General features: G+C 45.1%; 6 protein-coding genes across 11 annotated transcripts in view; 4 read left to right on the top strand and 2 right to left on the bottom strand.

Annotated features, from left to right (window-relative positions):
• Window positions 1–2,155, bottom strand: part of DUSP27 (dual specificity phosphatase 27, atypical) — a 10,800-nt gene extending 8,645 nt beyond the window's left edge. Inside the window, exons 1-2 of the mRNA XM_030950499.1 lie at window positions 2,023–2,155; window positions 1,204–1,338 (exon numbers count right to left, since the gene is read on the bottom strand). Coding sequence (XP_030806359.1) covers window positions 1,204–1,319 — 116 coding nt within the window. The 5' untranslated portion in view covers window positions 1,320–1,338; window positions 2,023–2,155. The remainder of the gene's footprint in view (window positions 1–1,203; window positions 1,339–2,022) is intronic.
• Window positions 2,156–7,862: 5,707 nt separating this feature from the next.
• GPA33 (glycoprotein A33) lies at window positions 7,863–16,661 on the top strand. Its single transcript, XM_030947786.1, has 7 exons — window positions 7,863–7,911; window positions 11,363–11,514; window positions 12,369–12,579; window positions 13,102–13,260; window positions 15,448–15,561; window positions 16,012–16,135; window positions 16,560–16,661. Exons 1-7 carry the CDS (start codon window positions 7,863–7,865, stop codon window positions 16,648–16,650), a joined length of 900 nt encoding a protein of 299 aa, XP_030803646.1. The 3' UTR covers window positions 16,651–16,661.
• Window positions 16,662–23,417: 6,756 nt separating this feature from the next.
• Window positions 23,418–35,238, bottom strand: MAEL (maelstrom spermatogenic transposon silencer). Of its 2 annotated transcripts, none has more exons than XM_030952531.1 (12): window positions 35,107–35,238; window positions 34,539–34,625; window positions 32,372–32,474; window positions 30,348–30,503; window positions 29,840–29,881; window positions 29,119–29,246; window positions 28,309–28,363; window positions 27,829–27,970; window positions 27,050–27,112; window positions 26,292–26,424; window positions 25,999–26,077; window positions 23,418–25,291 (listed from the first exon to the last, which is right to left on the bottom strand). In XM_030952531.1, exons 1-12 carry the CDS (start codon window positions 35,236–35,238, stop codon window positions 25,176–25,178), a joined length of 1,236 nt encoding a protein of 411 aa, XP_030808391.1. In that variant the 3' UTR covers window positions 23,418–25,175. The 2 variants fall into 2 exon arrangements, with proteins under 2 accessions (XP_030808391.1, XP_030808399.1); XM_030952539.1 differs by having other exon boundaries at window positions 23,418–25,268.
• An 11,575-nt stretch (window positions 35,239–46,813) lies between these two features.
• On the top strand, window positions 46,814–85,756 carry ILDR2 (immunoglobulin like domain containing receptor 2). 5 transcript variants are annotated; one of them, XM_030958518.1, is made up of 10 exons: window positions 46,814–46,933; window positions 55,329–55,661; window positions 56,737–56,856; window positions 67,168–67,224; window positions 71,545–71,691; window positions 72,435–72,602; window positions 77,708–77,824; window positions 79,208–79,412; window positions 80,484–81,177; window positions 82,007–85,756. In XM_030958518.1, the coding sequence occupies exons 1-10, from the start codon at window positions 46,888–46,890 to the stop codon at window positions 82,040–82,042; spliced, it is 1,923 nt and encodes a 640-aa protein (XP_030814378.1). In that variant the 5' UTR covers window positions 46,814–46,887; the 3' UTR covers window positions 82,043–85,756. The 5 variants fall into 5 exon arrangements, with proteins under 5 accessions (XP_030814378.1, XP_030814367.1, XP_030814358.1 ...); XM_030958507.1 differs by having other exon boundaries at window positions 72,426–72,602; window positions 77,711–77,824; XM_030958498.1 differs by having other exon boundaries at window positions 72,426–72,602.
• A 33,291-nt stretch (window positions 85,757–119,047) lies between these two features.
• Window positions 119,048–126,926, top strand: LOC115909665. The gene is made up of 7 exons (XM_030959165.1): window positions 119,048–119,108; window positions 119,913–120,191; window positions 121,654–121,902; window positions 122,127–122,129; window positions 124,822–124,959; window positions 125,541–125,660; window positions 126,766–126,926. The coding sequence occupies exons 1-7, from the start codon at window positions 119,048–119,050 to the stop codon at window positions 126,924–126,926; spliced, it is 1,011 nt and encodes a 336-aa protein (XP_030815025.1).
• Window positions 126,927–140,068: 13,142 nt separating this feature from the next.
• The window catches only part of LOC115908268 (T-cell surface antigen CD2-like), a 9,208-nt gene continuing 7,497 nt past the window's right edge, over window positions 140,069–141,779 (top strand). Inside the window, exon 1 of the mRNA XM_030956748.1 lies at window positions 140,069–140,185. Coding sequence (XP_030812608.1) covers window positions 140,125–140,185 — 61 coding nt within the window. The 5' untranslated portion in view covers window positions 140,069–140,124. The remainder of the gene's footprint in view (window positions 140,186–141,779) is intronic.

The raw sequence follows: 141,779 nt of genomic DNA, 5'->3' as shown, positions 1-141,779 counted from the left end.
AGCCTCTGTGAAACACAGATCTGCCCAAGCCTGGGTCTTTCAAGGACCCCCTTCTGGCTGGGAAGGATCTTGACATTTTCATCACTGTGTTTTGCCACTGACAGCAAGAAAAAAGGGACAAAAAAAGGAGAAGGGAAGGGAAGGGAAGGGAAGGGAAGGGAAGGGAAGGGAAGGGAAGGGAAGGGAAGGGAAGGGAAGGGAAGGGAAGGGAAGGGAAGGGAAGGGAAGGGAAGGGAAGGGAAGGGAAGGGAAGGGAAGGGAAGGGAAGGGAAGGGAAGGGAAGGGAAGGGAAGGGAATAAATTGGAGAGATGTTTCTGTTCGTTTTGAGCAGTAGGAGAGAGCTCAATACATAATTTACAATACATAATTTTACTTTATGTGAGCTCAGTGATCTTCCTAAACAATTTTGAAATACATGTTGTTAAATGAAATAAGTACTCAATTTTTCTGCAATGTCCCACAGTCAGCAGGAAACATTTCATAACCTCCTACTTGTTGAGGGACACTGGGGAAGGTTCTTTTCAAACTCTATCCCTGCTCCTTGCTTTCAGCTAAAGCATCTCAAAGGTTACAGAAAGCCCTGCAGAGCATTTTGCTTTAGGAAAAGAGAACAAAGGGGTGCATTTTTCTTTGTATTAGGAGAAAACACATCTAATCATGCTTGTTTTGCTTGAGGTAACTCAATTTCTGCTTGTGCTGTGACAGCCTCCTGTTCAGTGCCTGAAGCCTGTAGCTAAAGTTGGTTCTGAATCAAACCCAAATCCCAAGACCTTTGGTCTTTCTGTGACTGGCAAAGCCTAATATCAACATTCAATAAATCCACAAGTCCTTATAATGGACATAAAGATGAAGCTGAATTTGTGAAGAGTTGAAATTGGATCAGAAATTTCAGCATAGGGGTATGAGAGGGTGAGACAGGGAAGAGGGACACCAGCAGCCCATAGTAATCCTTCCTGCAGTTTATCCCTGCTGTGCACTCTCCAGCAGGGTGGATTAATTAGTGCAGGAGTCCTGTCTCTGCAGGCTCTGTCTGAACTGGCACACTGACCCCACTTCAGGGAGGGCAGGGAATCCCCGGGCTCAGCTTGGCCCAAGGGCCAGGGTGGAGGAGAGGAAGGAAGGAAGGAAGGAAGGAAGGGAAGCAGGGAAGGGCAGCAGTTCCCACGTGCTGCCAGGAGCCGTGGCAGCGCCTGGGGACTCACCGGCTGGGCGAGGGGCTGCGCAGGTAATGGGCCTGCACGGCCTTCACGTCCGGGCCCTCCTCCTCCTCCTCCTGGGGCACCGCCGGCTCGCTGTCCGAATCTCTGCCGCTGGCCATGGCGGCTGCTGGGGATCCGCTACAAGGAGCAGGGCAGCAGGGAGAGCCATTACACAGGGCTGCACAGGGGGCCAGAACCTGGCTCTGGGGCACAAGTGGCAGGGGGGTACAGCAGAAGTGTTCCACACTCTGCTCCTGTGAGGAGCCCTTTCCACAAGGGCTGTGCTGGCTCCTCTTCCAGGGCACCTGCCATTCCCAAGGCCTCATGCAGCTCCCTGGCTGCTGCCCAGCGAGCGCCAATGCTCTTCTGCCTGTGAGTAAGGGTGCTGGAAGGCCAGGAAGGAAGGGGTGGCAGGGCAGAAACTCTATACTCGCCTGACCGACCGCACGAGGTGGCTGGAAGGAGTTGTACACAGCCAGAGCCGGGCTGGAAAGGAGGCACAGGGGCAAGAAACATGAGACCTCATGTCCCCAAAATGAAATGCTCCTAAAGCTTAAGGCCAAAGGAGCTTGAAGGCTTGGGACTTTGTCCTTGTAATCCTTTGTGTGGAGGCTGCCATTCTCACACTGGGTGTGGGAGAGCGAGGGCACAGCTCAGTTAGGAAGGTGGAAACACAGCAGCCAACACTTGCCCTGGCCCGGGCAGAGGGAGCCTTGCCTCAGTGCCACAGGAGGCAGCTGGGCTCAGGCCGGAGGATGGCGGCCGCATGGTCACTCACAGGCAGCGAGCAGGGAGAAGGGTGAGCAAGGAAAGGGAACTTACCCCTGTGCCTGATGGCTCCACTGGGGGTCCCTGCTGGCAGCACGGCAAAGGAGTCCTCTGAAGACAGCAAGGAGCGCTACTGGGGGGGAAAGCAACCAGCTGCCCCCCTCTTACTCTCTCTACTGCTTCTTCATCGAGGGGCAGGACAACTGTTGGCACCAAACCTTTATCAGCTTTCTAAATATAGCTGTCCTGACACTGGCTGCTGGATTGCACGGGAAGGAATTCAGTGCCTCACAGACAGCAGCTGGTCAAGCACTTAACTCCTTCCCTGCTGTGGGCTGGATGGTTTCTCAGTTGCAGGAAAGAGTCCAAAGGCAGTGAGGCTGGATCTCTGCCTGCAGAGAGCCTCCAGGCAAGGGGGATCCCACCAGGCACAAACTGAAATGCAGGTATGACCTCTGATATCCTTGGGAAATGCAGTGCAGGCTGAACCCACTCCAACCTAACGGAAAGTAAGCTACCTGTCAACTACCTGGACTTCTGTATTGACTTTGGCATGGTCCCACACAACATTCTTACCTCTAATTTGGAGAGAGGTGGATTTGATTTATGGACTATTTGATGGATAAAGAAGTAGCTGGATGGGATCCAAATACAGTCAATGGCTCAGCACCCCAAAGGATATTGTCAACAAGTGGTGTCCCTCAGGATCCTGCACCAGGACCAGTACTGCTCAGTATCTTTAATAATGACACAGACAGTGAGACTGAGTCACACTCAGGAATTCCTCAGAGGACACCAGGCTGAGTGGTGCCCTGGATTCAGTAGGGGCAGGGATGCCATACAGAGGAGAACTGGGCCCATGTGAACCTCACTAAATTCAGGGCCACGTGCAAGATCCCACATCTGGATTGGGGCAGTCCTCAATATCAGTACAGGCTGGGCATGAATGGATCCAGAGCAGCCAGGAGGAGAGGGATTTGAGAGTATTGGTGGATGAACAATTGGATGTGACCCAGCTGCGCCTGCAGCCCATAATGCCAACCACATGCATCAGAAGTGTGACCTGCAGGTCAGGGGAGGGGTTTGTTCCACTCTGCTCCTGTGAAACCCCACCTGGAGTACAACATTCAGCTCTGGAGCCCCTAGCACAAAACACAGACCCCTTGGACAATGTCCACAGGAGGGCTAAAAGCTGATCAGAAGGCTGGAACACTTCTATGGAGAAAGGCTGAGAGAGTCAGGTCTGTTCATCCTGGAGAAGGTTCTAGGGAGACTTTATTGCAGCCTTTCTATACTTAAAGGGGATTTTATAACAAAGAGGGAGAGAGACATTTTCCCAGGGCCTGTAGTGATAGAACAAAGGCAATGAATTTAAACTAAGAAGGTAGATTTACATTAAATAAAAGGAAGAAATTCTTCATGAGGATGGTGAGGCACTGGAACAGATTGCCCAGACAAGTTGTGGATGCCCCATCCCTCCAGTGTCCAAGGCCAGGTTGGGTGGGGTTTTGAGAAACCTGGTCTGGTGAAAAATGTTCCTGCTTGTGGATGATCTTTAAAGGTCCCTTCAGGCCCAAATGATTCTGTGGTTCTATGGTTGTAAGATCAGCTGATTTTTGTTCTTAGAAGAGCTAGGACTGAGCCACACTGTGTCTTCTCCAATGTCTTTTCAAAAAGGAAGCCTCTAGTTCCCAACTCCTGACCCCCCAGGAAAGCTCATGGGCCAGGCTGGCCCAGGACAGAACCAGATGAAAGTCTGAGTGTTGTTTATCTGTACTGGGGGCTCCAGTTGTGAGTTATGCAAAAACATCCTGCTGTTGATTCTCCTGGCAAACACACAAGCAAACCAGAAAGGAAGTGGAAAATGAAACTCACCTACCTCATACCACAGATACCTTTGGTGCTGTATCATGCTGGGCCTGCACACCTCCTTTCTTCTTGCTTGAGCGCTGCCTCCCCACGTGGGGAAGGGAGCTGTGTCTGTAGGGATGCCACATCATGGCAAGGAAGAGCTGTGACACAGCCACTCAAGCCTTGGTGTGCCCACAGCCCACACTTGTGCTAATGCAGGTACAGGGGTGAGCGAGCAGGGAAAGGAGAAGGTGGTACACTGAATCTCGGGTGTCACAGCAAGGGGAGGAAGGAATGGCTGACGGGGGCTTGAAGAGATCCCAACAGTTTCATGCACAAAAAGAGGATGAATTGTGTTGATCCTGCAGATGCCTCCTCTGGGCAATGCAACTTCTGGCTGCTTCTGCAATGCAATGACCATGTGTTCTTGTTAATTACTGCTAATTGTGGCAAGAAGTGGTCTCCAGATATTTGCTTACAGAGTGCCTTATATTGGAGAACAAAGCTTCCAAAGGACCTAAATGTTGTGTGAGCACATATACCATTGGCATCCAATAAAAACAGATGCTTTTAAAAGTCACTGAGCTGTGTCTGAGAATCCTGTTTGTGAATCTTTAGGGTACAAGTGCAGCCAAGGATGGTGAAGGCCCTGCCATGCCCACTGCAACCCTTCAGATGCAGAGATGGTGAGAGGACCCTGTAGGTTACAGACTTGTGGAGAACACTCAGAGCAGGCAGCCTAGTAGCTCCTCCTCACTGCTGGCTGTTGGGTTTTGGGTTCAAGGTGATCATAGAGAGCAGAGGCAGAGGCAAGGATGACTTTGCTAATGACTGTTTGCACATGCAAACATAGGGAAAAGAGCTGTAAGTGGTTGGGTATCTGTCATTGATGATTAAGGTATTCACTCACAGATGAACCCGAACTGAACACAAACAGGTGCTGTCCTCTGAAGAGGGAAAGGTGGGATCTTGATGTTCCTCCTTCTCTTTACTCTCTTTACAGGAGTTACAAAGATTTATAGTGCTAGCACACTGCTACCTGTGCATATTCCTCACTGGCTTTCACAGGCAGGCCTTATCAGAGCATGTACTTTTGGCAACTCAATGAAGTCACCCTGGTTTTATACTGAAGCTTTTCATGTCAATGGCAGTTTTATTTAAATAACATAATAATATCTCCTAAAAATCCTATATATCAGCAAAAGGATTCCCCAGAGCTGCAGCCATCTGCAAAAATAATACTTCAATGGTTTGCATTGCCCACAGGTGAGGGATGAAGAAGCTGATATACAAAGCTTTGGCAGTGTGGCTGGTACCAGTGGCAGCTCTTTTACTGTGGTGCCAATGCTTGTGAGCTTTGGGAGCTCATGCTAGAGAGGGAAAGAAAATCAACCTAGAAACAAATATAAAATCTCTTCAAATTGCCCACATTAAAGCAGTCTGCTCCTGAGACTCCTGATAAGAGTTGTCAGGGAAAAGTGACAGGAAAAAAATGCCTAAATACCTTTCCCAATCTAGGCTTAAATAACTAAAAAAAGTTATAAATATAGAGCATCTAAAACAAGCATCTTAGTATCAGATTTCTGTAAGTATCAGGTGCTGAAACATATACCTAGGAAACCAGTCTCAGCCAAGTCTCCAAAACAACAGAATATAATCCATCTCAGTGCCAACTTATTTACCTGTGATGCATCAGAGTGGCTGACAGAGGCAGGGTAAAAATCTCCCCAGCAGTGAATCACTTTCACACCAACATGAGATGAGGCAGTCTCTGTGACTACTCACTCCACCATATTTTCCTGTCTGCCTGGCTGTGCAAAAGGTGAGACCCATCATGTTGTGAGACCACAGATTCTTGGAATGGATGACAAGTATTGATGCCTAAGAGGTACCATTTAGATTTCTCTCTTACCCCAACTGATTGGGATTACTGATTTTTACAAGACAGAAAGAACTTCCCATCTTTAAGATTGCTGTCAGTCCATCAAATTCAACTGAAATCAGTCAAGTGGGTTTTGAAGTTACTGGGAGAACTAAGAAGAAAGGAAAGAGAGGTTGTAAAAATGATCCTGTGAAGAGGATAACAGCAAGCTGACCAAATTGGTTATAGTCTCTGCACTTTACTAACTTCCTTTGGTTATGTGAAGCTGTTATGTGAAGAAGTGAGAATTAACACTGGAAGTATGGGCAGATGGTGCACAGTGATAGCATTTCTGTCACTACCTCTGTTCATCAGACTCAAAATATTAAATGGGAGCAAAATCACAAGTGGAAGCTGGAGTAAAGATCCTGCATGTCTCTGGAGGATGTGGGATGAAGTCAAAAAGATCTTTAAGTCTTTAAGGGAGGTAAACATTTAAGAAACTCCTACTTGTGAGGAACCTCATCCTTGTGGGCTCCAAAGACAAGAGACTACTGACCTTGCTCCAGCTTTGTTTACATCTTAAGTAATTTACAGTTAACATTTTGAGGTTAGTTAACAAGCTGGTTTTGGAAAATGTCTCCCCTTCTCTTTGCAGGGTCCTTGCCATCTCGTGCAGTTGGTCAAAGATGAGACACAACAGGATGAATTTTCCCACCAGCTGTCCTCTTTTGGAAGATTACTGAAGAATAAAGTTTCTGTATTTTATGTGCTTTATTTTGCTCTGTGCTAACAGTCTAAAGAGAACTGAGGTTATGCATCAAGCACAGAAGTACAGATAGATGGTCCTTTCTATCAGAAGGATTGGATTTCCAGTCACTCCTGAGTTTCATTGTCTTGGAGGTATTTTGAACAACTGCCATACAGACCAAAAAGCAAATCTTCAGCGTGGCTTCTGGCAGATTTACCACACAAGCCTGAGGTCAGTACAAGGGCAAGATCTGCTTTACTGCACTAAAAACAGCTATCCAGTGTCAACAACTACTTTTGAGGAAGCCTCCTTCAAAATCCTCAACAAAGTTCATCAATAATATACTGCATTATACAACTAATTTCATCTCAAAATGATGTCTAAGAACATGATGTCTCCATCTAGATGCCTGAAATGATCACTCACACCCTAGAAGTGACTTTGTCCCTCAAATGGCTAGAATCAGAGCATAGATGACTATCCCACATGGACACATCCCTCGCTGCCTAGTGGCAGTGAAGTGTTTAGAAGACACACTGCCCTCAGTTAAATGTCATGTCAGATGTTTGCCTTGGCTGCCATCAGTCCCCCTTTTACTCTTCAGTCAATTATAGCAGTGGTTATTTGTGACTCCCAAGTGCCCATCCAGAGCAGGTGAGCAGTGCTGGCTGTGCAGTGCCCGTGCCTCGACAGACCCATCACCAGAGTGCTGCAAGCCACAGGCTGGGTGATCTGTCCAGCCTTCTGCACAGACAGGGAGCAGCACCTTTGGTACCCATGCCTGTTGTGCAAGCCACACGCTGGGCAGTGAACAGTGAGCATCAGAGAGTAAGAACCTGGCTGAGATGCATCTCACTTATATTTACATAACCCATTAGTCATCCAACTGCCATAAACTATGTCTTTGTATGAGTATTTAGAGTAAATGGAGTTAGGCCCCTCAGGTCCTTAAAGCCTGGACATGGGCTGCTGCCTGCATTGTGAAACTCTTTAATACCTTTCTAACTCTGTTCCTTAATAAATATTTGAGAAAATGAGGTTTATCCTCCGCTAGTTGCCTGTCATCACATGCATGACTTCAGCTGCACTGCACACTCCACCCCCAGTCCCGCCACACCCTTCCCTTGCTCCGTGCACCTGCGTGTTGGGAGAAACAGGGAAAGGCCGTTTAACTGTGGGAGAAAGTTCACAACTGGGGAAGGAGCTCCCAAGTTTACAGAGAGCAGCAAGCGATGTCAAAGCCTACTGGTGATGTGGCTTGTCATTCTGGCTGGGAGGGGAGGGGCAGGCTGGGGCAGAAGCACTTTTAAAAGAGACTGAGGAAGTGAACCTGCGATGCCACTGCAAAGCAGCCCTTCAGGGAAAGCTAATTACTTACCCAGCCTCCTGGAGATTACAAGGAAGAGCACCTTGAGGTGAAACAAAGGAGAGATGAGGGGGACAGCAATGAAAGGACTCGGGCTCTTCATTTTCAGTGCAAGTGAGTACTAATTTGGTTATGTCCTCAAAGGTTGGGTGGAAGGAAACAGCACTACAAAGTACAAGGACTCCAGTGCACTTTGTATGTCTCTTTTTTGTTTAGTGAAGGTTCCTTTGTGCTTATGGCCAGACAAGCATGTGTACCATCTCTGTGCTGAACATCCACACGCATCTCCCAAAACTGTTAGGAGTGGGAAAAAATGCTGTTCTTCATGAAAGTGGAAAGTATTTTTCATAAGCAGTTTTCTTGGTTTCTGTTAATACAATATTTATCTCTGAAGAAGGAACTTCCTCCTCTGGAAGTTTCAGCTCCACTGCTTTTTATCCTGTCTCATATTCTTATATCAATGTTCTTACACCTCATTCCAAGCTTCAGACCAAGCTACGCACATGGGAATTGCTTGGGGGTTTTTAACTAAAAATCCTGAAAACCTCACTTCAACAGTAAGACCCACAAAAAGGATAGACACACAGTTTAAAGTAATCAGAAAAAATGGATGGGCTTCACATGCAACAAATGTGACTTGGGTCATGGTTTGATGATCGTTATGTAACTTCTGCAATGCCATTGATATTCACTCTCCTTTTTCATTATTCTCACCTTTCATGCTATGCAAATTATGCTCCTTTTTTTTTGCTTGATCAGAATCTCAATTTATTTCAGCAAACAAAATATTCCTGTAATTGTATTAATTGCCCTTCAGTCTGTTAACAATTACTTGGTGAGGAATGTGAAAGTAGAAATGGCGCTTTGATTTTCTTCTTCCTTTGTACAAATCTCTAAGCAGAGGGAGAGAAAACCATTCTCATTTTTTAAAATGTTATAAACATACAAAATGTCTCTCACATTTTTTAAAATGTTATAAACACACAAAGTGATAACACACAAAAAAGTAACTAGGGCTTAAATCTAGGTGACATTGTCTCTCCAGTAGCATGTAGGCTATTTGTGTTCTCTCTCTTTTTAGAGTTCTTTCAGAATTTACTTCCCCTGCCTTCAGCCATATTTTGAATAGATTCTGTTTCTGCTCAGAAAAAAATCCCCAGCCTTTGAAGAATAAACCATAACTTTTAAATGTACTGACTGTGAAGTGAAACGTGGTGAGAAGCGGGAAGGAGGAAATAAGCCTGAGTCAGTGACATCCCAGAATGAAACTGTTGCTTCCCTGAGAGAGGGAAGGTCATTCTGGGATGCAGAGATGTGGGTGACAAATGGAGAGCACCAGAAGCAGTGGGACATGAGGGTGACAGCAACAGATGAATAAATGTGTTACAGGCTGTGCCTCACATGCAGTGTTGGGTTCAGCTGCTCCCCAACTCTGCACCAAACATGAAGAAAAGAAAGATCTCATTTATTGTAGGATTTGACTCATCCAATTGGAAGAAGAAAAAGAAGTCTCAGGGTTGGGTGGTTTCTTTGCCTCAGGGCTGTGTTTATGACCTGTCAGTGAACCCCAGCCCAGTGGAACCAGTTTCTGAGTGACAAAAAGATCAGGAAATGGGTTTTGCTCCATTTCCTAGTACAGACAGTGGTGCTTTTCACCTAAATGCACGAAAGCATCTCTATCCAGTCACAACAAGCAAGGAGAAAGCTTTCACAGGTGTCTCTCATATGGAGGGCATATGAAAACAGCAGTCAGAAAGAGCCCATGGGCTTTGCAAACATGGGCCTTGCCCTGGGTGCTCCAGGGCAGGGAAAGATCTGGGAGTGGCTGCAATAAAAGCATGCTAGCAATACTTTGCCCTGGTTTCCTTCTCATGACTGTCAGCAGTTGTAAATTAAATAATCCCCAAGAGAACAGAAGCCACTCCTGCCACATCACAGAGGAAGAGGTGAAAACACACCTTGCTATGAACTGTGGGAGCCCACAGAACAACTCAGTTGTTGAGAGCATGCAGAAAGATGGGAATTTAGGCTAAAAGCAGATCCCTGTGCCCATGACACCTGTGTAATTACCTGAACTGAATTACCCCAGGTTCTTAGTGCAGTGACAACACAACCTTCTGGGTCCCCACACTGTTATTTTCTAAGGGACTCTTGTTCTTTGGTAGTCAAGGATGTGGCAGTGCTCAGTTTGCCAATGGCATTCACTTACTGACCCAGTGGAGGGGGCTGTGTGCTTTTCCTGTCTAAAAAAGTGGGTATTGACAACCAGTTTGCAACTCAGGGTGCAATCTAGAAATCCTTTGCTCTCTCCCTTATACATTACACTTCCTTATAGATCTAACCTGGACAAAGATATGGCAGGATGAGGACCCAAAGTTTGCTAGGTGGCAACTTTTCAGATGAATCCTCTCCAGGGAACAGTGATGCAGCTTTCAAAAGCAAACCTTCACCACCACATGCAGCATCCCCAGCATGGGGGGAATCCTTCCTCCTCTTTCCTCCTTACTGCACCATGTTCCTCTTTGCCATGGGAGCACCTCTGAGCAGCCCTGCATTCCTTGCCATTTACAGTTTTCCCAAATATTTTCCACAAATGACAGCGCCATTAAAAAAGAAACAAAACCAAAACCTCAAAGCAACAAACCCAAACACAAAACTCACACAAACTGTAAGGAGAAAGCCGGTGTTTTTAACCATGGGTTCCTGCAGGCATGAAGGTCACCTATGGCAGGGCAGACATAGATGTCCAGCTCAATTCTGAGCATAACAAAGACCTGCCCACCAGGCAATGATCAGACATGATGAATCAAGAGCAAGTCACAGGGAATTCAGTGTAAAAAACACCTGCCCTGTGCCCTGTGTGCTTCCCCAGGGCACAGAGGGATTTCTGTTTTATTCAGCTCTCAGCTATTCCTGTGCTCCAGAGGCAGGAGCTGGAGTTTTTGAACAAAGGTGACTACTACCTTACTCATTTTTAGAAAAAACTAAGAGCTATTCTTCCCTTGTTTCTTTCAACCACTCTTTGCTTCTCTAGGTTTTTCTATTTTCAGGGATGAAAAACATGAACAGGTTTTGATTCCCTAGCACAAAATGTCACTTTTCTATGGATTTGGATCGAGGCAAGTTATTTGACAGTTTTCCTGATCCTTGAAATTTGACAATATCAGTTTGTTAGTTTAGCCTGAATCCTTAAGACTGCCGATGCACTTGTAGTATCTGTTTATCTGTCTCCCTCTGTACATTCTGAACTGTCAAAGGGTGTCAGTCACGCTGAAGGAGGGCTCAGAGAAAAAAAATACAGCATCTTTCCAAACTCCATGGCAATATAGGAGTAAGTGAAGAAGAGGGAAGCAAGGAACAGAGAGCAGAGTTTAGTTCTAAGCCATCCTGTGCAGCAGCTTCCCAGAGCCAATCAGCTGCAGCACACATCACCTCTTGCTCAGTGGGGAATGTCCTGGATGACAGGGAATTAGGGGTTATTGTGGCATCTAAGGAAGCCAAAGAGACTACCATGGAATCCAGATGTTGTTATTTTTGCTGAGTGCAGCATTTATTCTCTTCCTAGTTCTGGTGTCTGCTCACGCCCTCACTGTGGAAGCACCTGAGAAGCAGATCCAAGTGGCAAGAGGAAGAAACGCTACCCTGCGCTGTAATTTTAAAACAAACTCAGCTGTTGACAGAGGAGACCTGGTTGTCTGGAAGAAAATCAATAGCAAGGTAAACTGAGCTGCATAAAGAAACAGATGAGAGGGCAACCAAGAAGGGGCAGGAGAGGGAAGCTGTGAGTGGGAATGGATGTTGGAAGAAAAAGACTTCTTCCAGATTTTTTTTTTAATCCCAGAACTGTGCAAACAGAAATGCTGAGACTAGATGCAATTCATCCCAAATCTATTGTATAACACCAGGAAAGCTCCCACCCCTCTTGGTCTTACAGCTGTTTACTGAGGATACATCACTGTATGTACTGTGAGGTTTACATCTATTAAAACATGTGAAACACTCAGATAATTTCTAAAAATATATGCATATATAAAAATGTGTATGTAATACACATATCTTTGATACTATATAACAAGTTGATGATAACAGTACATGGAGAGATTCTTGAGGTTTCCTACATCTATTTGAAGTATTGGAAGGTTAAGAAACTAAGTTTTAAAGTTCTCCTTGACTGCTTGGGAATTAGTGAGAGGGGAAGCAGCCTTTGGAGATGTCCTTGCAAGAACTGCCAAGGGTTTCTTCTCTGGAGATCCTTACTGGGAGAGTTTGTGCAACCACAGGGCAATTTGACTGACACAGGTCTCAGACAAGTCTTGGGCTGTCCTCTCCTCATGGTGAGGAAAGGTGAATAAGCCCCAGCAAAAGAAATCAGACAAGGTGTGAGAAGGGGATTCCAGATAGAAACAGAGATCCTTTTGAATTTCTACGTTTTTCTTGGCTTTTTCCCAAACTGCTGCAGTTTAAGGTCCTCTTTTCCAAGCTGCTCTTTAAGAGTGGGCTGGTTGATCGAGTTAGATGGCAGATGCCACAGAAGAAGCAGGGACTGACGCTGTGCCCTCGCTGTGTGCCAGGTTGACGCCGTGACGCGCTACTTCGATGGGCTGGTGCAGTACGGGGAGGGCTACGACCACCGCCTCCAGTTCAGCGGCGACGTGAACAGCGGGGACATCAGCGTCACCATGGGCGCCGTGACCATGGAGGACAACGGCACCTACGTCTGCAGCGTCCGCCTCCGGGCCGACCCGCCCCGCCAGTCCGCGCTCCTGGACCTCTTCGTCCTCGGTGCGGTGACACAGGAGTGCCACACCCCTGTCACACACACCTGCCCTTCCCCTGATGTCCACAATGGCTTAAACAGCAAAAATACTTTTTTAATCGCAAAAAAAATTGTCGTCGCCAATTCCACGTTTTGTCTTTTCCTGCTCCCTGTGGAAGATGAAGAGCAGGCAACTCCCTCAGACACCTGGCTGTGTGTACAGCTCACTTTCCTAATAACCCAAGCATCATTACAGGGCTTTCCTCATCCCCCCTATGGCCTGTCATGCTCCAGTTATCAAAGGATGGGTCACCTAACACTACTAGGCAGATCCCAAAAAGCATCTTGCAATTCCCTCTTGGCTTTCCTTGTTTCTCCCAGAAAGGGAGAAACAAATTAGACCCAAATTCACTTTAAGTTCCTTTAAGAAGTAAGTGGCAGGTGCAAGACCAGCCTCTGCTTGCAAGAATAAAAACCACAGATGCAAATGGGCTGAAAAAAGAAACTGCTTCTGATTAATGCAATTCCTCTTTCCTTCCTTCCTTCAGTTGCACCATCCAAGCCCGAATGCAAGATTCTGGGGACACCAGAATATGGACAGACAATCAACCTGACCTGTGCTTCTCATGAGGGCTCCCCAGTGCCCAAATACACCTGGAAAAGTTTCAATGTGCAAAATGAGCCCCGTCCGCTACCATACACAGAAGGTATGAGAAATCCAATCACATCAAAGCCTTGAGGTCTCTGCAGCTGAGGGCTGGAAAGATTCTAAAATGCAAATACAAAAACACTCCTAAGGCTTATTCTAGGATGTTCTCTGAACAGAGTTTGAAAAGTTGTCCTTTTGATACAAGACAGGCTCAGGAGTAACTTAGCAGGGGGAAAAGGACTCTTACCTGAAGTAAGAATGGTCAGAAAGGCTTTAACTTCATCTCTTCCCTAGTGAGAAAGCATGGCTTTGGGAGCATCCAGAAATAATTATTTCTCAGTTGCTGGGAGTAAGACATAACATGAGGAACAATACTGAGTTTTCTGTCTTTACATCCCAGCTTGCTTGACCATGAGCAGATCTCTTTCTAAACTGAAGGAAACAAAATCTGGCTCTGGAAGCTTTCCCCCAGAGATGACCCCTCACCTAGAGGAAGGGGGTATGAGAAAGTTACACCATTGCTACTTTGAGCATGAAAAAGGCTTCTGGTTCTTTAGAACTGACATACAAGCCCTAATATTTTATTTGCTTTCATTTAAAGTCAGAATCTGGAAGGAAAAAGGAGCTGAATTTCCACAACAGGACCTTGACAGAACTATTTATACAGAAATGAGGGTTTAATACTCTTTTAAGTGTATCAGTGACAGAGGACTCAGATTTATTTCATTAAACAACTTCGTTTTTTCCTGGCCTGTCCAGCTTCAGGAAGACTAAGTGTCTGTACCTACCCTTCCTGACTTAAGGGAAGTAAACTAAAGATGATGCGACTCCACAGGACATTCCACACTCAGAGCCCATTCTTGCATAAAATACGTATCACCGTGGGCAGGAACTTTAATTCATTTCACTGGCCACTAAGTGGTGCCAGCGCATCACGCACAGCCCTGAGCACAGCAGGTTGTCACAGCAGCAGCTTCTGCTGTCACCCTGTTCTTCCCTGGGACAGGAGTCTCTGCTGGCCCATTCCCACCTCACTTCTGCTTTCATCGGAGCACCCATGGCCAAGCCCTGTGTGACTGTCCCCAGGTGCCCCAGGCTGGCTGGGTGCCCTGTTGTCACTACAGGCAATTGCCTCTGTGCTAGCACGTCCCATTGCTGCAAAGCGTGCAGATCCCCCTCAGGAGACACTTCAGAGCTCACAGTACCTGACCCACATTTTTCCCCATTTCACTCACTCAATCACTGTTGATTTATTAGGAGCATTTAAATTCCACTTCTAGACTGAGATTTTGAGAGCTACAAACATCACACACCCCACCAAAACAAAACAAAACAACCCACCACCAGGAGGGAGACAAGTAAACACAAGGAGTATGTAGAGACAAAAAGAAAATAAAAATTAAAAATCAAGCAAGCAAGCATATGGCCTGTCATTTCTCAGCTTGCATGCTCTTCTACTATCTGGCACTAGGTGCCAGCAAATCCTGAATATAAAAATTGAGATCCCAGGGAAACAGGAAAGTCATTAAAAAGTATTCAGTCTTTTGCTTTCAGAGCAGGGATCTGGACCTCTATCACAAGCATGGACTACACATACCCGTGTCAGCTGGAGATGCAACAAACAAACTGACTGCCTGAGCAGACAGAGCTGAGCTTCAGCCTGTGGTGCTGAGCTGTGTGAGGCTAGACAGAAAGCATCAGCATCACTGCAATCCTGTCACTAGAGTTCTGCTTGTTTATTTACACAGCCCGTGTGGATTCTCCCAGACTAGAAAACATTTCCCCCCCACTGCTAAATAACTCATATCTGAAATCCTAAGTGCTGCAGGACTGAAGAGCTTTCTCTTGTTGAACGAGTTAATTCATCAAGATGGCCAGTTCTCAGAGCCAGGTCCTGATTTGGGCATCTGACATTTCTCAAAATCCAATGCCAAAACAAAAAAAAAGCTTTCTCTAAGCACAGACACTTCTCTACCCTCCACCTACAATTTTCTTTCTAAAAGGAATGTTCAAATACCACATGTTCCCTGTAATCAAAACAGCACACTTCTGTTTATCCTCCCACAAATCACTCTAAAACCTAGGGATGAGCATGGCAGCTCCTGAGCAAGACAGAGCAATCCATCAACTTTAATAACCTCTCATCACTCCAGCCACCCTGGGCTGGAACTGGAGCGCTGCTGTTGCCACTTCCTTCCCTGCTTTTATTCTTATCTTTTTTGGCCTGATTTGTGTTTCACAACAGGGCAACAAATAACTCTGAAGAACATCTCAGCAGACACCTCTGGCTTTTACATCTGCACTTCAACGAACATTGTGGGAACGGAGTTTTGCAACATGACAGTCAGCGTTGTGCCACGTAAGAGACGGGGCTGCCTTGGGGAATGGAAGTACCAGAGAGAACATCTCAGCTCAGAGTCAAAGCATTAAAGGAGGGGAATGTTACCACCTGGTTTCTGAACACCTTTAAGAGAGACCCTCTCCAGTGGTTTACATGCTGGTAGAACACTCACCAATGCACTGGGTTAGTCCAAAAGGACAAAAAAGTTTTGTAGAGTCAGCACTGAATTTGCAATGTCTGAAACTAAACTTTATAGACAAAGAAGAGCAGGTGTTCAGATCCAGGGGCTCCTCCCTGTCAGTAGCTAACTGCTCCTGTACTACCCAGTACAGAATTATTTCCAGTTGCTGTAGTCAAACAGATGTGGCTTCCACCCAGTCTGGGTCTGGTGGGGGGGTCTGAAGTGCAGTGATTGTGCTGATCCCCTCTGACATCACTGCCCCTGCTGACTCTTCCCTTCCCACGCAGCATCCATGAACATAGCTCTGTACGCTGGCATCATTGGGGGAGTTGTTGCTGCCATTGTGGTGATTGGGATCATTGCCTATTGCTGCTGCTGCCGGGAAAGCAAGGACACTGACTACGAGATGACGTGAGTACCTCTCCCTACAGCAGTGAATGGAACAGATGAAGGGTTCTCCTCCCTCCAGCATCAACAGACGGAGTGGAAAACTGGGGAGAAAGAAATCTGGGAAAGCATGCACTGCTTTCTCCTTTCAGTGTCCACACCAGTGGCTCCCATCTCTCTCATGGGAGATGCCCAGGAGTCCCAGACACCCTTGTGTCTCTGGGCAGAACCAAATTATCCAAACCTTGGATATGAGTTAGCACACATGCTATGAAAAATAAACAAGTAGCTCCCACACCTCTTGCATCACCAGTGAGACTGAAGTTGTGGACTTCAGCTGGGTGCAGTTCTAGATCAGCTTAGAGCAGTTTAAAAGTATCCTAACACAAAATCTCTTCAGTGAGGTTTCTGGCAGGTTTAACATCTCTACTCCCAAACAATGTTTTAGGGCGCAAGAAGACAGAAATGAACCCTCCAGGCAGATGCCAACAAGGCATGAGAGAGAAGGGGAGTATGTGGAGAATGAGGAGAATGAATGAAGAAACCACTGCCATCTCCAGGATCTGCTGAGGCACAGACATCACTGTAGAAAAGAAATCAATCCCTCTTTCTTACTGCAAGACATCGAATTATAAAATGAAAGCCAAAGGCTCTGCCTTCAAGTTCTGGGAGAGAACATTGTTGCTTCCCTGGAAATAAGTGTTTGATGTAGAGTGAGCAATAACACACACTCTCATAGCAGAAAAATGCACATGGAGCACTGCTGCACCCAGTCATCCAAAAATAAACAGTCTCCCAGACTTCCAACTCTCTGAAAAAAGAAACTATCAGGTCTATTTGGAGAACAGAGGAACAGAGCTGCTGATGTATCCCCAGATCCACAAAAGGTCTGCAAGTCACCAACTGCTTTTCATCAAGGAAAGGTGGTCTTGTTTACTGAGTCATGCAAATGTCACATCTTTCAACACTGTTCAACACAGGAACTGTTCTCATGCAGGTTGAAGCAAGATGATTTTTAAAGACATTTTGTTAAATGTGTATTTTGTATGTATTATACATACACATATAAATAAATATATGGGAAAAAAACCCAGTGAGTCTCCTATTTGGGACTACAGTGCATAATAATGTCACAGATAAGGTAAGAATGTAGATGGGCAGCTGATAAGAACTAGAAACACTCTAGTAGCCTATTTACTGTCAGACTCCTGAATTTCTGAGTTCTAGCTCCCAGAGCTCCTAATTTTCATTACATTACTTTTTCCTGCTGATTGTTGCATGGGCAAGTCAGAAATAGTCCATTGCTCCTGCTGCTTCTGAAAAAGTGACAATGTGACAGCATGTACATGGCAAGTACATCCTTAATTAAAAAAAAAGGAGGAGGGAGTGGAAGGAAAAAGGAAAAATAACTTTTTGTTCAAAACTGTAACAATTTAATCAGAAGCACTGCATTTTATGTGCAAGATGTGTGCAAATGTGGAGGGAAATCCTACCACTGGTATCTTTGGAAGAGAATGGACTGTCCATCCCCAAGGACTATCAATGGATATTAAAGTGAATTAGAAGTTTTTCTTTTTAAGATACTTTTGCAGTAAAATATTTATCCTTTCAAAACTCCTTACTGCATCTTCAACTTTGGGAGTTTCAGCAATGCCTCCCACATACCCTTTACCCCCAAACAGTTACTGTAATAAAAATCTAAAATTTAACTTCAAAGAAGAACCAGCTATCTTCCCACACAGGACCAGTATTTTCTAGATTTCAAACTATGAAAACCACCCTACCAGAACTGTAATTCTGGCTTGCTTTCTGACTACCTTTGTTTTACATAATACTTAAAATACAATTACTTATTTGTAGTAATAACAACTGCAAAGACCAACCACAGGAGTTCTTTACAAAGAACACACAAATCCAAATCTCTCTGGCAATGGATAAGCTGAAATGCAAGACATTCTGAGGACCTTTTCTCATGATGCATGAGAAAACTGCAAGAATGGATGGCTAAAAAAAACCCATTTCACAGAGAAGCTGAATGCAGATAGAATTTGGTGCATAGCTCAGAAGCAGAGCTGGTATGTATTCCAGTCTCATTGTAACAAGCAAGGATAGTGTGAATTATCTAATTACCACTGTAACACATTTCTACTGTGAAACAAAAGCTATTTCTTTTATAAATGTTACAGACATTAGTCAGCACAACCTGTTTCCTCCACCAGGAATAACAGTGAGGGATAACAGTGTGGATTCTCAAAGATCCACAAGAAAGTCCAGAGAAAGGACTTGAAAATTATCAGCAGAATAATGCCAGAATATAGCCAGAAACTGGCAGTGGGCACTAAACCATTGTAACACTCTGCTACCACACTCTTCACTTTTAGGGTAGGTCAAGTTTAATTGCTGTTTGTGAGCAAGTAATCTTCAAGTAATACTTGCACAGCGGTCATTTTAGGCATGAAGGAAAATACAGATTAGCAGTAAGCAACTGCACTAAGTTGTCTAAAGAAACCAGCCACAAAATACAGAAGAGTTTACAGAATGACCCCCAAACCCATGCATTTAATTCTCTGCAGATTCCATAACAACTAGCAAAGGAAAAGCAAGAGTCCAACTTGACAACATTTAAAACAGAACTGCTTCAAGTTCTGCAATGCTAAGCTCACTTCTGCACTGAGAAATCAACTAAGTGATCGCACATGGAGATATGGCTGAGAAAATGCAGTGCTGCATCACTTTTTACCTTTTTAAAAATACCTTGGAAGTAGTGCATTTATTAGAATGCTTTATGTGTTTTTCCTCAACCAATTTGTTCTACCCCATCAGCCAGGAATACACAAACACACATATTCAAACTCATGCCTTATTCCAGGGTTTTCCTGTGACTGAATTAATGTCCTGCCTGTCTTGTATGTCTTTTGAAAAAGGAATAACTCCAAGAGTTACCTCTAGTATAGCCACAACCTTATGCAAAATTAAACCAGCAATAATGAATTTGGAGGGAAGATAAATTAAGCTAGTGATACTTAACTAATTCCAAAGATTTAATGTATCTATGCCGAAGTTCAATAACCACTTCCCTCAAAAGGCAGGAAGGAGACAGAAAATGTATAACCAGGTAGAAAAGTAAATTCCTACTTTATTCTTTACATAGCAATTAGTAAACTACTGTTTAGTTATGTTCAACTTTATTCACAAACTTATCACAGAAAGCAGACAGGCTGGTCAGGCATGATTTAGCATCAGCAAAGCCATGCTGACTCCTTCCAGTCCCCCACTTCTCCCTCATGTACCCAAACACACATTCCAAAAGGGCTTGCTCCATGATTTTTCCAAGGAGTGCAGTGGAACTGAACAGCCCAGCCTTTCCTAGATCACCCTTTGACAGATGGGTGCAGTATTTGCCTCCCATTGCTGTGGATTTCTGGTGCTCTCTGTCACCTTCAAAGGTGAGAGAACAGACTGGAAAAGGTGTCAGTCAGCTTCCCCAGCATCCTGGGATGCAGCACATCTGGCTGGAGGGACTGCATGGCTCTGGAACTCCCACTGCTGCTGTTCTCATCCCTGAACCCTTACTGAGAAAAGATCTGCTTTCCCAACAAAATCCCTACAGCCTTGGCCAGTGTTTAGGGATTCTTCCTTTGTAGCCCACACCTGCTTCTCCCTGCTTTACACTGCACCAGAATGCAGCCATAAGATCCCTGCGAAGACAAGAGAGTCTTCCCAATCAATCTCCCTGCATTCCCGGATTGCTCTTGCACTTGGGAGACACTGTCCTCAAAGAACTGCCAGCCTTAATGCTCCTTTACCCCACAGAGCTGGCACCAGGGATTGCACCCCTCCCCATTTCCCACACAACCACCAAGATCTGCTCTCACTGCCTTCCTCACTCTTCTCAGGATCTTGGGAAGTGTTTCCAGTATTACAGACACACAAAGGCTGGTGCTGCCACAGCCCACTTCAAGATTCAGTACAGTGCACAATTCACAACTTGTCAGGAAGACAGGAGTTAATTATCTCAGCATCCCTGTTGCTAGAGCAACTGCACTCCTTTTCTGTTTATTTGTACCAACTGTTCCAGGAAAGACACCGAGGCAATGTTCTGCCTGATGAAGTTCACAATACAATGATCAAACCTCCAAGATTAATTCTGGACGTGTTAGAGCTCTACTAAAATTATTGCAGCCCAACATAAGGGAATTTGTAACTTCTGCTGCACTTCACCTGTTCACTTGGGATTGAAGGGAATTATTTGAAAATGACAGAGAAGTTTAATGGGAACCTCTAAGACAAAACCACAGAAAAGTAAGGGAACAGAGATAATTCAGGGTTAGAGTAATAGAAGTGTTTGCAATATCTTCATTTTACTAAATCATTGCAATAAAATTTATTAGCTGGCCACTGTGGGGTGACAGTGAGGGATGATAATCCTGCAGAAGTCATCGGGAGGGCAGAAACTAGATAACAAACTTGTTTTTCTCCTGCTCCACCACAGTACATTTACTCTGCCAAAAGGAATGTTGTTGTTAAAGTGTTTGCAGTCAGCTGCAGCTACTTCTATCTATCAGCCAGAAAATAAACCCAGTTTCACACATACACTCGAGTGACTTCACTTTTGGGGAACGTCTGAAATCCTTGCTAGCAGAAAGTTGAATTAAAAAGTTCTAACCCTAACAGGTCCAAAAGCACAGCCCCTCTATGAGCATTATGCAGGTTTTTTTCAAACTTATCAAAAAAGAAAAATACAACTATTTTACAAGAAAAAAGAGGGTTTCCAAGAATAGAGGTTTTCATTCACCCAAAACAAGTTCTTGTTCAGAAGAATCTGACCTTCAGCACATCACCACTTGACTGTGACAGCTCAAGAGCCAGAATCCCTGACATGGCAGCAAGTTTCCTAATGGGGAATGACTCAGCATGGACCTCGCTCTAGGCAGCTGGCACAGGACACACCCCATGGAACGAGCATCAGCTGTTGCTGTTATCCAGGATCACAGCACCGCTTCCTCCAGCCCAGACTGACACCTGACAGATCCTCCACACAGAAAATCCCTGCCAAACTGCTGCCTTGTTTCTATCTTTTCGGATCTGGATGAGTGACACATTGCTAAGGATGCAATAAAGATTTATCTTACCTTAGACACAGCAAACACTCTCTGATAACATAAGTTATAATGCAGACCCCAAAACTGGCACAGACATCAAGAGGTAGTGTGGCTTCCCTTCCCACACATCACACACTGCCAGCTTCTTTTCTCACACTTGGGAGGTGAGAGGGAGAGCTGCTGTCCATGTGAGAGAGCAGCTGGAATGCAGAGCTCCACCTGGGAACAGACAATGAGCCAGTCGAAGCTCTTGGGTTGGACACAGAGGACAGGCCAACAGAGGTGACATTGCAGGGGATGTCTGTTGCAGACAGCCCTGCCAGAGGGAAGCTCTCCAGGCCTTCTTCAGACACCTGTGAGGAGCCTGACACTCAGAAGTGACCAAGGAGCCAAGGTGGTCCCTGCTGGATCTCATCCTTACGAACAAGAAATAACTGCTCAGGGATGTGAAGGCCAGGAGGCAAATTTAGCTTCAGTAATCATGAGATAGTGGAGTTGTGGATCCAAAGAGGGAGGCAATCAGCAAAAAGCAGCATCACAGCCCCGGAGCTCAGGAGAGCAGTCCTTGGCCTTGTTCAGAGATCTGCTTGGGAGACTCCTGTGGCACACAGTGCTGGAAAGAGGTCCAGGTGAGCCTGGTAAATTTTCAAGTATCATCACCTCCAAGACAAACAGCAAAGCAAGCAGAGGCTGACCACAGAGCTCCTGATAGAACTGACCCCTGAAAAGGAAAGACACAGGAGACAGCAGCAGGGACAAGTGCCTGGGACAAACACAGAGGTGCTGTGTGTGTGCAGGTATGGGGATAGGAAAGCCAAAGCACACCCAAAGCTGCATCTGGTGAAGCACATGGAGGGCAAAAAGGAGGATTTCTGTGGGTGCATCTGAGTGGGAATGGGCAGTGGTCATGAAGGACAAGGCTAAGGCCACATTCACCCTGAGCTTTAATGGCAAGATCAGCCTTCCAAAGCAAAATTCAAATTAAAGATGGCAAAACCAGGTTTTGCTGTATCTACACATGTATGTGTGCTTCTGAGAGAATGCTGGAACTTCTGCCACATCCCTGGTTCCTGCAGTTTATTGGAAGGAGAAGGTGGACAAGCCAGCAATGCGTAAGTAACAGTTAAATGAGAAGCAGCAGCAACTGCTGCTTACTCTAAGGTAACTTACCCTAACAGAATGTAAAAGAACATTACAGGTCAATGTACTGATGCAGACTAGATCAGCAGAGCTGTCACTACAGTCACTGTTTTCATGATCCTCAGACAACTGTTCTGGCCAAAACCTTTAGAGTAGCAATGTACAATTAACCACTTGTCTACTGCTATTATAACAAGAGCAAAAATCCCTAATAAGTCTGTAATGTGTGTGTTAAACCAGGATGACTTTTTACTCATTGCTGTCACAGGAGAGAGTCAGCTGCTGTAACAGGAGGGCAGAAAGTCAGGTCTGATAGACTCTATCAGCTACAAAACCAGCTCTTTAGCCAGTTCACCAGATGTGCTACCAAACACCACATGCAGAGTGTTGTCACCATTAGGTTTTATCCTGTGGAAGATGCATGTTTAGAGCTCCCAGGCTGCACCACTCAAACTCTGCTCAAGAGCCATTCTGCTCTGTCTTGGTTTTGTGTCCCCTTCAGAATTTTGTCATGCAAGTGGTGAGAATTTTAGCCTGATTTTGACACAGTCTGTGCCTCACCAGTACTACTCCTTGCACTTACAAACTGGGCTAGGGTTGCAAGCCCTCATCTTTACTTAAAGGAGAGAAGCATTACTTTATTGTGCTTGTTTTTTAGAATTTGTTCTTCCAAAAATCAACAGTTGCAAATTGCAGAACAGTCAAGGAAGCAGAGCTCCAAAATGAAAGAATTTTCTATCATCCTTCAACAGCTGTTAGGGCTCCCCCTCAATAAATGCAGACTAACAGTATGAAATGGGCTACTTCAAGTTAGTGCACTCATTCTAATGGCACAGATCTTGTGATTTCCACTACAAAAAGCCCCCTCCAGAGCTGTTGGTTATTACACTAAGACAGCTACTGCCCCAGTTAACAGCCCACTGTCTACAGCATATAATTAGATCTTCTCCATCTTATGTGCTATTTTAATTTACAGGTGGTAAGGTACAGATATGCCACAGAATCCTAATGGCATTTTCCCACTTCTGCTCACATTCTTTATTTCAGTCTTGATATGTAATACATTAGGTTTAGTAAAAAATGTTCTTAGGTTTATGTACTTAATACTGAATAAGTGTTTTAACAATAATTTTTAATAAATTCTCTCCTACATAAGAACTGAAACAAACTTTTATTGCAACAGTGAACTCTGAAAATACTTCAAAAACAATAGTTCTGTACATTATGAAATATCAGTGCAGCAGTGGTTGTCAGTTAAAGAAGCTGGACAAGTCTATACAAATGCAGAAAAGCCTTCAGCACTACTTGATAGACACTGTCAGTCACTTACTACATTCCCAGGCGCTTCATTGGTAAATTTCAGCCTTACAGCTTTAATGTCCCTTATTTGGTGAAAATCAGCAGGTAGGACAGCAGCCTCCAAGAAAGGAAATACAGAATCAGTTGAGGAAATACAGTGATAAAGGTGAACAGCTGGGTAGAAAAGCTTCAGTGATCCTAAAACACTGGAAGAAAGGGTTCAACTGGCCTTATCGCAACTGTAACAGATTTCCAACAAAACCAGCACTTGGCCTTTTCTGACACACTGATCAGCATGCTCAAATAAACCTCTTATTTTGGCTGCATTTTGGGTTTTGCTTGCATTTGTTTTGTTGGGTTTTTTCCTTATTCAAGGGAACGAACCACCTCATCTTGAGTTTCAGTACCTACAAGGAACGAAATCTTCACACAGTTAGTTGCTATGGAAATAGTATTTCAAAACTGGACATCTGTTGGTACAAAATCTAGGAACAACTTAACAAAATAAGCTCTTGCTTCTCAGAATCACTTCCTCAGGAGACACATGGACTAAGCACAAGGCTCAGACAACTTTTTGGGGAGTAGTCCAAGCACTACCTCCATAAAAAGGAACATCTATCTAACTTCCCTAGAAAATGTCAGGACACTTTTCATGTGCCCCCAAATAATTATGACTGGTATTTACCCAGCCTGACTAAACTCTTGTGAAATATCAGTTTGAATTTGATGCTCTTTCCAAAAAAAGACTATCAAAAAACCAAAACCAAACCAACCCCATAACACCTACTCTTCTCTTCAGCCTCTGAAGTTTGAGGGACATGCATTTCTTAAAAAGAAAACTGATGCAAGCAAAAAAATCTATGCAGTACTTGTCCCTGATGTATATAATACAGCCTGTGCCTCTAAGAACATTAACAGATAAATTTGCCACAGTATTTCTTTCAAGATATTTTACACAAAATCTTCTTTTTTGCCTTGAAAGACCACTCAAATTTTCCATGGCTAAAACTGATATATTACAGCAAACTTTTGGGACTACTGACTTTTAATTAATTCCCCTAGGACAGCCCCTCACACCTTCAATGCTTTCTCCCCTGCATCAGTTTTTGAAGCAAGACTATTACACACAGTCCATCTTCCACATGCAGGAGATGGGAAGGCTATTAAAAAAAGAAATAAAGCAAAAAGTTTTAAGTTGCTTACACACTGGTCACTAAAGAATTCTTCTAATTCAATTATATTGATTAATCAATCTTGAATTTGCACTCTATTCATTAAGAAATATAACTAGTACAGCATGAAGTTTTAAAGATGTGACTGTTAGGTGCCTTCAAAATAAGTCTTCCTGTAGATAATGAACAAGATTCTTTAAATCCACTCAATAATTTTATCATTCTAACAAGAGCTTCAACTGTCAAAGTCTGCACAGAAGATGAAAAACTGCAGTCTGGAGAAACTACTAGTTATCTTAGGGAAACAAAGAAAATTAGAATTTACAGCTGTCCTGGATGTGAAAGAGATTTTCAATTACTGAAAGACTTGGATAGATCAGATGCACTTCTCAGCAATCGAATAACTCCTCTTCCTTGTACAACACTTGCTCCACAAGGGGAGGTCTTCACACCACATGGAGAATCACCTAATAAATTAAATACAGTTTGCACATCAAATCAGCCTTTAAAGCTTGTACAAATTAATGGAATTGTTCTTCATGCTGTGGAGCTGAACCTATCCAACAGCTCTGATACAAAAAGTGAGGCAGGTTGTGTCTTCCACAAACACCAAGACCATAAGATTGTGATTTCCAGGTGGAACAGAGTTTAACTCAGCATGGATCTTATGCATAAGATATCAAGCTGCAAACTCAGAATTCTTATGCAAACCTGTTCCTCTGAAGGTTAGCCATGAAATGCCCAAATGAACTGAGCTCAGAGGCCTTCTAGTAAAAAAAAACCTTTCTGCAAGTAGAAACTTTAAAAGAGAAGACTTTTAACTGAGTTGTGACAGAACACTTGGAAAAGGGACCGGCTCAGTCTGTACATAAAATGATTTAAGAACATGGAGATTATTTTAAACATGGCCCTGCCTCAAAGCACCTGGGCATGGGAATGGCTTCAGGTAACAGAAAAGCATAAATCAGAGAGCAACATTTCTAAGAAAAACTGAATTTTGAGAGATGCTTTTGACCCTAAGATTCTGTCCAGTAAGAAAAGGCCAGCTCTTCCTGCTTGAGTCTTCAATTTGTGAGCTGTGCACCACTTTCAGGCAACATCTAAGCCCAGAAATTTGAAAAAGTAACAACTGGATTAAGTTTCCACTAAAAGAATGTGGAAGCTTCAAACTCACAATTAGAAGGAACAAACTCTTGATCCTGTCTTGGAGAACCCAAAGGTTTATTGCATCCAGAACTCTCAGCTTTCATTTCCTGTATGAAAATAAAAATATTCAAAATAAGGTACATGTATCTGCTAACATGAAATATACACCACTATCCATCAAACCTATGGATCATGGTCAAAACCCTGCAAGTTCATCAGTCTGCCCAGCATACGTCACAAAGGACAGCATCCAAAGACAAAACAGATCATGCGAAATTGGCAACTGGAAATAAATCAGGGTATCAATTGAAAATGTCTGACCTGTGTATGTCCAGCACCCAGTTTTACAATCCTGGTATTTGTGCCTTGATCACAATCAGATTCTCGCAGAGGGAGGTGAGCTGCTGTTAGTGGGACTCCATACACACTAGCAAAGGATTTACTGATGCAGTAACTTGACCAAGAAAAAAAGGAAAACAAGAAAGGTCTGGCTAAGAGGGCTGGAATGCTGATGTGCGGAAACACAGCATTTTATGTTCTTCAGCTGGCAACAAAAGCAGCCAAAGCCTGAGATGCACAGAACAGATACCAGAGGGCAGAAAGACTTTCTGCCAGCATCCCTGCATCCTTCCAAGACCACCAGTCTGCTGTACAACTACACATGAAATGAAAACAAACTGCTTCCCCACATTATCAAATGCAGCACTCAGAGGTGTGAAAAGCAACTTTTTTTTTTTCGGGGCATAGCAGTCCATGATGAGTTTTTTGAATGAAAGACTATTTATTATTGCCTCTCTAAGTGCTACTACTGCTACCAACAGAGATCATAAATGGCATTTCCTCATTTCCAAACTATTTACTTTTCCTTTCTCCCCACCAAAAAGATTACAGAGCCTTATGTATCTACATTAGATGTCAGGCAGTATAGAAATTTCCAAAGTAGAGATATGCCAGAGCATAATGAGAATACCTCTGAAGTCAAACAGTGAATTCTAATGCAATTAACACTTTTCTCAGCATTGCAATGCTAACAAAATAAAAGCCATCATTCTGGAGTCAACTCCTCAAGCCATACTTACCCCATTTTCTTACAGGATGCCAGAGCACAGCAGATTATATCATTCTCCTCATGCCACTTGCACCTACATGAAATGAAGTTCAGGCTTATTTCAGAAGCACCTACATTGTTAATCAACAAGAACAGTTGGTCTGGCCAGATGAACAGGAACAAATATTAAAAATGGTATCTTTTTGTTGCAGTGATCATGCAGTACCTTTAAAATTTCACAGAGTTCAATAGCTTTGCCCTAAGTACTTTATGCAGAGCTTAAAGGTCTGCTTATCATGAAATCTGCTTCATGCTGAGGTAGGGGGCAGGGAGAAAACAGAACCCTAAGAGACAAATGGAATTTAAACCATTTGAACCATTCCAAGCTTCCCATTAATGTGAAATAGCTCCTCCTAGCATAAACACACTCACTTCCCTCTCCAAACCTGTCTTTTACAGTATATTCTTCCATCCTCCTTAAAGGCCCCCTCTAGGGTGAAGACACTCATGGGAACACAAAACTGCCTGACTATAAAAAGACAACAATGAACCCAATGGATCTTAAAATCCATATTCCAAACAGACTTCCAAGAATAATTTACATAGTTTTTTAAAATCTACTGAAATTTAAGATCATATTATTGGTTCTTTTCTTAAATTAGTAGCAGAGGAAGCACTAGAGTCTATTTCTAAATTAACTGCATAATCACCCAATATGCTCCTGCAGGACTGCAAGCAAGTATCACTTTTTGTACCAACACAGAAGAATCCGAAAGCAGGCACATTTACACAAAGAACCACCCAACACACCTGGTATTACTGGAGAAATCCCACAGGCAGACATCCAGTTTTCTATACAGCCAGATGTTGGATGGCTCCTTTTGGTATTTCTTCTGGTATAGTTTCGTTATCAGGTCTTCTACTGCAAAAAGCTCCCAGTGGCTCTCAATGCCTACAGTTCAGTGAAAATCCAGGCCAGGAGAACAGGAGTCACTGAATATCCTGCTCAGCTCACTTTTCACTCAGTCCCTGTTCACTGCCCAGCCTCTCATCACAGCATCAAAGCTCAAAGATATTCCACCAGTTGTTTTAATAAAACCTGGCTTCCTAGAAAGCAGTGGGAGAAAGGAAGAGGAAGGACCATGCAAAGGAGTTCTAGCTATCAAACCCAGCTTTTATGGAAACTTTTGAGACATGCTTTTTAGACAAATACAGCTGTCCATGATTACACAGCCCTTATTTCTGGGGGTAGGAGGGGAAAAGGATGGACAAAAATGATGCATTCCCTACCTGTTATGCTGGCCATTCGACCAAGACACCAGTTAATTCGGAATCTGTCATTAGACTGGAGGAAAGAAGATTTCTGTCATCTCAAAGGAGTACAGTACAGAATTCTGACGCTTCCATGACTTCTGACCAGGTCTGAAAAAGCCACCTCCAAACCAAAATTGTTTGTGGCACTGAATGCAATCTCCCTGATGACTATCTTGAAGAGGACCCAAATTTCATGCGTACTTCTTCAGAGCCCTGTATTTATGGATGGAACCCAGTATCTTGTCCCTCCCTGCTTTTTAAGGATTAACGTTAGGTTTGAATTGAATTGAAACATAATAGACCTGTTAGGAAACTTAAACACCTCTGAATCCTAACATTTTGTTCTGTTGCCTGGAAAAAATGAAACTTGAGCAAAAATTTAAGGCACGTGTAATTCTCATGGGGAAAAGAGTCACGAAAACGTAAAAATATCCTTTCAAAAAAGCAGGATTTCTGACTATTATTGAGCACATCCAATTTAAGTCAAATCTTAGGAGCCCTTAACCAAAGTCATAACAATGTCAGAGAACAAAAGACCCTGTTCATCAGTAGATTAGAGCCAGAAGTGCAGGCTGAAAATAAAAAGGCAGAAAATTAGGTCTCTGCTTTATAAAAAGGTTGGCTTCTAGAGGCCATTTCTTCCTGCATGGAACTGGGACACTTTGGAAAAAGTGTCTTTCCCCACTTATATGCACACTGATTAGGTTTTAGAGTAAACTATCTCCTTAGCCATCCAACAGGAGTGAAAGCAGAAGGGGAGATTCAGAGCTTTGACCTTGGCCATACCCTGCAGAAGAAGCGAGGCTGAGCACCCCTGGCTGGCTGGGCAAACTCAACGAGCTCCCGCAGGACAACTGCGTAACAAGAACGAGGAAGGTGAAATCCAGATATGGGGATCTTATGGGTTTCATCACCTAATGGAGGGGCAAGGGGGACAGGGCAAAAAACAAACAAACAACAAAACCACAAAATTGTGAGAAGTCCAGTTTCTTTAAGAGATACAGTTCCCTCCTCCTTTTCATCTATCTGTATACACATATATGCACACAAACACTCCTCTCCAGGGTCTGTGTTTAAGCTACCAAAACCTTGCTTCTGTCAGCAGCTCTGGGCTGTGAGCAAATACTCACACTCCTGCCCCTTTTAAAAGGCCATTATCCAAGTATTAGATGTACACAGGCCAAATTTGTTCCCTCTGTACACAAGGAGAGGAAGTGTCCTAATAGAAACAAACTGGACTTTATAAACATTACTGAGAGTCACAAAGGAAACAGGCAGGCCAAGCCAGACACAACAATGGTGCAGATATTTTAATTTTCTTAATATATGCCAAGCTGCTGAACATAACTTCTAAATATAAAGTAGTACCTTTGAGTTACCCTGCTGTTAATCAGCACTCCATGCTGAAGACTATCAAGACTTACAAAACATTTGGACAGAGGTCAGATAAGCTGTGTCTAAAACTGCACACCTTTGCACACCATTCTTATTCTCCGTTAATACTCACCAGCAGCCTGGCAGTGGTACCGAAAACCACGTGGTGGTACCTCTGCAAAAAAGAGGAGAAAGCACAATCATCATCCAACACCACCAAGGAGAGATCCTTAACTCTCAAAGTTCCATATGCAGAAAGGAACAGCATCTTCCCTTGTGGCCTTGTGAACGTGCCACAACTATTTCTGGAAAAGTTATTTTCAGTTCTATGCATTTTAAAAAACAAAGTGCATTGTAGAGTTTGTTTAGGCCCAACTAAGAGAAACATTCACTGACATGAAATATAAAGCACAAACACATGCAGGTCCTCCTGGGTTTACCCTACCCTCTTTGGAGTTACATGAAGTTCTGACGCTAATTCTCTTCAGAAACAAGCTCAGCACTGCTCTGATATTTTAAGAAGTCTGACCATTGATAATCAAAGAAATAAACTTGTCTTAATACCAGAAGTCTAACCTGGCAGCAGCGACCCCAGAAAGCCTCCCTCTCACCCCAGTACTTCTGACTTTGCTGGAACTCACCTGGATCTATGAAGTGGTGGAAATCAGCCATGATGCCATCTTGCAGGGAGTACCTGACACACCCAATCTCACAGGGAAGGAAGCGCTGCTCGCAGTGGGGTGGCAGCTTCCCGTAGCTGTAAATGTCCAGGAAGTAGAAGATGTCTGCAACCATATCTGGAAGAAAAAGAACAAAACCATCTTCAGACAAGCCACCAGAGGTAACAGAAGCCATACTGGTCTCCCCTCATCCAGGGAAAGCTTTGGTGAAATTTCTCCTATGACTGAGTGAAGAGTAACAACCAAGCAAAACACACAGCTCTTCCTCTGTATCCAAGATGACAAGATAACAACACTTATGCAGAATTCAGGCACGTTGGACACCTTCCAGAGATCCTACTGTGTGTAGAGATGGGGCAAAAAACCCAGCAAATACAAGCAACTAAACCCACATGATGTTAAGAGGCCTGCAATCCAACAGGAACCATTATTCTTTTTAAGGATAGATCTCTTTGCTCTTTCATAAAACAAGGTTAGGGGAAAACCAAATCAGTAGCTGCAAAACAGCCTCATAAGCTAAAATTGGCAGCTCACACCACTTAAACAAGTTGGTAGTAATCCTGTGGGGCAAGAAGATGAGAAGTCTGCTAATTAAAAGGATTGCTTCTCCACCAAATGAGCTCCCAAAGAAAGTGGCAAGAATATCCAACACAAATGTTAAGGAACAGATTTATCACTTTCTAATTAAAAAGTATCCAACTATGACAAATATTTTACAATACTCCTTAATCCTTCTCTTCATGACTGTCACAATGTCCTCAGTGAAGTTCAACACAGCTATTTAATCCTTACTCTTAACTACTGCCCCTCATCAAAAAAGTCCTACTTGCTCTAGTAGAGATGTGTAACTGTCTTCACACATAAATAATTTTGTATGCCAGTCTTCAGGACATTTAACACCAGTTGCCCTAAGCCTGAATGGTCACACTCCCTTATGTGGGTCTTAAACTGTACGAGCTCAGGGGTCATAGGAAAGACACTTCTCCTACCTTATGAAAAAATGGATATAGCTCCAGGGAACCATACAGAATTTGAACTGAGAAATATTAAGAGCAGCATCATGAGATGTATCTCAATTATCCTTTATCATTATGCCTCTCATTCAGCTAAAGGATGAATTGTGCCAACTCAGGGCAGCCAGCATGATCAGCCCAATCAAATCTGCATCACAATGACAGGGGAGCATGACCCCTGGCACAGAGGGCACTAATAAGCATTTCGCTTTTTATGGAGCTACTGTTTCTTGCTCCCCATAACCATGACAACATGAAAACAGTTAAAGAGAGTGAAGTAAAAAGCTGGAGCTGAGACTTAACCACATAGCAGATACAGCTTATATGAACTGGCTTCTTGACCTACCTTGTAAGCACTACCTTTTATCATTTTTCAGAATAACGTAATATTCATTGGGTAGAAGATTACAAATGTGTTCTCACTACAACTGTCTGAAGATAGGTACAGGTTAGAAAGATTTAGTTTTTGAGAGTTCTTTCAATAAGGAAGCAAGTCAGGATGCTATGAAGTGCATATACCCTCTTTTATTCACCCAGTGAGGCCAGGCCCTTGTTTTATTTAATACCTCTATCATACCAATTTTGAACGTTGATATCTAGCAATTCTTAACCCTTTGAAATCAGTACAAGTATTCTTTTATGCTGAACTTGGATTAGACCTTGTCAAATCATAAATATAGGGCTTGAAAAATTACCTTTTTCTTAAAAACCTTGAAATGACTGTTAAGAAACTGTTAGTGGCTATACTCCCATTGAGCTAAAAAACAGAGGATAGAATTCTTGGAGGCTGCGGGGGAATGGTATTTTCCCTGATGTCCCTCTACCTTTTACAGCAGTAGCCCAGTAGTGTAAAATACCTGACACAGAGGGCTTTTAGCAAAATGTAAACAGTCTTTGTACAGGTACCACTGAGAATATCCTCAAAGGGCAAGCTCTCATCTACCAGGATCAACTGCTCTTAAATCAACATACCCTGATCATTCTTCCAAGAGAGAGCAGAGGCATCTGGCAAAGGAGTAACACTGGGCATCTTTGTGGTCAGAGGAGCAGGAACTGGATGAGGCACATTACAAGTCTGGAAAAGATGAGAAAGTTAAAAAAAAACCAACAACAACAAAAGTCTTCTTGCCCCAAATAAAGTCCTTCAGGTCCTTATATCAGAGGAAAATGCAATATCCACTAATAGCTGTGGTTAGGTGGAAAAGTTTAATATATAAAGTGCCTGTATACTTGCAGGCCAGGAAAGCAAGATTTCCCTTCAGCACCTTTGTCAACCCATCACTGCGTTAAAGAACTACAGCTAAATTTACAAAATGTAATACAAAGAAAAAAAGAAGTATTTTCTTAAATTCATCCTCTTGCCACAAGCAAGGAACTCTTCAAACTGGAATTTATAACTTTTCTCTGTAAGTTTTATGAAAAAAACACCTGGCACATGTGTTAGTTGCCTTTGACTAGGAAACAGGTTCATGAAAAGCTGATAAAGCCTTAAGGAAGTCATTGGATTGCTCTGAAAATCCATTCATGAACAATAAGCTTTTAATAGGATGGGAGAAGAAACCTGGCAGCCTTACAGAATCTGATCACTCAAACACAGATTGGGAATAACATCCACACCCTGATTGCAGATAATCATCTCAGCCGAAGCTAATTATCAGTTTGAACTATTTAAAACAAAATGAGGAATTATTCCCATCTAAGCAAGCTTTGGCCACCTCCAAAAGAGGAACATGGGCTTTCACTACACAAAGTGACCGTGGTTGTCTGTGTACAGGGCTGGGATTAATAAAACAAGAGCACGTAATCTCATATATCCATATTTGCCTATTTCCATTGATACAGTAAGGATGGTGATCTTTACTCTGGTAAAGCAATTATTCATTCCTCTCCCTGTTTACAATCTTCTAAAATGCTACAACTTGTGAAAGGAAACACAGAAGCCTCCATTTGTGACTTTCCTGCCATTTCACTTAGCTCTCTCTGACATATAAAAATGGAGTTCCATTAGTTACACACACTCAGCCTGCTACACAACACAAGCATGATCACATTTTAAACAGCTTTTTCCCAGACATGCAGGCCCCCAAAACCAGAAAACATTGCCTAACACTTCCCTTCTAGTCTAGACTAATTTAACTAGTCCATTTTTACTAGTTACTGCAAACTACGATCATCCTGTCATTCCCTCTATCACCATGTAAGTGTTTTGAAGTCCTGGAATTTATCCTCACCATTAATTCATTGTTTACAGTCATTATCCAGTAACAGAGCATTAAGAAGTAAACACAGTATTATCCATTTACTCAGACAGTAAATGTGACTTTCTTTCCTTGGACATACGAGTTTTTACACTACCAACAAAGACTGAAATGAAATAAAATAAGCTGACACCTCACATAATTCAAACTCTTAAGTAACTCAGCTTCAGAGAAGTGCTGGGAGAGGAAAAGAGACAGAAACAAACAAACGGGACAAACACCTTTTCAAGGCAGTAAATAGCAGAAATAATCTGTTTAGCACCATTTCAGAGACAACCACACACACTCAACCCAAATGCCTACTTCTGTATTGTTCCCCACAACACTGTTCCTACTCTCTCCCACATCCAGCCAACCTAAAAATAATGGCAGGTGTAATTATTCTATTTGTGCATAGGCCAAAACACTTCATTGACCTGGTTGACACAACCCCTCCAGAACAAATCAGCTGCCTCTAAGATGTGCTTTCAGGCCATCAGGCAAGAACTACCTAAACCAATGACACCCAAAAAGCAAAACCTATGACAAGAAGTAACAATTTACAGTATAAATTAAAAAAAAAATTAAGTCAAGCACTGCAAAATGCTATTAAACATAAGGCTAGGGTGCTAGACAACTACATTTTACTTGGTGAAAGAGCCCAAAGGAACAGGCTGTGATGGTTTAGAGAGGTATCAAGTGTTTCTACCTTCAATTCAAGCCAGAACAATTACCTGCATGACCCGTACAATGAGAGGTACTACTAATGCAGCCATACTCTCCAGAGGCTGGAGGATGTGGCGGGCAAGTGGAACTTGCACAGCACCCTATGGAACTGAGCACAGAACCCGATACCGTCTACTCCTCCTCCTTACTGAGGGCCTTCCATTGCCAGCATTTACCTCCTTCACTTTCTTCTGAGAGCGTTTCTTGCTATTCCATGTACGAGCCTTCTCTGCATACATCGTCTTCTCTTCCTCTGTCAGGGACTTGAAGAAAAATTAGCTGTTATAAAAAAAGTTTCTACCTTTTTCTCTACTTCCTTCTAGTAGTCCCACAAACCAACAAACTCCGTGTGCAAGAAATCACTCTTGCACTTCCAAAGGAAGTAGTAGTCCCACAAACCAACAAACTCCATGTGTAAGAAATCACTCCTGCACTACCAAAGGACATTACTGATGGCCGTCAAGATGAACTCAAACACTCCCAGGCACTTTTTTCCTAAAAACGCCGTAAGCCTTGATTAGAAATACACAACAAGGCGAAGGCGAAGTACCTCCGAGTGAGGGCAAGCCACAAACAAGAGACCTCCTGGAACTCCTCCTGCCAGCCGGGGATGCCGCCGCCACCACCACCCCACCCAGGGCACACGAACCGGAGCAGCCCCCGCGCTGAGGGGAGGGCGGCACAGCCACCCGAAATGGCGCCGAACCCCCTCCGGGAAAGGCCCCGCCGGCATTCCCCCCTCACCTCCCATGCCCGGGAGCAGTAGGGGACGGCGTCCCCCACACAGGCCACGGACAGCCCACGCCGCTCCAGCTCGGGCAGCTGGTCGTGCACGAACCACAGAAAGGCGCTGCGGTGGCCGCCGCGCCGAGCCATGGCCTCGCCGAAGGGCGCTGCCCACACGCGGCAGCGGCGCGGCACCTCATGAGGGGCGGGCGGGGCGGCGCCCGCGCGGTCCGCGGGCCGGGCCGGGGCGGCCATGACGGGGCGGCCGTGGCAGCGCCTTCACCGCCCCGCCGGGCTTGGGCCGTGCTGCCCTGTTTGAGCTTCGCCTGCTCCTCACCAGTGTGAAAAATGCGTATTTTATGATTTGGCTTTTGGCAAATGTTAAAATGAATATTATATGTGTTGTGTTAGAAAGTGATGCTGTATTAATTCTCTTAAGAAGTGCGTTAAATACAGTTACAGGTTATAACAAAATGTTAAAATAGAAACCGTCCTATGTAGGATACTTTTTTTTCCTAAAGAAAGGACTCGCAGCGAGACAGTGGCCACAGGACACCTCAATCATTCAGAGAAAGAGATTTTATTGCCCCCATTATCAGGAGAAACAGACTTCTCCCACCTCGCTCAGGCAGGACAGCACCATTAGGATTAAGAGGAAGAAGTTGACACTGACCAGACAGAATCCTATGTTTGAATGGAATTTATGCATCATGTATGAGGTGTATGAATATGCAACAGGTTATTGTTTCTAATGGTTAATCCTCTGTTACTGCATCCTTTTTTGGGCTTATGCTGCCCAGAAAAAGGTACCTGGACCATCTGTAGCTCTTTGTGTCTATTGTCTCATATGGTCCTAATTCAAATTGTCCAAATTTTTATTACTCTAATTATACTGCTATTTTTATAACCATTTTATTACTATTAAACTTCTAAAATTTTAAAAACAAGTGATTGGCGCTTTTCACGCCACCGATAAAGGAGTGTTATTAGTCGGACAGGTAGTGGCCAGCAAGCCCCAAGGAACCATGGAATGTGAACAGAACCATGGAATATGAACAGAACCATGGAATATGAACAGAACCATGGAATATGAAGGGGTTGGAGTGGCCTTAGAGATGATGTAGTTCCAGGGATACTTTCTCCCAGAGCAGGTTGCTCAGATCTCCGTCCAGCCTGGCCTTGAGCACTTTCCAGGGATGGGCAACTTCCCTGGGCAACCTATTCCTGTGCCTCACCATCCTCACAGTAGGGAATTCCTTTCTAATATCCAACCTAGGTTTCCTGTCTTTCAGAAAATAAAACGAGATGCTGTATGTCAGTAGAACCAGGTAAGCGGTTTGCACCCCTTAGTCAAGGACATTCTGTAGAAAACAAGCTCTATGGATGAAGTAAATCAAGGTGTTGATGTATATATTGTCAACTTGGCAAAAGGCTTAAAGCCCATGCATCCTGTAGAATCCTAAAATCAGGGTTGGGAGAGACCTTTAAGATGAACCAATCTAACTCAGCACTATCACTGTAACCCCTAAACCACAGAACCACATCATCCAGTGTCAGATCCAGATGCCTCTTAAACATACCTGGATATAGGTGAACTACCTTCATTGCAATATTAAAAATCACCCCTCCAGGTCAAAAAGATCCCTGTCTAGGTGAAGATTCTTCCCCTGAGCATGCATAGGAGTCTGCTGGGACTGTATAATTGTATGGTAATTATTATCAATCATACTTGGGAGGTTACTAACACAACATTTTCGTGTGTAAGTAATGGCATGGAAAGCCCAGTGGGCTGTGCTTGATTTGTGAAATACCACCAGGCACCCAGGCTTGTGCAAATCCAAAATAAGTAAATAATCAATGTATCTCTCAAGTGTATAATTATTGGCTTGTTGCACACCACGTAGATGAATCTGAACTTTGTGGACAACAACCTCACAGCAGGTTCTGATGAGAGTGCGGCGTGGCTGCTCTTCTTAATTTTTTTTTAATGTTCTTTGGGTGCTGAAGGATGAGAAATACCCTATGGGAACATGAGTTTGCACCAGGTTCAGGAGGGAGAAGGGGGGAAGCAGAGACCAACTTCAGGGGAGAGCCCTGGGTTTAGTTCTGAGATATATGGCAGGAAAGTGGAGGAGGTGAGTGGGCATGTGTGCACTTGGAAGGGCAAACTCATTTATTAAAAATTATTTGGGAGCTCATGTTACACAAAACTGAGGTTGTTGTTCAGACTCTCTTTTTGTGGTTTTGGGTTGCTTTTTGTGGTTGTTGGGGTTTTTTCCCTTCATCTATCTCATTGACAAGACTGACACTTCCTTCACTAAAATTGCATAGGGAACCACAGTTCAGATGAAATAACAGCTGGAAATAATCTGATCTGCATCATCTTGATAAGTGGCAGACAGTTGCTTCCTGCCTTAAGCTTTCTATTGATCTCTCAAAAATCAAATGATCTTCACTGACCATAGTAAAAAAAAATTAAATAAGTAAAGAGAAGCTAGCAGGGCAATAATCACAGCAGGTCAATAATCACAATTGGCTTTGAAATGAAGTTTAATCAGTTTGCAGAAATCTGGTTGCCTGGACCAGAGGACCCTACATTTGACATGAGAAGGGTTATTGGAGTGGCAATATTGGCATGGGCCCTGATTAACTTCTGGCCTGGTTTTCCTTGGCCAGGGCATGTGATGTCTCCCATATTCCTTGCTGTTCCCCTGTCTTTTTGGGAATCTCCTTCAGCATCTATCTGCTTCTCATGCAGCCATCTTAGTGGAATCATCCAGTCTCCATGAAAATAAATGGTGCAGCACTGACATGGAAGATTCTTTGCAATTCTCCATCCCAGAATCCTCTTGAATTTGCTATAAACTTAGACATGAGGATAAAACCAGCAATGAAGCACATCTATGCATTTCCAAATCACTGGAAAAATCTGCCTCTTTTCCTCAATCTAGCCACTTTTTTCATCTTTGGGTAAGTCTGCTCAGCTCCAAAGGAGGTTCAGGTTTAAACCTTTGACTTAGCTGATTATGTTTGTCAGTGCTGGAACTGCTGTCAGGTAAGATCAGACCAGATTGCTCTTGCGTCTCCCTGGTGGCTGGTTTCTCTGAGGGTTAAAAAATGCTGGCTCATTCTGGAGGCAGTTCTGTCTTGCTCAAATCTTGAGAAACAGTTTGGTTTGTGTGCCACTTAGGAAATTTGCAGTTAAACTTACAGGAGGAGTCAATCACTCTGTTAAAAATGTAGAAAATCATGATGTAACCTCAAGGTAAGCATTTTTAAAGTCACTTTTACTGCTGTGGAAAATTATTTATATTCCAGTCTAGTGCCAGATACATTAATGCTAAGTCTCTGAGAAAAGACTGCAAGAAATGACTTGTATCTTGTAAATATAAACATCTGCACAGAGCCTAGTTCTTTCAGGCAGAAAGGCAAGTGTTTACTGTTATATTACTGTAAGAGATGTTGCTAGGAGTGCATCTGTGCACTTGTGTTTTATTTTTCTTCACATCATATTCTTTTCTCTCATGTGCAGCTTTGGGACCCACCCTTCAGCAGCCCTTCCTTTCAAAGAAATTCAGATAATGTGTGCATCAACTGTTTGAAAAACACAAGGCTCCAGTGATAGCTCTCCTAGGGCTAGAGGTGTGGTTGGAAAATAAAATTCATAAGCAGTAGAGAAAGAAAGGAGTTTCCTCTGTGGGGTGGGGGTCAGATTAAAAAAAAAATAGGGAACAGATCATCTTCAGAGCATCATACCATCAGTATTCTTCCCCAGGGCCCTGAGGAGAGCCCAGTGCCTCTGAAGAGCTCATGTTTTAAATCTTCATTTGCCTGCTGTTTAACTTAGCAGGCAAAGGACTTCTCTGGACCATTTACACTGATTTGAAAATAACATTTGTACCACTGGAGCCCTTCCAGCAGATAACAACAAGTCTTGTGCCAGTATTTATATATTACTTGGATTTTTTTTTGTTTTGTTGTTTCTTTTAAGCACTTAATTTAGTTAATTGATATGCCAACACTTAAAGTCCTCTGTACCTGGCTTTGGAAACACAGCTCCAGAATTTACAAAATCAGTATAAATGGTCCAGAGAATTCCTCTGCCAGCCTTTGCTTTTCCATCACTGCATGGAGTTTGCCAGCATCTCAAAATAGGGACTATGTACCCTGGTACTATATGGACAGAAAAACTATCTGGAACTTTTCTGCCAGTAGTGTATTATCATTCATTCAGGATTCAAGGCTATAATCTTTCCTTGAAGGTTTTTTTTTTGTCAGAAAGAGTGAGGGAAGTTATTCTACAAAGCATGGCAGTGACTATATCTGCTGTTCCCCACTTACCTGCTGGTCTGGGACTAGAGCACTCCCCCACAAAGGGAAATATTTGGTGTTTATGTTGGAGGAATCAGGCCAGATCCATCCGCCCAGGAGAGGCGAGGCTGATGCAACTCCACACTCCCAGATCCAAGTGAAGGGAGGTCAAGTATGTATTCCCAGCCTAACCCAGCTCCTGCTGTGGTTTTCCCAGTAGGGATGAGCCATCCTCTCCCCCTCCCTGGCTCTCAGGGCACACCACCTTCCCAAAAAGAAGTCCAGCTGGATTGTAACTAACACTGTCACAGTCCCTCCCTCCTGGCGCCACTGACATGAGGGCTGCTGGCCTGCTCTAGGGGACAGTAACCCTGGTCACTCCCTGCAGTCCAGGCCCAGCTGGTGGCACCCAGACAGTCACTCATTCCAGCTCCTGGCCCCAGGGACACGTAGGGGCCCCATCTACCTGCAGTCCCACGCCAGGTGCTGGCATTTAAGTCAGCTTACTCCTGTCTGTCCAGTCACTGCCACCCAGGCAGGTGGACTCTCCCACCCATGGCATGGCTAGAGGCTGGCACCAGACCCCCATACAGATGGACACACCCCAAAAAGAGAGTTGCTCACTCAGAAAAGAAGTTATAAAGGACTTATTAAAGGACTTTAATAAGAAGAAAGGAACACAGCATGCATGATGGATAAGCGCATCACCCAGAAAACTTTTCACACCAACTGGTTCTTTCTATCCCCTTATCCATCTATTTATCTTACCTATTCCTTCCTAAATCACCTAGATCTCTCCCTTTCTTTGCCTTTGATTCTTTCTGTAAGCATCCCACGAGGAGTGCTATGCAATCCTGAGATGCTCTTCTGTTGCCGTTTTTTTAAGTTCTTCTAAGCCTTCTGATGTTTACATTCTTGTAACAAACTTTCTCACACACTTTCTGTAAATAACTTATTGTTTGGCATTCTTTTATGGAGGAGGAGAAATTTGATGGACTGTTAGTTTGTCCAGTGTCATTGGAGAGGTGGCACTGTCATCCTCCAATCCACTGTCACTTTTGGAAATCTGTAAATGTTGGAGTCAGAATTAAACTTTCCCTCTTTTTTTACCTTGGAGAGTCCAGTGTCTGCGTCGTTTTATTTCATGTCCTAGAGCGACACTCTTCCCTTGCATCCCCTAATGAGTCCTAAATCTGTAGGATACAGTCCCCTCAGTCCTAAAGTTGCTGTGGTGTTGGCTCATCGTGACTGGCTCCAGTCTGTATCCTGGAGCCTCTCCTGGAGCCGATACTTTCCTGGGACAGCCCTATGAAGAGCCTGGAATGGTTTTCCTTTATTCTGAGTTCCTATCTGAGCGTTCCCATCTGCCATTGTGTTCCTGTGCTTCTTTGGACTTGTGAAAATGGGCCACTGATGAGCTTTTGTGGTGGGTGTGGGACGAGCCAGGGCAGGCTGTTAGCTGGGCTGCCAACCATTGAAGTGCCATTGTCCCTCTGCACTCCTTTGTGTGCTTTGGAGACAAGCTTTTGTCACATAATCTCACGGCTGATTTCTTTCTCAGCCTGGTTATGGAGATTTAAAAACATACAAATTCTCTGGAGAGTGATACAAAGTATAGACCAGTAATTACTATTGTTTCACATGTAATGCATAAACATCTCGGGGATGAGAGCCTGCAGGCCTCCTTTCCCCAGGTGAATGATTTAACCAGTCAGCTACAGCTGCCAGCTTTCTTTTCTGACCTTTTGTCTTAGTGAATCCTGGGTTTCTTTTTGAACAGCGCCATGACTGGAAGACTGCAGAGTGCCTTACACCTCACCCATGTGATCAAGGATGTAATTTGGTACACCTAGGAGTCAGGAGGCCTTTTTTCAACAACTCCCCTTGTCCTGTTCCCATGCAGGGTTTTGCTGAGTGTTGGACCTGTTGAGAATGTCCTGGACCAGGCCTCATGGGTGGTATCAGCACCTTTCTTCCAGGTTTCTCAGGGATCTCAAATGAGAGCTGGAATGCTTCTGTCTTCTCTCCAGAAATGGTAGTGTTTGTGTTGGGGGTTGCAGTCATGGAATTGTGGGATGCACAGGACCTGCTGGGCAAGTGCTGTAACCCTGCTGACCAGGAGCACTAAACCTGGTACACGGCAACCAGCAGCCCAGGTTTGCTACAGCTGCATCCCCTCTGTGCCGTCAGTTTCAAACACCCTTAATGCCAGGGCTCCAGTGAAACCACCACATTGTTCCATGTACCCTGGACAAAGTCTGGGAAATCCTTAACATCAGATCAGACCAGGTTTTTAGGTAGGAATCAAGGACCTGGCTGTGACACCCCAAATGTGTGAAAGCCTTGCCTTGGGTGTTTGTTAGACATCTCTGTGCTCAGGACTGTCTGGGTATGCAGAGAAGGAAAACTGTAAGCCTTTAGGCAACTTTGACAGGACATGTGTGCTTTCAGTCTCAATCTGCTGCTGAATGAGGTTTTTTTTAGATTTGACTTCTAAATGTTAGGTACCAAAAATTTTCCAAAGTCTTGTTTTGGATCTGGCTCTAAGTAGGATGACCTGAGTAATTACAGACCTGTTAGACTGACAGAGATCCCAGGCAAAAGAATAGAATCACTGATACAGGATTTGCTTCAATAATGAATTAAGGAAAAGTAATGTAATTAATGCCAATCAACATGGGTTTGCAGCAAATACATTCTGTCACGTTGGTTTGTAATTGCATCAAAAAGATATTAAGTGTGGTTACTAAACGTAATGCATTCAGACACGAGAAGCATGTGACTCGACCACACAACACTGAGTTAAGGATTCAGATTTATGATACAAAGACCATCCAGTCCCTGGCTAAAGCATTAGGTTAAGGTGTCTCAAAATGTAATTTTAAATGAGGAATTGTAATCACATTTCTTATTAAGATTTTTCTTAGGTTGTTTTTTGGTTGCATACTACTAAATACTTGTTGGTAGCTTTCAACAAAAACATGTAGTCATCACAGTTACTTGCAAAAAATACAAAGATTGAAGGAATACTTAATAAGGTAGGAGATAGAGTGGGATATTGACCAAAGAGGAGCTCTCTAAGTGATGCTACATCAAAAGGACTAACAGCATCATCCCTGGAAGGATAAACAAATATTAAGCAGGGATGATGCTGCTGTAATACTTCTGCTTTCGTGCTTTTAGTAACTGGGCCTGGGATGCTCTCTCCAGTTCTGGTGTTAGCTCAATAATAAAACAAACTAACAGTCTGTTGAACTTCCAGAGAGCATGTTAAGGGTGCTTTGATCACAGCCTGCCATTACCTCTTCAGAAGTGCCTTAAGGATGCCTTGCCCTCTGACTTGGCAGTACTAGAAAGTGAAGTTAGATTAAATTAGGGGCAGGGTGAGGTCCCTTGCCACCCAAAGTAATCTGTGATTCATTTTTGTAACATACAGGCTGTAGTTCAAACTAATCGATGTAGTGTGGCAAAGCAATGGTGGCCTATTTTATTAGGAAAGCTGGATTGGACAATCACAAAAGTCCAGGTTGTGAACCCAAAGTCCTTGGAGGTATTTGTGCTGCCCACAGTTCTTCTACAGCCAAAACCGTAGAGGATTTAGCAGCTTGTTACCTCCTAGGTTATCTGTAGATATGCAAGCAGAGTTTGTCCCATTGTGTATTTTTGCCTATAATGACACACAAAAGATGGCAGGCTGGGATGATTCACTTGTGATCCTTTACCTATGAGATAACTTCACAAAACATTATTGCTGACATGCCATTAGTGTTTTAAATGAAAATTTCAGGTTCACTCTGTAAGTGTAGCAAAGGCATGCTGTGATTTTTAGTGTCTAAAAAGAGTCAGGAGCAGCATAGTAAATTTATACAGAGGAGTAAATACTATAGGAGAATGCTGTTCTCTTGGGTTCTTCCTAATGCTGAATTTATGTTACACATCTGAAGGTTCATTGTAGTGAGAAAGCCAAATTTTTCCATTAAATATTCTAAGCATTTCTTGGTACAAACATCATGATTAAAAAACAACAGCAGTTTATATATACATATCACTCACTCCTGATGTTAATGGGACGTTAAAGCTCTGTATTATTGTGCTATCACATGTAACCAGGCAGCTTGGAAAAAAAACAACACAGAGAGTGAATATATTTCCACAATGTCTTGCTGTGAAGCTAGCAAGGATTAATAAGAGATTCCAGTGTAACACATTAAATGAGGAAAAGTTTGACTTAGTAGCTATCTGAAGAGACTCACTAAACGCTCTGAACTGATGGTGTGTCACCCAGTAAGTTCTGCGACGTGCTGATCTCAGTTCTAAATCAAGAGAGCAGTGCCTAATGGCTGAGTCTAGCATAGCATCCCAGAAAAGCTATTGAAATCACTGTTTCTATGGAAATTTCTACAAGGGAAATCCAGGGGGCTGAACGGCATGAAAATCATCATGCAGGGATGTTGCCGAGATGGGTCATGCTGACTGAGGTGCTGGTGTAAGTCGTTCCACGTGGCGGTAACTTAAAAAGCTGACTCTGCTTATCAGCAGAGGAAGCGACCACAAAAGATTGCTACTGGAAGATGAGACGAGGGAGGGAGGAATGAAGTACTTGGCAAGGCGAGAAAAGAGCCAGCAGCTGCTACAGCATGAGTAAAAATTAGTTTGTTTGTTTCCCCATTGTTCGGCTGAATTTGTTCATGATCCCACGGCTTAGAGAACTCCCTCAGGTGGAGTCGCGGGATCAGCAGTGAAATCAAGCGATGTTGCAGCGTGGTATTCCTCCGATTCTGCCTGGGACTAAATTACGCAGGGCAAACACCGGGAATTTGCTCATCCGGTTGTCAAGTGACTGAGGGAGATGAAGGTTTAAGTCCAGTGTGTTGTTTTTGGAGGACAGAGAATCCCTGCTGGGCTGTGGCTTGAAGCCATCTGGCTAATTGCATAGGAATTTCCCCACCGTCTGAAGGTGAAGTGGGGCGAACTGCAGTCATGCAGCTTTCTGTCTTGGGCTAAAAGGAAAGGCAACATCCCAACATTAACTATTAAGCCAGCTCGGATGTTGCAATCAGGAGATCAAAGGTCTACAAAGATCTGGAACATCAATTTAGGGCCTGGGCATCCATCTTAGGTGGATATATACAAATGACAGCTCACATTAAGTGAGAAAGGACCCTACAGTAAGTTTATGAGAATTTCAAAGCAGATATAAATCCAACGTTACATGCGAAACAATGGTGCTTCCTTCTATTGAAAATCTTTCCTTCCTTTGTCGTGAGTCAAAAGTTTAGCAAAAGTGATGCATGCCAAATTTATTTGCAAAAGCTGGAGCAGATTTAAAAAAAACAACAAAAAACCCCACTGGTAGCTAACAATAGTGACGCATAAGGGATTGTACTGCTCCCAGTGTTAAACAGATGAGATAATATCAACATCAGCATTGTCTCAGGAAACTCTGGATCAGAATCCTGGCCAGCTAAGTTACAGAAAGGCAAGGAACCGGGATTTCACTTAAAATTTTGAGGGTTATCAGGAAAAACGGTCAGGGGAAGGAGAGAAAAATAGCTTTGAGTTTACCTTTTAGGAGTCTTACTTCAACCCATACAAACTTCCATGGATTATATCCTACAGATAGGTAACAGTGGTGAGGCAGGCCCTGTGCTGATGCAAAGTTCCATCTGAATTTTCTGCAACCACTCGTTGCTGGAGGCTGAATTTGTGCCCCTAATAAGAGTTTCTACTTTGTCTTCCACTGCAAGTGTGCAGGAAGGCAGTGGGGTGTCAGATCAGTGTGCTGAAGGAGAACAGCACTGCTGCACATATATACATCATTTAGTGTAACAGGGACTTCTTAATAGTAACTTTTAGCTAATACTGTAAAACAGTTAAATTCATAATGTATCGGGTCAGAGGAACATCAGGACACTGATTGGGGTGGGTGTGTATTTTTTTAAAGCAATGCTGAATAAAAATAAACTTCCATGCGAAAAATATTTTTAAATAACATTGAATAGCTCCAAACAAAACGCTTAAAACCAGATCAACTGCCTAAGGATTGTCTCCTTGTTTAATTCCATTTAAACTGTACTAACAGAGGGACTACACCTGTCTGAAAACAACCAAAGATGTTTCAACACATTTTTTATCACAGCAAACATGCTGGTTTGGTTTTTCCTTCAGAAATTATTGATCTTTTTTTTATTTGCACTTTTAAAGAAAAGCTTATCTTGCCTGTAGAGAAGTTCAGTTTGAAAGGTGAAATGATGAGAAATCTACAAGCAACCGGAGAACACCTGCTAGAATGTAAACAGCTTGTGCAGATTTACTGCAGGCATCCCTGAGCACCCTGCCTTTAGCAGCAGGACACACCAAGCGCTTTGCTTCAGAAAAATCAAAATAGTTTCTGGTTTTTTGGCAGATTCCAGACGAGACAAAGTTGGAGGCTAGTCCCATCTCTCATGTGGATCACTGATGCCTGCAGCATCCCAGCTTTGGTTACAAACACCAGCCAAACCCCGTAAGAAAAGTGCCTGAGGATGAACAACACTCGAAAGGAAGCCGTGCTGGATGCTGTGAATAGGGAGTGCCATTTTGCACTCTGTGCTTCTCGCCGGTGCTGAGCCACAAAAGAAAGCATGATGCTATTTTAGCCAGCTATTTAGGCCCATGAATAATTCCACTGACTTATTAAGTTTTCACAGAAACTTTAAAAGTTTTAAGTACAGTTAATGTGTATCCACGTGGGTTTGCTGCGGCCAGAACCATTTAATTTCTAAGCAACATCCATATTCTAAAATGTCATTTGAGGCTGTATGTGACCCCTTTCTCACAAAAAAAAAAAAAAAAAAAACAACCAGAACAAACCAACCAAACAAAAAAATTATCATCACCTTTCAGTATCATGTTACCAGGAAAACTTAACACCCCGCAACTCGGCTGCCCATTGTTAACAGACAGAACACCTCCTCATCTAAAATGATACTCCTTTATCTAAAATTACAATAATTAGCTGCCGTGCCCATGCTGGAAGGGGAAACCCCAGGGAAATTCAGAACAGGAACCGTCTACGCTCATTTCCCAAAATTATGCTTAATTATGCTTAATTTTGGGGAGGACAGACGATCGGGGGGGGGGACATGTTCGAGCGCTCACTGGCGAAGTTGTACGAACCCCGCTGATCAGAGGGGATGCCGGGGGGCTGCAGCACTTGCAGGGGGACGTGCCGGGGTGCCCGTAGGCTGAGGAGCGGCACCAGGCAACCGAAACGCGCCTTTGCCGGAGGGAGGGCGGGAAGCGAGGCAGTTTCGGGAAGCCGCGTCCCCCTCCCCTCTCCGGACAGCGGCGGGGGCGGCCTCGGGGAGCCGGCCCGGGGGAGGAGCGGAGCCGAGCGGAGCCGCACGGCGCGCCCGCCCCGCCAGCCCGGCCGGCTCTGCGGGGAGGCGGCTGCCCGAGCGGGGCCGCCCCCGCGCCTCTCCCGCCGCCGCCTGCACCGCTGGGAAGATGGACGGGCACGTCCTGGGATGGATCGTCCTCCTGTGGATCGCAGGTAGGGCCGCGGGCAGAGGCACGGGGTGGCCCCGACGTCCCCGCGCCGTGCCCAGCCCGCCGGGCTCCGCGGCTTTCCTGAGGGCGAAGATTGGGGGAGGTTTTGGGGAGATGCTCCGGAGGGAGCCGGCGTGGGGCCGGGAGCTGCTCGGGGGTGTCCCGCGGTGCAGTTTGCGGGGACTTGGCGGAGAGGGCTGGGAGCGGAGGGCAGCCGGTGCCTCCCGGCCGGCCGGGGCAGCTCCGGGCGGCCCCCGGCTCTTCCTTTCCCTTCCCTTCCCTTCCCTCCGCGGCCCCGGCGGCGCTTGGAGAGAGCGCGCCCGTCCCGGGGAAGGGGCGGCCGGCCCGGGGGTGTCGGAGTGTCCTTGGAGAGAGGGATGGCGACGAACCCCCGGCTCCCCCCGTGCCGTGCCGGGAACAATTGTAGGAACTTTTCCTTCACCCCGCGTCCTGACCGCACATGCGGTCTCAACAGAGGTGTGAGAGGAGGGGGCTGCCCTGCCTCTGCTTCCAGAGGGGCAGAATTCCAGGAGGGCCTTCCCCGTGACGGTGCAGCTTCACCCAGGCCTTTGTCAGCCCAGTTGCCCCCCAGCCCAGCTCGCCGCCCACCGCTCGCCTCCCGAAAAGGTCGGGCAAGTCCTCCCTAGGGCAGGGGGAGGGAGCCGGAGAGGCGAGCAGAGAGAGCTCGGTGATGGGGAGAGGGCAGGGGGGACAAGCTGGAAAGGGGCTGGGTCTGAGAGCTGGGCAAGGAGAGGAGGGAAGGGGTTACAGCACGGTGAGAGCGGCGGGGCAGCCGGGAGCCGGGGAGAAAGAGAAAGCCGTGTCAGGTCAGGAGCAAGATCTGCGTCCGGTGAGCCGGTGCAGCAGCCAGGCACAGGCAGGAGCAGCAGGCTATAGGAAAAGCTGCAGTAGGATGACTTAGCCAGGCAGGCTGGTTACAGGCTCAAAGAAGAAAAACAGACACACTTGGGTTAAGTGGCATATATTTCCCACTGTCACCTATGTATCCCACAAAAAAGACCTCAGCCTCTTCCCTCTTCCTATTCAGATTTAGGATTCACAAGCAGTAAATTCGGCTTTTAGTCATAACACCTCTCTCCCACCACCCACCCACCCCTTTCCTTGCATTTTCACTCTGAGTCATCCTCAACACCGGTGCCTGCCTACTGCTCCCTTCCAGGGTTTCACGGCCTCATCTGGGGCTTCAGCAGCTTCCAGCTCATTCTCCCTCCCTTCTCTCCCTTCCTCCTTGCCTGCCATTTGGCTGCTTCCAAATGTATCCCACTTCAATGAGTTGGTCCGGAGTGGCAGCGCACCCACAGCTGCCCCTCCTTTCCTACTAGCCATAGTGGTGTGCTGATAAATAGCATCCAAGGACCCATGACATTACATTCCTCCCTCTTTCTAAAGAGCTTCTTTATCTGGACGTGTCAGGCTAATCAGGACTTTTTTTATCAAGCTAAAAGACCGGGCTGTTGACACTTTTCTCCTTCCACTGAGGGCAGTTCATGATTCCTGGCAGCGAGCAGTGTTTGGAGCATGCAGGGTCAATGCAGAGAGAGAGAGAGAGGTACCGCTGCAGTGGGAAGACCTTCCAGTTTCCTCTAGCCCTGTGGTTTCGAGACAGGGCTGCGTGCAGATGGTGCTGTGAAGAGCTGGCAGGCACAGGCTTCCGGCAGGCAACAGGTTATCCATAGCTGTGTGCTCACGGATGGAGGCACTCCGTGCTCTCCTGCTCCCCTCCAGCCTCCCGCCGCTGCTGCCCAGCCATAAATCAGGTGCTGATGTCCTTTTTCACAGCCGACAGAGAGCAAATAAGCAAAGGTGTGTGACTGTGTGTGTGTGTGTTTGCACAGAAAAGGAGGAGGGGGCTAGCTAGCAAACATGGATTCGAGATTTTCCTCTCCCCAGTGGCTGTGCAAAGGAATGAAAGGTCTGCATCAAGGTAAGGAGCCCTAATCCAGCCAGAGTAGTACACTGCACTCTGGGGAAGAGGAGTGGGGGTTGGGAGGTGGAGGGGCCAGGGGACAGAGTGCAGGATGGGGAAGAAGCAGGGAGACAAAAGGGAGCACGAAAGAGAAGGCTCTCGTTCCCTTCCCTCCCCTCCTCCCTCCTCGAGGTGGGCTGAGAAATTTCTAATCAGCACTTTCAGTCCCTTTCCTCCCAGCAGCAATTCCTCTCTGTCCTTTGTTTGTCTTTAATTTTTGGCTCTTGCATTTATCTTTTGTTTGGTTTTGCGCATTGTGAGTTCTTAGGGCAATTTCAAAAAATCCTGTGTGAGGCACAATGGATTTGGTTTGGCTTCTCCCCTTCCTGTCCTGCTCTCCCACGTGCCTGAAGCGAGTGTTTTAATAACAACAGCAAATGGATGAAGAGCAGGTCGTTCTTTATTCCTTCCTGTGAGGTCACACGGGTTAAGATATGTGTGGAACTGTGCTCTCATTCTATAAAAAGGAGACACAATTTGCCAAGTATCCTCAGTCCCTCTGTAAAGCCTGTTCTTGTAAATTACCAAGTGCAGCTTGATTCTGGAATGAATCCTCCCCTTGTGTTTACCATTTTCTTATTAATGCTGTAATTTCTAATGCATTTGAAACAAGAGCATAGTGCTGTGCTGGCGACTGAACTTCAGTTTTAGTACAGAACAAGCAGATCAAATTTTTCCTGCCTCACAACTTGGACCAAGCTTGGAAAAATTACAATTAGAAGACTGTCCATGTTAAAATGAGATCTTTTCTCTCTGATAAGTGCTTTTCCACCAGTAATCTAGCACTCAGTCCCTGTGTACTGTTGCTGTACCTGTTCTTTCCCAGCCACAGTTCAGGGGGGCAGGCAGAGGGGGCATGCTGGAGCACAGTTGTGTCTTTGCTGTTTCTGTGACCAGCTGATCACGCTTCTTGGGAAGGCAGGGAAGTGATTGGACTCTTTTACTGGTCTTAATTTAAAGTGTTCATCTGACTTCCCTTGCCTGGCTTCACAGAGCATAGCAAGTGTAGCATAACTGGGAAGAAATCTCATGTTTTTCTTGCTTTGTATTCCTGTGAGGTCACCTTGAATGAGACTGGCAGCTTTGTATATGCCAATGCCCCCCCAAGGACAGGTATTATGCCTTGGTGTTACAAGGCCTGGAGGGATTCTTCACATTGCTTTGCTTTGCTCTCAGGCTTCTGATGAGTGAGATTCCTGGGAATGATTTCTGGGATGCTGAACCAAGTCTAGATCAGGAGGCATCTGACAACTGTAACAGGTTTCAGACAGCAGTAAGACAGGGTGAGTTTGATCTGGTGTCCAGAGCTGGGATAATTCACCTGAGAGCATCCAGGGTGACTTTTGTGGATGTGTGAAGACAGAACCATGCTTTCACCTCAGCTGCAGCTGACTTGTTCAGGCATTGGTTTCTTGCTTCCAAAAAAAGTTGACAATCAGTGGTCACGTTGCTAAGAACACAAGTCTATAGGAACCAGACCAAGACATCCAATTAATTTCCCATAAGCACTGGACACAGTCTGATGGTGATGGCTTTTGCTGATAAATTGCATGGATTGGATTTAGTCCAACATGGGTAGGCAAGAACCTGTACAATACAATCTCAGTGATCCCACTGGCTCTCCATTCATCTGTTTACACATCTCTTTATAATTTCTGACTTTCTGGTCTCAAAGCCCAGATCTTGCTCTTCCTGATTCAAGCCTGATGCACATATGAAAGTATAAATGGTGTGTCAGTATTCAGTAGTGGGGGAGAGAGCACTTTGAAATGATGCAGAGCATCCAAGGTACCAAAACCAACGAAACTTTTGCCCAACAGTTAATTTTATTTGGGAAGGGGTATAAGCTACCCTAAGGGCACTGTCTCTTACCAGGGAATGGATGCTTTTCTGCCAAAGCCCTGAGGTAAAATCTAGGAGTAGGTTTCTGAGGTGCCTGGTTCAGGACCCAGTGATTTCCATTCTCCTGTGTTCACAACTGCCACCCCTGTCAATAAAGGTACATGAAAATGGGGGATGCAATTTTTGCAGTTTCGCAGAATCAGCTGTACTACCTCAGGCAAGAAGTAGCATGAGCCAAATAATTGCAAAGAAAGAGATGAGATGCATGAACAGATAGGGAGACCCATGTGACCTGAAGGATAATCTGTGCTGCCTTCCTTCTCTTGGACTCCAGTCTTATGTGCTCCAGAAGGATGCAGCCTGAGACATGTTCCACCGAACTACAGAATTTGGCCTTGCCATTCCTTCCAGGGTTTGGTGCTTCAGATCAATTTTATTCTAACCACATGATATTTAAGGTCTCCTCCAACCCAAACCATTCTGTGATTCTATTCCTAGAGGCTGTGTAGTGAAGTTAAATCTTCCTGGGATTCATTTCATCTCATCTCAGGGAGGCATAGGCTTCTCTGGATGTCAGTGGCAAAGCAAAAGCCTCAGTTATCACCTCTCAATTGCCTTCTCTCTTGCTCAGGGAAGGGGCTTAGGAAGATCAGGCACACCAGGCTCAAACCCGCCCTTACAAATATCCCCTCTGTAATCGCTTCCTGGAATTTTCTTTAATCACCAGTGAAATGTATTAGTGGTAGCTTGTGTGTAGTGTTGATTGCATAGTTTGAATGCATAATCTGAGGATAGTTCAGGAAAGGAATCAGAGCAAGGAGACAAATGCACATTGCCAATTGAAACAGACAAACCCCATACAATTATATTTCGGAAGTGTGATTATTTTTAAGCTCTTTCTCCGGGAGTCTGTGTGTGTATATATATTTGTACAGACACACAAAATCATGGTTTCTTTTTATTTTCTAAGAGAAAGGATAACTGTGTTTATAAGATGCAATTGGTTAATATTTTTCAGACCTTCTTCTTTGGGTTTAGGAGAGCAAGAAGGGAAGAAAGCAGAATAGTCATGTAGTCATGAGTTTCCCAGGAGCTAGATTTTATTCTTGTTGAACTTGAAACATTGTGAAATTCACAATGAACAGGTTCCTTCTCTAGAGTGCAGGAATTGCATTTCCATCATGACTTTGAAGTAAAGGCTAATTTTGCTCTGTCTGCATCAGTCAAAACATAGCACAACACGATTCAGTTTCTTTTTAGTCCTAGTTGTATTAAACTCGGCAGAGCTACCATGGTGCTGTCACTAAGCTTCTCATAATTTTTCACGTATTTCACTCTTTTTTTTTCTCTGCTCTATTAACAACTCGGAGTTCTGCCCTCTGATACATCTGAGGCTTTTCTTGTCTTGGCTACACTACATTTTGAGGTCAGCAGTTTCTTCTTGGAGGTGAGGAAGTCCTGTAAATCCTGTGCCCGGACATAACTGATCAGTGTAAAGCCACCATCTCGTCTTCAGGCAGTCAGACATCCTGGTGGCCTTTTTGGTGGACACTCTTACAGCAGTGACATACTGCATGAATCAATTCCAGTAATTCTTTTTTGGCAGAGGAAATAACAGGTGTATAATTTCCCAATTCAGCCATATATAATTATATATAATTTAACTTAAATAGATCTAAAGTTTCCTCTGCTCCAGTCTCCCAATCTGAGACACTCTGTTGCTCTTAAATGCTATTCCTGGAAGGAATCCGAAAATAATACTTAAGTTAATAAAGAGCTTGGGATAGGATATAGAACGTGCCAGATAATTTTCTGCACATCTCCAAAATGCTTTTTTTGTAGAAGAACAACTCCTGTATTTTCCCAAAAGCTGCTTTTCTTTTCTTGATGTAGACATTCACATGGGGGTAGGATGGGGAAAGTTAGTCAGATGAGAATTTGCTAAAGCTCAGCTAATCATTTATTAAAGCAGTCCCTGGCTTGCCAAACTCATTAATCTCATTAACAGGGAAGGAGGGCTGTGGTGCATGGGTAGCTGAGAGCACTGTGTTTTCCAAGCAGCGTACTTGGTTCACAAGGGAAAGATTTAAATATTCAGTGTGTCACTGTTTTATCCCAGAAGCTGAGGTAACGTGATGAGTCACTTGATCAGCTCATGCCACATGCTGGCTTTGGCCTCACACTGTGAGGGGTCATGGAGCTGCCAGACACTGGTCTGACATGGACCCATTGGGTTTTCAAGGTGTTCTTCATGTTTCTTGCACTCAGATGCAACTCAGAAGGTGTGAATCTCTGGAGAGGATTAGGCATCACCACTTGGTTCACCTTGAGAGGCAAATGGTGGCATTCCCTTAGCGCCACATGGTCCCTGGGTAAAGGAAGCCTGGCAGAGGTGTCCCAGCTGCCACTTCCTGAATAATCTCTCTGCCTGTGTCTCAGGAAAGTGCGGGAGCTGCCTCATTCCCTGCCTGTCCTGTGGGAGACCTCAGCTGTGCTTGGTGGTACTCTGGAGAGCAGCCACATCAGTGTTTGGATTTGGGTCCAGGCACTTCTGGCAAAACTGATAACCTCCTGTGCGACTTCCACATGGCCCAAGCACAACGTGCACGGTGTCCTGCATTCATTATATGCATAACATAGCATTTCTGTGCAAATGCCAGAGCACCCTTGTGCTCCTCCAGCCTTCACATAGTAGTCCCCAAGGTCAAACCCTGTCTAGATTAGTAGCTCTATTAGTATCAGTGACCACCTTGCCTCTCTGAAATTAGCTTTCCCCTAGGTTCTCTCCATGCTGTGTTTTTCCATTTCCAGCTGGGATTTATAGACTTCATTGTGCTCTACAGTTCACTGCAGACAGTGTATCACTGCAGACGGTGATAACTTGTTGAATTTAATATTCACTGTTTTATCAGCCTCTTCACTTCCCTTTGGTTCTGAATCCTGATCATGCAGTCTCTGCTCACTCTTGCTTTTCAGGTCTGCAGCTGTCTCCAGCTTGACCTTGTCTCTTCATGCCTGCTGTTATACAGTTGATGCATTTATTGCTCTCTGTCTGCTTCAAGCTCCAGTGCTTTAGTCTGTGCCTTCCCCCCCTCCCCATTCTAAAGATATCTCCTGTCATTTCACTTTCTTTTGCCAATTTCCATCTCCTTTTCATCTTTGCTTTCTGGAGTGGGTGGGTTATTTTTGCTGACTCCATTTCCTCTCTTCTCTACATCATTTCTGAATCTCCTGCAACCTGACTGCAGCCCTTTGTACTTATTTTGACCTGGGCTGAGACACCTTCTCCAACTTCTTCCAACTGAATGAGAGCTTCCTGATTGTCATCTCGCTTATCATTCTGTTTCTTATATTTGCTCTGATACTTTATCTTTACTCTTTTTTCTTCTTTCTTGCATTTTCTCTTCTGCTTCTTGATATCAGGAAGTCTTTCTTTGTCTTCAGTCTTTTAATTCCTCACTAAGCTTCCCCAAGTCCACCAGTCCCTTCTGCAGATGTTGTGTAGACTTTCTCTTCTGCTTTGTTGTCTTGAATATTTCCTTGTATTTCCTTTTTTTTTCCTGTTTCCCACCTGCTCTGGGTGAGGGGTGTGGTAACACCAACATTTTCCATACTGAACCTGATTCCCTTTTTCTGATGTTGTGTGAGTGCTCCCAGACATTGCTGCCCGCAGCACAAGGAGGGAAGCAACAAAGGGCGTGTGGGGGAGTTTTGGCCATATCCCTGTGGGTGGGTGGAGGGCCTCACTCTCTGGAAGGCTGGCATTGCTCACTGACTCTCCCTCAGCTACACAAGGGTGTAACAGCAGTCCCCTGCATCTTCTCTGGGGCCTTGATGCATCAGGTCCAGGCTGCAGCTCTCCTGTCAGCTGCTAGATAAACATTATATGTTGAGATCCTTCTCCTCCCTGGGAATGTGAAAAACTTGAGGGTTTGGGCCCCTTTTCTCCACACCTCCCACATGGAGCAGTTTGTCTCAGTGCTACTTGCCAGCACTGGGAAGAGCTCTGTGATTTGGATCCGCTCCTTTGTGCATCTCTGGAGTTTGGCAGAGCAGGCAGCACTAACTGGGCACCAGTGCAGAATGTGCTGGTCCAGGCACTGTGTGTTGCCTGACTTGTAAAGAGGAGGTGTGGTGCCACTGAAATGGGGAGGGAGGTGACGTATTCTGCAGTGGGATTGTCATGAATTCAGGATCTGACCCCTTGGCTGACCTGCTGTACAAGTGGAGCATGGCCATCCCTAAAATACCTCTTCCTTATGTTTGAACCTGCCCCAGAAGCTGTGAATCATCTCACCATTGTGTTAGGGCTTCCATAGCATAAGGATGCTACATTTGAGCCTTCAGCCCTATCATGCTGTGTTTTTCTTTGTGACTGTAAGCTATGAAAAAGCAAACTTATTTCTGCTGCCAGCATCCGTGCTTACATACATTGAGGAGTGTTGCTCCCTAGCACCTGAAACAGATGGACAATTTTATGTATGTGAGGAGAATAATGCTGTGACAAAATGCAGTAGCTCCCTCTTCAAGCAGTGCCAAGGCATATGATACTGATGTTTTTGTCTTCTAGCTGAGGTGGAAGGGTTGCAGGTCACCGTCCCTGAGAAGAAGAAGGTGGCCATGTTGTTTCAGCCTGCTCTGCTTCGCTGCCATTTCTCTACTTCTTCCACCCAACCAGCTGTGGTACAGTGGAGGTACAAATCCTACTGCCAGGACAGAATGGGAGAAGCTCTGGGAATGGTGACTTCTGGCTTGCAAACAATGAGCAAGAGGAACCTGGACTGGGATCCCTACCTGGACTGTGTGGACAGCAGGAGGACAGTCCGTGTCGTGGCCTCCAAGCAGGGATCTGCCATCACCATAGGAGACTTCTACAAGGAAAGAGATGTCAGCATTGTCCATGGTAACTCTCCTACCCCAGGGATGCTTGGTGGGGGCTGCAATGGACCCTCAGCAATTTGGGACACTGGAGTCTGGCAGTAATTGTTCACTTCGCTCCCTTAGAAACGGCTGTGGGAAGGGAGCTCTTGTATGGCAGACATTTAGGTTCAGCCAACCAATCCTAGACCCAAAGGGAATTTCCTTTGACACTTCCCTTCAATTAACTCTAGGTCTTCAAAGACAATATCCTTTTTTCCATTCCATGAAGTGGAAGCTTTTTATTCCTGACTTCTGCATATTGCCATGTATATAGATTTTTCCTTAGCAAAGGGGTGGCATCAAGAGATACAAATTCAGTCTCTGCAGGATAGGTTTTTCTTCCTTGCAAATGCCACTGCTTTTTTCTTAGTTCTGAAATACCAAGATTATCCTACACCTCATGTTTGCTCAGCCACAGACTTCACCAGCTTACCCTGTCATGAACCTAAACTCACACAGCCTTGGGCAGAGTGAAGGGGAGAGATTTCTGTGGGGTGAAGTCAGGTTGGGTGCAGATGAGGGATGGCAGGGTCCTTAAACATTTTTGTCTGGAAGGCTGTGTGAGAGACCTTGTCCCTCCAAAGTACAAAGTGTCTGATTGACTGGGGAGACCACCTAGCCAGAAGTGGAGGCTCTTTGGTGTGGAGGGCATGTGATCAGCCTCACAAGAGGGAGTGTTTTCCTTTGTCTCTGTGTAACCTCTTCACATATGACTGAGGTGCTGTAGAGGAGACAGATGCTGTCTAAGCCCTTTTTTCATGACAGGAATAGTGTTGGGACCCATGCCCTAGGTGACAGGAAGGACAGAGAGACATTAGTGACCCCTTGTGCTCTTGGCAGTTGCAGGGTGAGCTGCCTCTGCAGCATTATCTGATTTCTCACCTACAAACAGAAGTCCTGACCTGTTGTTTTTTCCTGAATACTGTGATATTCTGGGTGAGGTTAAACCTTCTTCTTAGAAAGGAAATGAAATTAATTTGGGACACAGAGATGGATCCAGTGCATTCTTCCTGTAAATGTTGGAGGGAAAACCTTACTTTTCTTTTTTGCCTTAACAGATGCAGACCTGCAAATTGGGAAGTTGATGTGGGGAGACAGTGGCCTCTATTACTGCCTTATTATCACACCAGATGATGTGGAGGGCAAGAATGAAGAATCAGTGGAGCTGCTTGTGCTTGGTGAGCCCTCTTGTTGGGCTGCTTTTTCGGCAGATACCTGATGCATCTTTCCTCCTGCTCTCTTGCTGTCTCTCCATCCCCATGCACTGTATTACTATGGGTGTAAGAGCTATGTGAAACAGTCCCTGCAGTGCTGTCACCATTGCCTTGCACCTTGTGCAGTCATTCACACCTAGGCAAAGTGGGTGGCAAATGCTACCAAACCAGAATAGTAATGTTTACACCCACACTGCTCACACGTTACACAGGCGTAAATGACTGCAGAGAGTGCGGGGCTATGGAAAGGCAGAACCCTTGTTTTTAAGGGATAAAACAAAAAACTTGCAGCAAAATGAGCACTTGAGACAGAGTCTTTTAACAGCAGGCACCCAGAAGACATCAGATCCTGTGATTTTTGCAGTCCTCATCCCACTCCTCTGACCTGTGAGGCTGTCAAGAAGCACTGTGTTGAATGTGTCTGTTTGGGAGATTTTTTTGTGTGCCTGATAACACTTGTCCAGTTAGAGGTGCAGTTTCACAGTCATCCTAATCAGGTCTGACCTGGTGCTGCCACTAACAGGACCTTCCCTCTCTGTGGTGTGTGTGCTTGGCTCTGCTTCTGTTAAGTTCCCTTGAGCAGTGTGCTGAGCAGGATCAGTTTCTTACCTATTTGCAGGGTTTGCTCTCAGTGGTGGCTTCCATGATACAGCTCACTGTAAAGGTCAGAAAAGCAGCCGTTCCAGCTAGAGGAGAAAGCAGAGTGGAATGGGCCTTTCAGGGACTTTTGTTGACATGCCTGGAGCCAGCTGTAGTACTTCAACTCTAGATGCCCCAGGAGAGCAAGCTGAGTTTTTCCCAGCTTACCTTAAGACCTCACCATGGCTCTTGTGTGTACAGATCTGTGCATCCTATGATGGAAATATTAAAAAGCTTGGGTTGATAGTGTGTAGGTGATCTGTGGAGGTGTGCAGTAGAACATGTCAAGCAGTCCCTTGATCTCCTACCAAAGGTCAGAGTTTAATTGGTGTTTATATTTGGAGCTGTAGTTATCATCACCAGGTAAACCAGACTGAATGGGGGTGAGTGGCTGTCACAGTGCCATTGCCTCTCCTCACCCCTTTAATGTCAGCCAAACAATGGACAGTTGGAGTGGAAGGTCAGAAAGCGGAAGGTCAGCCTGGTCACTCCAGAAAACAGTGTCACACTCCTGTGTAAATCCACAGTGTGACATCTGTCTATCATCTGCCGCTTAGTGACAGGCCCAGGACCAACCTGTGTGAGTTCAGGTGAGGTTATCTCTGCCAGGTGGCAGTGGTAGCTGTTAGAATCCTCTCCTGAGGTCCTGTGTCTCTGTAGCGATGAGCTGCTGAATTTTTGTCCCTTTTTCACCTTCCTGTCTAAGATTTGGTGTCTTCCTCTTGTATATCTACAACTGTGCTCAGACACCAATGATGAAACAGTACCATGGTAACAGGAAAAATTGGTTTTTCAGTGTGTACAGAAGGCTGTGGGGAGAAAACACAGAAATCCCCTCCTCTGGAGCTGGCTTGATGTCTCTGCCCCCAGTTCATCGTGGTTATGTTGGGGGACACTTATAGCTTAGGCTGCATCACCCGTGACCACATCTGCTTTTCTGTTCCGCCTCTGGGGCTGACCGTGCTCTTGATGCAGCTCTCTGCCAAGTTTGGCAGCAGCATGAAAGCAGACTTGTCGTGGGCTTCCTTCTGCCTCATGCTGTTAGGCAGCTTCTGTATATTGCTTTTCCCGGGTAGAGGCAGCATTCCAGCTTTTGGTGCAATCCAGGATTACCTACCTGTTTTCCTCCTTCCCCCTCTTCCCCTTCCCACCTTTTTCTTTTCCTTCTGCCTTTGCTGTTACTTTTTTCTTTGTTTTCCTTTATCTCTCCCTATTGATGGCTAAAGGATGAAGCAGCCAGTGATGAAAATACTGTTCCTTAATATTCTGCATATTCTGGGATATTTTTTGTTCCCATTGCTTGGAGGGAGACGCTGAATACAGATGTAGGTTGCAGCAATTTTACAGTCCTAGAGGACATATGATAAAAGGGTTTTGTTTGCTGTTCTGCTGCTCTTTGGGTGAAACCCAGATTCCCTGTTAGAGAGTTTGGAGCAGCAGAGGGATAGTGTGTGAGAGATGCTACAATTCCCAGAGCACATTGCTGTTTGCTCCCTGCTGACAGTGGTCTCTCAGATACAATTTACATGGCTTATTTTGGGGTTGCTGCATGATTTCAGCATAAATTAGAATTTTGAATAGAGCAGAGGTTCTATCCACTCACGTTATCCTTGGGGTGACAGAAAAATCAGAATGGAAAAGGAAATAGGAAAATATCTCTTCTAGTGGTCTTATATTAATGCCAGGATGAAAGGGCAGTTTAATATCATGTTGAAACCATGAAAGGACTGAGAAGCAAAAATGGTAGATATCATACTAATAGCATCAATAAATTAATGGAAGTTTGTTTAGCTAAAAATGCAGGGTCCTGCTTTTATACAGTGAATCATACCATGAAAAATTGATCAAAAGGCACTTTATCATGACTTAGAGCAAAATCTAAAACCTGGGCAAATTACAGTATTTCCTTTTTTCCTAGGAAAACGATCACAGAGACCTTCAGTGACCTCTTGGGTAGCCAGGGAGCCAGGGTCTTGGTGGGATTGCATGTTGGGTTTTGTTACCTGGACGTGTCATGTGGACACTCAGAGCTGCTGGTCAGCTCTGGGTAGCATCAGAGAATCCCATGTGCTGTCCTCATGTCACACTTATTTCAGAAAAGCATACAAGCATTTATTTATATCCATTTATGCTCAGCACAGCTGATAGGATTTGTAAAGCATACCTGATGTTAGGCATGTGCTTATTATGTACTTTGCTGAAAAGACCATTCAGTATCTTCTGCTTAGTCAGGGACTTCAACCCTCTCTAAGGGAATCAGTGCAGGTCAGGGAAGAGGAGTAGCAACCTCTGTCTCAGAAACACAGGAGATTGGGGTGGTGAATGTCCTCTGCAGTAAGGAGAGAATTTAAATTAAAAAAAATACAATTAAATATTTATTATATTTTAAAAATATACTTGAGACCTTATTATTCTTTGCAGCTGTCTGAAAGGAGGTTGTAGCAAGGTGGGGGTTCATCCTCAAGCTGTGTTGGGAGGGCGTTCAGGTTGGACATCAGAAGGAATTTTGTCACATAAAGGTTGGTTAAACATTGGAATGGGCTGCCCAGGGAGGTGTTCAAGTCACTGTCTCTGAGGTGTTTAAAGAAAAAATGGATGTGGCAGTCAGTTCCATGGTCTGGTGGTGTTTGGTCACAGGCTGGGCTTGAAGATCTCAGACATCTTTTCCAGCTTAAAAGACTGTGATATATGTGCATTTTGATGGCATTTGGAATCTCCAAACAGGATGTTCTGTTTCTGTTGCAGACTAGTCCAGAACTTAGCAATTCCTCATCAGGAATCAAGTGATACTCCCTGCATTCATGTGTTTTATTAGAAAAGGAGAACCTTTGCTGACATTACAGCTGTGCTAATGAATCCCTTTGAAACTTTATACATTTTAATTTTTAAGCTTTTTAGTGTGATTGAAACTAAGAGGCTGAATCCTAAATTGAAGAAAGTCTACATTTCTGTTGTAGTAGCTGGCAGCTAATGTCCTGCTTCTTGAAACACAGACAGTGCTATTAATCATATTGTTATTTGTAGCCCCTGTGTATTGCTTTTTTATATGAGAATGTCAGTGGGCTTCAGTGAAGTAATTCATTGCAGCCTTTCTGAAGGGCACTGCACGTGTACCAGTGCAGGGATGCAGCGTGCCTGGAGTAACCTTCAAACCAGAACCACAGGGCAGTGTCAGTGTCATCCTGGCTTCGTGTCACCAGCTCACATCAGGAGGCAGTCCAGCTTCATTGCATGGCCCTGCATACAGCCCAATAAGCCTTCCCAAGAGGCAGAATTTACTAACCAGGTGCAGGGGCCTATGGAAGCTGCTACACTGCTCCCTTCCCAAGCTGAAACAGCTACAGAGCAGTGCCTGAACATACAGCTCAGCTCAGCTGGGCACCCTGGAACCCATAGGTCTGTGCAAGCTCGGTGATGTTTGCATTCTGAGATTTTACATAGCTTAGACATGCTTCACAAAACAGTGGTTCCATTCCCTGGGAGGTTCTGGAAGAGGCCAGAAAGTACTCCACTAACTCCAGTTGTTGGTTTGACGCTGTGGTTAGTGATCTGTGTGCTTTGCTAGATAGATATTGCCAGCTTTCTTTTCCATCCACTTCAGCAGCTAATTTTACATAAACTGTGTATCAGTGAAATATTATTTTATGGTGAATCATAGAATCATTAAGGTTGGAGAAGACCTTCAAGATCACTGAGTTCAACCTTTTATTGAAGACCACCATCTCAACTAAAACGCAGCGCTAAGTGCCACGTCCTGTTGTTGAACACTTCCAGGGATGATGACTCCACCACTTCCCTGGGCAGCCCATTCCAGTGCTTAACCACACTTTCAGTGACAAAATTCTTCCTGATGTCCAGCCTGAAACTGTTCTGGCACAGCTTGAGGCCATTTCTTTTCATCCTGTCACTTCTTCCCTGAGAGTGGAGGTTGACCCATCTTTCCACACCCTCCTTTCAGGCAGTTGTAGAGAGTGGTAAGGTCCCCCCTGAGCCTCCTTTTCTCCAGATTAAACACCCTCAGCCACTCCTGATCATACCTGTGCTCCAGACCCTTCCCCAGCTCCATTCCCTTCTCTGGACTCACTCTAGCCCCTCAGTGCCTTTCTCAGAGCGAGGAGCCCAAACATAAACACAGGACTTGAGGTGTGGTCTCACCAGTGCTGAGCGCAGGACAATCACTGCCCTGCTCCTGCTGGCCACACTGTTCCTGATCCAAACCAGGATGCCCTTGGCCTCCTTGCCCACCTGGGCACACTCTGGCTGATGTTCAGCTCCTGTTGACCAGCACCTCAGGTCCTCTTTCATTGCACAGTTTTCCAGCCACTCTTCCCCAGCCTGTGGCTGGAAAATGCTGTGGGAGACACTCCCAAAGGCTTTATTAGGTCCAGGAAGACGCATCCACAGTCTTTCTCTCATCCTCAGGGTGGGTCACCTCGTCATAAAAAGGGATCAGCTTGGTCAAGGAGGACTTGCCTTTCCTAAACTCATGTTGGATCCTTCTGATCCTCTGTTGCCCTGTATGTGCTGTGTGGTTGCACTCAAGAGCATTTATTCCATACACTTCCTGAGCACCAAGGTCAGTCTGACAGACCTGAAATTCCCCAAGTAAAAAGCTGAAGCTTCTCCCATTGTTATGCTTCAAATAAAAACAATTAGCACTTGAGGTTTGTGTTAATTTCTGGAGACAGCTGGCAACTAACAAGCTGACATCTTCTGCAGTTTATATAACCAGCCAGTATCCATATAGGCTAAACCCCAAATTTAAAAAGTCTCACACCCATAGTAACAGTAGTAAAGAATGTAAAGTAAAGAATGTAGATACATATCCACACAGCATATTGTACAGTAATTAATGTGCTAATAGAGACATGTGTTGACTTTCAGTGAGGATAAATCTCCACTGGGACACGTGTGTATGGTGTGCAATGCTAATAAGGCAGTTCTTACTCAGCAAAGTGACTCAATAGCTGGTATAAATATAGCCAGGTTTGGAGTCTCTTCTATGCCAGGAGAGACTGTATAATAAAATTTGACATGATTTCGGAGATTGAAAAGTTCTTGGCAGAATTTTCCCCTACATGATGTTGGTTTTAGGATTTTGCTCTGATTTGCTGAAAAGCTGCCAGTAGCATCCGAGCCAGTGCTTGGTCACAGGAGTTGGCAGAGTTGTGCTGGTGGCCTTGTTGTTGGGGATGTGTTGGCCCACATCTCAGCTGGGAAAATGTCTGTGAGCAGCTCCATGGAGAGGGCTCACCAACCTTGAGCTGTGACCTGAGGTGGGTAGTGCCAGCAGGCGAAGGAAGTGATTGGCAGACTTCCTCTTAAAAATCCTGGAAAAGTGTTGATGCACTGCCCCCGACCACTGTGCTGCCGCCTTTGTAACCTGCTTCCAGTCCCCCTCATCCTAGCCCAGCCTATTCCTGGTTATTTATTTCACACCCATTAGAAGTGCTACTTGTTGCCAAGGTTTTTTACCCCTGTTTTCCTCCTTATTTGCCAGCGACAGCCACACGCTGCTGCTCACAAAGCAGACCGGTGTGATTAAAAGACCGCGGTTACTAAGGCAGCCATGGCAACAGCCTCCTTGGAGGTCTTTGTTGCCTGCTAAAACTTTGATCTCCAAAAGGACTGCTGCTGTTTCTCCGTCCAATTGAAGGGAAGGATGGGAAGAAAGGATAAAGTTTACTCCAAGCAGAGGGAGCACAGAGGGACCCTTTGCAGAGCCATGCTCCTCCAGTAAATCTCACAGCAGCTGCCTTGGAAAAGTGTCTGATTTACAAGGGCCACACTTCCTCTCCTGTGCTTTCCAGCCTCTCCTCAGGCCAGTGTCCCTTGCCAGGGGCCTCTTGCTGTGGCATGGCTTGGCAAAGTGTTCCACCACTGAGAAGGAAATAATTCCCTCTGTAGTTGCTGTGTCCTGTGATCACACTGCAGCAGGCTGGGCTGTGGAAGCAGCCTTCAAACAGGAAAACAGTTCAGCAGTTACTGCCGTAGTTACCCAATATTTATCACATTTATGCGACTGCCAGTATTTGCCATGTTCCCATATTTACCCAATTGCCATGTTTCTGACTGCACCTGCGCCTACTTTATTCATGCCATCATTTCTTTTCAGCTGCACCACTTACCCTAATTATTTTTGTGTCTCTTCTCTGCAGACTCTCTGCTAATTGTGTGCTTGACTCCAGGTCTTCCCTGCTCCGCTGCTATTTGCTCACTGCTCTGTCGCCTGCCTGCCTCCTGTGTTTTAACTCCTGTCCTCGCTGGCCTCTGCTGTGTGTCTGCACCTCTTGGAGCTGCTCTGCATCCCCTCAGCTTTTCCTCTCCCATCCCTCCTCCTGTGCTCTGCCAGTGCACATGGGGTGCTTGCAAGCTCCGTTGCATTTCAAGGCTGGCAGGGGCCTGGGGCGTGTGAGGTGCCTGGTGAGAGGCCGCTGTGGGCAGGTAAAACCCTTCAGCAGCACGGTGGGAATAGAGATGGCACATGTCCCAGATCCTTGCAGAATGAGGACAAGCTCCTAGCTCTGACACAGTCACCTGGGACAACCCTGGAAAACGGGGCCACTGTCTGCTCCCTCTATCCCCTCAGTGGTGGGGGCTTGCACAGAGGACACAACGCTTGTGTTGGGTGGGGGCACAGATCTGTGACTCAGCAGTGGTGCCCAGCCATGGCTTGCAGTGCCTGCAGCCTTTTCTCAGGTGGGCAGAGCTCTGTGCAGAGGTGGTGTGGCCAGATGGTCTCTTGGCAGGATGTTTTACTGGACTGTTTCTTCCCCACCAATTGCTACCTAGCCCCAGCATCCACTTTAAAACTTCCTTGAAAGAAACGAGAGAGAAGGAGGTGAGCTTAAAGCCCATGGAAGGAGCATCCTAGGCATGGAGAGATGGGTGGATGCTGGCCATGGGTGCTGTGACTGCCTCCTGCCTGCTCTTACAGCCATGGGTCCAGAAGGATGCCCTGCTCTCTGTTTTGGGCAGTGTGTGACCCACCAGGATGCTGCCCCAGGATCCTCTCTCTGTGGCCACCACTTGGCTCTGGGCTGTGCCTGTGTGGGCCAGGCTTGCAGAGGGCAGGAGGTGAGAGCCGGTGGCAGTGCTGCCCCCACCCCTGAGCCACCCTGTCCCTGTGTCCCTGTGCCCACTGGCTGGCAGGACAGAGGGATTTTTGCTCCACTTGTTGCTGGCAGCAGCAGGAGCAGAGGGAGGAAAGCTGCCTTCAATGAGGGACAGTGGAGGGAGCCTCCCGTTGCTGGGGCAACCACAGGCAGCCTCAGCTGCTGGCTTCCCTGAAGGAACAGTGTGGGGAAGGGTTAATCAGGGGATTTATCCATCTGGGGCAGGGAGGGGGCTGAGCTGTGGGAAGCTGCTGGGGGCAGGCAGTCCAGGGGTGGGCATTGTGCTCAGCTGGGCTGGGCGAGACAGGCAGAGTTCAGGCTGAGCTGTGGTGGGATTTGCTGCTGCCTCGGGTCCTCCCAGGCTTTGTGCATCCCTGCTGGGGGCTCTGGGGCCCCCAGGGCTGTGTGAGTCCTGTTGGCAAGGCAGGGATGCAAATTCCCCAGGCAGATACTCTGACAAGCCAAGTGAGGATGCACAAGCAGGGAAGTACTAGCTGCTTGTGGGTAGCACAGAGGAGCTGCTTTGCTTGTGTTTGTTTTTACCAAGTTCTCAGGCATTGTTATATTAGGGGATGCTTTTTCCCTGTTGGGCATGTGATCCCTTTTGGAGATCAGAAGGTACCCAGCACTAGCAGGGTTTGAGGCTCTCCAGGTAGGTTTAAAATAAAACAGGCACCCATTTATTAATGACCATTTGGGAGGGAATTTCTGCTGTTTAAAGGTGTCATTTCCTTGCCTTTTTTACCACAAATAGATGCCCTAAATTAGCTGTGTACCTCCAGTGTCATCTGCTCTCCCACTAGGGCTGCATGTGAGCTTGTGCAGAGGTAATAACACTTGGGAGGTGAGCTACATGCTCGTGTCTGCCCATATTCTGCATGCATGTGGTTCATGTGTGTGCTGTTCACATATGCACAAAAGGCCTGCAAAAGAATTGCATATTGTTTTATCAACATAAGCAATATAATTAATATGCACGTGGAACATAACACTCTAGTTGTGAGCAGCTTGGACACTTGATCCTTCCAGGAAATGGACTGCAAAGAATGTCATGAAACTCTTTGTAAATGTAGATGAAAATGTTGCAGCAGACTGGTGGCAGGAGTCCTCCCTCAAAGTGGTAAATGGGGAGCAGTTATGTGAAGCATCACCATGCTATCTTTTGCTAAGGATTCTGGACCACTTCATCAGGACGGGCGTTCCTGTGAGTACTAGTCGGCTCTGATGAGTTGCAAAGCACTGCCTGTAGTCATGGTACACTCATTATGGCTCCAGCAGGCTTCCTTGTGGATTTTTGATCTCTACAGAGTCCCTGCTGAAGCACTGAGAAAATGCGGCTGGTGGGAATTTGATTGTAAAAACCTTCAAGGACAGACTAGAGGCCGAGGAACTTGGGATCCAGTTCATCCCTGTGTCTGAGTGCTGCCTAGTGCAGGACCTGGAGGGCATGTGGGGAGGCTAAAGGTAGCTTTCTACCACTTTTGCATTGGCTTACCCTTAGCTGCTCCTGTTGTAATGCCCACAACGTGTGTCTCTCTTCAGAGTGCAGCTCTCCTACCATGTGCATGTCTTTTAAAATCCCAGCATGATCCTGGGGCTCTATGGGAGAGTTCCCAGCACAGCTGCGCTTAGGGCTGTTCTGCCAATGCACAGGTGTGTGTCAATTACAGCTGAGCACTGTGCAGGATGTTTGCTGTCTACTGGAAATATCCCAGGCATTCTGTGCCAAAACAAACAAGCTCCGAGCTGCCTTTGGGCTTGGAGTTTGTTTATTTGTATTTGGTTGTAAATTATAAATTTGAAGCTGACTTGCCTTTTTTTTTGGTTGTTTTTTGTTTGTTGCCTTTTTCTTTTGCAAAGTGATCCCACAAATTTCTACACGAATCCTTCCCTGGCTGGTTTGCTTCCATTGGGTGTTGGCCTTTGTCACACAGTCTCACCAAGTGCTCGTGCATCTCCAAATAATTAGCAGATATGCACAGCATTCCTTCAAGGCTCCTTTCCTGGAGTTGTTGGTGCACTCACAGAGCCCCACATGGAGAGCAGCATCCACGGGTTTTGGAAGCACGTGGCTGATTTATCAATAGCCTTGGGTTAAGCTAAAGATGTTTCATATCTGTAGAAACTACATCAGTACGTTTCAAAAATAAACTGTGTCCTTTTGTTTAAGGGCTGTTGTGCATTTCCAGGAGCTTTTGCATGTGTAGAGCATAACTCCAGGAAGATGTTACCATGTAACCGTGCTAAAGGGACTCCTTTTTCTTGTCATTTTGTGCCTAGATTGGAGAAGCTCTGTTCCAGATTCTTTCCCCCCAGCTCTGCTGATAAAATGCAAGGACACAGAAATGGCAGAAGTGCAGAGGCATCAAGCAGGATGACATCTGTGGTTCATAGGAATTCACATAACACATAGTGCAAGTGGGCTGATGAGGAAGGGAGCTGGAGGCTAAGGCAGGGGCTGGGGAGTGTGTTTTTCTTGCAGTAACCTCTCTCCTTCTTCTCCTCCTTCTGTCTTTTCTAGGCAGGACAGGGCTGCTTGCTGATCTCTTGCCCAGTTTTGCTGTGGAGATTATGCCAGGTATTCAGTCATTTCATCCTTAATCATCCATTCCTCTGTCATCTTGTCTGTTTATCCTTCTGCAGCATCTTTATGTGGTGTATGTTTCACTTGTGTGTGTGTTTTACCTGGGGATTTAAAGAGAAAAGCCTGTCAGTTACTGGGAGCGTGCTGGGTTTGGACCCCAGAGAGCTGATGCTGGGAGCCGGCATACAGAGATGGGTGATGTCATGCCTGGATCAGTGTGAGAGCAGAAATGCCAGAGCTGTTCTGGGGACGTTTTCTATCAAGCTCTCTGCTCTCCCCCTGCTAGCACAGAGGGAAGTGTGCTTCAGCCTGGGAGACCCCTCAGCCCTGCGTGGCTCTGTGTCAGCTGCTCCTATGCAGTCACTCAGCTCCCCAGGCCTGGCCTGTGCTCTGCTCCACCATCACCACAGATGGTAGCACAGCAGGTGCTGGGAGCTGAGCATTGGCTAGCACCCCATCAGTGGCACAGCCCCTCTTGTGCTGCATGGCCAGGCCATGTTCTTGGTGGCACCAGGTGGCTGGGCCCGACGTGAGAGCTCCGTGCCCGCGATAAATCCCGTGCTAGCCAAAGCTAGCGAGAGCCACCAGTTCTGGCACTGCTTGCACTGGAGACAGAGGCTGTGCAACAGATTGTTCTTGAAAGGGAAAAGCTGTGAGAATATTTAGCCCTCGAGTCATCTGATCATTCCCCGGTGGTGCCCGAGGAGCATTTCTTTCACACGTTTGTGCAAAAATGCAACTCCATATAAATGTGTGAAGCTATTTTCGAGCCTGTCCCAGAGATGCAAACAGAGAGAAGGCAGACACTCACCCACCTCCAGTGTAACCCAAAGCTCCCTAGAATTCCTTCATGGCAGGAGAGGGATTGGTCTTTTCAGCACAGATAGATAACAGTTGATTCTCTATTGCCTAACACTTTCCCCCCGTTATTTGGAGTTTTATTGAATGGGTGTAAAATTACGGTGTGTAGGCCAGATATCTTTCTGGTACCCTCACTGCATGGGTGGACACCAAGAAAGTGTAAGATGCAGCAGCAAACCACATTTCAGCTGTTGGTGTTGCCTGAATAAAGAAAAGCAGATACTTCTGCAAGCACAAACCAGTAGTTTCCAGACAGGGGGACGCAGAGCATGTCAGCTTGGTAGCCATTTGAATCTCAGCATTACACTGTTGTATTGGGAACTGGTTGAATCCCAGTTTTGTTTTGTTTTAAAGGAAGAGCCAGCAGGCTCTTTTTGCTGTTTTCTTAACCTCATCAGAAAAGGAAATGGTCTAACTTCCTGTGAAGTAAAATCCTGACTCACAGGTCCCTGTGGCTGGGACACTGATTTCAAACATCCACTTTATATGCTGAGTGAGTATCCTGCAATGTGCAATGTACACACTAATCTGACCCCCTTTTGTACTCCTAGGATGCTTTCAGGGAGACCACAGATCACTTCTAATGGACTTGCTGTCTGTTTTTTCCTCTACCAGGCTTTTGTCCTTTATGGAGAGGTTGTGAACTGTTCACTAATAGCTCTGGAGATCTAACATCTGAGTTGCACTGGATAGCTGTGGCTGGCCACTTGTGTCAAGCAGTACCGTTTCACCTCTTTCTCTGTGTCCATGATGGTTGCAGAAAACAGGATGAGAGCAGAACAAATAAAAAAGCCACTAAGATGTTGCTTAGATTGGCATAGATTAGGAAGTATGGGACTGGAAAGGAGAGTCTGGCTCCCTATCTTGCATTCTCTCCCCAGCACCATGTAATTTCATCTTTCTTTAAGATTAGCAAGCTTACGACTGGCCTAAGGTTTGGCCTTTCTCTTTCCCATTGGCCCACTTTCTTTGATGGGCTTCTTTTAGCTTCTCTCTACATCACTGATCATCTATTTCTGTCCATTTATGTAAGATCTTTAACTATAATACCTGCTTTTTCTGCTGCATTTATCCTCCTACCATATTTACAGGCAGGAGCTACATCTTCCCTCAGCCTTCTGTTTAATAGAGTAACTCAGCAGGCTTCAGCTCCCCTGCTGCCAGGCAGGCTCCAGAGTCCCTTCATCCCTCAAATAAATCCCAGCTTTCCATTGGCTTTGGCCTAAATTCATCTTTTCTGCTGCAAAGATGACCAGAGCTGTATAACATCAGTAACTTCAGATGAAGTTAAGTGCAGAGGAGGCCTTGTGTGATGGCATAGATATTTTCATAATACTGCTGGAAATTCTTCCCTTATTTGGCCTAGGATTGCATTTGCCATTTTTTGTGGCTGTATTGCATGAGTGGTGACAATAGTGCTATGTATACTGGATCATTTCTCTTGTTCAGTTTTTCTCAACCAATGAAGTCCTGTTCAGAAAAGAAATTGTTCTTATCTTGGAACCTGTGCCACTAAAAGTATTGCTGAATACTTTGAAATTCAGGATAATACTGTGTTTCACATTTCTTATTTTAGACCCAAGGACAACTGGCCCTTTGTAGAACATGTCCCAGCCTTTAGTGACAATGCATCCCTACTGCTTAGGGATGCGTGATATTTTAGCACGTTCTTATTTTCTATGTCAAGGTAATTTATGAAAATATTAAGCAAAACAGCTGCTAGAAGCAGAACTTGAGGGACTAGGTCAGTAATCTCTCAGCTCTTGCTTTCCCATTCATGAATGCTTCCCTTCTGCCCTTTCCTTACTTGTTAGCTGAATTTTTCTCAGCATATAGTAAGTTCAACCCCAACATATTATTCCACAGGAACCAAAATTAAATGCAAATTTAAATGAAATTCATGTGTGTCAGCCAAAAAAGGAATAAAGGATTAAAAAAAATTCAATTCACACTTCTGAAGTGTTGATTTGTAGATGCCAGATCTTTGACTGACATTTTTCAAAGGAGATTTTAAATTCTAGATTTAAAATGGCATTTTTTAAAAAGGGGAATTGTTTGTAAAAGAGTTAAGGAAAACTCCAGCAAAGTAAAGAATCATACTTTTGTTCAAACAGAATGCTGTGGATGGATCAAAAATGACACTTCTTATTTTTGCATTGTATTAAGAACTAGGAAAAATTCTATTTTGAATGGTCAAAGTGAAACATTTCTCCTTGACTTTTTAGCTTAGCAACACAGGTGAGGGGTGCACTGTTTTTCCAGTGTGATTCTTCATGCACATTGCAATCCTTGTGTCAATACTTCTTCATCTCAAATAATACTGTACCAGGAGACTCTTTAGTGAATGCTGAACTTCTGCTTGGAAATAGTGGTGTGCTGCTTTTTTTCCTCTGAAGTGGGGATAAACCCTTTCCCACTGCAGCCCTACCATGTCTTTATTTGCTTTTTGCCATGTTTCCTAGGTGGCTGAATAACCACCTGGGTACACCTGAAGTCTTTTCCCCACCAGCAGTGGGGAAAATCTCTTGCTATCTCCTATCTCTTGTTTGAATAGGTTGGTGCATTTCTCTGACTTAAAACCAACTCCAGGCCTCCTGTATGTTCAGAGTCTTGTACTTTCTTGATCCAGATGTGTTCACTGATCATTCCCTTAGTCTGTGGAACTCCTGTGTGGCAGTAGGTGCTGCCCTGGCACAGGCTGAGCCCTGCTCCCACCACATTTTCCAGCAGCAAAGTTTGAGAAACCTTTTCTCCCTCCGCTTCCCCTTTAAGCCCCATCCTGGTTTTTGTGGGCCAACTCTTGCGTGCTTTCACTTGTAGGGTTTTTCAGCTGCTCCCTTTTGGGGCTTGGCACACATCATCTGAGGCTTCAATGGGGGAAGAAAAAAGTGGTTGTTAGGTTTCCTGGCTGGCGGTGGCGCCTGAATAGGATGCTCGCTCGGCACATTCAGAAGAATAATTGCGCGCGTAGGCCTCGCTGCGAAGGGGCAGGCCTGGCTCGTTTGCTGGGCTATTTATAGCCTGCTTTTCACCATGGTTTGTCCCATTAAAACCAGAATGTGGCTAGGGAACAAACACATAAGCAGGGCATGAACATGGCCAAGAAGAATGAGTCTTTGATGAGGGCCAAGCGCTAATGGAGCACGTCCTGCGGCATTGGCGCAGGTCTGCTGTGGGGCGAAGGGTTTCTGGCCGGGGTGCCAGGGCTCCTGCCTCTGTGCTGCTGGAAGGGACCACATTTTGGTAGCTCATTTCTCACTGTCATGTGCCATTTCTGCTCTGACACAAGAGGAGGAGTAGACCCAGTCCTAGACCCACAGGGAGTCGGGCCACTTCTGTTATTCACCTGTGTGTTTTGTCCCCATGCTCTCCGCTGGGAGGATGTTGCTGGCGTTCTCTTCCACAGCAATGTGCAGTGCTGTAAGTATCTCCCTTTCTCCCCTTGTTTTCCAGAGTGGGTCTTTGTGGGCCTGGTGATCCTGGGGGCGTTCCTGTTCTTCCTCCTGGTGGGGATCTGCTGGTGCCAGTGCTGCCCACACAGCTGCTGCTGTTACGTCCGCTGCCCCTGCTGTCCTGAGTCCTGCTGCTGTCCCCGGGCGCGTGAGTGACCCTGCTGCAAATCTGCCCTACTACTTCTGCTCCCTGGCAGAACAGGAGGAGAATCTGCTAATATTTGCTTCCTTTTTGCCCTGAGCACTTTGCTTGGCTAAAGAACTGGTTCTTAGGGAGTGAAGCATCTGACCTATTACTCAATGGTTGAATGCTCAAAGTTAATTACAAATGTAATTCCCCAAGCCCTCCCTGCCTTGGCAGCTGTGCCTGCTTTTCCAAAGTGTCATGCTCCCATTCCAAAGTTGTTGTTGTGTCAGTGAATGTTGCAGGTCAGAGCTAAGAGCATCCTGGGAGGTTTCTTCCTGGCAATGCAAATCAGCTGTCCTCTACAACAGTGCAAAATCCTTGCAACCCAGCAAGGTTCCTGGTCAGGCTCAGTCAGATCTGTCAAGTTCCATGAGCCTCATCCTGCTGCTTGAGTCATCAGTTATTTTTAAAGCTGAACTGCCACTAAATCATGGCAGTGGTAATGCTGGCTGTAACATCGTGCGTGTCTTTCTGGGCATCTCTCAGTGCCATTATTATTATGTGCCCTATTATTATATGCAGCACATATTTTAAACTCCCCTCAGTACCCTTTGAGGCTTAGAGAAATTCAGGTTGGTCCTTGTTAATTAATTTCTCTGATTGTCTCCCGTGGGGTCAGTGGTGCAGGTTTTGTCCATGTGTCCAGTGGATCTGGGGAGGGCTGGTGTGTGATGCTGACTCTTGTTCTTTTTCAGTGTATGTAGCAGGCAAAGCAGCAAAAGCTGGATACCCTCCTGCAGTCTCTGCCATGCCAGGTCCATACTACATCCCCAGTGTTCCTGTAGCTGGTGTCCCATCTCCTGCTGTGCTGATGGACAAGTCACACCCCCCTCCCTTAGCTCCAAGTGAGGCCAGTGCAGGAAGCCAAAATGGTAATTTGCAGTGCCAGGCACAACATTCAGTCCTCTTAGTGGGAGTAGGGCTGGGAAGGGGAGGAATGGTTGTCACTGATCGAGAGGTGTGAAGAGAAGAAACACAGGGAAACTGCAGTTTAATCCTGTCTCTGACAATGACATTTGCATTAGGGCCACGTGGCCTAACTTTTCTAGGGCCATCAACACAGAGTCAGTTTGTGGGTGCCTAATTAGGTCAGCAGGGAATGGGAGGCCAAGTTCCTGTACTGGACCCCTTTCATTACTGCTGCAGGTGTTCGCTTGCAGAGGACAAAAGGATGAAGATGATTTCAGGAGAGCAGAGGCAGGAGCCATCTTCCCCTTAGAGCTAATGCCTTGCAAGCTGCTTTCTCTTTGTAAACTGTTCTTCCAACCCTCTGTAGGGCACTGCTTGGACTCTGGCACCAGTTTTTGCTGCAGCATGTTTTACTGTCCCCATGGCATTTTGGGCAAAGTAACCTATTCCCTTGGTATTTCTGCCCAAGATCTTTTGGGGCTGGACCCTGTCCTCTACTTTGTAGATGTCAGTAGGTCACTTTTTTTGTTCAGCCTTTGCATTTGTGAAATGTGAGCGATGAAAGGCTTCTGACTAGAAAGGAGTTGTGGAGCAGTAGCAGACCTAGAATCTCAGTGTGATGCCTCTTGTCTTGGGGAGGGTCATTTCTGCTGCTGCAAAGGAAGCTACCATCAAGGGGAAAAGAGGGCAGCTATTTAGCCACATGCGCTTCAGGATCAGAGTGGCTGTCTGAATTCAAACATTCTACAGCAGAAATGACTCTCACCAATGTAGAGTCATCACTGACCCAGCTACATGTCTGATTTCAAAGCACCACACTAAGTATCAGTTGTTAAATTAACTCACGACAGTGTGTTGATAAAACACACCTGAAAAGACAAGATTAGGTAGCATAATTAATTAAGCTTGTGGAACAACCCTATGCAGGCTTCTGCTGCCCCAGTCACTATATTAACCTTTCTGGAATTACAAAAAGTATTTTCTTTCAACAGTCATACTTTTTTTTTTTGGTCACTGAAATCAAAACAGAGCTCTGGAATGGAGAAATTTCCTATTTTGAAATAGGAAATAAATCAATCACTGATCCAACACAGAACGTATCCAATTCAAAAACCTTTGTCAGAAAATGATGAATGACACCCCAGTGCTTCAGTTTTTTTCTCCTGTGAAAAATGTCACTGCACATAGAGTGTGGTGTTGGTTGTGGGAACTCCAGGGATTTTTTAAGAGTCAGATCACAGCTCCCAGTCTTGTCTCTGCTAGCAGAGCACAAGTTCAGAATAAAAAACAGTGGATACGTTTGGTAGCCAAATGGAATGGCTCTTAGGATCCCATGATCCTTACACAGAAGGATGCATTTAATAGATAATGCAGCCAAATCGGGTGTCTGGACTCAATCCCTCATCTCAGGACTTGAGAGAAAATAGTATATATGGCAAATAAAAAACATTTTCACAGAGCTTTAACCTTTCTGGCAAGACAACAGAGATTCTTAAGCTTTTTAAAAAATTAGTTAATATTTTTTGCGATAATGTAGACAAACCCTTAGTCTGGATCATGGATCTGTTGTTCAAGGTGCTTGAACTACGAAGCTAAGGGAGAGTTATAGCCTGTACTCTCTTCTTTTAAGGTCCTCCACAATGCCAGAATATCCCCTAATAACAGGCTGTAGAAGAGAAAACATTGTGTGGCTTTTCCAAGCTACTTATTTGCTTGTTGGCCAGGCAGCAGGCTAAACAAAACAGGTAATGGTTGAGTTTATAATAAAAGCCTTTCTCAGAAGGAGAATAAAAAGCTTCTGTGTCCTCCACACAGCTGGTGTAGGTCTGATCTGAAGCTGTGTATCTTTGGGACTTCCACTTTTCTGTCAAGTCCATTTTAAAAAATGGCATTGGAAATGCTGGGGCACAGAACTGGAAGATTCTGTAATTCTGGCTTACATTTTGTCCTAGGTAGATTTAATGCTCATAAATGACCCCTCTGAGGGGATCTAGTGAGCAAACTCAGGCCTGAGGATATTTAAAAAATTTGTCTGGGCTTACATAAAAGCCATATAGCAAAGCTCAGATTAAGCCTAGGAACTCTATTCTAAACTTAGGGCTGAATGGAGAAAAAAACCAAAACTCCCAAAACATTTATCTTTCTTATTTAGAAGAGTGTTGAGAACACAAAAGTTAGGATTTATGCTCTGTTTTAAATGCAGTGGTTACCTAGAGGCTCTTGCATAGATCCTTTAAACTCTGCAAACAGGGAAGCTTTTGGTCCTAGATCTTTAACATGAAAAGGGTATAAGGATGAGACATCATTTACTTCCTAAACATACTTGTCTCTAAAAAATAGTAGTGCTGCCCTTTCTGGAGAGGGAGACAGCTTACAGTTCTGGCTGAGTTGGTTCCACCCACAGAAAAATAAAAATAGTGTCCAGTTAAATACAAAATAACATTAGAAATTTATTAACTGTTCAAGAGAAGAAAATATGGGAAGAATGTTCCTTTCCCTTTGACTTCAGTGAGTGGTTCTGGACATGTGGTCAACATCTCTGCATCTTTATTTCTTTATAATTAAAATGAGCTTAAAATGCTTCAGACCCGATTAAAGGATTATGGCAATTTACAGATGAAGAGTGTGAGGAGGAAACAATAATATCTTTGGTTCCCAGCTGAAGGAATAATGAAGAGATTTAATAAGTTGTACATTTAATATCATTATGAGAAATATTTGATAAACAAACATAGAGACAAAACTACTTCCTCTGTAGTGGAAAATACTTCTTATGAGCTGTTCACAGTCATTTTTTCAGATTTAAATCCAAAATTAATTTCTAGATGCTTGCAGAATTAACCAAGAAAATAATTTGCCTTTTGATACACAGCTGCAGTAGCAAGCTTAGTATGAAGCTAGCATGAACCCTGGCTAATTCTCCATCAGTTCCAGGAGCTGTAGAGGTTGCCCAAGTAGTGTTTGGCACAGCCTCAGTGTGAGCAGTGGCTCTGGGGAGACAGAGTCTGGGAGCTGCCTGTTCAAGTTCCCCAGAGGTTATGAGCAGGTCAGAGTGGTTTGCTGGCCTGTGTATAAACGAGGTGGCAGCTTAGCTGAGCTCCTAGTCCGCACATTAGAAGAAAGAATAGAGAGAGGCCTCTTTCCTGGCGTGGTACCAGACAGAAGTGAGCTACCAGCCACGATGGTGAGGTGGAGAACTGCCCTTGCTGCTCATGCAGTGCAGCCAGAGCTGTCACTTCTGAGGCCAGTCAGTGCAGCCTCTCTCGAGGAGACCTGCTGTGCTTCCAATTTGGGAGGCAGAGACAGGATTCCTGGTGTTCTGTAAACCACTGTCTGCATTTCCAGCCACTGTGCATTCACTCACTTGGTTAGTAAAGCACACACTGCTGTCAGCTGAGCTGTCTGGAGGCACGTTAAGAGAAGGACTCTGATAGACCTCCACTAAATTTTTACATCCTGTACCATTCCCTAGTGCAGACACACAAGGTAATATCTCAAGATGTAATCACTTATCTTACACAGTCCAAACCTGCAGTAAAGCACTCTGCTTCTGAAGTCTACCCATGGCACAGCCATTCCTGAAGCACAGCATGGTTATCTCCTAGTGCACAGAGACACATGCACAGCAGTTTAGGGCAGGAGGTGCCTAAGAATACCTCTGCCAAGTCCTTGCTCAGCCCACACAGCACATACTATGCAATGTACTACCAAAGCCATATGGTAATAGCTCTATGTGTTGCGGTGCTGAGGGATAAAACAGAAGGAACAGGTTGGCTCAGAACCACTGTTCAAGTGTTTAAATTATTCCCCAGCAGGAGCATTCATGCAACACTGCAGTATCCCCACAAGGGAACATGTTAACCCCATGCAAAGCAGGCAGGTTCCATTTTGTAGTGTTCAGTGAGTTGTCCTTACGATGGTTCTCTAATAAGGCTGAATTTGAGGGTTGTGATCCTCTTTTGTACCTAGACCTGAATTTCTGTCAATCCTGAAATAGCTCCAGGCTGACACCTTTCTTAAATAATCTGCTATAAAAACCTTATTTTCTTCAAAGAAGGAGTGGAAAGGTGGAGTCCTCTGCTTGCTAATCATGCACCTGCCTTGAGGTAGTCAGGCTGTTTGTAGCTATTGTTAGTAGGTAAAGTGTGCATGGAGCTAACCTGCCAGAGTTAAATGTGCTTTGGCTCCAGGTGTATAGGGCCTTCTTTTTTACACACAGGTACATAGACAAGTCAAAAAGCTGTCCAGACTTCCCAGAAGTCAAACATTTCATGTATGTCTAAGATATATACCTTTTCTGTAAAGTAAAGCTTGTAAAAAATCCCAGAGCAGACAGTTTCACAGCTGCCAGTGACCTGGCTGGCCTCATCCCTGGAGTCAGTACAAATCTCAGAGCAGTGTGGTGTGCTTTGTTTCCTTCTATATTCTCTGGAGCTTCTGCCACATGCTCTTCAACCTGTGTGAGGAGAATTCATGGGGGTGGGAGGGTGGAGTGGTCTTGCACAGTGACAGTTCCCAAATGCTCAGCCACCTGCTTCTCCTGCAGACTCAGAGCTTAGAGGAAGCCTGATCTTCTGGGACTGCTTCTCCCATACCATGATGAATCCTTTCAGTAGTGCTGAGGAAGGAGAAATGAGTTCTGCTTTTCTCTCTGCCATCATCTGTGGGAGTTGGAATCACTCTGTGGCATTGAGGGGGTTGCTTTTGTTTTAGCTGGGCGAAGCAGGCCAGCTCCAGGGCGAGCCCATCTCACAGGAGGGAGGGTGAGGTGCTGTGAGGATGTCCCACCATGCTCAGTGTCCATCACTGGATGCACTGGGTTGTACAAATTGGGCATTTCCAAAATGCTTTTGCTGTTCCTGCAAACTTCTAAAATGATGCAAGTTCTTACAACTTCACATCCTACACTGTAGACAAATTTCTTGTGAAGCAGCGACTGACTCAGTGTGTTTTGACGCAGCCTACCTGCCTGCAGACGTGAGCTCAGCTATAGAATTAGCAGTGTTGTGGGAAGGGCTCCTTGTTCTTACATGGGTTTTCCTCTAATGTTTTCTTTTTCTCTCCCTAGCAGTGCGCAAAGGGTACAGGATCCAGGCTGACAAGGACAGGGACTCCATGAAGGTGCTGTACTATGTGGAGAAAGAATTGGCTCAGTTTGACCCAGCTAGGAGGATGCGAGACCGATGTGAGAAACAAGCATGGTTTGGTTTCTTTTTTCTACTGACCTAAGGAGGACTGGAAAATTCATAGTTAAAAGTTCACTTGGTTTCTCTGAGTCAGCCCCTAGGATATGATATCCCGGATAAGCTAATTGGGACAGATAAAGTCTAGATTTTAGGTATCTACAGGTATGTTCTGATTTTAAAAGTCTGGTGCTTACCTAATCATTCTTACAGCAAAATGAGGGATACTGAAAAGCTCATGAAAATTGTCCACTTGTATAATTAAACTTGGGGATCATCAGCATCTGAAAAGCCAAATCCTACTCATACCTTCTACAGCCTGTGGTATGATAATAGCTGGGATATTGTTTTCACAATTTCTTAAGAGTGTGGTGTCAGTAAATTCCCAGCATGGCAAAATAGGAGAGGAATGATTTTATTGAAAGTGTCTTTTGTGGGCTCAGTGACCACAGTGTGGCTTGAAGGAAGCAGGAAGTTCATTTGGAGTGGCTGTTGCCCTGCAGAAGGTGCAGAATGGTGAATAGGGACATGGTGCAAACTCAGAACTGAGCTTCTGTGTGGAACTCCTCCTGTCTTCCCAAAGCCTCTTGAAAACTTTATTTCCTTAAATAAAGGCTGAGGCTGCACTTCATGTGTGTCAGAATACAAACCCAAGGGAGGATCTTTCCACATTAGGAGGCAGAGGTGCAGAATGGGACAATGTGTGTGGGAAGGGCTTGCAGTGCTGCTCCTTGTGCTGTGGCTGCTGTGTGCAGAGGACAGTGGCAGGCTGTGGGCAGCACATGGAGCTAACCCATGTTAGGCACTGCTGGAGGCTCACTTGAAACAGACGTGTGGGATCCTGAAAATCATTGAAGGGAAGGGCTTTAAGGAATGACACTACATCAAAGCTCTGTACAGATTAGGCATAACGAACAAATTATATATACTTCTAAAACAGTCATTGCTGAGCACACTGTCTTCTCCACCCACAAGATTTACTATAAAAAGACCTCTGCAGATTGGTATGTCAGGCCTACAGATGTCAGTGTGCTTGATGGGGTAGAGACTGACAGTGATTCAGACAGACTTTTACTTTTTCCTTAATCTTTTTTTGAGGGGGTTGCTTTTTTTTATCTGGGCAAGTCAGGCCAAATCCAGAGCCGGCCTGTCTCACACCAGGAAAAGGGGAGGGGGCACAACTTCTGTGCTGTAGTGGTGTCCCACCAAGCTTGGTGACCACCTTGCAAGGGCAGGGAGCTGACAGGTGGAAAGCTCTTCCCAAAGCCTGAAGTCAGTAGTCTGGAATGCAGGCATCTCCTGCTGTTTGCGATACCCTCAGAATCCCTGCCTGGCTACCATCAGGCCATGCCCATCTCATTTCTTCCCTGCACCCTCCCCTGCAGATAACAACACCGTGTCTGAGCTGAGCTCTCTGCACGAGGAGGACCTGAATTTCCGCCAGCCCTACCGGCAGGCGCGGAGGAAGCCTCTGCCCCCCGCGGGGGACGCGGACGGCGACGCCGAGTACTGGGCGGGAGTGGTGGGCAGCACCTCCCGGTCCCAGGCTGTGTCTGACTACAGGGACGAGCGGGACAGCTACTGGCACAGGTGAGGGACACCACGGCAGGGGGCAGCTCTGTCTGGCAAAGGGGTAAAGAAAGCAGAAGGGACAGATGGACTGGTAGCTCTCTCCTATTTCCTGCTGCCTTTGCTCTGCTTAGCGGGAGAGAGGGGCTAGAGAGAAAGAGGAAATCTGGATGGGTTATTAGGTGAGGTCAGAATGAAGCCGATTGCAACTCTAACATGTAACAAGAGCTGCACTTGTGCTCTGGCAAGCAGATCTGTAAAAATCATATATTCCTGCTGATATTAAGAGTCATAATACTTTTTACTTCCTGAAGTAGATAATTATTCTTATTTCTGCCCCTTCTGGATATTGTAAAGCCACATCCATTAAGGAACAATGAGCCTGCTGAAGCTTACCTAGCTGGGTAAAGCTAGGTACAAGCTCCAGTCCTAGTGGTATATAAAAGTGAGATAGTAGGGAACCAAGTCACCCTTACCATAGTGGGAAAGTGCAAATCTCTCTCTTGAGCTTTGTACCTGTGCTTTACTATATAGGGGTCACACCCTCCTGCTTTGGTGCAGCTAGACCAATGCTCCAGGCCTGAAGGGCTTGCACTCTGGTGCCTGAAGAGACATAGGCCAACCTTCCCTCAAGCAGCCCAGTATTCCAAAAGCAATGGCAGGGATTTCCTTCCTTCAGTACTGGGCTATTGTACCAGCTCACTGTCTTTAAACCTGCTTCAAAACAGCCCTGCTGTGAGCTTCTATAGCTGGGCTCTTGGGTTTTTCCAGCAGGATATACACCTACAAGCCCTGGGATGAAGGAGAAGCAGGTCCAGCCCTGCATATTGGAGGACAGGGCAGGTGCACCCTGGGGATAACCTCAGGTAACATTAGACACAAAGAACCTGAGCTATCTGCACTAAGCGGCCTTTACACTCAGCAGAGAGAACCCGGGGTTTCAAGGATGTGGTAGATGCTCTTCCTGTGGAAGATGATGAAAACAGCGCAGATGATTCATGCCCCCAGGTGTTTCCCTCCATTGTCTGTGCAGGCAGCCAAGGGGAGTGCAGCTGGCTCCCGCCCTCTAACTCTACCTCCTCCCTCTTCCAGCCAGCAGAGATCCAAGTCGGAGATGCTGTCCCGTAAGAGTTTCTCGGTGGGAGTGCCGGCCGTGTCCATGGACGAGCTGGCGGCCTTTGCCGAGTCCTACGGGCAGCAGCGGCCGCGGCGGGCGGACAGCCAGGAGCTGCGGCGCTTTGAGCGCTCCGAGTCGCACGGCGGGCGCGGCGGGGCCCTGCCCCGCCAGGACAGCTCCATGGAGGAATACTACAGCAAGCGCTGCAGGGCCAGCCGGGAGCCACTGACAGACTCGGAGCGTGGCTGGTCCTACAGCCCGCCCCGCAGACGCGCCCACGAGGAGAAGCACCTTCCCAGGCTGGTGAGCCGCACGCCCGGAGGGAGCCAAAAATACGATCACTCCTACCTCAGCAGCGTCCTGGAGAGGAAATCCCGGAGCTACGACGAGAGCGGTGACCACTGTGCCACCCCCTCGAAGCTGAGCTCACAGCCCAGCCAGAGGGGAGGCAGCACCTACTACGCCTGGTCACCGCCCTCCACCTACAAAGCCGAGAAGTCGCAGCCGCCGCCGCCGCAGTCGTCGTCCCCCGAGCAGGACGAGGAGGAGGAGGACAGCCTGCCCCCCTACAGCGAGAGGGAGCTGAGCCGAGGCCCTTCCTACAGGGCCAGGGAACAGGCCTACCTCAATGCCTCTGACAAGAAGAGGAAAAAGGACCCCAAGAAAACAGTGAGGCCATGTCTGGTGGTCCTGGTCCAAATAGGCTGAGCGGAGAGCCACCAGGCAGGGGTTACTAACCAGAGTTGATGGGCAAGAGGGTTTTCCAGGAGGGTGACGCCTGGAGTCTGGGTGTCACTCCCTGTGGGAAGGGGGGAAGGAAATGGGGAGGTAGAAAGCCAGAAAGGGTAATAGCTCCTACACAGGAGTCCATGATGGAGGGGAAAGCCAGATGTGCCTGGGACTGGGGAGGTAAGGGATGTCTGGCATTTGTGGTCTGGTAATCCAAGGCAGAGGGAGTTTATCTAGAGTTCAGAAGGATTGTGGTAGGGAAGTTACCCAGGCCTTACAGAAATTACAGGGCTTTGCTTTGGCCTTGATACTTGTTAAGGAAGGGTTGAGAGGCTCTTGTTCTTCTGGACTGGGACAGGGCTGGTGGCAGGGGATGATGGAAGGACTTTTTTCTGAAAGGGGTGAGATCACAGACTCCCATGGGTGCGTGGGCCCGTGGGGTCCTGTGGGGGCCATTCATGCCAAAGGCATTCCTCACCCAGGATACCAAGCAAGTGCAAAACAACCTGCCACAGCACAAGCTGCTGAGGACTGATAAGTTCATGGTTGCTGGGGAAGGGGATCTTCCCCATCTAACCCAGCTGGGGAAATTGCACCACGAGGGAGATCCTGTCATTAGAGTAGCTTGGCTGTGGAAGAGAGGACTGGATTGTGAGTGGGCAAAGCTGTTGCTGTTTAGTTGTGTCTCTGTCAAAGCTTTGTCTGTCCCCTTTGTCTGTTCCAATGGGAGATTTCCTGTTGACATTTAATCTTCTTTCTTTCCTCTCAGAATGATTTCCCAACAAGGATGTCCCTTGTGGTTTGAAGTTGTTGTGGACTTGTCATGTTGATGGGCTGGATATCATGAGGTGACTGCAGTGGAGAAGATGCAGAGCAGCAAGCAAGACATGCCTCTGTGAACCTTTGCAGCCATCAGCCATGGACTGTTTCAATTTTTTGTTTCATCCAGGGGAGCTGAGGCTTTTGTAAGAGACGGACTCCCATGGACAGCACTTGATCTCAGAGGCTCTGGAAGTCTGCCAGGAAAATGAGGCAGGGCTCTCTTTGGCACCCTGTTTTCCAGCGCCCTGCATTCTGCTCTGGATGGCTGCCACGTCCCTACTGCCTCTGCAGCCCTCCCTTCAGCCCTGAACTACAAGTGAGGCTGCCTTTGTGCCTCTTGCCCTGTCCCATGTGCAGAGGGAGGCCTGTGTACCTCTTGCTCTCTCTGTCTCCTCAGTTCTCTGTTTGGATCAAAATTGTCTCCATACTTAAAGCCTTTTCTGTATCACCCCTGTGCTGGGAGGAGGCCTTGTTCTTACAACTGCAGACTGCCTCCAGCTGATCAGGCCCTAAATCACGAAAGAAAATCCACATCCTTTCAGACACTTTTTTCAGTAAGAAAACGACTGATGAGATGTTACCTTGATAAGGGCTGAATGGGGAAAGAGACAATTATGAGCTGGTTTGTTCAATATATTTAGTTCTGTTCGTTGTGTGACGAGAGTTGCAGGTGAGATTGATGTATTGTTCTGAAAGTGGGTCAAAGTAGTTTTTACTGTGATGAGAGCATGATTTGTTTCCCCCCTGCCCCCCAACTGTGTTTTGTTTTGATGCTGTTGCATTTCCTTGCAGCTCAACTGTGAGCCTGTAGAGCTTCAAGCTGGAGTACCTGCTCCACTGTTTTAAAAGCAGTGCTCTTCTTCCAGCACCACCAGACACCTCTGCCACTCTAGTGAGTGGCCTTTTTTTTCCAAGGAAGCAAAAAGGGGACAGTCTCAATGAGAGTGCAGCTGCAGACCTCCATCCTGTGCCACTGGTATCACTCCTTTCTGGGAATAGTTTCCCAGAAGAAGCTACTACTGAAGAGAGCAGTAACAGCAGTGGGAAAAGAACAAGCACTGTGGATGGCTACAAGCTTTGAAAGTCACCCTTTTCACTTAAAACCATTCCATTCACTTTGGTTGGGATGTGGTTTTAGTGGCTGTTGTCTCAGGAATAGCTTTATTTAGAAGTGAGTGCTTCACACCATTTGGAAGCCTGACATTCTGGTTTTCATAGGGTATTATGCAGTCATTTTATGCTAAAATCATCATGTGAGGGAAGACGATTGGAACATTTTAAGGTCCAGTATCTTGATCCCTATTACACCTAGAAACAACATAGTGCCCTGTTGTGTTATGGACATTATCACCCTCTGAAATGATATCTTTGTTGTTCCTCTGGGAATTTGGGAAGCTGTCTGGCCTCAGATGCTCATACTGACAGTACTGATGGTAACACAAGGTATATTAACATCACAGCAGTTCTCCATAAAAATGATAGATTAATTTCTGTGTTACTCCTTTGCCAGATAGTTTACCCACCAGGAATGGTCAGGGGAGAGGAAGAATAATCTCCATAGATTTGATGACAGTTTTCATGTGAGAAGGTGAGTTGATGAAAGGATGGCGTTCTTCTCCCACACTCCTCTAGTCATGACTGTAGTTTTGGAAATCCCAGTCCTGGGTCTTCCTGGCCAGAGAGGGATTAGCCAGCAGGAACATAAAATTGTGGAATAGCAGAATTGTTTGTGCAGGAGGTAGCCTTTCAAGATTTCAAGATTTGAAGTTTCAATCCTCTGCCATGGGAAGGGACGTCTTCCACATATGAGGTTGCTCAAAGCCCCGTCCAACTGGACCTTCAACACTTTCAGGGATGGGACATTCACAGTTTCTCTGGGCAACCTGTTCCAGTGTGTCACCACCCTCAGAGTAAAGAATTTCTTCCTTGTATCCAATCTAAAATTACCCTCTTTTTCTTGAAAAGCAATGCCCTGGTAAAAAGTCCATCTCCAGCTTTCTTGTAGGTCCCTTTAGGCCCTGGAAAGCTCTGTGGTGTCCTCAGAGCCTTCTCTTCTCCAGGTTTAACAGCCTCAGTTCTCAGCCTGTCTTTATAGAAGGGGTATTCCAGCCCCTGTGACCATTTTTGTCTCCCTCTGGACCTGCTCTAACAGGTCCATGTCTTTGTGTGGGTGGCCCCAGAGTTGAACACAGTACTCTGTGTGGGGTCTCAGGAGAATGGAGCAGAGGGAGATTCCACTCCTTGGCCTGCTGGTCACTCATCTGATGCAGCCCAAGATATAGTTGGCTTTCTGGGCTGTGAGAGCATGTGGCTGGCTCATATCCAATCTTCATCCACCACTATAAAATCATGGAATTGTAGAATGGTTTGGAAGAGACCTTAAAGATCATCTAGTTCCCCAAGTCCTTCTGAGGGCTGCCATTCTTCCCCCAGTGTGTACCAATACCAGGGTTTGCCCTGACTCAGATGTACCACCCCACACTTGGTGGTGTTGAACTTCATGAGGTTCTCATGGGCCTGCTCCTCAAGCCTGTCCCAGGGTCACCTCTGGATGGCATCCCTGGCATCATTCAGCTTGGTGTCACCCACAGACTGCTGAGAGGACACTCAGTCTGTGCCATTAATGAAGGTTGAGCAGTGTCAGCCTTGGTGCAGGGACACCACTTGTTACTGATGTCCTTTTGGACAGTGAGCCATTGACTGGTGCTCCAGATGTGGCCATCCAGCCAATTCCTCATCCATCAGGTAGTGTATCCATCAAAGCCATGTCTCTCCAGTTTAGAAACTAAATGTTGTGTGGGACCATGTCAAGGGCCGGAAGTCAAGGTGCATGACATCAGATGAATTTTCCTTATCCATCAGTGCAGTCACTCTGTCACAGAAGGTCTCCAAGTAAGCAGGTGTGATTTGTCTTGGTGAAGCCATGCCAGCTGTCTTTAATCACTTCTCTCCCATCCATATGTCTTGAAATGGCTTCCAGGAGGATCTTTCAGGGCACAGAGGTGAGGCTGATTGGTCAAGAGTTCCCAGGGCCCTGTTCTTTTATCCCTTTAAAATTGGTCTGATGTTTCCCTTTTACCAGCACTGGGGACCTGACTGCCTGAGTGTCATGACTTTTCATGACTTTTCAAACAGGGAGAACAACTCAGCAACTGCATTTACCATCTACCTGTATTATGGCTGGAGAGACTAACATTTTAAGTATTTTAATATTTTTTTTTACCATTAATTGTGTGTTTTTAGGAAAATCACAGCACAGTTAGCAAGAGGTGGGCAGGTGCCTGCCATCTGAGGTCTCTCAAGCCATGGGAAGTCTACAGAGCTACACTACATGCTGTTTTAAATCAAACATTTCATTCCTGACATATGAGGGTTCTAGTAAGTTGATGTTTTGTTAGCCTGAAAACCTTGGCAACCCCTGTGCCATGAATTTCAAGGCAGCTTAGCCTGCTTTTGTTTCCATCACACCCAGGAAACAGTTGACACAGAAATTTGAAAATGCATCTGACTATCCCAAAAAGGGGCCAAACCAGTGGTTTTACAGTCTCTGAATACCTCTATATTTTAGGTCGTACTGAAAGCCTGAGGATTACAATCTTCTCATTTCAGTTTTGTTCTGTCCCTTATCTCAGTCACTGTAGTTTATTTGATCAAGCCCTCAGGAATGAGCTGTGTGAATTAAAAATACAAGTCTTCATTTATTTGAGTCAGTTTTGTTTGTTCAGTGCTGGTACTTTAGGGCATCTGTACACTGTGTGTAAGAAGTTGCCATTTGTGCATCTAGCTTATAAATAAGTAGTTGCAAGCCAATTCTTTTAAGAAACTGTTTTAATTGTACAAACAACTGTTTGTGAGAATTTGGAAACATCTCTTGAATCCAAGTACCTGGAAAAGTACTGAAGATTTTATGACTAGTGATTCTGTGAGTTTTACTAGATGATAAAAGTTTCAGCTGCAGAAAAAAAAAGGAGGTCTTAATTTCCTGAAGTCAGATCTGAGCAGCAGCAACCCCGCACTACAATTTTGGATTCCCTATCTCTCTGTACAAATCTGCAGGAATTTTCAGTTACTGATCATGTCTGTCCTCAGGCCACCTTTATTTGTCCCATTAGAAATGTGTCTGCAGCAGCAGCAGCAAATGGACCAAATCAAGAAGTGAGGAGTGACTATGGAGTGTCTGCACAGCTACACAACCCTCATGACCTGTGACTCCTGCAGCAGGGGAGCAGGGGGCCACAGACGGACAGACAGCTCGTGTTTCAGGAGAGGAGTAATGGTTTGTGTCTGTGCCATCTTTCAGAACACCTGCAGAATGCTGGTGCTGGGAAATAATGAGCCTGGTTAATATGGGGTCTTAAATTATAAGTTTTCCAGTGATGAATTTTTATTGCTGGCATAAAATTAAAATCCTTTTCTTACTGGATACGGATGTCTGGGTCATGTCAAGGACACGGAGAGTTTGGTGGTCTTAAAATGGCAGCATCACAACAGTGATTTGCTAAGAAAACGGACAATGAGACAGAATCCTGTAAAAATTTAAAAGAGCCCCTAGAGCAAAAGCAGGATCAAGGTTTAGCAGTAGATTTGGCTGTACTGTCAGCAAAAGTGATCTTGGCTACTGGAGGAAAAAAAAGGTTTTTATATAATGGAATGGGAAAATATCAATGGTAATGACTTTTCATCAATCCCGTTATTCCTTCAAAGTACATTGTAAAAGTTCCAATGGGTGGCTTCAGTGCAAAGATCCTCAGAACACTCCATTTCCACTGAAATGGAAAATTAACAAAATTAGCACTCTGAATACTTAAATTTTTGAGAAACCCTCAACATTTACGAGCTGTAACAGGCAGCCAGAATTGCTCAGGTCTTTGTGCTGGCATATGGTACAGGGGACTGGAGCTGTCACATCCCCACCTTTGTTACTGGAGCTGGGTCAGGGGTGCCCATCAGCAGTGCACCCCAGAGCTGCTGCATCTCTGAGAGATAAAGGACAACTGCTGGGAGAGATCCCTGAGAAGGAGCAATCACAAAACATTTCAGCAGTCAAACCTTGCCACAAACTGTTCCGGGTACATAAATGCAGCACCATGGTGTTTATCATGCCTGGGCTACTCTGAAAATAATTTTAACGATGTGGAGATTGTTGAGAAACTGCACGGAGCTGTCTTTTTCTCCAGGTAGCTTTCACACAAGATGTGGGTGAGGATCTGTTCTTGGTCGCCAGTTACAGGGTTTGGCATATGGAAATAAAGCTAAAGGGGCTTTAGCCCATTTTTTAATGGAGCAAAGTAGAATCCAGGAGCAAAGATGCCTTTGGCATCTATCAGGTGCTGCAGATTTGCCTCTCTAATTCCAGAAACCTCTGTGGTGTAGCATCTCCATCAGGCTTTGCTGGCTGTACATGCTTTCTACAACAGCTGTGATGCTGAAACCACCCTCATGTCACCTGGGGCTCGTAAAGTCCCTTTCTCATTTCCTGGAAGAGCAGAGAAGGTATCTACTGCATAATGTGAAGGAACAGCTATCATTTTGATGTGATCTCAGAAATGCCAGCTGGATTTACCAGCATTAGAAAGAGCAGAAATCTAAAGAATAAAGTTAGCTAATACTAAAGGAAGGAAGCTGCTGTGATTCCCATAGGAATTCTCTTGTGACCTTTATAATTCTTCCTGACGTTCACCCTGCCTGCACAGGGGCTTTGCCAGGGGAAGCCATCACCTCCTCTCCCTTTTGCCTGTCATTTTTTGTCATGCTTGTAATGCCTCTCTGACCCCTCTGCTTTCCTTTGGCTATTTCCAGTCAGCCTTCAGTGTGGTGCCTAGGGGTTCCAATGTAGATGTTTGGATGTAGAATGAGTGGCATTTTGTAAAAAGGCACTTTTACCCCCTATAAAAACAAAAATTACAGAATGCCCACAACAAAACCCCAAGCCCTCCAGATATTCTCTCAAGCTTAAGCAGTGGTGTTACTGGAAACATTTTCAAAATGAAAGCTGAACGTAATTTCAAAATGGGTCAGTATTGTTTCCATCCCCAGGGCAGCTGCAGTCAGAGGCGTGGAGTGCAAAGAGCAGGAGCAAATGCATTCAGGTTTCATTGTCCTTGGTGAGAGCAGTGGCAGAGAGGAGCAGCATTTAATGACTCAGAAAGCAAATGGAGTTCCAAGGTGCTGTTACTTGCAGGTGAGTTAGGAGTGTGAACTAGAAGTTGACAGGTTAGGCTTAAAAGCAAAATTCAGTCTAGGGAAACTTGAGCCTTGGCCCAGGGGTACAATTCTCTTGCTGTTTACAAATGGGCTGGGCTTTTTTCCTGCCTCTGTTGCTGCCTACCACAGCCATTTCCCAGCCATTACACAGGGAATGAGTGGCTTTCTTTGCCGCTGTCATTTTACTCAGATTGTCCTCCCCTGTAATGAACTTTTCAATATGAGGGGGGAAAGGACGTAACAATACTCTATAATGAAAATGTAACACTTTTATAGCTTTTTGGGAGACATCCACATCCCCAATTACCAAGCATTATACGTTTGCCATGCATATAGCATCGAAGTCGTTGCCTTTGAGTTGTCACCATGGAGAATAAAGCAGGAAAAGCTCCCACCAATCTGCCTTTTTATTATCCTGCAGGCAAATAATTTGCCCAATTTTTGCTAAGATATGAGCAGTTTACATGAGTAGTTTTCAACTCATTTTTTTGATTACTGGGCAATAAACCAAATATTTTCCAGTGGAGCAGCAGACCCTATATAAATCTCATACCATTCATAGCATAACATGCAAAAAACATTCTGCTCAGTATTTTTATATAAAAAATCCATGCAGGTAGCCTGTGGAGCCACACTCCTTCAGAGAAAGGATAAACTCCCCTGCTCTTGCAGATGTAAACCTTTTTTTTGTTCAGAAAACTTTAATATTTTTAGTACAAACATATTCTTTTCTTGTGGTCTCTTTGTCCTTATGTCTGAAGTACTCTGGACTGATTATTTTTGTGTCATAAACAATCAGCTTCATTTGGATCCTGTCTCAGTGTTGTAAATAATGGATTAAGGCTCAGATCGTTTGTAGGTGTAACCTAAACAGCATTTACATGTTTAGATCGTGTCTGATAGGTGTTATCAGCAGTCAGGTGCAGGAGAAGCAGCTCCCAGCTCTGCCCTGTATTTCCCTGTGCAAGGCACAGCATCCCTTGGCTCTGAAAATTGTCACTCATCCTCTATTTTACCACCTGTGAAAGTGCTCCGTGTTTCTTTGGGCTTCTTTATCACTCCTCTGTCCATCCCTCAATGCTCCCCCTCTGCAGAAATCTCCAAGCCAACATGGAGCAGGAAAGGTGTCCATCCATACCTTAAAAGACTGATGAGGGAGAGGAAGACCTGACAACAGAAACACTGAGAGGTCACCGAGCTGAGAGCTCTGCAGGAAATCACTTCTGGGTGGGAAAGTGCCTGTGCCAGCCAAGGAGAGCTCCCACTGCAATTCCTGGTTACAACTTGCACACATATCCTTGAGCACGTGGCTGTAGGTACAGGTTTGTGATTCAGGGCCATTTGTGAATTAGAGAAAGGAGTCTGAAAAAATTGCCTCAAATGGCACTGGACCACTTATTACAGCAGGTGTAGTGTTTTCATTTAGTCCTTGCTGTGTGACAGAAATCCTTTCTGCTTACATGTCATGTTGGTTTCCATCAGCCTCTCCAGAGCAGGTGGGAGTGATTTTCATGTCCCAGTTATCAGATCTTCTCTTGGAGCAACAAATCACTCAGTGCACTTGTCTCTGAATAGGTACTCCAGGGTAGTGAGAGGCAGAGCTCCAACTGGTTGCATTTTACAGTCAAGAGCCTGCTAAATCATTAATTTAGTCTCTGAAAGTTCCCTTCTTCCTGGCAAAACCAGAATGTGTGTTTCTACAGGCCTCAGGCCTGCTCATCTTGGAATTACAAGTTTGGGCAAGGAGTTTTAACATCCAGCAGGGTGGAGATCAGGTAAAGCAGTAGAACAGAAAGTTAAAAGCTTTACCTTGTGTAAAGTGTGTAAGAGATGTGTAAAGTGTGTAAAAAGTGTAAAGATACACTGCCCACTGCTGTGTCCTTCCTAAGGACCAGTCTGTCTATTACTCATTACTAAATTTATGTGCAGTGTCAGAAAAGACACCCATGGCCCTTGCAAACGGACCCCTCACAGGAGGATGTAGGGGGAAATATGGGTTAAAGCAAGTCAGCCAAGTGAGAATGCCCAGAGGCCTCTGGCCCCTGGGCTGTGCCCTGTTGGGAAGGACACAGCCCAGCAGGATGTACTGCTGCTGGCTCTGGGCTGCTCTCAGGGAACAGCCCTGCTGCTGACAGCATCCCTGACAAGGGGCTTGCAACCCCTCTCTCATCTTCACATCACTGATTCTGCAAGGAGGGTGAGGTCACTAAAATGAACACCATCTTAGCTGTGTAAACTCCTCCTGGATTTCTCTTTCAGGTTTTTGGCAATCTTAGACTTTGAAGAGTAGGACTGTGCAGTTAAAATTTGAGCAATACCTGTCTAAAATGCAGGTCCTACAAATCTTCATGCACGAACTTGGCTACAATTACTGAGTGCATACAGAAAGGGTGTGTGGATCTGGAATGCTTTTCTTTATAACTTGGAGTCCCAGCTTCTTGAGCTGAGCTTTCAGCACAGTCAAGTGCTCAGGATTTCTGGGAGAGTAAAACGACTCGCATTGGTAAAACCACAGTGCACACAACCCCCCAGTGCAGCCAATTTACAGAGGCAGCAATGTGCAACCAACTGATGCAACTTGGAACTGCATCTCTGTGGAGCTGAGCTGCCAAGGCTTGGAGAGCACTTGGTCCCATGAACTGAAAGGCCTTCACCCCATGGACAGAGTGGCAGAACTTGTGTGGGTAGGAGCCTCTGAGCCTAAGGTATGTTTTAGTTAGTACTGGGGAAGGGAAATGATGAAATGTGTTTGAGGTTTTTTTCTTTTTTTTTCCTCTTTAAATATAAATATATATTTATCTATATAAATTTTTTGTCTTTGCTCCTCAGAAGAGAGATGCGAGGCTGCCTTCTGTTCAGGCCAGTAATGTGCCTGAATGAAAAATTTCTCTCCCCAGTTTCAGTAAAATGCAACCTAGGCTGGTTCTTTCCTTTCCTGTAAAATGAAAGTTGCTGTAGCAGAGTTCTGTAATCAAGAGGTCTCCATGGACAGACTGTCATCCTGATGAGAGACACTTCTTAATTAAGAGAAGATGCTGCATTGTAGATGAAACATTCCTGTGTCCCAACTTCCCTCATCATATCAATGAGCCTGGAGTTACAGAGCTCCCAACAACAAGGGGCTTTAGAGGATTTCAAGAGGAGTTATAAGTCTAAAAGTTCAACACTGAAGCATGTGCAGCATGCAGAGAAAACATTTCAAAATGTTTTTGAAGAGCAGAAGCCTAGTTTGTACTGCTTCACAGATCTTTGAAAGGCAGAGTGTGGATAGCATCCCAAGTATTGCTGGGAACATCTGAGATCCACACACTTCTGTGAAAAGCTCAACCTCACTTGCAAGAAAATCAATTAAAAAGCTGCCCTTGCAGCTAAGCTTAACTGATTTCCTGTTTGAGCATCTCAATTACACTTGATTTCATGATTAAACTCGTTCAGATTAATGGGAAAACAAAGAAAGTCATGGTCAAAATACAGGACAAACTGTTTAGGGGAGTGAGAGAGAACATTGGTGTTTGTGAAGCAGCCAGTAGGGAGAGTCTGGAAAAGGAAAACAGCTGCCTGCAGATGAGCACTAAATTCAAGCAAAGGGAAGGGTAACACGCTGGTGTGCTTCAGCACATCAAGTGGCAGCACAAAGATGCTGCGTGAGCGTTGATCATCTCACTCAGCTGATCAGGACTCTTATGTTGTTTCACCCTGTGTAATGCAGCCTCAGGGAGTGAACCTGGGTGCTGTCCCTGCCCATCTGCTCTGCATGAGGTATTAGTGTACTATATTCTCTGTATATACTATATTCTGGAGTAAAATTGTTTGCCACAGCCCACATTCAGTCACTCTCACTGCCAGGTGAACAAGGCTGTGCATGGGGGCACAAGGTGCACCAAAACCAGCATGTTGTCCAAGCCAAAACTAATTAGGTGGCAACCTGGCATTTTTAGAACATTGACAGCCATCTCTCTGAGAAGGCAGTCAGACAAGTCCTCACAGCAGTTTTGTTTTGCCACCTCTAGAAGAGGCTGATCCCAAAATGGCCTGCTGCCCGTTCTTCCTGTACCTCAATGAATGACTAAGAGAGAACATGAAAAGTGTGGCACAGAAAATGTCCTCAGATGTTCATAGCTCTCCCACTCTGCCTGGCTCCCAGCTAAGGGAACCTGAATTAACCATGCAATGAAGCTGAATTGGATGCTGTGGGCTCATTTGAAAAATGAACAGAAACAGTATTAGAGCAGAAGGGTTCACCTGGGTTAATACTGCTTGGCTTCTGTGCTCCTGGCACCTTTTACTCTGTAAGTGTCACCCCCCTGGCCTTGCTTTGTCCATTCCACAAATGTACACAATTGGCTGCAACTCCAGCTCTGAGCGAGAGACATCTTTTCAGCCGCTTTATGGGGGCAGAATTACCATTCAGAATAAATAAATGTTTTGGTAACAGCATGTGCAGCAAGGACAGCACCAAAATGAATTGTAGTTTCCATCCTCCGGTGGCAATGGACTTTCTGATGGGGCTGGGAATGCAGAAACAACAAAGGCAATGTGTCAGGCTTTTTCAGGTCTAGCCCTTCTTAGAAACATTAAAAAAAAGAAGAGGAAGAAAAGCAACAAACCTCTTAAATTATGTATTTTGGGCAACTAACAGCAATACTTGCCACATTATTTCTTTCCTCTTTTTTTTGGCCTGTCTTTTCTCTGACTCCAAGCCTCTCAGTGGTACATACCCTGCTCCTTGTGAGCCTGTGGTGCAGATTGGACTAATTGAGTTTGGAATGAACTCTGAGAAGTCTGTCATTTAAAAAGCATGGATCATCTCATGGATCTTAAGAGCACAGCCATGTGAACACTCAGCAAAACTGTATTATTCAGGCTCTCAGGGAGAAGGTGGGAGCAGAGACCAAATGACTTAAACCAGATCTGCTGCCAATGGAGCAAGAAGTTGTGCCCTTTGTGGCAGCAGTTGGTGGCTAAGGGAGGCATGGATGTATCCACATTGCTCAGACTGTTATTCCAGTCATATTCTCGTCACAGCCTGCTTGTTTCCTAGGGATCCTGTGCTCCTCATGCTGAGGAGTGATCTCCCCTGTTTGGGAGCTCACCCCTGTGTGAAAGCTCACTGTTTGCACCATGCCTGTGTGTGGTGCTGAAAATAAAAATTCTGCAGCACAACAGATTCGATGTCTTCGCTTTCTTGCCTGAAGCACACTGTGATTTCTTCCCCTGTTTGTCTTCGTGGGTGGAACAGGCATTTCAGTCTATACTGCCACACTCATTACAGGGAGTTCTTCCATGCTAGAGATATTAACATCTTTGTTATTACTGCCAGTTCCCTCCTCCTCCCCCGTACCAAGCGGTCGCCTGAGCTAGAATTCCTATAAGGACACACTTCCAGTAGTAGTATTCTCCTCCTCAAAGTGAAGAAGATCCCTTCAGAGGTCAGATCCTTCTGCTTTCTCAGAATCCTGCATCCCTCACGTTCCTTAGAAAGTAATTATTAAAACTGTCAAAACCACTCACAGAAATACCACAGAAATTCTCGGAATCAGCCAAGAAATTGTAATTACCTCTTTGTAATCATTAACAATGCAAAACCATGGTATTTGAATTCAAAAGTTTTATGCAAGAAAAAATATTGAACATTTAATAGAAAATCAGTTTGACACAGCTTATTTTTCAAGTGCCATCATTCTTCTGCTCATCATTTTCCTGTTCATTTTCAGTTCATCAGACAATTAAAAGACCACAATTGAAAAAGTCATCCTAAACACTTTTTAAACACTTATAAAAACATTCATAAACTGCCACCCACAAAAGCACCTAAACAAAACTCTGAGAGAAACACCTATTAGGATTTTAGTTTAGTTAACTGCTGCTTAGGACTAAGCTGTCAGACAGCAGCATGATTAGTGGAATTGTCAATTTAACAATGCTACAACCCAGCAAACACACCGTTCCACAGACATGGCCCCAGAACAGCAACAGCTGGACCCACAATATGCACACAGAGGCTCCCAGCACAGTGTTGTGGAGATTTCAAATAAATAGATGCAAACACCATCTAAAACCAAGACTACTGATGTCATTATCATATTTTCTGGAAAAATTCCTTCGCCAAGATTTCTTCTCCTGGGAAGCTGAGAAGCCTCAGAGAAAAATAAAAACAATAATTATCTGATTGCTTCTCCCATGTTTGCTGCTTTGGAATGTAGTTTAGAAATTGTTTATCCAACATGTGAATTGTTTTAACTTATTGACCAATCACAATCCAGATGTGTCAGGACTCTGGAAGAGGTCACAAGTTTTTAATTAGTATCTTGTTAAGCTTTCTGTAAGTATCCTTTCTATATTCTTTAATATAGTTGTAGTATAACATTTCTTTAATATAAGTACATAAAATAATAAATTAACCTTCTAAAAACATAGAATCAAATTCTCAATTCCTCCTTCATCCTGGAAACCCCAAAAATACCGCACACTGGCACATGGGAGATGTGGATTCTGTGGGAAGCAATCATCCCAGGCTGTGACCTTACCGTGAGGGAAAACAGAGGCAGCTTGTACAGGAAACAGGTACAATTTTCAGCTGATTTTTACTGGTATAAAAATCACTCCTTTCTAGAAATAACAGACACTGAACCTCGGAATCTCAAGGTTCTCTCTGTCCTTGAAGGTACCATGAACAGCAGGGCCAAGGGCAATGCTACAGGTGTCTCCTTATCCCCAAAAAACCTTCACACATTCCTAATATTCCCTTTTCCTGCACACCCTTACCTGCCAGCTGACAAAGGCAAGCAGGCTGCCTTCCCTGAGGGGGAAAGTGCAAAGTCTCAGTGTGACCTGCATAAAACAGAGTGGCTCAAATAGCACTGAGGCAGCCCAGAGAGCATTTTGCTTGCTCTGTGTTTGTAAACTTACATAAATTGTTCCTCACCCATGTGTCTCTCCTCCAAGGCTCTGTATTCTTGCTCTTCTCCTTGGTCCATCTGTGCAGTTCCATCAGGTTCAGCAACCGAGAACCATTCCTGCAGGAGCAAACAAAAGCAATCTTAGTTGAATATTCAAGAGGTCTTAAAATCTACTGTCCCTGCTGAATATTGGGAACAGAGTGGTTACTTAAAGGAATAGAGTCAACCAAGCAACAAACATTTATGGACATCTTGTGTACTACTGAGGCATCTGGTGTCAGATTTTTTTTTTAAAGGAGACTCAAGGTTGCCCCTCTTCTGATAAGTGATGCGTGTCAGGACATGGCACCAGATGTGCTGGGCTCAGAATTGGGGACAGTAATCACAGATACAGGTGTCAGAAAAGAGCAAAACCCAGCCACACTTACTTCTTCAATAATGGCAGCCAAAAGTCTAATTACTTTCCTTAAAGTATTTTAAGTAGAAGATTACTTCGTAGACACTAGAACCTGATTTTTGTATTTGCTATCTCTTCTTTCTCCTCCAAGACTCTCAGGCTGAGGCAGAAAAACCCAACAAAAAACCAATTTGATGTCTTGTCTACTCTTGCTGGATTCTGTCACTTCCCAGCCTGGCATCCCTGCTGAGTTCCATGAATGCAACTGTTGGGCAGGCTGCCCTTACAAATGCCATCAACACCCAAGACAAGAATTTTTCTGTCAGTATTTACTATTTTGAGGCCAAAACCAGCCAAACAGTAAGCAACAGCAGTTAGCATCAAGAGGGCTGGCACTAGCAGCTGCCGCAGAAAAAAAGCAGAAGAACAGGGAAAAGATAATGGTAAGAAAGATCCCATTTTATTTTAAAAGGTAAGAATCAAAGATAGCAGGAAAGAGGTACTGGGGGGATAAATCTAGGGGCAGGAAGCGATGTGTACCACAGCTAAAGCTGAGATCACTCATGGGAATATTTTCAAAGCTTTTAAGACATTACTGCTTTTAATCTTTAGAGTTACTTGTTTCCATCACCTCAAAGATGCTGCAGAACCACTCAAGCTCCAGATGGAACTGACTTACTGGACAGATGGGCAAAACACTGCAAACTGATGGGTGCCCAGACCACTTCATCCACCACCAGCTACTTAACTGTGGGAATAAGGGATTGGATGGTGTCAGAATCAAGGAGCCATCTGAGGTTTTGTACCTCAGATGCCAGGGGTTACAAAGCCACCAGTCTTGAAATCTTTTATTCTCCGAGGCAAAGCTGGACAGAAGGAAAGTGAGCAAGCAAAAGAGAAAGTCTGCAATTGTGAGCTGCGGAATCATAAAGGAAAACACGAACAGATGAGCAAAAATAATTTAAAAAAACACCTTAATCTGAGTCCCTACTTCAAATATTTGCTGAATGCTGAAGTGGGCCACCTGTGCAGATGGAATGATTCCAGCAGTTCCAAGCTGACATATAAAGGGAGGTGGCTTTCTGCAGCCCTGCAGCTCTCAGGATTTTGCCACTCCAAGCTATTTACAGCCAGCCCAAGATGTTTACATGCTGCAAGGTGCGCCAGATGGGCAGCCCCCGCTCCAGAGCTGCAGTCAGAACTGTGTCCACACACAGATATTTCCCCCTGGGCAACTCACCACAAACAGAAGAGTTTTGCTCTGAAAGCTGTCAACAAACAGGAACTTTGGAGGAGCAAATCCATCAGCATTTCAGAGGTGGTACCAGCACCTGACAAATGCCCAACAACCACTGCCCTGAGGAGCATCTCAGCAGGCAGACAGGGTAGAAGGAAGAGTTCCCTTCTGACCCTGCAAAAATTCCTAGTTCAGGCTGCCACTGACACACTGCTGCTATGCTCAGATTTGCTGTGGCAGGAAGCAGGTAACTTCTGTAGAACAGGGCAGTCAGGAGGAAGAAAGAACTTCCTCCTTTCCCAGGATCACAGCCACGTCTCTGTGAAAGGAGGGCACAAACTGCATCAACAGAGGGGACCCTCCTGCAGGGATGTAATCTGTTACTAGCAGAAGCATAGCCTTGGGTGTATTGAGTTAGTGCTTGAACATGAAAACCAAAGCAGGGAGATCATCTGTGTGTGTGAGGTTCCTGTAGGCAATGTCCACAGCTTTACTAAGGCTGTGGTAAGGGTACCCAATCTGGAGCTCCACTGAGGCTTTGCAAACACATCATACTCATCCCAGGGCTTTGGCTTTATTGGTCTCATAGCCTATTTTTGCACCTGGGTCCTACAATGGATGCTCTTTACCTTGGCTACGCAGTTTCTCTTCTGACCACTCAGCCCTGTATTCCTGCTGTGGCTGGAGTGAGGTGTGGAGGTTATGGGACTCATCCCAGTGCAGAGCTCCACACTGATTGTATTTGCCAGGATCCCTGACGAAGGAAGGAAGGATGAATCTGACTCCATGTTCTCAGAAGGCTAATTTATTATTTTATGATACTATATTATATTAAAGAATACTATACTAACTAACTAAAGAATACAGAAAGGATACTTACAGAATGCTAAAAAGATAATAATGAAAATATGTGATAATATGATAATATGTGTGTGTGTGTGATGCTCTGCCAGTGAGAGGCTGCGTGAAAGAAAACTGGGAGGGGGCATAGCCGGGATGGGTGACTGGAACTGGCTGCAGGGATATTCCACACCACAGAACTCACGCCCAGTGTATAAACTGGGGGGTTACTTGGAAGTGGGACCAGTCTGGGTTCAGGAAGGGGGTGGTGAACAATTGCGTTGTTGTTGGTGGTGAACAACTGAACAATTGCGCTCTTTTTTTGTTCCTCCCCCCCCCTTTCCTTTATATTATTATTATTATTTACCATTATTATTACATTTTACTTTGTTTTCAGTCATGAAACCGTTCTTATCTCAACCTAAAAGTTTTACTTTTGATTCTCCTCCCTGCTCCGCCGGGCTGAAGAGGAGAGAGGGGGGTTGAATGAGAGGTTGTGTGGTGCTTCATTCCCAACTGGGCTTACAGCAGGGAGCAAGCAGGAGCTGTGACATCTCACTGCCAGGCTCAACTCCAGGGCAGAAAGGAAAGCAGCTGATCTGGGGGGGTATAGCACTGAATCAGTGGTGGAAAACAGGACACACAGGAGTTCCTTGGGAGGACACCGTGCTGTGCGAGGTGGGAGAAAAGATGGGAAATCACTGTTCTGGAATTATTTGCTTTATGTGGAGTTTCCCCAGTGGAAAGAAATGTACATGTTTTTACACTATGCTGCCTGCTCTTAGTTTCTCCAAGGTAACATATACCTGGGGGAAGAAATAATTTGACTCTGTGTGTTTCCATGAAATGTGGGGGAAGATGTGAGAGCTTGGGTGTGTTTGCTTGAGCTCCTCCCACGCTGATGCTGGAGAAGTTCTCCCTACACAGGAGGTGACGTGGGAAAGGGTTTGCTTAGGCATGGTAACATTTGGGATTCCCTGCCACCTTACCAGAGGACCGTGAGCAGGTTTGCAGACAGAGGAAGCCACCCTGTGGCCACAGGCATGAGACAGCAGATGAGTTTCCTGAAGCTGTAAAAAAACGACTTTTCACCTTGGTCCTGGTGTCCCAACTGATGAATACACTGCACTTATGGGTGATGGTTTTACTTCCAGATTATAATACAGAAAATCGCCCAGCCTTTCTAGGAGCTAAAACACCCAAGTGCCTAGTTTGTGCTTAGCAGTGGTGCAAAACAGGCTGGCCGTGAGTTGAGGACCCACAGGACAGCAAAGAAAGTTTTTTTTCAGGAATGTGAAAATCTTTCCTGGTAACGGAAAGAAAAATACTCAAAAGCCTCCAGATTCCCTTTTCACTTTAAGGTATTGTTAGCAGGGCAGAAACAATGGGAATTAGTCAGCAACCTTAGTCACTGTGTACCCCGAAGTGTATGGGAACTGCAGTAAGAGACAGATGAACAGGGTTCAGTGTTGTCCTGCTGAGGCTTTGTTTGCTAAAGTTAAAATACCAATTTGCATTAAAGACCTTTTCTGTTGGAGGAGTGATGACTGATACAGGCTCATTAGACTCCGTGGCTGTGTACAGATGGAGAAACAGTCGTCAACAAAATAAGATGGAAATACTGAAATAGAAGGAAAGGGAAAACATAACCCCATCAATTTACAAAACACTACAGCTGACAGGCACATTGCTGTACCCTCCTCGTGCTTGTGCCATGCAGCACATTTGCTTAGAAGTGTGGAGGGCTGGAGATCACTGTGCTCACAGGGAAAGTATGAATGTATGCAAAAGGACAAAAAGGGGAAGCTGGCTGGTTGCTGGATCTCCATCACTGGAGGATTTTGGAGTGTGGCCCTGTTGTATTTGTGGGGTGCCCCATGGCAGGAAGGAATGATGAATCTGACTCCATGTTCTTAGAAGGCTAATTTATTATTTTATTATACTGTATTATATATTATACTAAACTAAATGATACTAAAGAATGCAGAAAGGATACTTACAGAAGGCTAACAAGAAAATAATGAAAACTCGTGACTCCTTCCAGAGTCCTGACACAGCTTGGCCCTGGTTGGCCAATGAGTCAAAACAATTCACATGAAACCAATGAAACAACCATCTGTTGGTAAACAATCTCCAAACACATTCCACATTTGAGCACAACACAGGAGAAGCAAATGAGATAAGAATTTGTTTTCCTTTCTCTCTGAGGCTTCTCAGCTTCCCAGGAGCAAAATCCTGTGAGAAGGGATTTTTCCAGGGAATATGATTGTGACACGGCCCTGCCTAACCTGATCTGGTGCTGGTGATAGTCCTGCTTTGAGCAGGAGGTTGCATTCCAGAGGCTTCTTCCAATCAGCATTCTGTGTATTATTTCAGCAGTTTCTGAACAATAACAGATTTTTTTGAAATCTGAGAACCCTTTTTATGCCATACTGCCTCCATCCTGCAGACAGTTCAGTAATTAAAAGTTGGTAATTTGGGAGAAATCTTCAGAAAAAGATTTGGCTGTGTTGAAAATGTGTAAAGCAATGAAATGTACAAAATGGGTAATGTGACTGTATTTCAAGGAAAAGGGAAAGAAACAAAGTAACTGCAGGTTGATATAAATGACAAGCCAGCGCATTTACTACATCACTATTAAAATAAATCTGCCTGAATCTAGACAGAAGGTATAAAAAAAATCTTGCATTTCAAAATATCTGTAATAGTTCATAAACACCACCATATCAAGCTTTGGCTCCTTTTTTTTTACACCACCAGAGCAATTTCAGTCTTTGATTACTTTGAACTTCAGCTGGCTAGTGATTTAACAATCACCTTTCCTTTATTTTTGGTTTTGTTTTGGCAAGACCAATCTATCAGTTTTAAAAGTCTCTATGCTTTTATTGTTAAAAGTATTTTCTCTCTAAAAAGTCCACGATGCTTAAATAATTGAAATGACCAAACTCCCATGTTGGAGAACAGCAATGGAAAAACCCTGGTGGGAATGACAGAGTAAGGAGAGGTACTGAACTGTTTTTCCATTTTGCAGCAAGCTCCAGCTAGTCTTGGCCTTTGCATTTCTCTTGGAATTGCAGTGCTGAAAGGAACACCGTACCTACCCAGCAGCTCTTATAGAAATTCATTTACACTGAGCAAAACTGCCATCTAAATAGAAAGAAGTAAGTTTAATAAAGGCATTTGAAGAATTGTGGCTGCCCACTGAAGATTTCTTCTTAAACTTAGGTATTGATCAACCATTTTCACCTGCACTGAAAAAAATTTTGGAATGGAGTGATACATCAATCACTTATATGCAGAGAGCACCAATGCTCTGAAGAGCTGCTAAAAGAGAAATAAACAAGGAGAACAGTTTGCTGTCTTACTCTTCCTCAAGCCCATTTGACAGGAAACTCTATTCCAAGCATTTCAGCTCCATCAACACGTGCAGTTTTTGTAGCCTGGAGAAGATTGCTTGTTAACACTGCAGAAAGTTAAGTGAAGTGCTTTCCAAGCAGATAATGGCAGCCCTTGGTTTGGATGTGAAGCATTAAATCTTCCCCCTCTCCCAGTGGTTTATGGTGTTGGAGATGCACATTCTTCACACCACAGCAGGTGCCAGTACTGTGAGAGGATTCCATCTTAAGGTATTCATATTTTGTTTGATTAAGAACTGCTGCTTTAAGCTTCTTACATTGAGGTGAATCTACCAGCAGCCTTAAAAATGGGTGCAGAAAGAAGAGCTTTCTGTCAGGACACCCAAGGGCACCTGTGACAGACTGGGACTCAGATGGCCATCCAAGTGATTACAGACACATGGTGAGGGCAACAAAGGGGTGCCACAAACTTCTTGCCAGGTTTGATTCAAGCTTACCCAGACTGGATAAATTGCAGATTTTCCAAATAAAAAATGATGGAAATGTGTGCACATCCATGGACCTGCTGTTTTAAATGCCCTGTTTTGTTTACAAATGACGAGGTGAGCTCCCTTTATGAAGAAATTGACCTCTGTGTTTGGCTAATTACATATGAAATGCAAAATCAAAGTTATATTTGTGCACCACGTTCACCACTTTGGCAAGTGCCATGAACTTGAGGAGATTTATCACTGGGGGTTTTCCTAGGTACACATTTGTGTACCAGCAGTCTGTAGCTGACATGTGTGAGGGTTAATGTAAGGAACCTGAGAGGGATCCTTCCCTCACCCAAACAGAGAGCAGCTGTCACTGTGTGATTTTTAAGACCCCCTAAGTAAAATTCAAGTTCAAAAAATCCCTTGTAGACATAAAGGAGTGTAACAGCTAAGGGAGGAGACTCAACCAGGGGCAGCAGAGGCATTCCCAGTTTTGAGTAATTGGAAAAAAAAATATGAAAGAGAGCAAAGAAAAGTGAACACACCTGTGTGAATTTATCAGAGCCAGCTCCCAAGACTCCTGGGACAGCTGGCCAACACACTGGTGCATCTTGTCAGTGAAAGCTGTGTTTGTATCCCCAGAAAAGCTTGTCAGTTACAGATTTTGCCTAATTTGCCTAATTACAGTAATTGCCTAATTACCTGTTATCTGGATTTATGGCCATGCCCTTACAAAACCAGCTAAGGGCTGAGGGCTGGAGAAACCCTAGAGAAGCAACTAGGGAAACTACACTGGGAAGTTTTTCAATAGGTGCTCAGTTTTGTTGCATCTTTAGAAGACAGACCGGGTTTAAATTGTTGGCTGGTTAAATGGGCCTCAAGTTGCATCAGGGGAGGCTCAGGTTGGGTATTAGAAGAAAATTCTTCACTGCAAGCACAGTTAGGCATTGAAAGGACTGCCAGACTGAGTCACACTGAAGATCCCCCTGGAGATGAAGGCCTGCCCATAAGAAAGGCAAGTTGTTGAGTGATGCTTCCTTTGTGAGACCCTTCTAAGTGCAGCTTACCTGTGCCCTGACTGCTTCGCCCAAAGGTTGTGCCCCTACCTTTGTGTTCATGTGGTTGCAGCAGCAGGGCTCTCTTATGTTGTAACTTATGCTGTCATTTACATTACAGTTTTGCACATTTGTTTTTAATAATGTTTTCCTTGTAAATATCTGAATGTGATATTCTAGTATTTTTCTTGAGCTTTCCATAGCTGCAAACAATATTACCTACTGATTTCTTAGTTTTAATTAAGCTCAAAATGTAATCTTGGAGGTCTAGAGTGAGAACTCAACATATAAAGGGTAAAATGCCTTTAAAATGTGTAAGTTTAGCAGTGAAAACCTGTGGTTGTCACTCTTGTTTTTCACTGAGGCATTTCAGACTGCTTGAAGTATAATGTGGTCTCCCTCACTTCGCTGACACTTGCCTGTGGGAGGAAAAAAGGCTTGTTTAAGGAACGTGGATGAAACACCCTCAAGTGAAAGGCAAACATCATAGATCATGGCCTGCAATTGTCCCTTGAGTGTGGCATTGATGAAGTTTGCTGTTGTCTGCCAGTGTATTTGTAATACCCAGACAGATTTCAATATTGTACTTGCTGATTTGTGAGCCAGTTCTCTTGTTCTTTTCTGTTTGTGCTAAATGAATTAGGAGATCAGTTCCATTGGGGATGCAGAGTCTATGTCAGAGCATTGATTAGGTATTTAGAAGAAAACATTCAAAAAGATCATGCTGAGCAGCAGAAGTTAGGCAGAAGGATGTGACCAATGTGCATGCATTTTTCCAGCAGTTTTTGGGGAAGTAAAAGAGGAGTTCTGATGTAGTCCTGTGTGTGGAAAGCCATCAGGCAGATAACAGCATCGAGAAGCCAGTCAGAAGGGGTGAAGGGAAATATTGTGTACAATTGTGTGAGAATTGGAGAGGATAAGCGCAAATGAGGTGCTTGTTCTCTGTATTTGACTTGTTTTTCACCAGAGAGAACTTGAAACTTGTTTTTAATCACTTCAGCTCTGCTTTGTTAATTTTAAAATTACATAGACATCCTGGGGTGTGCTAAGAAAGCTGTATTTTGCTCTCAGATATCTGGGGAATAAGACGTTCTTGTACTGAAGGGGTCAGTCTTTCCCCACTTTTTTCCTCAGGCAGTGTGTTGTGGAATGACTTCATTTTAGGTTATGGCTGATGTAGGGACTGAGCTATATTAGCATGGTTATTTGTTTAAATATTTATTTTCCCGGCCTCATCAGGGTAATCACATTATGCAAAGTGAAAAGGGAGGGGCCTCAAGTCGCCCTGCAGCTCCATTTCACTGGGAGCCCATGGGCTGACAAGCTCCAGGTGCATCTGTGCCCCTGAAAATGCCTGCACCAGCCTTCTCTGCCCAAAGGTAACGGCACATGCAAATTATCTCCAGAGCTCCGTGGGTGCTGAGAAGAAATGATTAACAGTGATTATGAGACTACTGGAGGCTGCTGCTCTGGGAAGGTTTTGCTCAGCAGGCCTGCCAGGGGAGGCTGGAGTTATTCAGCTGGTTTTCTCCTGAGCTTTCTCTGATTACAATGCCTGCCTGAGGATCCAAGCAGCAAGACAAAGCTTAAAACAAAAAGCTCAGGCATGGCTGCCTGCAGACGCCTGCGCAGGTACAGGCACACCGTTCTTCAGAGCAGGAGAATAATGAAGGGCACAGTGGTCTTAGCAAGACTGGTGCTGCAAGGCAGCATCTTTCCACTTTGAACCTGGTATAAAGCTGTAGCCAAAACCCCAACTGGCGCTGCTCAGCAGGTCTTGCTGCTGGTTTGTATTGTATTTGTGGGGTACTCCGTGGCAGGAAGGAATGATGAATCTGACTCCGTGTTCTCAGAAGGCTAATTTATTATTTTACGATACTGTATTGTATTAAAGAATAACATACTAAACTATACTAAATAATACAGAAAGGATACTTACAGAGTGCTAACAGGATAATAATGAAAACTTGTGACTCTGGAAAGAGTCCAGACACAGCTTGGTGCTGATTAGCCAATCAGTCAAAACAATTAACGTGAAACCAATGAAACAACCACTGGTTGGGAAACAATCTCCAAACCACACTCCAAAGCAGCAAAACACAGGAGAAGCAAATCAGATAATTATTATTTTCCTTTTTCATTGAGGCTTCTCAGCTTCCCAGGAACAAAATTCTGGGCCACGGGATTTTTCCAGAAAATGACAGCCACAGTTTTGGGCTGTGCAAAGGCTCAGCCACTTACTGGCTGCCCAATAAATGTTCTGCCTTGTTGTCCACATGAGGCACACCCCCGTTTAGTGTGGCAGGCAGGGACAGGAGCTGTGCCATGGCCAGCAGATCTGCAGGGGGGTGAATGGGTTGGTGCCTCTGCACTGCTGTGGATGTCATTTCATGAGCCTTTGTGCAGATTGTTATGCAAGGATTGGTAGTGGGAAGGTGCCTTTGAGGCTGCACTCTGTCCATCCTTGTTACAGCAAAACATGTTAATTATTGGTGTAGCTGCCCTCCTTCAGAGATCTTGGGAAGCTGAATGGCATTTGCTGCCAAAGGCACTGACAGACATCCAGCTTTTATCTGGTTTCATTAAGCTGCCCTGTTCATTTAGATCTCTGCACATGGTTTAGACTTCTTCTATTTGCTGGCTTTTTCTACTTGTTTCTTGCTGTTTTAATATTTAATTTAGTTGCTTTTGTGTTGAAAGGAGCTAGTTTGTGGTTTTCCCCTCCCTTTTCTTATGAATATGTAATCATAGGTGGTTTGTTTTCCAAGTGCTGTGGTTTTCACAGCAGTCTCCATGTTTGCAGAAATCAGGCAGGAAAGAGACCCACAAAGCTGTGGTCAAACACATCCCATGGAGGTAGCAATCAAAGTTATGGAGGCTCTGGTGAAGCTAGCATGTGAGAAGTGCTTGGCTTGATTGGATGGCAACACATATTTTTAGTCAGGCTGAAATCTTTCAGATGGTTGCCTTTGAGATTTGTCTCTCACTTCTGCATGTCTGTGAACAGCAAGCAGGTTTTTTTTTTGGATCGTCACTGTGAGGCAGCTGACGTTTGCTTCATTTTAAGGCTTTTGGAAATGGGCTCTTCCCTGACCATGAACTTGCTGAATTGGGGTTCAAGGCATTGCTTGACAAGCAGGGAGACAGCCTGTTCTCCTCCTCAGGAGCTCTGTCTGTTTTTGGTGCTCATCCTGAGTGTCAGCCCTGCCTTGTGTGCAGTTTGCCTTGTTCCTTGTTGAAGGGAGTGATTTGTGCAAAACAAAGCAGCAAACACAGGTTCAATCAACAATTTGCTGCTCGAGTTGCACCCTTGGTGCAGTGCATGTACTGCAAAGGGAAACTTCCTCCTGCAAGGCTCCTGTCAGGCTGGGAAATCAGATTCTGTGAACTCCAGAAATAAATTTACCTCCTGAGGTGACTGCAGAGAGCTGTTGGAACCACAGGCTTCTCCGGAGACTCACAGGAGTTTGGCTTCTTCACATGAGCTCCCTTGGCGCACCAAGGAGTGCTTTGCACTGTCTGCTGTGGCTTCACGTGGCTTGTCACATCCAGAGGCAAAACTGGAAGCTGAGGAGGATGCATGGCACTGCTTTGGGTTTCTGTGTGAGGTTACACTATTTTACATGAGTTTTGTTTCCTTGGGGGAAGCCCTGATGCTGCAGGTAACTGTAATGTGGGGTTTTTTCTGAGACATCTCCATTTTTGATGATAAAGACCAGACACAAAGAGGAGCTTTGGCAGAGTTAGAGGATTTTTGCTGAGGGCCAGAGGAGCAGTTGCCAGTCCAGACATGCAAGTCCATCTCTAGCAATTAATCTTCCTTGGCTGACCTGCAGCTACATCTTTGGGTTTCTTTTGCCTCTGAAAAATTGCCTGACAATGTGAATCTCCACTGCCACACTTGTGGCATGGAACAAAGGGAAATTCACCCACAAGTTCACAGCAGACACTGCTGGCAGTTGATGAAACTACAGGTTTTTTTTTTTTAATGGAACAGCTATTCTATCTAAAAATTCTCTGCTCAGATGATCGTAGGGAAATAATTAGCATGCAAGAATACTTGGATCTAAGTTAATGGGATTTGAAGGTTACGTGATGAACGAGCCCATGAAGAAATGTATATATAATTGCAAAGAAAAGGTCACTTTTGAAGTGTTACCGATTTAAAAATGGTTTAATAATTATTCATAGTTTACATTAATTATTAAAAATATTAAATATTATTCATTACAGGCTACTTTGTGTGCCCTTGTTATTTTTGAAGGTAAGAAAATTTATGTAATTCCTAGTAATTCCCTAGTAGCAGCTAATCTGGTTTGGAATATCTGGTTTGGCATGGATGTGTTCTTAGAGGTTTATGCTTGTGGGTTTATTAGCTGCAGGACCAGAACAACATTTTAGTGCTGGCTTGAAACAAAATGATGTTCCTAAAGTGTTTAAGCATGCTGCACTTGCTGTTGTTAAGCAGCTTCTGCTTGAAATGAATTCCACTGGGAAATAAAAGGCCTCGGCTAATGGAATTACGTCAGTATATTTGGAATATGAAAAAGGCAAGCAATTAAAAATAGAATATTAATTAAGCTTACAGCTTCCTCTTAAAGATTTAATGTTTGAAGGAGCACTGTAATAAACTCTAGCAAGATAATAATAATAAAACAAATATAATTTGACAGAGTTGGCTTATTAGATATTATTAATTGAGTATGAGTTGAGAGTTGTGTCTTGGTGTTTACAGGGAATAGAAATAGCTGGTTCATTAGCTGTCAGTAATACTTTTTAAAATCAGTTTATGCCTTTTGTGGCTTTATTTCATAAAAAATCTTGACAGGAGTTAAAAGAAATTTCTCATTGAAGCTTTATGAAACTGCTAAGGAGTAAGACTGTTACAAAGCTTTTGCGCATAATGCATGGCACTTGGACAAGCCAGGCTTTAGTGCTGATTTAGAGACCATACACTTCAGTAGCTGGATTTAGAAGTGAATCCCAGTTCTCACTTTTAAATCCCAGCTCCCAGGTGATGTTCTCAACCCCCATCATCACCAGAATTTCAGCCTGATGCCTGTAATTGTGTTGAACTCTTTGTTAGTGACTTTTTTCCTTGTGCTGTGTTTTCAACTCACAGTGATGTGTCCGTGATAGATGGGAGAGCATGTGGCTGCTGTTTTTTGACCTTGGAGCAGCATTTTTGGATCAGCTGTCACCAAGAACTTGGTGCTCACAGTGCTGAATGCCCAGGAGCACTGAGCTTGGCCAGCACATTCCTCCCTTCCCTAATGGGGGCTCCATGTGCTTGGGAAGGAGGATGGGGATGGCACATGGCCACGTGTGCAACAGCTCCCACAGCTTTGTCCCTTCCAAACAGTGCCAGGTGTGTGTGTGTGGTGGGTGGAAATTCTCTCTCTAAAGTCCTTGTCGTTCTGTGTTGGGCTGCATGGCTCAGACACTTGTTTGTGTTATGATGTAGAGATTATATGTTGAAGTTGGTATCTGCTGCCTCTGTTTTCCAAAAAATCATCGAGGTTGGAAGAGACCTTTGAGATCATCCAGTCCAAGTCTCAACCCAGCACCAACCACAATCACTCCTAAACCATATTCCCAAGTGCCACATCCAGATGCCTCTAACACTTCCAGAAATGGCAACTCCATCACCTTCCTGGTCAGCTTATTCCAATGCCTGTCCACTCCTCCAGTGTAATTTTTTCTTTTTTAATATTTAATGTGAACCTCCCCTGGCAAAAGTTCATATCAGTTCATTTTGCGCTCATATGATAATTTAAGTGAGACTCCTGCGTGTTATATTCTTGATTTAAGGTTTGTTATCCTTGCAATTAGCATTTACACTTTTGTTACAAGACTGAAAACAAGATGTTACAGTTAGACTTTTAAACCCAGCCATTTAAGCTCCTAAATGTGCTGAGCTCTTACTGAGCTTCCTTATTTAATTGTTGGATGCTAATTTTAAATTCTTTCCCATCACATCTTGTTGTATTTTTTTGTCTCTATACAGTGCTTGACTTTGCCAGCTAGAAAATTTTTAAAATATGTGTTAACATAGATATTGGGGTCAACCCAGGCCAGCAAGGCTTACTGAAAGCTGCCTTAGCCTTCATGAAGTCTGGCCCACAGTAGAATAATGTGGAGGTTTTGGGACCTACAAAATACTGATTAGGACTCTCCTCCCTGTTCTGAGCATCCTGGCCTGTGAGAAGTTACTGTTTTTTACCTGGCTCAGGAGTTTGAGTGCTCTGCCTTGTTCTGCCGTCCTGCTTCCCTGTCTCGATACCCCCCCTCCTTCTGTTTGTGGTTTCAGGGCTGTGGAGAACCACTAAAGTCAGAACTTGCTTCTCCCCCCAATGACTCCTTGTCTTCCCCTCTGGTTCCATCGTTTTGCAGCTGGAGTAGAGGATGGGACTGAGTTTCCTACTTGCACTGCTGTCAGTATTCAGCAAGGTCTCTGGCTGCCCTCCTAGTAGCCCTGGACGTCAAAGGAAATCTCATGTTTTGTGCTTCAGTGGCTTGAATTTGCCATCTCTGACTCAAGCCAGAGCAATACAAGAACATGAAGTAGAATATGGGTTCTCATGATGCTGCTGTGTGGGGTGACTTGGGTTTTGTGCCCTTTAGTTAGTGTTTTTACTCTTATTTCCTGGATATGGGAACCAGGGAATTTTTTTCCCATTTACTTTGGATGAGAAGACAGAACAGACCAATAGGAAGCTGTTTGAAATGTGTCTGATCTTATTTTGAAACAGCTAAAGGACTCAGATGTCTTATGGCAGGTGGTTTCAATGTGGGCAGAGTCTTTGCTAGTCAGAACAAAATAATCTTGGCCCAGAAGCAGTTAGATTTTTTAGAAGCAAGCAATTATCATTTGTATGGGAGTTATTTTCATTCAGACTACAGTAATTGTATAACTCAGACATGCCAAATTCAACTTATGACAAAAGGATAGTGTTTGTTTCTGCTTCTGACACAGCAGCTGTTGCAAATGTCAGGATCCAGTTTTGTAGGGAAGCTGTTAAAAATGACTGGTTTAGTTTTTTGCAGTGTCAAAGACAATATTCTAGATGTGTCCCTAGGCATTAATATATCTGATGGACACTGATTCAAAACATACTCTTCCTATGACTTGTGACCTCCCAGTAGGATTCTCTCTTTCTAAATCAAATCCAACTAAAATGCTTCCTCAGCCTGACAAGGAAATGGACCTTCTTATGGTGGGGGAGCTGTTCAGGGACCTCATTTGTTACCTGCTGCCTTCTCAACAGCAAGCCCTGGCTGTGTGCAGGCTCCCAGCTGATAATTTGTAAACCTGTGTGGCAGTGCTTCCAAGGTAGTAGGAAATTTCAGAAAGCAAATATATCTGGTTTCCTGTGCATCCCTCCTGCACATCTTGTTGTGGTGAGGAAAAATCTGTGTAAGCATGTGAGATGGAAGAAATGCTGTTAAAATGAAAAAAACCCCTATTTTATTACAAGGTGAGGTAATAAAGCACTCACAGTGAATCTCTCTGTATTGGTTTCAGGCTACTATTTCAAATAAACATAGTAAAGGAAGAACATTTCCAATTAACAAGAGATAAAAGGAATAATCCTGCTTGTGGTCACTCTCTAAGGAATATATCCCAATAATGAGCAGATAAGTTTTTCTTCCCTCAGGAGCATAAACATTTAAAGGAATTACAGAACTTATTGGTGAATCCACATTCTTGAATCTAACAGAGACAAAGCTGAAACACTTCTTTCAGGTGATCTGGGGAAAAAAAAAAAGAAAACACAGAAATGGCGTGGACAAATGCTTCATGCTTTTGGTGCCACGAGGGGTATGGGAAGAGTTCTGAGGCTGTTCTAGACCATCTCAGGCCAGGCAGGATGCAGGAACATGACACTGGCAGAGCTCTACAGGGGTAAATGACAGAGCCTCCCCCTTCAACAGCAGGATGTGATCTGCAGGGAGCAAAGGGAGCAGGCACTGCTGGCACCCTGGGCTGGCAGAAGTGACTCCTGCATGGGAGTGCTGCTGAGCACTGCAACACCAGAGCATCACGTGTGAGCTGGGCTGCCCGGGGAGCAGATGTGTCCTCTTGGGCTCCTTTCCTGCTGGGTTTTATAGTTCTAGGAAGTGATGGAGGTAGTGGGTAAAGCGAAGTGAAATTCAGATGTTCTGCCTGAGAGACGTGGCAAAAACTGAGCTTTCAATTTACACTTTTACTGAGTTTTCAGTAAATAGACCAATCTAGTAACTGTAGAAACTTGGCTTCAGCTGTGAACAGACATTTTTGTTTGCTTTCTGCTTTAAACAACACACTTCCTCATGGAGGATGTTACTCAGCTCAGATTTCCCTAATTACTTAGGAGCATCCTGTAGCCAGTCCCTACCATGGTGTGAGTCCCCACACTGATTATTTTCCTGCCAACACCAGACTGATCAATGAGGACCCAAGGAAAACAAGTTAGACTCTTATGGGAATGCTTTGCAGGGGGAGTTCTAATGATGTTTGGGTGAAAATGCTTTAAAACTGCAGGTACTCGTCACAAACTGTCCTTGCTGGTGTTTGATGGCTGTTCTCCTGCAGAATTCAGTCACTGCAGCCCTCCAGGATTTGAGGATTTGGAGGGTGGCTGTGTTATTTTGAGATTTTCAAAACTGACCACAATATCCTTGCTGAATTTTGAGGTAGCAAGAGCCATGAGGTGGAATGTTGGCAGGTTGCTCTAAAGAGAAGGATTAATAAAGAGCAACTTGTGCTGGGCAGTCGAAGGGGAAGGTCTGGAGCTGTGCCTGTGCTAACCACAGGGTGGCAAAGGCAGTGCAGAACTGTGTGTCTGAAAATGCTGTAAAGGGCCTGAGCATGAGAGAAGAGGGCAAAAGTGTGTCTGTGTGTTGTCAGATGACCATGCTTAGTCTTTCTTTTTTAGTTGTATTTAAATTCCTTAAAAATCCCTTCTGAGGAAGGAGGGGTCTCATGTTCATGAAATAAACACTTTGGAGTTCTGTTCTTGTGTCCCTTTCTTCCTCAGTTGACAAACATCTCAAATCAAATTTGCAGCAGAATTTTTTAACCCAGATGGAGCCCCTTCATCCCCTGTTTGGCTGTGGTACCTCATGGAGTGTGTCTGATCTGTCACAGTGAGTGTGCTGGGACACAACCAGAAAGAGGTGAGGCCAAGTTGAATTTCTGTAATTCTACATAATTCATTCAGTTTGGAAATGAGACAAGGCTTAGTGAGATGTACTTCATTATTAGAAATTTGGAGTAATTGTAGCAAAATTGGTGGGTAGCCATGGGTTGTCAAGAAAAAGGACTCTGGATTTGTTGAGATACCTTTCTGGCTGTGGCTGCATTTGGGAGCAGAGACCAAAAGGGGCCATCTGTGGGCAGTTTTAACTGTGACTGCATAATGTGTTTAATGCTGACATTGAAGACCATTTCCCAGCTCAGGCTGATTTTTGGCATGTTTGGAGTAATTGGTGACCTGATGGATCTAATGGCCATTATACAAACCAGTCTTACAAGGTAAGGTAAAGAATGAGAACTAAACCAAGGCATCTCCTTAGTCACTGCTATTCATACAAACTCAGACAGCTGCTGCAGATGTGTCTCTGTTTCCTTTGCTCCCCATTTGCTCTATCACTCCTTCTGTTCCTCTTCCTGCACCTTCTGCTTTCCCTTCAGCAGATGTGCAAGCCCCCACTCCTTCTGCAGCATGGGGGGCAGAAGCCATGGTGCCATTTGGTCTGGCAGATTTGGTGGTTTGGCAGCAGCAAATGCCCAGGCTCCAGGAAGGAATCTGCAGTGAAAAGCTCAGGAAGTGATTGGGGGGATTTTTATTGCATGTGACCCTTTTTGTTCAGAAGTTTGATGGTTACTGGAAACTCTGTTTACCCCATAAAGAGAAAGTGTTGATTATGCAGGAAAATAAAGAACTGTCTGCTGGATGGTAGGACTGCGTGGGCAGAGCCAGACAGTTCCTATCAGCAGACCAAGGCAGCATCAGATGCCTTAAGATTTTGCTGAAGAGGATTTAAGAAATGGTTAATGAGACAAAGGGAAAATAATGCTGACAAGGCCTTCACTCGGCGGTGGAATGAACCCAGAAGCAGAATGGGTCTTTGCTTGTCTCCTTATTTGTAGATCCCAGATGTTAATAATTTTCACCAGTGTTTTCTGGGCTGCCATGGGAAGCTCATGGAGGAGATATTAATGATTGCAACATTTGTGTGTAATGTAAGGGATGAGTTTAAGATAAGGCAGAAGAGAAAACAGCAGGAAGAGAAGGCTGGCTTGTTAGCAGCTGCTCTGCAAGGCAGGAATTTTACAGGACAAAGGGGTAATAATGGAAATAAGGGAAATGGAAATTTAAATTGGAGAAGTCCAAAGGATTACTGCAATAAAACCAAGACACTGGAAAGAGAATGTCCTGTGATCCTGAGGCAGGAACGATGAGAGCAACAAAGCGAAAATCAAATCAATCGTGAGCCGAATGAAAGCAATGAACAATGATCAGAGCAGACCCCCAAGCCCTAGCAGTGGAAGGAGATACAAAAGTAATCACCTTGGGGGGCTTTGGTGAACCAATTATAGATTAAAAAATTGGAGATGAAACTTAAGGCATGTCTGGTAGATACCAGCACAGTTTATGTGACATTAACAACCCCCCAGGAAGGATCAACAATTAAGGGTAAAGTAAATGTTGTATGAATAGAAGGTAAAGCTACCTTTGTACCCAGGGCATGATGGCACAGATACATCCACAGTCTGATAAGCATTCTTTTTCTGCTGTTGGGATCAGCACCAGCAAACTTGGTGGGGATGTATTTGTTACGCAATTTTGGGCGCAGTTGCAGTGCTCGCCACAAGGAATTTGTGTGTTCACATTGTGGGTAATGTGCCAAAGCATGATGGTTATGTGACTGAAGGGGCAAGAAATACCCCAGGAACTCAGAGGTGTCATGTGGGTTATTAGGGTCAGCTAACCCAGTACAGCTCAAAATGCAGGGAGGCAAACCTCCCTCCTTAAAATAGCACTTGTTATCTTGGGAAGCAAGAGAAGGTATAAGGCAAATAATTGAGGATTTTCTCCCTTGTGAGTCTCCCTGTAATACTCCTGTCTTGCTGATTAAAAAAAAAATCTAAATCAAGCTCAGATGGAAGATCAGTTTATAGATTTGTCCAGGAGTCTAGTTCCTGATACTTCAACAACTATAAACATGATACTGGCTAATGGAAAATGTTTTGCAGTAATTGATTTGTGCCCAGCATAATTGTGCATCGAGTATAATTTTGTTTACACCTGTGAAGGAAAACAGTAAAAGTAGACTGGATTTCCTCAAGGGTTTTGCAGGATTGTCAACTTTATTTTTAAAAATCCTAGACAGATTTAGAGGAGAGTTAACCAATAACTTTGTATTAATTCAGAGTGTGGATGATGTGCTAATGGCAAGTACAAATAGGGAAAATTGGAAAACACATGTAATGCCAGTTGCTTTGTCAGCTAAAGGCTATCAAATCTCCCCAACCAAATTACAATTCTGTAAAGAAAAGGGAGGGTATTTGGGAGATTGTTCTTTGTCAGGAAAGGGCAGGGAGGTACCACATTACTGAACAAGACCTCTCCAAGATATGTCTAAACCTGCAACTTAGGAATAGAGAAAAGTTGTCTTCTCTATCCCACCCTCAATCATTAGGGAAAGTAGAAAGAATTAATTGAAACATTAAAGACAACAAAGATTTGTGCAGAGACTTTAATGACCACATGTATTCCTGTTGCTTTAATGCACATGAGGTGTAAAGGCCAAATAAATTGAGACTGGACCAGCAAAAGTGTTCTGTGGCTGGAATATTCATATTACAAGCACAATCTTGGCTGCAAAAGCATTCCAGTTTGTTGCCTTTTTTTATTGACTTGTATTATTGCAGAGACCCTGAGATCCAAATGTTTGATAAATACACACAGATCTCCTTACCTCTAAGGAGATAAAAGATAAAAAGAAATATCTATGCAGAAGGGTTCTAGAGGAAAGAACCAGGGGTGAGCATCAGCTGGATCTGTGGGCCCAGGGCTTGCTCTCAGAGCATGGTCAGACATTCATTTCATTGTGTAAGTGGCTCCATGCCTGCACTTTCAGAAAATCTTACTCATTTCACAATATCAGGGTATGCAAAAATTTAATCTAGTCTTAAGAGGCCTAAATTTTTTGCTGTTTTGGCCCCAGCCAGACTACCTTGTTAAAGAGTGTCATGACCAAGGACTTTTCAATCTGCCTTTTAAGTCCTACTTGGCATGCTGAAGCTGCATTTCCAGCTTTGATCCTATAAAACTCTATTTTTCAGCCTCTTTCAGTTTGTGGCTCTCCTAAATTTTTTTTCAGTGCTGTTCTGGTGCCTTTACAACAAATTTCAGTCTGCTGTCAAGACAGCCATTATCCCAAATGTCTGCATTTTCTGAGCACTTCTAGTAAGTAATACAAAGTTAAATGACCCGGGGGTTTTGGTTGGTTTTTTTTTGTAATCAAAGAATATTCTCTACTGCTTAAAGGAAACTTTTAAAAGCTCTTGAATGGTTTAATTTGCTGCAGGTATCAGTGTCTGCAGTTTCTTGTGTGTGGTAGCAAAGCTTTAGGAAAAAGCACAAAGTGTGTTTTTTGCTGCTTTTTCAAGTCTTCTGACTGTCACTTTAGGTTATTCATGCGCTGGAGTGTGACAGATAGGGAATCCCTGTCACAACCACCTGCAGTCTTGTGGTTGTAAAGCTGTTCTGGTGGCTTTTGTCCCCATTCTGCACTGTATTTGAAGATTTTTTTTTTAATGAGCCTGGCATTAACCTTCTCCTAACCACAGCAGATTTAACACTCAGACTGTTCAGTGAATCCTGCAGAGAATTTTAACCTGTGACATCTCTTTGCCTTTGTAAACAATGCTTATATTGTTGGTTTGAAGGTGGCAACATTAGTGAAATTTCCCAAGTTCATCTTCCAAATTGGGGTTTAGCAAAGTCTGCTTTCCTCTCCAAATGAGGCAAGGAGGAAGAGGAGTGTGCTCCTGCAGCTGAGTGTTGCTCATGTAGTGACAGGATTGAACCCATGTGTCTGAATGGCTCTGCAATAATCAACCATTTGGTTTGGGTTTTTTCTTTTTTTTTTTTTCAAGCAAATGCAAAGCATTTCACCCTGCACACAGCTAAATATAAATTGTGTCATTTCCAGCAGTTTTTCCATATACGGGCTCTTCTTTTTCACTTGTCATCGTGGGGCAGGCTGGGAGAGCCATGTCAGAGGAGCTGTAAGTGTTTGTAGGATGTTGGACATTCCTTCCTTCTCTTAGCAAGAGAAGGATGAAAATATCCATGGGTGCTCTGCAGAAGAGAGTCCATTCCTATTGCCCCTGACTCTTGCAAGTGCTGCACTGTGCCTTCCCCAGAGGTACCACAGGATGGAGAAAACCACATGCACCTCATCCATAATTAGGTCTGGAGCCTTTCTGTTCTCAGCACATTTCTGCAATGTCCCTTTTCTCAATTTGTGGGTTTCTTTAAAAGTCCCTGTCATGGAGACATCCTCTGTAGTTGAGGTTCTGGCATTAGCATTTGCTTTGGTTTTTGCTTGCTATCTCTATTGCTATGATCAAGAAAGATCTTGAGGTTAAGCATAACTGTCTGGCTAGTTTAATGTACCAAAGGAAGAGTTTGTATGAATATGAGCATTTATCAGTCTCTGGGTTCCTGCTGCCCCACACAGAAGCATTTCTCAGGTGTGTGCCCCGTTCCTGCCTTGGATGGATGGACAGAAGGGCCACTGCAGCTGTGCACTGCTGGAGCTGCAGGCCTATTTTCTGTTTGCATGTGTTGAGCTTCTGCATTTAGCTCTGCTGGCTACCTCTGAGTGGATCTGGGCCTGTGTGTTTCCCCAGTGAGCACTGACACACATTAATGGCAGTAAAAATAGGTGTGCTGCCTATGCTTACCAGCCTGTGCAAAGGGAGATGTGCAGAGTTGATATCTACAGATTTCTCCATAATATTTCATGGGTTATTTCCTGCTTTACTTGCTAGCTCAGGTTTTCCTATCTCCCATGCTCCATCAAGGCCTCATGCCATCTATGGAATGAATCTCCATCCCCCTTTTGTGAAGCCTTCAGTGTGAAGGGGCAGAATGACCCTGTAAGCTTGCAGCTCCACCAAGTAAAAAAGGTTTTAGTTCACCTTCTAACTACAAATTCTTGGGTTTTTTATTTGGTCCACCTTCCCTCCCCCCTTTTTCTACTTGTGGTTTCTGTTAAACCTTACAAAGTGTTTTTTGTCTGCAGTTATCACACAAAACTCTGTCTTTATACAAAAAGGGGAACTGAGTTCTCTGCCTTGCCAAGGGTGCTGCGAGATCACTCATTAGCCAATGCTAGAAATTAATGCCAGATCTCATCTAACAGTTTCATTATGAGTGAAATTTGAGAGTGTTGCTCTTAAAAGAGGTTGCTGATTGATGACAACACAGATTGTGTGTGCGCTGTCATCTTTATCCTGGCTGCGATTCCTTTTGGGGTTTTTTTTTAGCTAGTGAGGATGTGAGGGACAGAAGAAGCCTAATGGGACTTCATATACTGTGTGATGTATGGAGCACTTGCAGTCAGGAATATTGGACTCATAAATGTACTCATTTGCCCTGGAGTCACCGAGGGGGAGACGAAATGCAGGACACCGCAATGTCACAGCCGTGCAGAGTCACTTCTGTGACAACAGAGCGGCACCAGAAGGGCCGTATTTTTACTGGATTTTACTGCAAACGGGCCCTGCTCTCGTTGGCTGGAAGAGAAGGTGAACTTTTGCTGGATTAGTCCCCTTTTTCACCTTGTTTTGCTGAGATTCTGAGATTTTGGGGTGCTGTTCGGGAGTGACCCTGCGCGTGCTGTCTGTTCTGTCTCGTGTCTCCACCACAGCCCTGCAACCCTCAGCTCCACCAGCTTGCCCTTCAAGCATGAAGGTGAAATGAAGATGAATGTGCACATCCGAGGCAGATGGTTAGCCCCAGTCTTGCAGTGGTATTTGAGAGAGATTTTCTTCATGTTATTTCAGCAGCACAGAAGGAAATGAAAGTGTTTCTTACTGCAAATACTTTTTTCTCTCTCCCTTCCTCTGCGCTGCTGTGTCTGAAGACTCACTTCACTGCTTTTCTCAGAGAAGTCTATTTCTGTCTCATCTTAGTTCAATTTAGGCCTGTCCTATGCACATATGATAAAGACAGCATATTGCTGTGATAGTCTTGAACCAAATTTGTAAGTTTAGGACACTGGGAGCAGGAGGTGAGGCGCAGTTGTCATTGGTAAAGAAGTCAGAGTGGCCAAACCAGCGGCTGAAATGTGGAATTTTTCAAGCATAGCCAGATTGTTTGAAGAATAGTGCAGACCACAATGCAAGGGTTTTACCCACTTCTCAGAAATGTGTGTGTACACGTGAACCCACTGTGTGGAGCTTCCTTAGGGGGTTGTGCCTATATCTGTGTCCAGAGAAACAAAAATATAATGTTCCCAGCTGCATCCTGAACCCAGCTCTTGTAGTTATTCCCCAGCACATCTGCTAAGCATCTGAAAGCATCCAGATATTGGCTCTAATGCTATACCAGTGTACTTCCTCCAGTGAGTGAGACAGTTCCTGCTGTCCCTGTGTTGTTTGTGTAACCCATCATGGCACTTGGTGCAATGCCCAGTGTGCTTTAAGCCATCTCAAAAAGTGCCAAGGGTCTAGCCCTACCTGGCTCTCCAGATGACTGGTTCACAGAGCTTCTTCAGGATTGGCTTTTCAGCCTCATCTCTGAGATTTGCACTCCAAGTAGAGCTGGGGTGACTTCTGGGCTACATTCAGTTTAGTTTTTCAATGCAACTTAATTTCCCATAAGCTTTACTCTGCCTGGGGTGGCTGTATGGAGCCTTTCCTGCCTGGCAGGTACCACTCAGTCGCTAAAAGAGCCTGGCAAAGTTCACTTTGGCAATACAGCCTTTGGGAACAGAGGGAGAGCCTTGTCCCACACCTCCTTCCTGCTGGTGAGATGTCAAGGAGTGATCATTTTTAGTATTGCAGAAAATCAGCTGGTTTTAATGTGCAGTGCTTTATCTGACTGGACTTTCTTCTTCCTGGGTGGGGATGCTGTACTTCGATAAACTAGGAAAGGATGAAAGAAATAGGTATTTCTCCTTTGCCTGCTCCATTAGCATCTTCCTAAATGGGGTGAGCTGACCAGGAGATATTTTTATCTCCCCTCACCTCTCAGCCCTATTCTCACACTCACAGCTACCTTTGAGCTGCGGGACTTTGCAGAGCACATTGTGGCTTGCATTGGCTCAGCCCGAGTTCAGTCACCCAAAACCTTGCAGGTCTATTTTGAAACATCATTCAATCTGTCCACTATGGAGTTTCTTTTTCTTTTTTTTTTTTTTTCCCCACTCTTGCTTCTGACATCATTTCCCGAGCACTAAATTCACCGAGCTCTGTAGCCAGATCGTCTCCTCAGCATATGATGCAAGGAGCTCTTTGAGATGGATTTCAGCTCTCCTTTGACTCTGCTCTGCTTGCTGGTGATAATAACTGTTACTCAAGGTACGTAGGATTTTTCTTTATTGGGGTTGGCACAGGTTTGCCTAGATGAGCAGACACCCTAATTTTACTCCAAGATCTTTTAAGGACGCTACCAGGTTTGGGGTGACATCAAATAGTGTAACTGCTAATGCATGAAAGGAGAGGTCAGACCAAAGCAAGACAGATTGTTTTTTGAGTAAAGTAACAATAACTAATAATATTGTACTTTCTGACTGTCCTGTGTCTGGAGAAGCTTTTCAGTGGGCAATGTAATGTCCTTGTATGCAGAGTGCTGGCTGGAGAGCGACGTGGTCCAGCTCCCAACGCTCGGTGTGACCTTGGGTTAGTCCCCAGGCTGCTGCCACTTACCCACCTCTGATTTACACACAGCAACTTAATAACGTGCAAGACCTGCTCGAGTTAAAACTCTGACCTTACTCTTTGGGTGAAAGCAGCCGGGCACCTGCAGCTGTTGTTTCTGCTACCCTCTGTGAAAGGTCCATGCACTGAGTGCCCTGAGGACCTGTCTTTGCTCAGTTTCTCATCTCTGATGGGGGCTGGAAGATGGTCATCTTAAATTTAGGGAGAGAAAAGACCAGATCCTCAGCCTTTTGCTTCCCTGTTGTGCATGGTGTTCACACCATTCCTGTGCTGTTGAGGTGGGGGAAGTTGGACCTTATAGAAATCCTCCGATTTTCAATCACTGGTGATCCAACTTGTCCCTAAGGTTGGGTCTGTCCCTCTTATGTCTCACCTGGGTGTTTTCCTTCCTGGGAGGCAGCCAGGAGGGGATGGATGGACATGGCAAGCTTGCTCTCCTTTCAGGCTCTGCCATCTGGACTGGTGCGCTCAGCGGCGACTCAGCAGTCTTTTCTTTGGAAATCCAAAGCCTGCAGAACTTCTCCAGCATGAGCAAGGAGGATAAGAAATGCTCTACAACTGTCCTAAATGATACCTTGTTGGCCAAGTGTGGCACTTCTGCCAGTAGATGGCTGAACTTAGAGAACGGCTCCCTGGTGCTGAGGAGTGTGGAGAAAGACGATGAAGGAAAATACGGATTTGTTTTTCAGAACACTGCCAGAAATTTTACACTGGAAGTGTTTGGTAAGTGGCCTTCTTAGCAACAAAAAGCTTTTTAACTTGTTAGAAGCCTGATGCCTTGAAATTTTTCCAGAGACACTGCTTGAGCTTGCAGGAGCTATAGGTGCCCCTGGGAGCCGTGCCAGTCTCCCTCCTGTCCCTTGCAGCCTCAGAATTCCTGCTCCCTTTTGTGTGCCTGCTCATCCACCCACAGGCAGCAAAGACAGAAACAAAGTCACTTCTGTACAGGATCCAGCTCATTGCTTGGGTTAATATGGAGAAGGCTTAGGAGGGTTTGTTCTGCTGCTGAACAGTGCTCCAGGCAGACAGAGAGCATTGCTCTGGTCCTCATCACTGCTGTTCCTTTTGCAGGGCTTTCACTTACACAGGCTTCCAAGATAAATGGAAGCACACGAAACTGTAATGAAAATGTCTGAGCAAACTGGTCTCAGTGAAGACAAATGAGCCCTTACACCTTTTGGGCGCAAACAGGCGGAACTGCTGTGCACAGTAGGTCAAAGATGTGACTCCTTGGTGTGAGGAACAGGAGCTTAGACTGGAACTAGTCAAAGACTGCAGAAGCGTCTTGGCTTTAACCTCCATTTCAGTGGATTTACTTTGGGAACATTTGCCTCCTCCTTCTGTTCTGTTGCCACCCTAAGGCAGGGAAAAACTTTCACTGCCAGCACAGCATGTTCCTGGAGGCAGGGAATTTTAACTGAAGATGATGTCCTTGCACAAGAAAGTGGTTTCTGAGCTTATTTCCATGGATACATGTTCTCAGTGTTACTTCTGCTGTCCCAAAACCATACCAGTTCTCTATCTAGCTTGTATGTGCAAAGTGGCAAGTGTAGGAAATAGGTTTGCTCCTTGTAGTAGACTGAAAGAGAGAAATTCAGGGAAATGTAGTAAGAGTAATGATTAATTCATTTATTTTAAAATGTTCTAGTCTGGGAATTGTATCTAACTGCAGGTGTCTTGTGTTCGTGTCCATGTTGGCCATGATTTGCACCAGTTCCTCTCTAAAATGGAAGAAGGGGAAGAGTGACAGCAAAATACAAACCTCTGGTGGAGGGGAGGGCTGAGTCTCCTCCAAAGCTACAATTATCTGCTGATCACAGAGGAAGGCTCTGGCTGGCACATGCTTTGGATGTTTCCACCATTCTCTCAGACCAGGGGCTTTTATTTTATTTTTTTAATGTCAGTTAGGAAAATGACAATATGCCAGATTTTGGTGGCATCCCCATAACAGGGATCAGGAGTCACTAGCAGGGTTGGGGTGGGCACTGTTAAGCATTTCAGGGCAGAGTGCAGGGGCATGCAAGAGTCTGGTTACTTGTTTCTGTGCTCCCTTCATACAGTACATGTGGTGTTACTGGGATTGCTGGGAATGGAAGCTTCTCTTTGGCTCGTCATCACTGCTGAGTCCTCGCCTCACCTTTCTCTTTCCTCCCTGTTCCCCTTGCCCCGTGCTGTGTGTGACCAGAGCCGACCATTGGTATCCAGTGCTTCCCTGATGGAACTGCGGAGCTGTCCTGCAACGTGGCCAGCAACGAGATCCTGGTCTTCAGGTGGCTCCTCAATGGCACCCACCTGAAAGCCGAGGGGGCTTGCATCAAGGATGCTGGGAAGAAGGTTCACCTGGGCAAAACTGAGCCTGGGGAGTTTGTGTGTGAGATTTTGAAGGGGAACAGCGTCACGAGGACCAGGCCCATTACGCTGTCTTGCAGCTACGGTGAGTAATGGCATCCCCAGAAAATCTTCCTTTTGGTCTCTTGCAGCAGCCAACTTGAGGGGTTGTTGGTGTCCTCAAAATAACAAATTCTTCTGTCCTCCTCTGGCATTTCCCTTCCAGAGTTACCAAATCCTGCCTTTAGCAAGCGACCCTTTGATTTCCTTCTCCCTCCTGTGCTTTGGACTGACACAGCCTACAACCACAGATGGGATAAGTTTGTTGAGGAGGTCCTTTTACCCAGCTTTGCAGCAAGGATGGATCTCCATCTGTCTCTTTTCCTACTTTTTGGTGATGGAGATTTGCACCTCCTGTGCACCAATCCTCTATGCTTTTAGAAACACAGGCTGCTTCTGATGCGCATCCACGACCCAGATGCCTTCCAGTTTCTGTGCATCCCCATAAAAATCCTTCCACTGGTTCAGCCCTGTTGCTTCTGGACTCATTTGAGGTGTTTTGCCTCATCTCTTTTCCCTTTATCTAGGCCAGAAGCACAAAAGATTTTCTGATCTATACAAATGTCTTTCCATCAGAAGTGGGTAAAGACACAAGCCATTTACTCATGGAATGTAGGGGTTTTTTTCCCCTCCATATCCTTGCTCAGACATCTAAGTCTGAGAGGAGGCTGAGACTTTATCCATTTGCAAGCTATTCATAAATACTGAGTATTCTGCTTGAATAAGACCAGAGTTTAATAAGACAGGAAATCTGGATCCTTGGGTATAATTTAATTTACACCTTCAGTAGTGAAGGTTCTTCTACTCTCTGGCAGCAAAGATGGTTATCAAAGCTACAGGCATAACTTATCCATAAGTTTTTTGACAAATTTTGCTGTAATTAATTTAATCACAAATTATTTTTGTGGGTTATTATTTGCTCCAGGCAAAGGGCTGAATTTAGTTTTTCCCCTGTAGGTATATGATCTATGTAAAAACATCCATTTGGGCAACCTGTTGGCTGGTGAAATTAATTTTGAATAACCAAAAAACAGTTTGGCAGAAATGCCATAAACTTATCAGGCAACACAGGGATCTGAACACATGGGGTTCAGAAATTAAGAAGTCAACATATATAAAAGACTTTTATTGATTAATTACTTGTTTGTTGCTTATTTTTAACACAATATTTTATCACAAAAAAGACCTTATTAACAAGTGGCAAATTTTTAGGAAAAAGATTCAGGAAAAAAATTTCCAACTTGTGTTTTTACTTTTCACAATATTCTCTAAGCGTTCATCAACTAAAATAATTAGGGAAATTATTTTTGAGTTGCTGAAAGTTTTTAATTTTGAATATTTTTTTTTAAACTTGGTAATTGTTCTTAAAAAGACTGGAACAAGCACTCTGAAAATACCACGAGCACCTGTGTGCAGTTGTTTTTACTGTGCCAGTGAGTAGGTGGAGTATGATGGTGTGCAGTATATCCTGGAACATTTAAAATTCTTCCTAGTCTCTGGAGATATGGAGCAATTAGTGCTTTTGAGGGCTTGAAATAAGCTCCAAATGAGCCTCTTGGTTGCTGCTGTGCTGTGCAGGCATGTGTGCTGCTGAAAAGCAGTTAAATTATTCAGAAAGGGATGGCGCAGGCTTACCTAAGGAATTTTAAGGAATTTATGTTAAAGTGGAGTTGTGTGGGGTTTTTTTTTTTTTTGGATATGGCAAGAGGAGTTTTCCTAGAGGCTGCCCCAATCTGGAGGAGATGATGTCAGTGAAGGAGCGAGCCTGGATGGGTCTCTCTGTGCCCTGCACCAGCTGCCTGCTCAGCAGCAGTGAACCTGCGGGTCTGCCCCGTCACAGCAACCCTGAGCAAGGGCTGCTGAGCTGGGAAATCATCACCAGGGACTTGCGCTGCCCTTCTGCCCAGCCATCTGCAGCCCTCGCTCCTGCTGCGCGTTCTGCTCTCCGGGCTGGGCAGGGGAGCAGGGTGGAATCCTTCCCTGAGCAGCAGCAGAGCCAGGGAAGGGTTTTATCCTACAGCTCTGGCTCGAGTGGCCACAGTCCTGATGCCTGAGGCAGTGCAGGCTCTGATGACACTTGCTCTGGGGTTGGTGCAGTCTTTACATGAGTGTCCTAAGCAGATTCTCTGATGCCAGCTCTGAGGGCAGTCTCTGCAGCTTTTCCTTCAGCAGGAGGTACAGTGGAAGCAGGTGATCCCCCAGCCAGGGAATAATGTGCTCTGACTCTGTGATTCAGAAGGATGAACAATTGCTTTATTAAAACTATACTATATTACATTAGTAATTACATATTACATATTAATACTATAACTATACTAAAGAGTAGTAAACTACACTACTGAAAAAACCCATGACTGTCTGAGACAGCCAGGACACAGCTTTGAGTGATTGGCTAATCACTCAAAACAACTTTCACTGGTGTCCAATTAACCAAATCACTTTTGGTAAACAATCTGCACAACACATTCTACATGTGCAAAGACGGGAGCAGTGAATAGAGATAAGAATTGTTTTTTCTTTTTCTCTCTATACTTCTCACTGCCTTCCCAGGAAAAATCCTTGGGAAGTTGTGCCTGCTCCTCTCTGTGAAGAGAGCTGTGGCCACAAGGAAGTGCTTCCTTGGGTCTCCCTCCCTTGTTGAAGTGTAGTGTCTTTGAAACCACCACCTTTTCTGTTAAATTTGATTAAAACTTACAGGTTACCTTAGATGTCAGTGGTCAGAGCAGGCAGAAGTGAGTGCACACAGCTTGGGCACACAGGCCTCTTCTTCTAATGAAAAATTCCATGCCATAATTAGATGATGAGACATAAATCACAAAGTGCCACAGCTCACAGTGCCAGCTGCCCTGATCCAAACTAAAGCCACAGCGGTGCCAACAAGCTCTAATCTGGCTGCAGGGTTTCTCCCACTGGGAGAAAGGAGTTTGTCCACCATGGTACTAACAATGCTGCGTCCTTCCTGCAGACCTGCTGCGGTACCCGGGGTTCATTTACATCCTGGCAGGCTGTGCAGCGGGTGTGCTTATCCTGCTGGTGGCTTTGCCTGCAGCCATATGTTGCTGCATGAAGAAGAGGAGACACAAGTTCATCCCAGTGCCTTCAGGTGAGTGGGGAATGCTGTGACCCCCCTCGCTGTGGATTTTGGAGAGGACTGTGTTTGTGCAGTGGCCAAGCAGCCACCTGGTCTCAGCTGGGTGGCTGCTTGTCCTCCAGCCTGTCCTCCTTTGACCTGCTGGAGCAGAAGTTCTGCTTGCTGACAGGCAGCCTCTAGGGCCAGCAGGGTCTTGAATTAAACCTCACTTTTCCTTTATTCCCCTCACACTTGTGCCCTCACCCTGTGCTCCTGGCCAGAAGAAAAACCGACAGCAAAATCTCTCCTATGGGCAATAAAATGGAACCTCATTCAGGTGTGATCCCAAAATGGTTTCTGATGGCAGTCCTGGGTCAGCACCAGTCCCTGGGAGCAATCTGCCCATGCAGATCACCTCAAGCAGTCTGGCCAGGCTGGTCCCTGGCAGGCTGGCAGTGCCCACCCTCCGTTCTCGGCATCTGCGCGCTCCGGGAGCGGAGCCGGCACCACCTCGGGAGGGGACACAAACACGTCCTGGGGTCTGGCCTCACAGCAGCCCTGCCAGGGCTGGGGGTTGGGGGCTCCTCCTTCAAATCTCTGGCTTGGTTTCACAGAGGAGGAGAAGGATGATGGGCTAACAATGTCAGTGGTGTCCGGGGAGGGCACGAAGAGCTCCCTCAATGGAGACCGCGTGGAGGCTCAGGCTGCCCAGAGTGACCGTCCTGCCAAGCCTGGTGAGTCCAGAGACCTGTCTGAGGTCACACACCTTGTTTAGGAGGGACACAGCGCTTGTGTGCGGCTGCTGGGGCTGGAGGTGACAGTAGAGAGGGGCCTGGGACATGCCAGCACAGGGAAGGTGCTGCACCTTCTGCAGGAGCGGCAGCAGGGCGTTTTTCAGCACCTTACTCATGGCAGAGGCAGGCATCCCACAGAGGGTGCTGCCAGCAGGCTGCATGCTGTCTGTTCCACTATCTCCTGTGCTAAAACATATATCTCAGAAACAGCAATCCCCCCTCCCCGCCAAATCCCAAATCTCAGCAGTTTTCCTGCAATTTTCTCACCTTTCTCATCAGTAACATTCTATAAAAATTGGTGCTGTTTTTTAAGCAGTCATCTTCAGGACAGCAGGAGCCAATATGCTGAGCTGTAAACACAGCTAAATCCTATCAAAGCCAGAGGCTTGTGTATTTTCTTAAATTGAGGCTAGAATGGGGGAATATGGTCACATTTTAAATTTTTCAAAGTAATCAAGCATAAACCCCCACAGCCTTAGCACAATATGGTTAAGAGAGTGCAGGGATAAAAGCCCTCCAGAAATGTCCTGTTCTGTAAGTGCTTGATATTCATACTCCATTTTTTGCATTATGTTTCCTTCAGTTTTGCTTCCCAAACACAAGTGCTGGCAACGCCTTGCCTAGTAATGCATCATCATCAGCTGAAGTAGGTTTATCAGAGACATCATGAGCTGGAGCAGCTTTACACAGGTCATAGCCTGGTCTCAGCACTGCTGTCTCCATTTCTGGTGTCCTTCACTGTACCATGCACAGCCTCCTGTAGCTCTGCTGTGCTTTAAATCTAACCTTGGATGCTCTTTGCTCTGCTTTCAAAATATTATATGCTACTTATGAACACAGAGCAAGAAGGAGAAAAAAAGGCCTTTCAGCTCATTGTTTAATATTAATATACTTCAAATGTAGAGCTTTTAATAAAAAATTCAAATATTATAAGTTTAACTAACAAGTAGTCCATATTTAATTTTTTTTTTACAATTAAGTAAAAAGCAGAGATGCATGTGGAAAGTAGGCAAGAACACTTATAAACCATTTCTCCCTTTTCCAGATGCTGCCCAGATTGGTCAAGGTGTTGAGCCCCAGCCAGTGGCAGAAGAAAACTTACCGGTGCAGGTAGAAGCTGAGGAAATGCCAGATGCTGAGGTCCTAGTTGATATGGAAAGCCAGGAAGATGCCTCAGATTGTTTCCCAGATCCAACTGATGACTGATTTGACATGCTTGCTGCTCCACCCTGAAGCCTGTGACACTTGTCCTTTGCATCCCATAGTCTCTCTGTGTCTGGAAAATTTTAGCAGGGGAAAGAAGTGAGGTGTCAGACCTTCTGACCTCATTTTAAACAAAAAAAGAAAATCCAGAGAAAAGCACACACGTGGCTTCAAGGCCTGACAGGTTCACCAACAAACCAAAGGGGCAGCTCTTTGATGCTTTGCCTGACAACAGAGCTGCAGCTAAACTGAGGAGCCCAGGGGACAGCCTGGGATGAGAGGGCTCCTCCTGCTCCCTGCCCACCCCATGCCTTGCCTGCCTTTGCTGGCCAGGGCCAGGCACTACAGGCAGCTTGAGGTGCTTGCCAGAAATTTCCTGAGAAAGCCTCTTCCCAGGAGACTTCAGGGCAGCTCTTTCCCAGGCCCTGCCAAGGAAACTCAAAGGAGGTCTCAGCTGGGTACCTGCTGTCCTGGGTGCTCACCTGAGTCGCTCCTCTGAGCTCCAGATCTGGCCCTCACCTCTTGCTGCCTGGAGCAGGAGCACTGAAATTTGCAGGGCTTGAAATTTGACATTTGCAGATGCTGTGTGCAGAGCTGGGCTGGTGCTGGCTTTGCTCCCCTCTTGGTGCCCCAAATGGCAGAGGGTACAGGTCACCTTTCCCCAGAACCCGACTGCTTGGGCTGCCCCCGAGCTGTCACTCGCTTGCTTGCCTGCAGCAGGAGGGGGCTTGGGGCTGCAGTTTTGGCAGAAACCTTGATTTTAAGGCTGAGATTTGTTTGTTTATCAATGCAAGCATTAGTGCCTTTAGTTGTAATAGTTTAGCTACTGCAAGCTGATGAAGCTGGCCATCTGCCTGTGCACGTAGGCTTGTTTGGGGCTGTGTTCTTTGCACAGACAGCAGCAATTTATAGGCTCTCTTAGGTAAGTCTTGCTGCTAGGCTTGTTCTGTTCTGCTCAGGGGAGCTGTGCCTGTGCAGCAGCTGGGCTAGACCTACAGGGAAGAAGGATGTGGTGAGGAGAGGGCAGGGACTCTGTCTCAGGCAACTGAGTCCCAGCAAAGCTGCCAGGGAGTGCTGCAGGATGTGCTGCCAGAGCAAGGTATTTACTGTATGAGACAATTTTACTAGTCAGAGTGAGGTGGTAAATTAGCCTTAGTTAGTGTTAAATTAGCCTGCTGGGCTAGAAAGGCACAGTGGTAAAAGCAGAGGTGGTACAGACTGGGACCAAAAGGGATGGGGAGGTGTGTACTGCATTCCTCTCCTTCCCTGTAGTTTTGTTTTATATTGTGCTGATGCTGTGAATCCCTTGGAAATGGATTTAAGGTATGCCTGGTGAAAGCCATCCAACGAGGGCTGCACCCCAGCAGAACCCAAACTAAACTGAGAAACGGAGGGCTTGTTTCCCAGGGAGGGAGCTGGAGGGGAGGCTGCACGCTCACCTGGGAGCCTTCATCTCTGTGTACTTGCCAAGGCTCTGCATCAGCGACACCCAGCCATAGGAGACTGTTCTCGCTGTTTCCTTGTCCTGTGACTCTCTCTAGAAGATGTCTGGCTCTCGTGTGCTGTGTTGGTGGTCATTCAGCCTGTCTCTGCTTTTAAAGGCTGCCGCAGGAATCGGGTTACCCACGGTAAGAAGGAGCTGATAATTCTTTTCCTTACGGTGCTGTTCTAACTCCTTTCAGTACAAACATTCCTCAGAGGCTGTGAGTTGAATGACAAAAGAAGTGACACGGAGTGCTCGGGATGGCAGCGATGCTGGGTGCATGTCACCGGGCCGGTGTCACCAGAATGGGAGGACATAGATGCTACACTGCTGCACTTTCTGGCAGGGGCAGGAGGGGACACTCGACTCCAGCACATGCTTCAGAGGCTGATCAGTGCTCTGAGCAGAAAACTGTTTCAGTGCCGAGGGTGAGAGAGCTGGGCCAGCCTTGTCCTGCTGGGCTGGGGCATCCCAGCTCCAGCTTATCCTAGCGCTGCCTTGCTGCTGCCAGCCCTGGGAGGGATGGGGGTACCCATCACCACTGTTATCACCCCAGTCCTGGAAGGAATTTTCCCATAGAGAGGTGCGAGGTCTTTGTGAGACAGATTGACCCACGGCTGGTTTTCTGTCCTTTACCACTGAAAGTGCCATTCCAAAGGGGCAAAAGGTTCTGTTACTGTGAGGTCAAGAGAGAAGTGATGCAGCCTGTGCTCTTCCTTTAACTGTATGTGTTCATGCCCTGCTATTGTTCTCTTTCTGGTGTCTTTTATTTTCTTTTTCCTTTCTCCCTGTGATTAATTTTGTTCCAAATAAAAAGATCTGTTTTCTACCTTGTTTCAGAACTGTTTAAGTTTTGTTATTTAATAACTGTTTCTTTCTGGTTTTTGCAGGAAGTACAGGCTGATTTTCAAATTTATACACAAACAAATAAAGGAGAGGTGATAACAAGTTATTGCTGACTGGAGCTGACTTGGGTGGCCAGGGGCACGGAGATCATGAGAACATTCATCTATAAGTCACCCCATGAGGGGCTGTAGGGCAGTGGCACAAGCTTGTCCCTGTTGGAATGTGTGTGTTAATGTGTAAGAACATCTGTGTGCTCCAGCAGCTCACCAAGCCCTGCTGGTGCCTGAACTGTGAGCTGCAGGGCAGGGATGCAGGGGGATGGTCTGGTTTTACCCATCTTTATCCATCTGTATTTTTTTTTTGTGGCACCTAAACCACCTTGGCTGTGAGAGAGGATGCTGGACTGCATTGCACCTTTTGCAAGGAGGAGGTGGCTTGTTCTCACCTTTAGACAAATGGGCCCAGATTGTGGTTCAAAGGATTGTTCTGATGTGATCCTATCAAACCCCTGGAGTTTACCATCACAGGTTTATCCCTGGAACACTGGTGTGACTGGGCAGGGGTGATCCTGCCCTGCAGTCTATGAGCCCAGCACTCTGAGGAGCCATCTGCCTGAATTTCCTGGTGTTTTCCAGTCTGGCCATGGTGCTGCATCTCCCAGGAAAGTGCAGGGACCCTTTCCAGCCTGGATCTGACAGGAGAACAGGGTATGGATGTGGGTGCTGCTATCAGGAATTTGACCACAAACAGAGGTGGCTGTGCTGCCTCTTTGGGGCTCCTGGTGCCTTTGGTGATGCTGTGCCAGGCCAGCCCTGCCTTCTCTGGGCTGCTGAGACAGTCCTTGGTGCCAGGGTGCCTCCAGGTGCCTCTGGCTTCCTCTGGGAGCTTTCCAGGTGATGGGAACTGACCCCCACATCATCCTCTCTGGCCACTGGGCAAGGCTGGGAGTAGTGCAGCTTCCACCCCTCTGCTGATCCAGTGCTGGCAGGATGAGGGGAGCTCTGCTCTGGGAAATGTGGATGTTTTGGGATGTGATATCCTCCCATCAGTGGTTTGTAGCACTGTACAGAATAGAGGTTTGGGCTTGTATCCATGTCAGTCTTTCATGGTGGGAAGAGAGGAGTTTGCTTGTGGCATGTGCTAAGCAGCAGCTGACATGAAATGCAATATGTAATCTTTTCATCATGTAATTAATTTAGGTTATGAATATAAAAGTAGAGCAGAGAATGAGCTTACTTGACTTAAGATCAAAGTGAAAGCAAAAGCAAGCAAGAAGTGTGCTGTAGAATGGTGAGCAGAGAAAATGGAAGGATCCCTTTAGATTTCTTTTATCAGTCAGGATGAGCTCATCCCCACAAAACTGTCATGTCAGAAAAGCTCCCACATCCCAGTAATGAAAGAGTGCTTTGTTTCTCAACCTCTACCACAGGCTGCTGTGCCTGATGTCCCTGTGGCTGTGTAGGGAGCCCGTGGGGTGCTGCCTCAGAGCCCAGCACAGGAGCAGGGACACCAGGGTCAGAGCCAGCAGTTTATGGGGGGAGCTGCAGGACCAGCCCTCCCCGTCACCCTCAACTCTCCAGAAACAACAAGAGTAGAAGTTGGTGAGCCTGAGGGCAGATAGACAAAACTGATAATGGTTAGTGGTTCTGTGAACTTCTGCTAGAAATCTCTGTGTAGCTGAAAAAAAACCCTCTAGATTTTAGGCATGTACACGGTAGGTTCATGTCACTTTTTATGAATTATTACAGCTCATTTCAAAACAAGCAAACAAGAGGTTCATGTGTAATGAACCTGTAGCAGGCAGTGTCACAGATTGACACCTTTAAAGCCATTTCTTCAAATGAAACAGCAAATTCTGGTGGTGCTGTAAAATCCAAACTGGTATTATTGCCACCAGGCAGGCAGGAGTGAGATGCCCCACAGATTTCCACAGGTCAACACACAGAGCTGGTAACAGAAGTGGGCAAGAACGGCAGCATCACCCATTTCTGGCTGAGGTGGAAGCAGAATTCCGTGATGTGTCATTGCAGAAGCTTGGATTAGTGTTTGGATGCTGTTTGTGCCTTCTGCAGGGCTGCTCAGTGCCTGGGACCTCTGACAACCATGGCGTCCTGCATGGGTTTTGTTCAGGGTAAATGCTGCATTTCCTTTCTGTGACATTACGTGACTCATCTCCTGAGGCAGAGGATGTGGCTGGAGACAGCAGGGGTGTCTTTACTGAGAACCTAGAAGGCCCTAAGCCCTTCTAGATATTTGTACTTCTCCTGCAACCAAGAAACATAGAAAAGTTTGGGTTGGAAGGGACCTTAAAGTTTAATTTAATTCCAACACCCCTGCTGTGGGCAGGGCAGGGACACCTTCCACTAGACCAGGTTGCTCAGATCCCTGTCCAACCTGGCCTTGAACATTCCCAGGGATGGGGCAGCCACAGTTCCCTGTGCCTCAGCATCCTCACAGAAAAGAATTTCTCCCTGACACCTACTCTATCTCAGATTGAAGCCTTTGCCCCATGTCCTTGCTGGCAGATGTTAATTACATATATGTATGTATGTATATATTTAATGCATGCTGATGGCATCACTGTCACCTTCATGAAGATATTTCCTGCCTGAGGTGGGATCTCAGCCCCAAGCAGTAGAGGTTCCCCCACTCTCCCATCAGCCACGAGGTCAGCAGGAACCTGACTTTATAAAATCATTTACTACACTTGCAAGTTCATGTACAGCTGTAGCGTGCTCATTGTGCCAAACACTAAAATAAGGAAAGTTCCCATCTGCAGAGGTAGAAAATATGGGTGGCCAATGTCAGCTTATTTTTAAATTGATCTATTTTTCTTGTTAGCATATTCCATGTCACACTTAGCCAATATCCATGATAAAATACTGAATGGGGCTATAGTCTAAAGTGTGTGTTTTATAGCTAATATAAATACAGTTACTATTGGAAATTCTATGCAGAATTTTTAAAACTGATGATGGCTACTGATAGTTTTGGTATTATCTAACACTACAGAAACTAGATGTATTACAGGCCAAGAATTACTTGGAGGCAGCTTTCAGCAAATCTTTTGGAATTGCAAATGCAGTGCATTGGAGAGAATGATTGTCTACTCCCATACCATATGCAAATGGAACAAAGAAATACAGCTGGGTGCCTATCCTCCAGCCAGCACTGCTGTCTCATCTTTGGTTTATACAACTTCCTCTTTGAGGCCAAAACAGGTTTTCCCTAAACTAAGGAACGAAGCAGTTTTAAAAGCTTGCTTTTTTTTTTGATACTGAAAAGTCATGTAACAAGGTATCTTCAAACGAACAAAAAAAAAAAAAGAAGAAGAAAAAAGAACTCGTGATGGTGTTTTTGGCAAAGAGCACTGAGAGTTTGTGTTGCGCTCCTGCGAAAGCTTAAGTAGGTGGGGAGGCTGCAGGGCTCTCAGGCAAGGTCTGTCCTCCATCATCCTGCAAGCTCTGCAGGCAGTATGAAGTGTTTTTCTGCAGAAAGCTGCAGCTGCTGTTGCTTTCTCCTCACCTGCCTGGCATTTGCCATGGGTGGTGCTCCCCAGAGAGATGCACTCCTCTGCTGGTGGCACATCGCAGCCCCACTGAGCCCTGGGGCTGCAGGGACTCCTCCCTCCTCTCTGCCTTTCTCCTGAGCCATTTGCAGAGAATGTGCTGTGCTAATTTTGAGAAGCCCAAGAGGGGGAGTAAGGTTATTTCCTGTTTGCTGCTATCAGATTTGGGCTTTCTTCTTCCTCCACCTCCTCGTTCTGGCAAACCCTTTCCAGCATCTCTATCTTGATGTCACTTTCTGGAAAGGGTTTTTCTAGCTGAGATGGGAGAAGGGTGATGGAAAGGCAGGACTCCATCCAGCCTTTTGGGTACCCTGAATAGAGGTGGGAATGTACCAGCTCTCTTTCCTTCCTGTGCACAGGTTGGGCCAGGATTCCTCTTGCTGCCATAGGAGGTCATGGGGAAAGCTGTGCAACTTCAGCTTCTCTTTGTATACATTTCTGTCCAGCTGTCAAGAGTCTGGGAATTTTTTTTTCTTCCTTCAGATGATTTGGTGTCTGATAAGGAGTTTTGTTTCCCTGCCTTTTGTTGAGTGTTTAAAGCTTTGTTATTTGGCCAGTACAAAGATCTGCTTATAGCTTTCTCTGGAGAGCCAGATGCAGATGAAAAGTCCTTTCTTTGCTGGAGAGAAAATCAGGAGGAGTCAACACTGCCATGAATTTTATCTCATCCATCTTAAAAAGTCCCAATGGTCAAACAGCCTCAGCACAAGAGGAAAGTAGATGCTCATTTTTATACTGAACTACTGAGAGCTCAAAGGAATATCACTATAACACAAATAAGCATGGCAGCTGTGGTTCTAACCCAGTGCATCCTGTCTGTGAGGGCGCAGGGCATGCACAGTAACTTTCCATTGAGGCTGCACAGTAAACTTCCTGCTCTGCAAAGTGCCCCCTGAAGTTCAGCAAATTCTCACTGAGCTGCTGAAAGCCATGCGTGTAGGGAGCATGGGACACATTAATTAACAGAAAGGCTGCTCTACCATGATGGAAGTGAAAAGGGATGGCTGAAAGGAATGGTGACGCCATCTGACTGTCAGGCGTGTAACAAAAGGGCTGCAGGTACTGCCCCGGTAGAAATGCTGTGAAAAGCCACAAGTCGCCACCAGTGCATCACACAGGACAGGTGCTCATCTGCATCACACAGAACATCCTGCATTGACGTCTTAAAAAGCAGAAATTCTCAGAAATGCAATGACACAGCACCTTAGCCATTACTCTTCCTGGGAGGCAGCAGCAGCTGTGGGATGTAAATGTTCAGAGAGATGGGCAGCTTTGTGCCTGTGCTTTCCTTTGCTGTGGGAAAAGCTCTTTGCCAGCACTGGTGTGGCTCCTGCTGCAGGTGTGGGGTGCTGGCCCCAGAGCTGAGCCCATCCTGCCACTCTGTTGTCCCTGCACATTGATCTTGCTACCTGGCAGGAGGTGATGTGTTTAAATGTAGGAACAGAAAAACTTCAGAGAGGCCAAAACCGGGTTCACAGGGCACAGGAAACTTGTAGGATGAGAGAAGAAGCAGGGGAAACTGAGCTGCTGCCAGGATCTGCACTGAGCAGGAAAGAACTTGAATTTTCTCTGCATCGCATGGCTCCAGGTGCACATGGTGCAAAGGGCATCTGTATAAGTAGTGAAAGACACTTTTCTTGCTTCAGGGAGCAGCAGCAAGACTGTGCTGATAGGTTATTCAGATGTTCCTGAGACATTTACATCTTAATTTCCCAGTAATAGCAACCAAACCTCCTTATATGTAGGCTTAAGGCCACATAGTGGCCCTTTTGTGTTGCTATCACAGGTCCACTGTCTAATAAATAAACTACAGACACTTTTAGGATCCACAGTGATGCTCCAGAGAGGCTTATGCAAGGTGTTCTAGGAGGAGGGACATTTTATCCCTACAAACATGCCCCCCAGGGGCTGCACCAGTAGGAAAAATGCCAACAATGTCTTGCATTGAAGGGAAGACTTTCCTTTGTCTCTGGTAACTACATAAAGGCCACTCCTGGGAATAAATGCACCCAGTACTGAAATGCATTATCCAGTTGTTTGCGCTCAGTCTCCTGCATCACTCCTCAACCTCCCACCTGCCCATTCCAAATGTCCCTCCCTCCTCTCTGGATTTATAGTACTGTAATAGAGTAAAATACTGTGCAAAACATCAGGTATACATGCATTTATTAAGCTGATGGCTTCTGGGGAGTGTCAGATCTTGTCCAAAAGATTACTTAGATGGTGGCAACAACTTGTCTTTCCTAGATGCATTTCTAGGGGCAGCTGCTCTTCTATTATCCTTCTTGGGTAGCCAGTCCATCCACTCTCTCATGATGAAGGGGCACATTGTAGTTAACACAGGTCTTTGTGTATTTACCACTGCCAAGACTAGAAGAGGCTTTTATGGTCATTTATCTGGCTTCTGGTATGAGACAGATTGATTGCAGCATGCCAGCAAGCCAACACCTTTTGCAGCAGTAGTAATGTCACTGAATTTACTGGAACAAGATGCTGAGAGCGAGCTCCTAAATCTAGGGCCATTATAGATGATGGAAATCATCAGCCAGACTGAAATGCACCATCTGCAAGAATAACTGATGGGATGCTGCCATCTGCTCTAGCCCCAGTCGTTGCTGTGAACCACAGGCTGCTTGGTCTGAGGGGGATTATATTCCTTCAGACCAGAAATGAAGGGTGGTTTTTGTGAGGTTTGGCTGCTGACACATGCTTACAGCTGAAAAGGAGGAAAATGTGTCTGAGAGAGAACACCTGGGGCTAATGGTTTAACGGCATGAGGCTGTGTTTGGGTGGGGGGTTTAGGAATATCAGGAAAAGGCCCTGATCCCAGGGGCTTCTGGGGCACTGGGATGGGCTCAGCAGGGAAGTGCTCACAGCTCCAAGTCTGTCTGAGCTGAAGAATTGTTTGGACAATATTTTTAGGCTCAGGGTGTCATTCTTGGGGCTGTCCTTTCAGGGACAGGAGGTGAGTCTTTGTGGATCCCTTCCACCTCAGAATATTCTATGTGGCATTATGGACATTGCAGGGGAATTGTGTCTCTTCAAATAATCAGGTGAGGACTATTTTTCATGATTCATGGATTGAAAAGGTTAATTTACTTTTCTTGAGAGAAGGATAAAAAGTTTGTGCAGACAACTTTTTCAGTATCAGTGCTCTGTGTGTGTGTCACTCTTTCTGGGAGATTTCCATTGTGCATGGGCAGTTCAGGGCTCTGAGCTAGCTCTGAGGCACTGAGTCAGCATCCCTGCCAAACCCTTGGCTAAAGCTCTATTTTGAGTTATTGATCTTCATATTTCCACCACTTGATTCACTTTCTTCCTTTCTTGGCCCTGTGTGAGGCAGAAGTGAAGAGGAGGCAGGATGTGTCCTCCATCAACCAAATGGCTGAAACTCTACGTGGGAGCCAGCAGTTCCTTGGCATTTCCTAGTGCAGGGCACTGCCCCTTGCTAGGGCTGACTTTGCTTCTCCCTTGCTCCAGCCACTGCCCACAATTCCTCCTGCTTTGTGAAAAGCTGCAGTGAAGGGGAATGTGCCATCAGGAAGCCCTTAGCTGCCACCCAGGGCAACCCAGATGGAGCTGAGCCTGGCAGGCCAGGGTGCAAGCTCAGGAGAGCTCCCAAGAGTGAAGTTACCCTTCCCCAAAGCTGCCCCTCCACATATTACCTACCTGACACTCCAATTAAAATCACATTTGCTCTTCTCCTCACACACTGTGCCTCATCGAAGGCCTGGTGAGAGATTTAGAGGTGTGAAGCTCTTGGGTGATGCTCAGTGCAGGATGTCTGACTCACGTGAGAATGCCACTTACTATAACCAAAGTTCCATACCAGAGAAGATGGTACAAACTGTCAGATGGGCTCTAAATCTACTTTTTGTAGTCTTCCTTTTCTAGATCAAATAACAGTATTTTTTATAACAGTATTTCTTTCAACAATATTTTTTTTTAAATAAGCCTCAGGCATGAATGTTTATTGGCTCATCACCAAGCTGAGAACTTAGAGCTGCGAACAGCTGCATATTGTCTCTTGAGATGTTGCCTTCAGATGTGTGGGGACTCTGTCACCTTTAGAAGGAAATGTGAGTATGATACTTACATTCCCTGTGAGGAAACTGTGTGCTGTCTTACAAAGAGCAGAAGTGTAAAGGAAAGAGCAAGCCACAAAAGCAAATGTTCGAGTGCAGCGCTTTGTGGCTTCTGCAGTGGAAACAATGCCTCAGAGAGAGAGCAGAGGTGTGCAAAGACCAGCCCATGGCTGTGGCTGTGCTCAGTCCTCTGCTTTCCTGTGTGTAGCAGTACAATGGGCTGAACAGGGCTCCAGCATCCTTAACTTGATGCTAAGGACAGGCCCAACTGAGCCAGGCCTAGCAGCACCGTGCTGAGAGACATCTGCTTTTCTACCCTTGCCCATTTTCTAGCTGGCTTTGTTTAATCCAGTGGTGTCCTGTGTTAGGAGAGAGGCTGTCTGAGTGAGGAGGAGGGTGTGAGAGCACTGTTATCTCCAGCTGTTATCTCCAGCTCACCCTGTCCTGCCCAGCAGAGCTGGGGCCAGTGCCTGGGCTGTGGCCGCACCGAGCTCCAGCCACAGCTCTCTCTGTGCCGCTCCCTCCACCTTGGAGGGCATCTCTGGCCAGTGCTCTGTGCTGGAGCTGTTCTCAGGGTGTTTACCCCGTGCCACATCTCTGAAGGTACATGCTGGCTTCTAGAGTTCCTCTGTGGCAGCAGCCCAGATCTGCTGTGCTTTCCAAAGACACCTTCAGGCACCTTCTCCTCAATGCCTTCTCCTGGGCCTCTCCTTGAAGGGAAAACAGAGACATCAGTGCAACTTCCTTCCAAGTAACATCCAAAAAATCCTTCTTCTAAAACGGGGATCAGAGCCCAATTGAGATTGCAGCATGACATTACCTTACTTTTCAAGGAGAGGAAGGGTAAAACTGGCAGAATATTGACATTTCCCCACTTGTCATCTGGCAGGAAGACTGAGCTCAGAGACACAGGCTGCTTTGTCTCTCTCCAGCTGGGTCTGATGGTGCAGGAGGTTTCAGAGGCTGGTTAGAAAAGGGGCTGCTTTTGGGACAGACCCTGCACGTGCCAGGATCTCATGGGGAACTCTTGCTGCAGGTGAGTGATGTGCCCCTTTTGCAGGCTTGGCTGTGCTTTTGGCTTTTGTCACTCAAAGCCTTGCAAGTGGATTTTGTGAATATGCACCAAGTACTCAGGAGCACCAAGGCCCAGTGTCACTTGTGTGATGTCCAGTGACCATGGGGCACCAGCCACTGAGCCCTCAGCCTTCTCTCAAGTGCTTCTTCACTGCTCGCAGTAGGCTCATTTTTGAACAGACATTTTACGTCCCTTACAAATGGGTTCTTGCTCCAACAGCAAGCAGGATATTTGATGAGCTGGTGTGCTGGACCATGGGGGCTTTTGGTCTGACCCATTTCAGCTGTGAGTTCAGAAGGTTGTGTGTGGCATGTGAGCCTGCCAAACTGCTTAACTGGAAGTAGTGGCCTTCATTATGCATACAGGGAATTCTTTTACACCCGGTTCTACCACTATGGAGCTTTACCTGTCTTCTCTCTCACACATTCACACACACTCACACCTTTCCCTTTGCATTTCATTTATACTGTGACAATTCCCACCCCAGAGTGTTGGCAGGCTGAACATGCCAACAAACAGACAACTGCAGGGGTACCCTGGAAGCAGGCAGGGGCTTTGAGGGATGTTTCTCTGAAGAAGAAGAAGGGAGACAAAGTTGAGCAGAGCATGGACAGTGGTTTCAGCATGCTGGACTTCCCTCTGCTCTGCTTGATGGACCCAGCAAAAAACCTTCAAAAAACAGAGGACAAATCAGGGTTGCTGCCTTTGCCCAAATTTCTTTAGGTGCTCAGGCTGGAAGAAGACATGTCCAGGAGTTTGACACAGCTTGCTTGGCTGAGGAGATACCTGAGTGTGGTAGCCCCTGCCCTCAGCTTGTTTCTTGCCACAGAGGGGGGAGGGCAGGCGCAGAAATGTGATCTTACTGCTGTTGCTTCCTCTCTCCTTTTGTGTGTGCCTCCTTTGTGAGTTCTTTGAAAGGAAGAAAATAGCAGAAAGAAGGAAGAAAAACTAGCTTTTCCTGCACTGAGTGTTTTTTTTTTATCTCATTAATACCAGTAAAAAATGGTTAAGCTGGGGAAGGGGAGGCGTCTAACAAGGAAGACCTAACCTCAAGGAACAGGAATGACATGAACGAACAAGAAAGATTTATCTACTCTTGTACATTTCTGGTGCCACAGATTTCCTTCTGTCTTCTTTCTTGGCCTACATCTGTGACAAAAAGCTGGAAGATTTCAGTGGCTACTGCAGCAGAGGAATTATGGTGGTGAGGATAAGACTCAAAATCCTCACAACTCCATCTGTTTCATATTGGAATCAGGGATAAGGACTTCTTAGCTTCTCTCATGTTTTTGGACCTAGCTCCTCACAGCTTCTTTCCTCTTTCCCACAGCAGCCCTGGCTACATCAAGGCAGGGTTCTCACCCCCTTCCATGCCCATCCCTCTCACAGCTTGCAGGAAGCATTTGTGCCTCTGGCCAGCCCCTCATACCCCAGATGCTGATGCCAAGCTGATCCTGCTGCTTTCCAAGGGAAGTGTGTCTCCTTTCCAAGTGTTGTCCAACAGCCACCTGCTCCTCACTGGGGCTCCTGGGCTCGCTCTCCCCTTGCTGCTGCTGAGGCTGTGGGGGAGAATTAGGGCTCCCATCACTCCCCCACCCAAAAACTGCATCCCTCCCACTGGGATGGTGGCATGTGGATTGTGAAAAGCCCAGAAAAAGGTACCCAGATGTCCTAACTCTTTGTTTCTGTTGTCTCATATTGTCCTAATCCAAATTGTCCAAATTATTATTACTCTAACAATATTGCTATTTTTATAACCATTTTATTATCATTAAACTTTTAAAATTTAAAAAACCCCAAGTGATTGGTGTTTCTCACATGGATGCTGGAGCTGAGCTCTCCAGGTGAGCATGGAGGAGGACGAGGGCCCCATCTGGCCCTCCAGCTGGGTGGACAAACCTCCAGGGCATTCCTGCAGTTTAGTGCCCATTTTCTTTGTTGTCTCCATGTTGCCTCCATGCAGACAAAGCACCCTGTTGAGGCTTATTTCCGCCCCTGCTAGAAATGAGAAGTGCTGGAGGAGAGGAGGAGGGCACAGAGGCTGCACCGATGTCCCATCCCTGCCTGCTCACAGCAGAAAATCTTTTCACCTGCCAGGAGCTACCACTAGGCAAGGCAACACTGGATGGTTTTTGACCCTGAAAATGAACTTTAGGAGGATTTTCCTAGTCAAGTGCTTGCTGCTTTTATTTCCCAGTGTACAATGTGAGTTTTTCTTACGGTTTTCTGCTCTTGTGGGCTGATGTTAAAATTGCATTTTAAAGCATTTACAACTTGGTGGGCTGCTACTGATAAGGAACTTGTTCCACTTTTCCAATGAGTGAAGACATCTGGGTTATTGCTATTATTATTTGATTTAATTTTCAGCCAGGGGGAGGGCAGGACCTGAGTTTCCTATTCCAGTTATAATAATAAGCTGTAAAGAGTTTTGGTTTTAAGTTAATGAGCCTTAATTTGACACATGTGTAATGAGAAATGTCAGCATACAGTTTGCTTTCTGCCCTCAAGGCAGCTTGTACTACATTAGAGATCCAGTTCACTGTGCATTATCGCATGTAATTTCCTTTTCTTATCAAAGATGTGCAAATCTTTTGAAAGTGCAATTTATATTCTTCCATAAATATTAACAGAGTGATAGATTTCAGTGTCTTTAGTGGAGCTGAAGTCTAAGATGTGAAAACAGCAAGCAACTGCATATATTTTTTATATTTTGCATATTATTGTTCTCATTATTTTTTAAAATATTAATCTAAAAACTTAATTAAGGTGTTAACTCATAGATTAGAGAAGGTTTTAAGAGATGGAGACAATACAAGCCTGCATAATTTTTTTCCCCTCTATTTCATTCCACTAAGTTTGTATGTATGGCTGTTTAATGCTTTGCTTTTCCTTCAGAACAAAATTAATAGATAAATAAGGATTTCTTCTTTTTATGTACACAATCTATAAAACATCTTCCCCAGCAGAAATAAGGATTATTCCCTTGAATAGAAAATAGTTTCAGTGACTTCCTTCCTTCTCTAAAATTACTATGGGAGCTTTTTCTTTTAACTCTTTCTTGTGACTGTGAGTGAGCTGAAGCCCCTCAGTTAAAACCTTTCTGCCCTTTGGAGCACATTTTAGTGGGCATTTTTATCAGAAGTATTGTTTCATTAGCTAAACAGATTTTTAGTATCGTACATGTGGGGTACTCAGCTTTCCACTAGAAAGACTATGGAGATCAGATCAATATTTAGAAATGTCTCTGGTCCACAGAGATGCCATTGAATTATCCTTGAAAACTCAGATTACTTTTTTCCTTTACTTTCGGAGAGAAAATATAAGTAGTGTCTGTTATGCAAAGAAATCCTATTACTAGCTCTAAATACTCGTTCATGATTGAGCAGAAACAAGTATCAGAAATCAAATATTGGGGTATAATGTGTAGTGTCATCTGTGTGGGGCATAGCTGCTCCCAAGGCTGTTTAGTTGATAACTTTATTTCAGGACATTTCATTAGATATATCAAATACCTTGCAAGAAAGGCAATGCTGGAAAAACAACCTCTCTTTGGAGGTGGTGAATTGCCAGAAGCACTGCAGCATTAATGTTCTTGTTGCAGAGGCATGCTATTCTAGTTCTCTGATTATCTCTAATATTGTTAGTTTAATGAAATAGCCACTGGCTTTCAGTTTCCCCTCTGTGGTGCCATTTATCATTATCCTAGATACAAGGAGTGAAGGACTGTAATAAAAATATGCATAAACACAGGCTTTTCTCTCTGTGGGGAAAAAAGTACTTAAAATACATAAAATTAGGG

The sequence above is a fragment of the Camarhynchus parvulus genome, chromosome 1 (assembly GCF_901933205.1).
Source record: "Camarhynchus parvulus chromosome 1, STF_HiC, whole genome shotgun sequence".
Taxonomy (NCBI): Eukaryota; Metazoa; Chordata; class Aves; order Passeriformes; family Thraupidae; genus Camarhynchus; species Camarhynchus parvulus.
The sequence above is the reverse complement of the archived record's forward strand: the minus strand, read 5'-3'. Positions and strand labels throughout refer to the sequence as shown.

Coding starts and splice junctions, on each gene's coding strand:
- GPA33 (XM_030947786.1), top strand. CDS start 7,863: ATGAGGGGGACAGCAATGAAAGGACTCGGGCTCTTCATTTTCAGTGCA. Junction 7,912..11,362: donor GCTCTTCATTTTCAGTGCAA/GTGAGTACTAAT, acceptor TTCTCTTCCTAG/TTCTGGTGTCTGCTCACGCC. Junction 15,562..16,011: donor GACAGTCAGCGTTGTGCCAC/GTAAGAGACGGG, acceptor CTTCCCACGCAG/CATCCATGAACATAGCTCTG.
- MAEL (XM_030952531.1), bottom strand. CDS start 35,238: ATGGCTCGGCGCGGCGGCCACCGCAGCGCCTTTCTGTGGTTCGTGCAC. Junction 28,364..29,118: donor AGCCTCGCTTCTTCTGCAGG/GTATGGCCAAGG, acceptor TCTTTCCTCCAG/TCTAATGACAGATTCCGAAT. Junction 25,292..25,998: donor AGAGTTTGTTCCTTCTAATT/GTGAGTTTGAAG, acceptor TTAATTTATTAG/GTGATTCTCCATGTGGTGTG.
- ILDR2 (XM_030958498.1), top strand. CDS start 46,888: ATGGACGGGCACGTCCTGGGATGGATCGTCCTCCTGTGGATCGCAG. Junction 67,225..71,544: donor TGCTGTGGAGATTATGCCAG/GTATTCAGTCAT, acceptor CTTGTTTTCCAG/AGTGGGTCTTTGTGGGCCTG. Junction 72,603..77,707: donor CAGTGCAGGAAGCCAAAATG/GTAATTTGCAGT, acceptor TTCTCTCCCTAG/CAGTGCGCAAAGGGTACAGG.
- LOC115909665 (XM_030959165.1), top strand. CDS start 119,048: ATGGATTTCAGCTCTCCTTTGACTCTGCTCTGCTTGCTGGTGATAATA. Junction 119,109..119,912: donor GATAATAACTGTTACTCAAG/GTACGTAGGATT, acceptor CTCTCCTTTCAG/GCTCTGCCATCTGGACTGGT. Junction 125,661..126,765: donor TGACCGTCCTGCCAAGCCTG/GTGAGTCCAGAG, acceptor TCCCTTTTCCAG/ATGCTGCCCAGATTGGTCAA.